Here is a 118,208-nt window from a genome sequence, read left to right as displayed (position 1 = left end):
AAGTCTTGAGTCACCTCTCATTTCTTTATTTGTTGTCAGGCAAATTGAAAATGGGTTCAGCAGTTTATTAAATTGAAATACAGTATTTGATATGACCGCCTTATTCTTCAACACAGACGGAATTCTCTGAGGTAGATGACTTGTCATTTCTTTGAGTAGTCTTCAGGAATATTTGAAGGATGTTCAGAGCTCTTCTTTGGATGTTGGCTGTCTTTTTTCCTCTGTCAACATGATCCCACACAGCGTCATTAACTTCGGCTTCGGATACAACGTGTTCTCACCCCCAAAGCATCGATATATTACGCTTCCGGGCACCCAACACGTCACTAGATTACGAGATTGAAAAAATGAGGAAACATGACAACCGTTTGAAATGAATCTATACATGTACATTCATTTTACTTAAATCGCTTGGAAAACACTATGTAACGTCATTAAAGTGCTGGTTCAGGTTAGGGATAAGGTGAGGGTTAGGGCTGGAATACATGGCTGGAATCTGTGTTACCGCGGGAGCATCATCCTACTGGATTTCATCCATAACCCGGCGCGTAGCATAAGAATGGGGACGGTCACCTTTTGTGTTCCTCGGGAACGCCAGATCGTCATTATATTACGCCTCGGGAATGAGAACGGGCTGCGCTCCTCTGAAAGTGGTCATATACAAAGAGTGTAATGAAAATGTGTAGCTATTATACCACCATATTGATTTCAAGGAATTTACAAAATTTTGCCTTCGGGTATGTAAATACCTGAAAAATCAGCTTGTATTGACTGGCATCACAAGAAACCCCAAATCCTAACGAAACAGACCGTTTTCAGCAGTATAGAGCATTTTAACTGTGACATGTTAAACAAACCAAAAGGAATGCATTTGTATTATTTTCCATATAAAGAAGTAACTGGAGGGTGTGCTTCAACTATTGGGCGATTGCACCATGCCAGTTCATTGTCCATCCACTAGCCAGACTTTGGATGTAGGACCAACATTGTGGATTTTGTCCTGGTCGTGGAACAGTGGACCTGCTCTTTGTCCTCTAAAGGATATTTGTTAGTGTGTGTGGGTTCGCCCATCCAGTCGGTTCTTCAACCTCATGATCGATGCAATTATGCGCAGGACCTTCAACGGCCGCCGCCGTGGAATCGAGTTCGCCGATGACCAATCTTCAACTGACTTGATGTTCACGCATTACAAGGCTACAGACATCCTATGCAACGTTGTCCAATATGCTCAACCATATGGCCTCAAGTTCAGTGCTGAGAAGACAGAAGTCCTTACTACTGGTGGATCGCCAGCCACCGTGTATCTTGAAGGCATGTAAATCTAACAATTCAAATACCTTGGCTCTCTGGTGCAGGAAAAGAAAGTGGATTCAACAGCTGTCAATCGGTGTCAGCATTCGCCTACCTCCATTGGTGCATCTGGAAGAAGACAAACATCACCCTCATCATCAAAATCCACCTGTCCCACACACTAGTATTGCCCATTCTTCTCTATGGATCTTTGACCCGGGTCATCCTCAAACATGACCTCAACAAGCTCGAGGTCTTCCAAATGCACTGTTTGCATCAGATTTTCCCAGTGTCCCTTCGTGACCATCTCGGCAACAGCGCGAAACGTGGTCAGTGTAATCAGCAGGCCTCGATGGAAGAGCTTATCCAGAAGCGACGACTGCAATGGTTTGGCTGAGTGTAAAAGTGAAGCTGTTGATTTATCGTCAATCTGCATTCCTATCTTCACCTGTGGTCAAGAGCTCTGATTAGTGAGTTTCCTGCAAAAGGGTGACTGGGCTGTCCATTAGAGATTGGGAGAGCTTGGTCATTAGAGACGGATTCCTAGTAGAACCGCTGCAATTGGCATGAGCAGTTACTGATGTCAAATGCTGATTGGGATGCATCCTGAGAGGTTACATGTCTCAGCTGGCTTGGGAACAACTTGGTTTCTCCTTCAGAGAAGCTGCAAGAGGTTTCCGGGGTGAGGGAAGTCTGGTCTCCTCTGCTCAGACTGCTGCCCAACAACCCGAACTCACATAAGTGACAGAAAACAAATGGATGGATAAAGATCAGTTAGTGCTCACACACCCTTTGAAAAACTGGAGCCAGCGTTCTAACTTCTGAGAACAGATAATACAATCTGTGTTATTTCTACAAGGCCAAATCAGATAGGATTGTCTTGATTTGGGCTTGGAGATTACACATCTGAAATTTAAAAAAAAGGTACAAAAAAGGCTCGTGAATTTTAAAAACTGCAGATGCTTACGTAGTCTCTTACATCACAGAAAACAATGTCCCTCTTTTTAAATCAGTTTTTTGTAATAATTTATCTGTAAGAACCATTTTTGACTCATTGGTAAGTACTGTAGTTTATAAAATGCAATGACATCTCTACATCTCTGCTTTGTTAATAGTTACCTAACAGTATGTGAGATTAATCATTTTCGGTGGAGGTAAATAGACCAGTGGCCAGTCCCAGACTTCCTTGATTGCTCACGACTTCCTTTTACTAAAGAAATTGTCTATGTGAAAGAATTACCTAATGCAATGGGAATATTTGGTTCCAGGAAGAGGGGAATACACACCGATGCAGCGATTTCCTTTAAATCTCAGTTTTTCAGTCAGAGAGGACTGTTTTGATTTGAAAATGTGATTTGAGGACCCGTACCAAATATCGAATGATGTTAACCAATAAATGTCAAAGTAGTGATGTTACAAAACGTGACAAAACGATTCCCTTTGACCTGCATGATAAAGAAAACCACACAGAGCCTCTAAAACTTGGAGACCTGCTCCAACAAAGCCCCCGCTAAATTATTACATTCCCCAATTAAATCATCATCCAAAAGCAATATTCTCCTTGTGTGAGAGTACTAATTAAGTGCTTAGGATAGTTTGCTATTCTGTTAGTCCTTTCCTCTGGCACGGAAGCACCTGGCCAGATTCCCAACAGATTTGCCCAGAGTCTAAAAGCTCTGTATCGGCATCTTTTCAGAGAACGTTTCAAGTTTCACCTCTTCCTTAGAGCCAGCACAGCACAAAAGGGACTCCATGTGGAACTTTTTCACAGGTTTGTTAATTGGCAGATGAACAGAAATGCCCTCTGTGAGGCTGTATCCTCACCCTCGCCTCTGTCAGTGCGCCCCAGGGCGGCTGTGGCTACAATGTAGCTGCCATCACCAGTGTGTGAATGTGTGGATGGCTGAATGTAGTGTAAAGCGCTTTGGGGTCCTTAGGGACTAGTAAAGCGCTATACAAGTACAGGCCATTTACCCTCTGTGTGCTGAGTCATTCACATAGCAACATAGCACGGACAGGTTGGGGCACTGCAGAAAGCCTGCAATGAGGCCACTTGTGACCAATGCACGCCAGATTGTGTGTATGTGTGCAGCAATAAGAGGGAGTGGGAAAATCACAGGGAAAGAGAAGGAAAAGAAAACGTCTCTGTATGTTTTTCATGGACGAATGTGTGAGTGAGGAGCCTCTCAGAGGCAGGGTTCAATGTTTTGCAATTGTTTGACCTTTTCCTTTTTTTGGTGCAGTCATCGCTGTTTTCTAATACTCCCACTGTGTAGGTTGGCATGTAAGGAAAAAGGCAGTGATATACTTTATCTTTTTTTTTTTTTTTTACTCTTGGGGCAGTCTAGACAGGCCAGATAAGGAAATAAAAAGATCCCACTTCTAAAGGGAAAAAAGGCATTGATGAAACATAGGTGTGCCCTAGTTACTTGCTTTCCCAGAAAAGATCTGCGTGTTATGAACTACGTTCTTTTGGTTCGCAGTGAAAATGCCTGCCCATTATCCCTGGAAACATCACGGGACGATAAGCCAAAATTTAATATGAGCTCATGTGGTTTTCAAAAGGCAACAAAGCCACACTCCCCCACCCCCAAGGCGTCATGCAGTTTGAAAACTAGATACTTCAGTTTGGGTTTATTTCTAACTGTTTCTGTGATGCAAACAGAGACGAGTGCGGGGATTAGTAACATGGGAATCTTACAGATGGTTGTGCAGAAAAATCCCAGTAGGTCAGCAGTTTTGGGTTTTTTAAATACAGCCTGTCTGGCACCAACAACCGTGCTACATTCAGAGTCACTTAAATGACCATTCTGACGCTCAGTTCAAACTTCAGGTACATGCCAGCTGTCTTCATGCCCAAATGCACTGAGTTGCTGCCATGTGACTGACTGATTAGATATTTGTGATAACCACTGAACAGGTGTACCTAAAAAGCGACGTTTTAGGTACACCTGTTTTTGTTCACTTTGTTTTGCTTACATGTTACTTTTTTTGAACGTTCAACTTCTTTCTTTCTTTCTTCATCATCATTTTTTTCAGATATGAGATAAGATTAAAAAAGAGAGAGAATAATAAAAATAAACAAAATAAAATCAGGGCTGTAAACACTGGTAAACTGTGGAGAAGTTTATAGGGGAGACTGGGGACAGCTGCAACGAGGGACGGTTACAACTGTCAAGAGAGCACCTGATATCAGATGTATTTATCTTTGGCTGTCAGACAAATGTGTTTCATCTATCAAAATGAGTTTGGTTTAGTCCAAACTGTCTGGGAATAACCTACAAGTCCAAACGTAGAATTTTAATGATGATAGTGATGACTTTGCAGCTTACTGACTTAGAAATTATTCACAAAGTAGGAACTCCAGCAACACTTGAGGGAAGATGAACAACTTTAATAATAGACCAACGCGTTTCCGCTTGTGGCCTTCATCAGGGTCATAGTAAAACATTTTAAAATTGCTTAAATACAAGACAGGAAACAGAAAATTTTTTCAAATTAACCAGTCAAAACTTCATAGATAGGTAAGCTGACATATAATAGGTAGGTACTGGTTAATTTGAAAATTTTTTCTGTTTCCTGTCTTGTATTTAAGCAATTTTAAAATGTTTTACTATGACCCTGATGAAGGCCACAAGCGGAAACGCGTTGGTCTATTATTAAAGTTGTTCATCTTCCCTCAAGTGTTGCTGGAGCTCCTGCTTTGTGAATTCTTTTATCCTCTCCATGCACCTTGGAAGCAGGTGAAGTTGTGCCAGAAAATTATTTTTGCTGACTTAGAAATTATGACTATTCCACTGCTCAAAATAAAATAAATAAAATAAATAGCTGCAGAATTTCATTTTATTTTGCAATGTCATAGTACACTGTGACAAAAAGTGATGCAAATTAATTAAATACTAAAGTTGAAAATCTTAACATAGCCTGCTTAGTTTTGTTGACCGCGGAACTATTTCTTTGGTTTGAGCTCCCTCTGGCGGTGAGAACAGAAACTGCAGCCACGGGGCGGCATTGAGTCAGCGGAAGTCAAAGTAACGGCGAGGGAGGAAAGAAGGGGGAGGCCCGGAAGTCGCCTGTCTGCCAGTGACAGCCCACATCAGAAAAAAGCACTGCAGAAATAATTTTTTTAAAAAGGATTTGCGCGCGAACGCTTCTGCTTTTCGGTTTAATATAAATCACCCGAATCGCCGCAGACATGTCGAAGAATACCGTGTCCGCCCGCTTCAGGCGAGTGGACGTGGACGAATACGACGAGAACAAGTTTGTGGACGAGGAGGACGGAGGAGAAAATCAGATGGGTCCTGACGAGGCAGAGGTGGACTCGCTCATCAGACAATATCCTTTACGAGATTAGCTAGCCCGCCCGTTAGCCTACACGGCGTGCTGAATGAAAGTGCCGCGGTGGCCTGTGCAGTGTGCCCGTAAGGCTCAGATTTATCCGCACACTTCACTTAGCTTTCAGGGATGCTAGCTGCATGGATGGGCGTTTAGCTAGCAGGCCAGTCACTGCCCCGACTTGCCTGACAGTCACATTCCAGGGATTGCGCTCCAAGATTGAACAAGCGGGCGTGCATCACTTTTACTGAGTTCACCCTCCTGCCCAGGTCTGCTTTCTCCCTGATGCTGCAAGTGCATTTTAGGGTGTGGTGAACCCGGCATCTCGCAGAGGGTCAAAAGAGCTTTGTAGGCCATATAGGGCTCGAAGGCGCTCCACTTCCCCATTGAGCAACTCCTCCCAGCGCGTGTTACAACAGCGAAAACTCAAAACATCAAAGCAAAACCCAGTCAAGCAATCTTGAGCAATCGCTGTATAACAGAGATTTGCTGGTACGGTAGCTCTTGATTTAGTCACGCGAGAAATCTCCCCGTCTGTGTCTGTAGGGATCAATATCCACATTCAAGTAAATGACTGGAACCTGAACAGCGTCACTGTGGAAGCACTCAGGCTTCAGTCACTTATTCGTACAAGTGCTGTTTCCCCTGTGCCTGAGCAGTTTTGCTACCATGGACTGCAATAAGGTCGAGCGTCTTTATGAAGCATACTTACGGCTGATTAGTGTAGAAAACCACCAATCAGGAGACTGAGCAATGCTGCAAACAGAATTATTTGGGGGAAATGGAGCTGTGGAAGGTGTTTAATACATTTTTCATGATTAACAGAGCTGCGGGGCATGAATGCATTTGTATTATTCAGGCAGTGAACTGCTCATAAAGCTGATTTAACTGAAAGACTTTGTGCTTTTAAAATCGGACTGCACTGATTGTGCAGCTTGTTGTTCTTTATGAGAGACGAAGGCAAAGGCTAGTTTCTAATTTTCTTTACATCCGTTGTGATGAAGGGTGAGTCTTTGCTGTGCTGCTTCCTTAACCTTTCCTGCACAGGAAATCTCACGGAGGCTTTACACGCAGTACTGAAGAACCCACCAATCAACACAAAGAACCAGAACGTCAAGGTGAGCTCGGTTTTCCTCGTCAGTAAAGCTTCAAGCGCCAGCACATTTTAATGCATCACTTTGAGAAACTTCAGGTTCTTGATTTGTAGTATAGCAGTGATATTTGGTTCTTCTTAAGCTCTCCAAACTTAAACAATACAGCAGAAAGTAGCAGATCTTCAGCACCTTATAGCTGAGGTCCTTTCAGGGTGTGTGCGGCTCAAGGTCCAGTGGTCGATGATTTCACAGCCAGGTATACGAACTGACTGGAATGTGTAGCGACTCTGGCCTTCAGCCGTCTGCTCTCTCCTGGCCAGGACCGTGCGGAGGGTCTGGTGCTGAAGGTGCTCAGCTCCTTCAAGAGCGGTGACATCGAGAAAGGCGTTCAGTCTCTCGACAAAAACGGCGTGGACCTGCTGATGAAATACATCTACAAAGGCTTCGAGAGGCCGTCAGAGAACAGCAGCGCGGTCCTGCTGCAGTGGCACGAAAAGGTAAATATTCCCACCTCACTGTGGGATCTCCAGCGTCTTCTTGAGCCAAAACAATAGACAAGTTCAACTTTTCCCGCAATGATACTCGTTCCACTTTGAAAACACCCAAAGGGTCAGATAACTGTGTTTCTCAGCTTCTAAATCAAACAGTTGTAGACGTTGTGCTTTAAACTTCATGTTCTTAATCTTCTTGGGTTAAAAACATACAGATTGGGTCATTATTCTGTCTGATACAGCAGGTTCATGTGCACGTAAATTAGGGGTTAATAAATGGTCCAAGCCGTCCAAGTCATTCTCACACATGCGCTACAGCCTGGACGTGGTGGCAATAATGTTTATATCGCACATTGCGTTACATTGAAACTCAGTGTTCAGAAGACAAACCTGCAGAGGTTTGCAATGCAGTGAAAGCAGCACAGAACAATCGAACAAATCGACAGTACTTAAGTGTAAGAAAACGATTTTAGTTGGTTTATTATGATCATCAAAAACAGTTTTTCTCTTTCTGTGTTCTCAGGCTCTGGCAGCTGGAGGAGTGGGGAGCATCGTCAGGGTACTGACGGCGAGGAAGACGGTGTAGAAGACGAGCAGCTCACTCCACATCCCTGACAGAGAGAGGGGGCGGTGCTCTGTTTATGTAACAGATGGCACAGGGACTAACAGGAAAACCAGATTTTTAACCCAATGAGATGTTTTCAAGCCAAGACTTTATTTCCTTTTTTTTTTTTAAGTACAGTCTGGCTCGTATTAAGTTAAAAATGGGTTTTCCTGTGGAGTCCCTGCACGGTCATAGCTTAAATCGTACTCCTCACAGGGCGCTACAGATCATTTTGTACCCGTGTGTCTGTGCTGATTCCCCGACCTGTTAACCTTTATGTCTAGGTCATTCCTGTGCACTGTGCCCCCAGCGGTTCCCAACTTACAGAGGTAAATGTTAGTAAAACTGCTCATGATTGAATTGCATAAAGCAGGGCTGTTGGTCAAAACCAGTAGAAACCAGAGCGCTCCCTGCTGGTCAGAAAGGTCGGGTGGCACCGCTGCGCGCACACGTTCATAGGAACAAACATGTTTTTCCATCGTCCACCGAATGTTTCAGGGATTTTATCTGTGAGGAAACTCTGAGTGTTTGGTTTCCATCGTCAGAGACTTCCAGATGGAATAAAAGCCGGGCTCCGCCCCTCTCGCTGTAACACTTGAGCAGCGAGAGCTGCTTGAAAAGCACAGTCACGCACAGAGGGTGGTGGATTTGCACTGGAGGAGGGGCCGGGGGGATTCATCCATCTATCCCCTCGTGCTGCCCCAGTTAAGGGTTATACTACCCACGATGCATCTCCATCGCCACTCTATTAATCCCACTTTGCTTGTGACCCCTCTGCTACTGAACAGGGCATTGATGCGGCTCTGCTGGTACTGTTCATCGCAGCGTCTCCCAGAGAACGTGCGCTCACACGGTTTTGTTTTGTTTAAAAAACTTTTTCACTATTTAACAGAAAAACATTAATCTAGGATCAAACATCTGCTTTGTTTTATTGTTTTGAGTGACGTTATTTTCGCCTCCACTCACTCAGTTAAAAACACCGTTTGCAGGCCTGACACGCCGTTCGGTACGATGATGCGTTTTCTTCTTCTTCTTTTTTGTGAACTGACGGGGAATTAATAGTTTAAAGAATAGATGATGTATTTTCAGTATTCACTTTAGCATTTCATACCTGACATTTGTTTTTCCAAGGTTTCAGGAATTTTGTCTGTGAGGAAACTGTTTGGTTTCCATCATCAGACTCCCTGATGGGATAAAAGCCGGGCTCCGCCCCTCTTGTTGTTTTTTTTTCTATTTATCCTGAGAGTTGGTCTAATAATAATAATAAGACTTTTCCAACACATTTTACATAATTTTCATCCACCTTATTGGGTAGATGACATGTTGCCAAATGTTTTATTTTTGCTTTCATGGAATAACGTTGCTTACATCTGGGATTTAGTTCGGAGCTCGTGTGTTTAGAGAGTAAGTGGTGGATTTTATTACATTTTATTTTGAAACCATGCAGTATATATGAGCATGAAAGAAACGCGTGTTGCGTGAGCTTTGCTCCGAGTGCAGACGTGATGATAGCTCCAGCGTTCGGTTCCTTTCTGCTCGTTTTCAAACACGGAGTTAAAGTTACTCATAGATTTTTATTTATTTGTTCTTTTTTTTTTTAAATATAAAACACAAGTCACTACAGTTGTGTTTTTTTTCATCACCGGTTGATATTTAGACATGGGTTGTCATGTTTGAATACTGTCATCAGTGACGATGCCTCCGGACATCAGACACCTTCTCTAATGCAGTAATGACTAGATTTATGAGCTTCGTGTATTTCTAGTCGGCGATGCTCTTCTGGGTGAGAAGATGATGGAGCGCACCAAACTGATGTACAAACTGCCTTATTCAAATGTTCCTTTTTTATGTTTGTGCTTTTGGAAGAAAAACAACAATAAATTAAAATGTGTGAATGCTGAGTCTTAGCTGTGTTGTGATTATTTTGGATTGTGTCACAACTAAGCGACCAAAGTTAAATTTTTGAGTCAAAGATAAAGACAACGGTTGAACCGTACAGGTACAGAAATTAGCGCACAACGTCTGAGAGACACTTTGGAGTGACTGTACAACATGATAGATGATGCTTTACAGCAGAATATAAACTTTATCACATTGTAACAGCCCAGAGTCAACAATTTAGCAACTGTATGATGATGTCATGTCAACCTGACATCAAAGACCTGACAGGGACTAGAAAGAGAGCAGATTTCTCCTGTTTTGGCTTCCTGTTAAATCCAGAATTCAAAATCCTGCTCCTCACATACAAGGTCTTAAATAATCAGGCCCCATCTTATCCTAATGACCTTGTAGTACCATATCACCCTATTAGAGCACTTCGCTCTCGCTCTGCAGGCCTACTTGTTGTTCTTGAGTACCGTAATTGTCGGGCTATAAGCCGCTACTTTTTGAACCCTGCGGCTTTTAGTCAGGTGCGGCTTTTCTATGGATTGTCCGTGATTTTTGTCATATCGTAAGACGATTTGTTTTGTTTGTTCCGCTGTTGTACGGCACTACGTTGCCTGGCGGAAGGGCATGTGATCAGACACACAGTATCGGGGTTCAAGAGTGGTATGTTGGTCACATCTCCATCCGCCAGGCAACATAGTGCCGTACAAGTAGCGCGAAAAACAAACTTCAAAGTAGCGCTACGCGTTCAGTGGGAGGCGTGGATGACCAGCGGCGATAAACTTGCGAAAAGCAAGTTATGCTCAACTCCACCGGTGGAATCTGACAGCGTGGAAAAGTGTGGAAACATCCACGATCACCAACGGATTTCAAAGGGCTGGACTGCTGCATGATGGAGAGGAGGACACCGCCACGGCCCTTCTGAGGGTGTTCGACTCTGACAACGAGGATTTCTTTGGTTGGTTTTGAAAGTGACAACGAAGGAGAGAAGCTGAGAGTGGATGACGTAGCCATCCTGAACCTGTTCGTTTCCGACACTGGAGAAGAGGACTTTGGTGGTTTCAGTGCGCAGGAAGAAGAGAAAGATGGTGAATGACTGACTTTTCTTCTTGTTAAAGCCGTGTCGCTGCACCTGAGCCTGAAAGGTAGTCTGAATCTATTTTTCTGGTGTGCTGTAGGTTACTGTTATGTACTACATTTGTTACTCATTTATGAAGCACAGTACATGTTTTGTACTTGTAATTACCGCTACTTGTACATATACCTAAAAAGTTATGCAAATATGTACCCATAACTTGTTTTTCGAATTATTAATAAACTGGAATGTGTTTATTAGGCTGCCGGGGATTCCCATGATGCATTGAGTTTTTCCTTTCCAGTCACCTTTCTCACTCACTATGTGTTAACAGACCTCTCTGCATTGAATCATATCTGTTATTAACCTCTGTCTCTCTTCCACAGCATGTCTTTATCCTGTCTTCCTTCTCTCACCCCAACCGGTCGCAGCAGATGGCCCCGCCCCTCCCTGAGCCTGGTTGAGCTGGAGGTTTCTTCCTGTTAAAAGGGAGTTTTTCCTTCCCACTGTTGCCAAAGTGCTGCTCATCGGGGGTCATATGATTGTTGGGTTTTTCTCTGCATCTACTGTACAGTATAAAGCACCTTGAGGCGACTTTTTTTGTGATTTGGTGCTATATAAATAAAATTGAACCAAAACCTCTGTGGAAGATTTCCAGGGCACTCCTGAATCTGTGCCTTGAAGAATTCAGACAGTTATGAAAGCAAAAGCAGGTCCAACCTATTATCAACAAGGTGTGGGTGTATAATCAACAACAGCATAGCTTCAAAATGATTTACACTATCAAACATTTGTAAATGTAATAATTCGGATGTAATAATTACTTTTATTTGATATTGCACATGATTATCATTAATCTTCTTTAACTGATAAGGATACGAAGAATCTAAAGACTTCACGGCAGACGGAGAAAACTTATCTCTGAATGGCCTTCGAGTGTATCTGTGATCAGAAGCTTTGCGTACGGCGCTCGGGTCCACGTGTGGCACGCTCCGTCAAGATCGGGGATGTTTTGTGCAGCAGTGCTGTGCACGCATATATAATTTGTAAAATCAGCGTTTATCTATTCATATTCGATTTTTATTACAAAACGGATACGGTACGTACAAGTGTGGCATTACATTATGAGAAAAACATATGTACAAATCGTAAAAAAATACATCTTGGCACCAGCTGTTGGGTGGATCATCGCGCTGGTGACGTGAGTTTCTGCCTGAGGCGTTCGTGCGCCAGTACCTGAGCACCAAACCCGAACAGTGACGCCTCCGCTTTGGCAACTGATGGCGCAAAAGTGGGACCCGTCTTCCATTTTTCGTGTTCGAGCCCTTCCCAAAGAAGTTAATAATAGGTTGATGTAAATGAAAGAGAAGCTAATATGTTGTACTCTCTGAACCGGTGGCGTTTCGGTTTGGAAGAGTCGAATCTAACGTGTCTTATAAATAAGTCTGAAGAGTCAGGAGATGACTGACAGAGGTTTGGGAGGTTTCCAGGGATTAGAGCTGATAAATAGTTGGTAAGTTTCCTCATGTAAACATCAGGCGTCCTACTTCCTTACACCTTCGGGGCTGTATGCACCCGCTGGCCTCTCGCACACACTCGATAATCTTTTTCCAGTCTGTTTACTGATGCGGTCGCATCCACTAACTCTCACCATGCCACTTTTTGCAGCACTGCACTCAGAGGACGCAGCCACTCGGGTCATTTAAAGTGTTTTCAGTAGGGGTAGGCAGAGACAGCGATGTAGACGATGAAGGTCGTCTGGTACTCGATGCCTCCGTCTTCACTGTAGGACAGGGCTCGGACCTTCATGCGGTACGTGTGGGGCTCTCGTAGCGGCCGCGTGGTGAACAGCACTCCCTTTAGGTTCTCATCTCGCAGAGCAAACGGCAACGCGAAATCCTCGTCCACCACCAGGAAGGAGGTCCTGGGGTGCATCACTCCATCCTGTGTGTAGGCCACCAGCCTGATGAGGTCCTGGTTGGCTGCGATGCCAAAGGGAAGCGACAGCAGCTTGTACTCCAAGGCGTACGGGCTCAGTGCACACTCCAGGTCATTTGGCTGGCAGTTTCTCAGACAGAACCTACAAAAAGAAAAAAGTTAATTTTGGTTGAATATGGTGCTGGTGGGCCCAGGAGGCAGAAAACAAAGGTTTGGTGTAAAGGCGATGTGAGAAGCCCAAAGAAGAAGGTTTTACACAGAAATCTGCTACAATTTGAAGAGAAAACAACCCGCCCCCGTACTTATATCTGTAGGATATGATAAAATATGATCACTTTGTCTCAAAGTTCAGAATGATCAGGTTTCATGTATGTGTGCAGGTTTACCCTGTGACCGGGTCCCTCTGGTAGTTTGGGGGACAGGGGGTGTCAATACACTGGTAGCTTCCTCTCGTGTTGAAGCACATTCGATTCACTCCACACTGGATGTTCTGTTCCAGGCACTCGTCTGTGTCTGCGGCAGATACAGCAAACAGCTACAGTAAGCACAGGTCACACCTCGCTTGAGGGTAAATTGCATGAGTTCCAGTGAACAGGTGGATTGCCGGGTAGACAAAGCGAGCACACCGAGGTTCTCACCTTGACAAGTCTTGCCATTGGTCATGAGGCGGTAACCAGCAGGACAGAGACACCTGTAGCTTCCTGGTGTGTTCGTGCACTCGTGCTGACAGGTGTCCCTCACTTCACACTCGTTGATGTCTTTTTGATGTCATGCACACACAAAAACAGCCACAGAGGGATACACAGAACATCAGTTTTCCAGACCCCACTGCAAATTCTCAGGCAGTAATGAAATGCTGAACTTTCCTCTCCCTCATCTCAACCCTGCCTCTTCTCCATAGTTACCTAAGCAGCGGTGACCCCTGGGCTCAAAGCCCTGCTGACAAGCGAGGACGCCCTGATGTGAGGAATGCACACGCGTCTCTCTGCGGCTCCGACTCCTGTAGCGCCCCGACGCGGGGGCTGCGTAGGAGTGGTAGCTCTGGGAGGCCAAGTTGTGGTAGAGCATCTGGCTGGAGCCGCCGCCGGGGGCGGACTGAGACGTGCGGTAAGTGTACGAGTAACTTTCGTAGCTGGGCAGCCGCTCAAGCCCAGCGCAGGACTTGCCGTCCCCCAGCAGGTGGCGCCCAGGAGGGCAGGCGCACTTGAAGCTGCCGGGAGTGTTGATGCACTGGTGGGCGCAAGGCTGCGGGAGCCGCTCACATTCATTTACATCTGCCCTCGGCACAGAGAAAGACCAGCACCAAGAAAAGGTGGATAAAAGGTTGGAAATGATGCAGAATTAAAGAAAAAAGAACAGAGTGATGAGAGGAGCACAGGAGGAGGTGCAGGCCATGAAAGAGGAGAAGGATGAGGGGAGAAAAGGGGATATGCAAGTTACCCCGCTGTATAACAATACATTTTCATGTCAGGGACACAGAAATGTATTGAAACTACAGGTTTAATTTGAATGAGAGAATCACTCCATCTCATAAATAACAAAATCATAATTTTCACATTTTATCTGAAGAAGTACATCAGATATGAATTATGTTAAAAAAACGTTCCCAGTTCATTCAGACAGAGTGTTAATGTCCCAGCAGCATCAGGGTACATACGCCATCACAAAGCGACGCCAGGAAACAGCCAGCCCCAAACATAAAGGTGCTGGAAACACTTTGATAGATCCGAACTGGAGGGAATGAAAAGGAGGAAGTGACAGACAGAGCTGTGAGGTGACGGTGCTGGTCTTTTTACAGTTGGTGTTTTATGTATTCCTTTCCCTCCTTCCTGTTTCCCTAACAGCTGTCTAACACCGTAGCATCATCTTGAGCTGGCAAAGCCTCTGATATCATGCAGCATTGTTTCTTGACAAAAAGCAAGATATTTTTTTTGTTTGCGTTTAATAGAAAGAGTTAATCAGCTGTTCTCAGTGAAGCATTTGGTCATGTGAGCAAGCAGTGGCGCGATATGATGACAGCAGCTTTTTAGGCTTTCTGCAGAAGTGAGTGAGTCAGCATCAGAAAGAAGAAAGTGCATTTCTTGAAGCAAGCAAGCTGATGCGAAACATAAGGAAAGAGCACTGCATTTTTATTTTACTGCTCAGGATGTTTCATGCTTGGCTAAGTAGCCCAAAGTAATCAGAATGACACAGCAGCAATGAGGGTTTGATGTTATACCGCACTGGATTCAATTCAAGGCAGAGACACGTACCGACGCAGGGCCGCCCTACTCCCTGGGATCTGTAACCACGGGGGCAGGTGCAGTGGTAGCTGCCTCTGGTGTTCTCGCAGATCTGGTTGTATCTGCACTGATGGGTACCGTCTCTGCACTCGTCAACGTCTGCAACAGGCCACAAGAGACGAACATGCATCATCTTATTAATCACAATATGCTAATCAAAAAAATGCAAGAAACACCTTTTAATTAGAGGCTGGCATCTAGTCGGTTAAACTTCTGGGCTATCGATGTGGTCAGTTACATAGCAGAGGGGGTTGTTAATCAGTCTCAGCAGCTTTGGTCTTAATGAAATTAACAAGAGCTGCAAACAGGAAGGGTTTCACACATGGAGGCCTCTGACTTTCCCCCCTCCTTATATTTCCTGACTGTTTTTCACTAGTTTTGCGTTTGGCTAGGGTCAGTGTCACTGCTGTTAGCGTGACGTGATACATGAACCCTGCAGAGGCTGCATTGTTGTCCGGCTCCTCCAGGACGACACAGAAGATACCAGAAGATTTACAGAGTCTCCCAGCTCAGTTTCAAGAGCATGGAGGAGAATCCAGGACACACACAGTTACTCTGGGAGAGCTGGACAGGGCCGTAGAAGATCCTTAACCCATCAGTGGGACAGGAAACTGCTACTTTGTGTGGAATTTTTTCATTTCCAGGCTTGAATTCAGCCCTCTACCTTGATCCTTCCACTCCTAACACATTACCCAGTCTGTATCGGTACAGATATGCTGCATGATTATTTCCCCCCACTGAGAATAGATGTGTTTCTCTACATTTTCTAAACAGCGTATTAGTAACTACTCTACAGTACTTCAGTAGCACTCACCCACACATGTTCCATTGCCACCCTTGGTCATACCACTGGGGCAGAGGTCAATACAGATGTAACCACCGCGAGTGTTTTTACACTGCTGATCAGAGCGGCAAACCCTCTGCCTGCACTCGTTGATATCTGCGGTGAACAGAGGAAAAAGGGAAGTTTGTGGCTCCAGGTTTAGTGATAAATTGTCTTATTTTACGTAGAACATCAATGGAGAGGAGCGCCTCTCTCACCTATGCAGCGCCTGTTCCTGAGATGAAATCCTGGCTCACAGGCGCAGCGGTAACTACCGACGGTATTCAAACAACGTTGATTACACGGATTTGACTCCAGGCACTCGTTCACATCTGAACAACACAAACATGTCCCACTATTATTAGAAAGTCAAATCGATTAAAAAGGAAAGGAATGCCCTTTACGTGTACAATCAAACCTGTACAGCTGTAGCCGTCAGCTGTTCTCCTGAAGCCACGCCCACAGCGCGTGACGCATCTGTAAGAGCCGATGGTATTCTCGCAGTCTTCTGCGTCGTGGCACACATTCCCACCTAGCGAACACTCGTCGACGTCTAGGAGAGAGGAGAGAAGAGGCTTAACGGTGATTTGCTGCCGCGTCGGGTCAGTAGGCGGCGGAGAGTTTTGTACCCTGACACGTCCTCCCGTCGGCTGAGATGGCGAGGCCTCGGGGACAGGAGCAGTAGTAGGTGCCCATCGTGTTGTGGCAGGCATGTGAACACGGATTCCCAACCTCACATTCATTCTCATCTGCAGCACAAAGATAAACACGAATACGAACAATCAGAAACGATCAGATGTTCTAATTATGAATCCATGAATACATCATTTTTAGGTGCAGTTTTTCGTGGTTTGGGGGTAAGTATACGTGTGTTGTGATTAGCATTACCTGCACAGTAAGGCCCGGCAGCCACCAAAGTGAAGCCACGAGGACACTGGTTACTGCGATCACCTGGAGTCACGTTAACAAACTTTAAATTTCGCTTATGTTTGGTGAAAGTGCAACAAAGTATTAGGCAATAGAAGTTGAAACATCTTTTGCGTTCACCTTTGGAGATACTAGCTTGTATGCTGTACTCCAACACCTCCTCCAGTGGGTGGTAGTGTGCACTGATGGCTGCGGCCCTCAGCGTTTCCACCAGGTAGGGCATCTTCCCCTTGGACGGGTCATAGGAGACAGTGTGGTTCCAGGTGTAGGGCACACTTTCCTTGTCGATGCTGAACATGCGAGTGGACAGAGCGTAGAGCTGACCCGGTCCCGTCTGGATGTAGTCCTCTGTGTAGTCCTGGGAAAAAAACACAACAGAACATTGTGCATTTTTATTATTCAGTTTGGCGTCTGTCAGCTGGACCTTAATTTTAGTTTGTTTCCTTGCAATGTGTGACATTAGACTTTAAATTGTTTTTATTGGGTTAAACTGAGTTATTGTGCGTTTATATGAATCTATGAGGTATACAAGACGGGGGACTTGATTTGCTGGTGGGAAGCTTAGAGATGACATATGGCTAAAAAAGAGAGAGAGAAACAAATAATGATAAATTGATGTTTTCTAAAATAGAGGCGTTCACTGTATTCGATTTCCAGTCTTTTCTATGGTTTAAATTTCCAGAAATGCAATAAAACCATTTTGTAAATATACATGAACTGATGTGTTTTGGTTGTAAACAGGCTGATAAGCATATGCATATTTCTTTCAGTCCCTATATTAGTTTATTAGCTGGCTTCATAATATTCCCATTGCCTATTTGTGTACCTTGATGCCGATGAGAGCATGTGAAGGCAGCTGCAGGATGTGTCCGCTCACAACGATGTCCAAAAGCAAAGCGCCGTCAGAGTCCAGACCCCTGACGATGTGGGTCATCCTCAGGATCTCGCCTGCCAACACGCAGTCGCGTCACATATCTTTACATATAAACAGCTGTTCAAAGATTTCATGCCTCCGTGTTGAACCCATGAAATCCTACCTGTGGCAAACTCCACCTGCGTCTCCCGCCTGAAGATACCTCCTGTTAGCGTGTAGCCGTTGACCGCCTCTCCTACTTCATGCGCAGTGGTCCAGTAGACGGGGTTCAGGATGGAGATGAGCTTCCTCATTGCAGGACCTTGAATCAATTTAAAGGTCTTAGATTTATTAGGAGTTCAAGAAAACAGCTGACTTTTAGATGGAGGCAGGAATTAGAGAGCATCATACAACATCTAAAAGCAGAACAGTGATACAACCAACGAGCTAATGGAAAACTGACCTAACGTCCTCGGTACATTAGAGATTGTGGCTTTGATGGTTCTGCTGCCAAAGCTGTCGGTGATGGTGGCATTGAGGATGGAGACGCCGAACTCGATATCGTTAATGTTCCCTATGATGCTTCCTCGGGCCTTCAGGGGCCCACCTGATCAAAAGAAACGTGTCTTTAAATGTAAATACAGCAAATGAACACAGAAGCTTTTTTTAAGAGATACGTTACCTGGGCAGGCCTGAGTGTTGCACCTGGACAGCTGAGTAGAGTCTCCTGGACACGGCCGACCACCGTCACTTGGAGACGGACCGTCACAGAGCCGAACACGTGTCCTCTGTCCTCCTCCGCAGGAAGAAGAACATTCTCCCCATGGCTGCCATGAACCCCAGGTACCATCAACTGCAAAATACAAACAGTACAGGTGTACACATCAACACACAAATCACGGCAATGGAGCAGTCGTAGGGGTAATTTAGTCTTACAAGGGAACCAATAACACACGCCTGACCGTGCCGCAGGCTGACTCACCGGGGCACTTGACGGTGCTGCATCTTTGTATCTGTGTATCAGCACCTGCACAAGCTCTCCCACCGTAGGCGGGTCTGGGGTTGTCACAGGTCCTGTAGCGCCTCATCTGACCTCCGTTACATGTCTTGCTGCAGCTGCCCCAGCTGCTCCATGGACCCCAGTTACCACTGACTAACACACAGAAGTGCAAAATGACAGATTCACAAAAGAAAAGATGCAGAAATGAGCGTATCTAAGCAGTCAGTAGCAGTTCAGGTATCTCACTGGGGCAGGGGTCGCTGTTGCAGAAGTCGATTTGCACGTCGTTGCCCTCACACTGTCTGCCGCCGTGCTGAGGGGCGGGGCTGGCACAGAGGCGTGTCCTCTGTCTAGTACCCCCCCCACAGGAAACACTGCAGGCTCCCCAGCTCACCCAGGACGACCACTTTCCATCCACTGGAGGACACAAAGTGTATAAAACTGAAATCTGCTTCGTTTAACGAATTCCTAAATCCAGGCTGGAGCGGAGATTTTTCTCGAAGCATAATCGCGTCCTTACCGGGACAAGGCTTCTCCTTGCACATTTGTGTTTGGGTGTCTGTGCCCACACACTGTGACCCATCGAACGCTGGAGGAGGGTTGTTGCAGAGACGGATCCTGGACTGCACGCCCCTACCGCAGGTCTCGCTGCATGGGCTCCACGGTAGCCAAGAACCCCAGTTACCTCCCACTATAAGAGCATAAACCTACAGTCCATCATACATATATGTATATACACAGCAGAATAAAGCAACACAGTGCTGCTAGAAAAAAACCCCCAACAGATCTGCAGTTTAACAACAGGAAAAATTCATGGAAATCAGAAAAGAAAGTTGAATTAAATTTGGAAATGACATAAAAAAACATTCATATTTGTTTCATGAATATTATTAGATCTGTTTGTCCACACAGGCTAGCCTGCTACGTGAAGTATAAGTAGAATTAGGCAACAAGTCAAGATGTGTGCAAACGCCCAAAGAGCTGGAGTTTCATCAAAAACTAGAATATTAAGATATTTATACTGTAGCAAACACCCTCAAATTAAAGTTCTCTTTAATGACAGTGGTTCTCTTGTTTTTAACTGTGTGTGCCTGCGCATGCAAATGCATTTCCTCACCTGGACATGACCTGACCCTGCACATGACCACGTCCACTGCCTTCCCCTCACACGGCCTGCCTCCATGCTGAGGCGGAGGACTACTGCAGGTCCGGACCCTGGTTCTGTTGCCCTCACCACATGTACGTGAACACTCCTCCCAGAGAGACCATTCTGACCAGTTACCATTCACTGTGGAGGGATGAGAGATTTGGTTCCGCATGTGACATTTGCACACGGTCTCCTTTGTAAACACTTGGTTCTAGGCCCTGTTTCAGTCTCACCTGGGCAGGGTTTCCCCTGACAGCTGCGTGTCTCTGTGTCTGATCCTGCACAGTGGCGGCCTCCGTTGGCAGGTAAAGGGTTGTTACACTGCCTCAGCCTCTTCTGGTTACCAACACCACATGACACACTGCAAGGACCCCACTCTGCCCACTCCGAGAAGCCGCCATGGACTGACAAGAACGTTAATTAACTTTGGCACTTGGCGTTAGGTCCCTTTAGACACCAAAATATTGAAAGCATGCATATGGACCGATTTTGCCATTTCTGAATGCAGATGTAAGAATAAACTAAAAACTGCTCACCCCGTATGGTAAGAGTGACCTTGACCAGCACTGATCCAAGCAGGTTTCTTGCCACGCATTCGTACTCAGCTGTGTCCTCCTTTTGCGCACTGATGATCCTGAGGGAGCCATTAGATAAGGCAGAGAAGCGGTTGTTGCCCAGAAGGGGGCGCCCCTGGCGAGACCACTCTATCATGGGCGTAGGCTCACCCTCCGCCTGACAGTTGAGCACAGCCGTGGTTCCGGCATCCAGCACCGTCTCCACGGGTTCTACAATGATTGCGGGTGCACCTGGAAGAGCAGCGTGCTTCTATCACATCTATCACTGCTACAAAAACGCTATAATTAAAAGTGCTGCATCCTGACACGGTTAAACACTCACTGTGCAAGGTAAGTGTGACACTTCTCTCCACCACACCAGCGTCATTTGTCGCCACACACATGTAGTTTCCCGCATCTTCACTCTGCCACACACATTGTAAATGAAATCACCGTGACCTTTTCCAAAGCTCACCTTTGTCTTACACAAAAGAGCTGTCTTCCTACCACTGTGCCATAGATGGCCAGGGAGCCGTTGTCCAGTTGACGGATTCGGTAGCTGATCTGGATGTTTATTCCATTTTTGCTCCACTGGATGGTTGGCAGCGGGTCTCCTCGAACCTCACAGTTCAGGATTGCATTCCCGCCCAGGGGTTCAATGCGGTTGGAGTGAAGGTCCCCATCGATGATCGGAGGCTCTGAAGAACAGGCAGATCAGGTCGAGTGTAGAGCAGCTTAGAGAGATGCAACAGCATCAAAATAGTTCATGAAAGCATGCTTTTACCTTTGACATAGACCAAGGCCAGCGACTTGATGGTTCCCACATCATTTTCTGCCACACAGGTGTAGGTGCCGGCATCGTCTTTGCTCACTCTCTCGATCACCAGCTCACTGTGACCGTTCGTTTGATCGTAGTGAACTGAAGCATCAATGGCAGAAAAGAAATAAAATGAAATGACAAAGATTAAGAAATAACGAAAGGAAACCTCTCCGTTTACAACGATTCATACCTGGGATGATGTTGTTATTAAAGGCCCAAGTGATTCTGGGTAGGGGGATGCCACTGACTCCACAGAACAGCGTGAGGCGCTCTCCTTTGTTCAGGGCCACATCCCCAAGAAGCTCAGTGAAGATGGGATGAGTATGAACCAACAGGGTGACGGTCCAACTGTCCTGCCCGACTGAATTAGTGGCAACGCAGGTGTAACTTCCTGCATCTTCAGGCTGGTTCACCAAAAGGCGGGGGCAGGGTGAAGGGAAAAGGAGCATATAGGTCAAACTCGTGTGTTAAATATGATCAAAACAAAATACTATTCAGTGTTTCTATTTTTTACCTGAGCACTGTCAATAACCAGCTCACCAGATGGCAGGATCGTATACTCCCCCGCGCTTTCGCTGACAGGACTACCGTCCTTTTCCCAGGACAGTTTTGGCTGAGGGACGCCCTCTGCCAAACACACAAGCTGGACCTGACTGTTTTCCACCACCACGACCTCCTGCTCTCCACCACGAATGAACGGAGGAACTGCAAGAGATTAGGATAAAACCAAGTCACCCTTTTTTATCTTTGCTTTGCTATACACTCCCGATTAAAAGTTTAAAACCAGTTTAAGCGTCGTTTTCAGTAAATTGCATGCTCAAAAAATGTTTTATCTCACTCCCATTTCTTCTTGTTGCATGTTGAAGCTCCACTTGGAACCTTGTTAAAATCCAACCATGCAAAATAGGATTTTTTTGCCATTTTTCAAGTGGTCTTAAACTTTTGATTGGGACTATATGTCTGGATGTGAGTATAAAATCTGAATGATGCTGTGTTGAAGAAGCAGAACTACTGGAACCATCCATGCATCCATGCATCACCCATCCATCTTTATAGAAAACGTTAACACCACAAATGTAGTGTGATGTGTCAAATCACGTCATTTCAATGACTGGAACCTACTCTGCACAGTAAGGCTCATTTCCAAGTTGACAGTGCCCGCTGCATTGGCAGCAGTGCAAGTGTATCTCCCGGCATCGCTCGGCTGAATGAAGGCGATCTGCAGAGATCCTGAACTGAGGACCCTCAGGCGTACGGTTTCACTCAGCACGCGCCCGTCTTTGTGCCACGTGACCGAGGGGGGAGGGGAGCCGTCAGCTTGGCACCGCAGCGTCACGGAGGAGTCCACAGGTGCCAAATATTCCCGAGTGTCTGAGCTGATCACTGGAGGGACTTCAGGTGCAAGGAGAAATGTGTGGGGTTAGTACATTAGTATATTTGTTGACATCGTGGGAAGCCTGAATTTCAGTGACTTTGGGTGCATTTTGTACACAACTGGTATTATGATCGTGAGGTTGAAATTTCAACATAAAAGTACCTACCTTGCACTCTGAGTCTGGTCTTGCCGAGCGCTGTGCCAGCAGGGTTTTGAGCCACACATATGTACATTCCAGAGTCTGATAGTGATGCCTTGGAGATCTGCAGACTTCCATTCGGGAGTATAGTGGACCTACCACCTAGCACGAAGCCAGAGCCAAAATTTCACGACTGATTGCTTACACCAACTGACAAAAACACAAAATTATTTACCTGTAGTGGGTATGTTGATGCCCTCCTTCTGCCAGGTAATGGTAGGTGTGGGTGAGCCTGTGGCTCTGCAGGGCAGACTTACGGGGTTATTCAGGATCACATCCAGTGCTGATGGATGGGACTCAATCACTGGAAGCTCTGAGGAGAAGGTTTGGAAAGTAGTGATGATCAAGAACAAAAGAATAAACCTCCAAATAAAAAAAATTAAAAAAACAAGCCTCTCAATCAGAATCAAGAGCTCTAAAATAAAAATGATTTAAGCGGTGAACCCTGAAGAATTCGTTTTTTACCCTGGACTGTGAGCTGCACGTGGCGGTGGGTGGAGCCTGCAGCATTCTGAGCTGTACATGAGTAGCGTCCAGCATGAGCTAGCTCGGCTGAGGTGATCTCTATCGGACCTGAATGCAGATCGACACGAACAGCAGATAAAATATTTAAAGACAGGCATCAAAATCCTCCTCGACATCTTATCTACAGCTAAAATACACACAAAGTAACCTGACATGTGCCCTTTAGGAGACGCTTGTCTTACTTTTTGTTGTATTTGTAGTCAAATTTAAGGCCATTAAAAAGGGAATTTTACGTTTTAATCAAACTTCGGTTCGGTGATCTAAGGAGCTCGGGGGGGGAAAGCGTCTGGACTTATTTAAGCTTCTGACCTTTTCTGTGCATCTTTGCTGACTTGAGGAAATAATCACATGTTTTAAGAGCTTTCTTTACATGCGTGTGTTCCTTTTGTTTCCCTTCTGGCTAAAGGGGAACATGTTCTGCCCAGTGATGTAGGATCCTGATCACTCCAAGTCTGTGTTCCAGAGGGTGGAGGTACTGGTCCATGTGTGTGGGCTTCTGGTAAACTTCAATGTTGAGGTTTCCATTCCCTTCAAAGCCCACGGCACAGTCCAGGAATGGCAAACTGCCATCTTTGTGTCTTCACAGGTGAACTTTATGTTTTTATCCACTGAGCTGATGTGAGCAGTGAAGGATTCTACTTCCTGGATTTAGATTTTGACCCAGGTGTCATCAACATACCTGTATGGGAGACTTTTTCCCCACTTCCTCCATGTTAAGTTTGGCTACAATAGGTGACACCAGGGAGCCCACTGCACAGCCATGTTTTGTCTGTAAAATCCTTGTTGTAATTAAAATATGTGGCGGTGAGGCAGAGCGCAAAATCTGAGTGAGTGAGCTCGTTCTGTTTTTTCAAGGAGCTGTCTTGTCTCAGTAAATCACACGATAGGATGGAGCTAGGTCTCACAATGGGTTCACCCAAACATTGGCTGATTGTGACCCACACCCGTTTTTACACTATGACTCATGTGATTAGGCAAAGGATCAATAGGGGGTCCAGGACCCTCCTGGGGACACTCCCTTTGGTCTTAAAATCTGGGACTCCACCAGTTGCTCTCAGAACTGAAGAAGGTGAAACGTCTTCAAGAAACTTAAAGTAGTCCAGACGCTTTCTGTCCGAGCTCCTTAGACTACGATGACCTAGATGACAGAGAACCTTCACTGACACTTTGGTTTGGTGAGTTCATCAGCAGTGGGTATATTTAAAACATACCTGTTGCCAGGATGCTATATCCCAGACCCTCTATGGGCAGCTTCATGCCAGCTTTGCTCCAGTGGATTGTGGGCTCCGGGATGCCAGACGCAGTGCACGGAATGACCACCGGGGACAGCCTGGTCACAACTAACTCTGTGAGTTCATCTGCTATTGACGGAGGAACTAGAGGAACAGATGCAATATGAAAATCCACAATGTAGAATAAACTCGCACAGATGAACGATCCATTACTTATTAGAAAGAAAATTAACTTAATTAACACAAAACAAAAGGAATCTGTAAATAACTGTTGTGTTACCCACCGTTCACAGTCAGGTTGATGGATCTGGTGTCTTCACCTGCCTCGTTAGAGGCAGCGCACTGGTACACAGCCGTGTCCTCCACTGTGGGCGCTATAACTACCAGTGAGCCCGATGACAGTAATCTGGAAACGATTAAGAGATGGCGTTAGTATTTCTATACACTTAAAGTGAGCCGGTTTTGTTTTTTTCTGAGACAAATTTGAATATATTTCACTAGGAAAGAGAAGGAGAAAACTCCGACCTGTATATGTTCTGGTTCTGGTCTGTGTTTATAAGTCGGCCATTTTTCCTCCAGCTGACAGTGGGTTTGGGTATGCCTGTAGCCTCACAAGACAGAGTGGTCTGAACGTTGACTATAACTGTGACATTGGTGCGACCATCAGCAATGGAAGGAGGCACTAAAAGACAGGAAGCAGTAGTAAAGTAACTGTCATTTGAATACATCTATGGTACATATTTGCCACCAGTGTTGGGAAGGTTACTTTTAAAATGTATCCCATATGTATGTATATACATATATATATATATATATATATATATATATATATATACACACATATATATATATATATGTGTATATATATATATATATATATATATATATATATATATATATATATATATATATATATATATATATATATATGTGTATATATATGTATATGTATATATATATATATATATATATATATATATATATATGTATATATATATATATATATATATATATATATATATATATATATACACACACACACACACACACACACACACACACACATATATATATATATATACACACACACATATATATATATATACACACACACACACACACATATACACACACACACTGGAACAAGAAGGCATCGGTGGGCAAGAGACGAAAACAGGGCGTTGTTGGAATGCTACTACGCAAGTAACCCCGGCGGAAGGGGCTACATGAATAGGATGAGGGACCTATGGATTCTTCGATACCCAACATCCACAATGACGGCGAAACAACTAGTAGCTCAGTGTTCCAACATTCGAAAGAAGGGACTGCTCTCACAGCTAGAGATTGACGAGGTACAACACAAATGCTACGGCAAGGAGGAGTCAGGACGCCAGGTCAGGGGGGAGATATCATCACCCCCACCCGAGATTGGGTACATAGCCCCAAGTGTGATAGGAGAAGGATCGTTGAGTGCGAGAGGAACTGACCTGAAAAATAGGATCATGGCCAAGCTTGAAACCTGGATCCCCCGTAGCCGGTTACCAAGATTACGTGAAGTACCCTCAGAAGGTCTGCTAGATGATGTTAATGCAGCACTACGGGCAATACCTACAACCACGATTACCGACACTAACAAGCTGATCTACAATACGGCAGCAGTGATCAGTGAGATGCTTGGCTACAAGTTGAACAGCCACAAGGGGCAGTACCCTCCATGGAGAAGGAGGCTAGAGGGCAAGATCAAAGTAGCACGGAGTTGCAGAAAGGTGCGACGAATAAGGTGCCTAAGAAATACAGCAAGCTGTCCATACCTGAGGCCTTGGAAACTGCCAAGCAAAGACTCACAGCCTTGGCCAGCCGCTTGAGGAGGTACACCAGAGAGATAGAAGGCAGGAGAATAAACCAGCTGTTCTCCACAGAACCAGCAAAGGTGTACTCTCAGTGGCAAGGGAACAATAAGAGAACAGCACCACCAAGGCTGGAGACGGAGCAATACTGGAAGAGCATATGGGAGAAGGATGCAACCCATAACGGCAATGCTCAGTGGCTAGAGGATCTGAGGGCAGACCACAGCGACCTCCCTGAACAGGGTCCAGTAACCATCACAGTGGCAGATATCCAAGAAAGGGTCTCCAGTATGAAGAGTTGGACAGCACCAGGGCCCGACATGGTTCACGCCTACTGGCTGAAGAAGCTGACTGCACTCCACGAGCGTCTGGCAGCACAAATGAACCAGCTGCTAGTTAACGAGAGACACCCGGAATGGCTAACTGAAGGCCGGACGGTCCTGATCCCCAAGGACCCCAAGAAGGGACCGGTCCCCTCCAACTACCGACCAATAACCTGCCTCAGTACTACATGGAAGCTCCTGTCAGGCATCATATCGGCTAAGATGAACAGGCACATGGGTCAATACATGAGCGGGACACAGAAAGGAATTGGCAAGAATACCAGAGGCGCAAAACACCAGCTACTGGTAGACAGAACAATCAGCCGAGACTGCAAGACCAGACTGACCAACCTGTGCACTGCCTGGATTGATTACAAGAAGGCCTATGACTCAATGCCCCACAGCTGGATACTGGAATGCCTAGAATTGTACAAGATCAATGGGACCCTAAGAGCCTTCATCAGGAACTCAATGGGGATGTGGCGTACAACACTAGAGGCCAACTCCAAGCCCATAGCACAAGTCACCATCAAGTGCGGGATCTACCAAGGAGATGCTCTGTCCCCACTGCTGTTCTGCATAGGCCTGAACCCCCTCAGTGAGATCATTAACAAGACTGGCTACGGATACCGACTACGGAACGGAGCAGTTGTCAGCCACCTCCTGTACATGGATGACATCAAGCTGTATGCCAAGAGTGAACGAGACATCGATTCACTGATCCACACTACCAGGCTATACAGCAATGACATTGGAATGTCGTTCGGACTGGAGAAGTGTAGTCGGATGGTAACAAAGAGAGGGAAGGTAGTCAGAACTGAGGGGATTGAACTACCAGAAGGCAACATTGCAGACATAGAGGACAGTTACAAGTACTTGGGGATCCCACAGGCGAATGGGAACCATGAAGAGGCCGCTAGAAAAGCTGCAACCACCAAGTACCTGCAGAGGGTCAGGCAAGTCCTGAGGAGTCAGCTGAATGGTAAGAACAAGATCCGGGCCATCAACACGTACGCCCTGCCCGTGATCAGGTACCCTGCTGGGGTAATAGGCTGGCCAAAGGAGGAGATAGAAGCCACTGACATAAAGACAAGAAAGCTCCTTACCATGCATGGAGGGTTTCACCCCAAGTCCAGCACCCTGAGGCTGTACGCTAAGCGGAAGGAAGGGGGCCGGGGACTGGTGAGTGTCAGCACCACAGTCCAGGATGAGACAACGAACATCCAAGAATACATTGGGAAGATGGCCCCAACTGACCGAGTGCTCAGTGAATACCTCAGGCAGCAGAAACCCAAGAAAGAGGAGGTAGACGAGGAACTATCATGGAAGGACAGGCCCCTGCACGGTATGTACCACCGGCAGATAGAGGAGGTGGCTGATATCCAGAAATCCTACCAGTGGCTGGACAAAGCTGGACTGAAAGACAGCACAGAGGCACTAATCATGGCAGCACAAGAACAAGCTCTGAGCACAAGATCCATAGAGGCTGGGGTCTATCACACCAGGCAAGACCCCAGGTGCAGGCTGTGTAAAGATGCCCCAGAGACAATCCAGCACATAACAGCAGGGTGCAAGATGCTAGCAGGCAAGGCATACATGGAACGCCATAACCAAGTGGCCGGCATAGTGTACAGGAACATCTGTGCGGAGTATAACCTGGAAGTCCCGAGGTCAAAATGGGAGATGCCCCCAAGGGTGGTGGAGAATGACCGAGCTAAGATCCTGTGGGACTTCCAGATACAGACGGACAAAATGGTGGTGGCTAACCAACCGGACATAGTGGTGGTAGACAAACAGAAGAAGACGGCCGTAGTGATCGATGTAGCGGTTCCGAATGACAGCAATATCAGGAAGAAGGAACACGAGAAGCTGGAGAAATACCAAGGGCTCAGAGAAGAGCTCGAGAGGATGTGGAGGGTGAAGGTAACGGTGGTCCCCGTGGTAATCGGAGCACTAGGTGCGGTGACTCCCAAGATAGGCGAGTGGCTCCAGCAGATCCCGGGAATAACATCGGAGATCTCTGTCCAGAAGAGCGCAGTCCTGGGAACAGCTAAGATACTGCGCAGGACCCTCAAGCTCCCAGGCCTCTGGTAGAGGACCCGAGCTTGAAGGATAAACCGCCCGCAGGGGCGTGCTGGGTGTTGTTGTTGTTTCCATCTCCCGTTTCTGCTCGGTGACATCTCGTACTTTTCGACTCCTTTTCTCCCTCCCTCGCTCACAGACACATCACGTGTATGGCAGTCCATTCTCCCTGCGGCACGGACTACACTACCCATGAGGCTACATTCTTTAGAGCGATGCCTGCAACACTCTGCCTGTTGCCTTCATATTAAATCATTTTTGTGAATAATTTTTTTTAATATTTCTTTACGTCATTATGTGGCCGCAAGTCGAGGTGACATGGGCCGCGAGATTGAGACACAGACACGAAAGCCTCTTAATGCGCGTTTTGTTTGGTTGCCACCGGCGTGGACACCCAAAATCTAGAGTTCATAGCCTTACTTTCAACAAAGTAACTGTATTCTGAATACCACTTAAAACGGTAACTGTAACAGAATACAGTTACTCGGCGGTACATGTATTCCGTTACTCCCCAACACTGTTTGCCACCCACCATATACTTGCAGATCCACTCTCTTGCGTTGAGTTCCAGCCTGATTGGTTGCCATACACAGGTAGCGACCGGTGTCTGTCACCTGAGTGGAGTTGATGCGCAAAGACCCATCCTCTGCAAACGTGTACCTGCACACGTGTTCACAACATGAGTGAAACCCTGAATCTGCCAATGTGAAATATCTCTGTGAAGGTTGAAGAACTATGATAAAAGTTTGAGACGAGGAACCTACCTGGGATTGTTTCCTGCCAATATTGCTCCATGTTTCCTCCAGGTGACCTGAGGTGGTGGGACTCCACTCACTACACATTCAAGCACCGCTGGCTTGTTGACGTGCACCGACACTGACTGGGGTCCGTCCTTGATAACTGGGGCCACTGAAGGGACAGGTGTTACTGGTTTTTGAACTTTACTTAACTCCATAACTAATAAAGGAGGAATTTATTTCTATAAATACATAAGCGTACCATTGACAGTCAGGTTAAACTTGCGCGTGGTCTGGCCAGCGATGTTACTAGCCACGCAGGTGTACTGAGCTCTGTCGCTGAGCTCTGCCATGTTGATCTGCAAGTAGCGGCCACCAGACAGAACACGCACACGAGCAGAGGCCTGCACAACGGGGCAGATAAGGTTATTTACCTCACCAGGTATCATCGTGTTGCTATTCTTCTTTTGTTTGACTTCTGACCTGCAGTTGTTGGCCATCTTTGAGCCAGGTCAGCGTTGGAGGTGGAACAGCATCAGACTTGCACTCTAAGGTCACCTGTCTGTTCTGCAGCACTGAAACATCCCGAGGTGTACTCTCTCCCACAATGTTAGGAGGAACTGAAAAGGCAGACAAAAGAGCTCTAACCGTCTGTAGCCCACGATCAATCAAACTGTGCACACATGTGCATGACAACGAGAAACATTTCTAAGCAATTCAATAACTGCAACACTGTAACTTCCCTTTTGTATTTGTAATGGAACCAATTTAATTGAAATTTCCATAAATGTAAACAGTTTGCATATTGCAATTTGCGCTAAACGTCTATGTTACCCACCATGCACTCGAACTAGGAAGTCCTTGTCATCATCTCCCGCTGGACTGTTTGCTAAGCAGGTGTATCTGCCTGTGTCCTCCAGCTGAGCAAGTGTGAGAACAGTGGAAAAAAAACACACAAAAACCATTCATGTACACTCTCTGGCCTCTTTTAGACACACCTGTTCAACTGGTATTTAATGCAGATATCTAGTTAGCCGATCACATGGCTGCACAGTGCATTTAGCCGCAGTCAAGCTCAAACTGAGCATCAGATTAGGGAATACTGGGATTTTTCCACACAACCATGTCTACGGTTTACAGAGAATGGTCAGAAAAAGAGAAAATATCCATTGAGCATCGGGGCAAAGGAGAAGTGCCAGATGGTCTGGAGAGAGAACTACATCATGGATCATCTGACAAATGTGTAGCAACTGCACGACGCTATCATGTCAACATGGACCAAAATCTGAGGAATAATTCCATCACCTTGTTGAATTTATGAAGAATTATTAAGGCAGAAGGGATGCAAACATCTAGCAAGGTGTACTAATAAAGTTTCCAGTGAGTGTTTATATAAAAATCACACGATGCTGTATGAGCAACAAAATTTCACTTTAACAGTCCCGAGTCTCTGACCTGTGCTGAGGCCACACGGAGCACCTTTCCTCCCTGGAGGAGGCGCAGGCTGTCTGTCTGTGGGAGCGGGCGTCCATCCTTGAGCCAGGTCAGAGAGGGCGTAGGTATACCCGTGGCCTCACAGTGGAGCTCCAGGACATTATTAACCACCACAGACACTTCTGCAGGTACACCAGAGCCCTCGATGCGCGGAGGATCTTAGAAAGTACAAGTAACGTTTCTTTAGTCGTCCATGCATCAGCAGCTGAAGCTGGATAATGGAGAGCTACAGTCTGATTGCACTCACCCATAACTTTCAGGTTGAAGTGACGGCTCGCTTCACCAGCAGTGTTGTTAGCCACGCAGGTGTAGCGTCCCGTGTCGCCAACCTGAGCCCGTCTAATACGAAGGTTGGTGTTCGAGTTTAGGAGAACGACGTGGCGGTCGGGGACTAGAGTCGCTCCGTCTTTGAGCCAGGAAACGGTGGGCGTTGGGGTCCCATCAGCAATACACAGCAGAGAAGCCAAGTTTCCTGCGACCACAGTCACATCCTCTGTGCTCCCTGCTCCATCCAGACCGGGAGGGACTGAGGAGGGTAATTTAACAACTCGTTAGCCTTTGTTTCTCAGTTTGCCTGGAGGATATCTGAAAAGTATGAATAAACATGAAAGCTATACAACTCTAGAACATGCGGCCGCTTGCAGTTTCTTGCTGACGTAGCAAGTTTTCAGACTCACCGTGCACCTGCAGGTTATAATGTTTGTTGTCCACTCCTGCCCTGTTTGATGCAACGCAGGTATATCGTCCACCATCAGACACCTGGGTGCGCGCCACCCTGACAGGAAATTTGTACGATGTGTAAATTTAAGAGGTTTCCTATTTAAACCAATCCCCCATTTTTCAAACCTTTTCAATCTTCAATGACGACATTGTTTTGATGATTTGGGAGATTTTAAAGCCAGAGTCGAGATAAGAATGTTTCAGACTAATACATTTGCATATTTCAAAAGAAAGAAATTCATCCTCCGCGCACTGTCTGCTGACGTACCGAAGCACTTGCCCAGCAGAGAGGAGACGTATGTGTGAGGAGACTGGCAGAGGCAGGCCGTTCCTCAGCCAGTTTAGCTGAGGCAGGGGAGAGCCTGTTGCGACACACTCGATGCTCACAGAACTGTCCAGAACTACTGCGAGCTCCTCAGCAGCCGCACTGTTGCCTACGATCACAGGCGGCACTGGGAGACGGGAGGCAGGATCCGTTATATAAAAGAATATTTGCGCCAAAGATATGCGTTACGTTTGAATCCTGAGTTGAACCCACCATACACGTTCAGATTAAATATCCTGTCCTCTTCTCCTGCAGCGTTGGTGGCCACGCAGGTGTACTTGCCGCCGTCAGCAGTCTGAGCTCGTAGTACAGTGAGTTTGCTGCCATTTCCACTGATCCTGAGCATACATACATATATTTGTAAAATATATGTCTTGTATATGTATTTTTGTGTGTATTGCACATTGTGCTATTCTTTACCTGAGCCCCTTGCTTCCCGTACTGTTGATGGCTTCCCCGTCCTTCAGCCACTGGATGGTCGGAGTTGGGGTTCCCTGAGCTTGACAGACCAACTGAATGGTTTGATTTAGCAGGACTCCCATCTCACTGGGTAGCTCTGATCCAGAGATACTGGGAGGAACTAAGAGCAAATTACCCGGGTTAGCATAGCTGTGTGTAACATAGCTGCAAAGAGTGAGCAAATGTCATATTAAACCCAGTGGATTAAGAATGGGATGCAGCTCAAGGTCATATTGATAAAGGCAGATGAGCGAATATGTTTGGCAATATAGTGTATCTAGAAAGGCATTAGCAGGGTTTTAAAGATAAAGATGTCCATCTACCTTGTATGGTTAGGCGGTACCTCTTGTAGGCCTTGCCCTCCACGTTGGAGGCCACACATGTGTAAGTGCCGCTGTCAGAGAGCTGCGAGCGTGCGATCTGCAGTTTGCTGCCCCCTGAGAAGATGTGCATCTCCAAAGACTCCGAGTTCTCTAAAGGAAATATGAAGTTCGTGTGTTTTTTTAATAAAAAAAGGACAACATTAACAGATGAAAAACCTTTTTTGTGGTTCAGTTAAACCTGCACACAGGTTTACCTATGGTGCGCCCGTTTTTCAGCCAAGTGAGCGTGGGTGGAGGGATTCCACTCGCGTCACAGTTAAAGATGACCGGATTACTGATGGTTTCCACAACTGTCTCCTCTGCTGGGCCATCGATACTGGGAGGTACTGGAGAAAGAAGAAATTTAAAGACATATCTTTAATAATATTCTGCAGGTGGACACTGGTTGAAATAGGTTCCTGGTGCATTTTCAGATTTGTAAAAATGTAAATATTTAGGAAAGACTACCATAGATGTTCAAGTGGAAGTGCTTGTCCACTTGCCCGGCAACATTGGTGGCCATGCAAACGTACTGTCCTGTATCAGACACCTGAAAAATACAGACAGATGCAAAACAGATAAAAAACATATAAATAGTTAATTCAACACTTTGGTTAGGTGCTTTTAATCCAGCAGAGGGACACGACACATCATCGCTGGTTTCCATTCGTCTCTCACCTCTGAACCTTTGATCTCGAGGATCTGTCCCTCAGCCAAAACACGCAGGTTGGCTGATTCTGTCACCACTCTGCCGTTCTTATACCAAGTGATGACGGGAGGAGGCACAGCATTGGATTCACACTCCAGAGTTACAGATTTCCCAACAAGCACATTCACCACCACAGGAGAGTCCCCGCTATTGTCTCGGATGCTGGGAGGAACTGCGGGGGAGGAGGTAAATCAGCATCAATTGAAGACAACACACGGAGCTACACTGTGCAATAAAACCATTGCAGAAACAATCTGACCGAAAACAGTGAGGTAGATGTGTTTGTGAGCCTCTCCTGCTGCGTTCAGGGCCACACAGCTGTACTTTCCTCCGTCGGACACTTTTGCTTTCAGGATTTGTAAAGTGCGTCCACCTGCAGGCACACGCAGACACAGAGAAACAGTGATTTTCATGTCATTTTATCGTCTGCATAAAGGTATTTTTGATATCGTGAGTCTATAGGTGAAAGTAACTCCTTCACAGTACCTGGCATGATGAGTGCATTGGTGTTAGCTTGAATTGGGCCCCTGCCATTGAGCCAGCCCAGTGTTGGAGGAGGGAAGCCAGTAGCTTCACAGGAGAGAGCCACAAAGTTGTTCACAACCACCGTCACATTCTCAGAACTCGGGCCGATAATGGTGGGAGGCACTTAACGAAAAAAGACGAGGAACGTTCAATAAAGCAGGCAGAAGACAAAAATATTTAATTTGCTGTGATCACATGAGGGAAAAGTATTTTACTACATTTGTTCATGTTGTGACCAGAGATGGGCAGAACATGAACAAATGTACTGTAATCCGATTACTTTTTTCAAGTAACGAGTAAAGTAAGGGATTACTATTGCAAAAACGGTAATTAGATTACCGTTACTTTCCCGTAGGAACGCTGCCTTACTGCATTACTAAAACCTGATTTTTTGCGAGAATGTCTCATGACAGTGACGTAAGCGAGTGCGACATTTGTGACAACAGCTGTGTGCAGATCAACAGTGGATCATATATGGAGTGCAGAGAGAGTATGAGCGTGCAGCGTTTAAAGCGTGGAAGTACTGACCTTACTTTGAGTTTGATTCCATAAAAAGTGACAAAAACATTAGTGTCCGCTGTGCGTGGGAAGAAAACTTCTTTTTACAGCGAAAAAACCCCTAAACTTCCATCAAGCACCGAGTAGCTACAACGTAATGGGAAACTCACAGAGAAACTCGCGGATTCTTCCACTGACCGCGGCACACCTGCACCAGGGTAAACCTCCGCCTACCCCACTCCTGCTTTACAGGTGAAAATAGAGCAACAGGACCGCTGAGTCTTTGACTTTATTTATTTTCTGCTGTGTTTTACTTGCATCTATTTGAAAGACTGAGTGTAAACACAAAAAATATTTTATTTTATGAGCTGGAATGTGCAGAAAATAGGTTTAAATGTTAAACTAATTTCTTCCCGTCAGAGAATGTTGCAGATAATTAAATGTTTGCTTGATGCATAAAGTTAAAAGATTAAAACTAATTTTTAAAAAGAGACTTTTCCATCTGATTACATTTTGTATGATGGATTATGCAGAAAAAGTAGAATTGGGCTGAAAGATCTATCGCTTTATCACCTGTTCAGGTTGTAAATCGTGTTTTTAAAAAGTAACTAAGTAATTAATTACTTTTGAAAATAAGTAATCAGTAAAGTAACAGGATTACTTTTTGGGGGAAGTAATCAGTAATTAGTTACTGATTACTTTTTTCAAGTAACTTGACCAACACTGGTTGTGACACATTTAAGCTGAAAAGGAAAAGGGAGTAACTCACCATGAACATTGAGATTAAATGTTTTTTCTGCACTTCCAGCCACATTTTCAGCTGCACACACATAACGCCCTGTGTCCGATACCTGAGCCGTCAATATCTGATGGAGAAAAAATGTTGTAAATATTACCCGAGGTGCATTGATACTGACATGTTTACATAAACAAGTAAAAGAAGTAAAAAGAACAATTACAGTTATTTTCATTGTTGTCAAGACATCGTACCTTGTGTGGGGTATGGGAGGTTTAAAAATACAAATTTAATCAGTCTGTGTTTCCTGGTTGTTACCTGAAGCGCTCTCCCATTGGACAGAATTCTGTGCAAGCTGTTGGAGGTGATTGGCTGGTTGTGCTTAAACCAGCTAATTTTGGGGGCCGGGGTTCCCTCCACGTGACACTCCAGTTGGGCAGTTTTATTGACCAGCACTGTGACTTCATCAGGCAGGTCGCTGTCTGTTCCGCGTATGGTCGGAGGTACTAGTGCAGAACACATACATGCATGTGAACCGTTCTCTGCTAAACTGATCGATACTTGTCCCACAGGAAATAAGGGTGTTTTTACTCACATAGCACTCTAACATCATACTGGATGGAGTCCTCTCCTGCTTCATTGACAGCCACACATGTGTACCTGCCTGAGTCCTCAATCTGGGCCCTGGGAATCTGTAGCACTCGCCCACCTGAGATTAAAGCAGTAGAAAATGTGTATGGACTAAATATCCTTCACATTTCATCTCTTCCTTACAGTTTTCGTCATCTGTCTCACCTGGCAGGATCAGAACTTTGTCATTCGATGTCAGCAGATGTCCGTCTTTGTACCAAGTGAGGGTCGGAGGGGGGACGGCGTTGGTCTCACAGTACAGGGAGAAGGGATTGTTGAGTATCACGTCTCGTGGATCAACTCCAAAGCCTGAGGAAGACGTGGTATCACCATCTGCACCAGGCCTGTTAAAATTAGGTGGAACTGAGCAGCGGGGAAAAAGAGGACAGACGTTAAAACCTTACTTCACGCATTACATTACTAACAGGAGGAAACGCCATCAGGCGCATGGTTGTGCATTTATGTAGTGTCTTTATTAAATAATAGTTGCAGTGCACACATCTGCATTAGTCAACCCAGTTCACCTTGTATATTTACATCAAAGTCCTTCTCATCCTCTCCAGCTATATTAGTGGCTACACAGGTGTAGCGGCCAGTGTCTGACACCTGAGCATGTTTGATCTGAACGATCCGCCCATTGGCTGTAATGGACACGTGGTCATCTGACTGCAGGATCTGTGCAGAGAAAAAACTTTTTTTCAAGCCTTTAATCCCACAGCTTTAAAAAACTGTGAAAATATCCCAGACGTTACCTGTCCATCTTTATACCACTGCAGTGCGGGGGTAGGAAAGGCCTGAGCAACACACTCCAAAGTCAGGGTGCTGTTAACCTTGATTTTGACCTCTTTAGGGGCCAGTCCTTCCCCGGGAATGTCATTCTTATTAATCTGTGGAGGAACTGGAGACAAAAACAAGTTAAAATATGTTTAATGTAAATCTGATTACTGGTAATTCTTATCAGTAATTTACAGTTGTGGTCAGACGTTTACATCCACTCATCATTGATATGAATCTCTTCTAATGATTTCTTTTGTCCAAGATTGAAGGATTGTACAGTATACATCTTTACTGCCCTTCAAAAACAAGAATGAGGGGCACAAGTTTTATTTATTTTGGATACATGCAGGCTCTAATATATACAGTGAAGCCTATAATTATTCATACTCCTGGCAAATTTTGACTTAAAGTTACTTTTATTCAACCAGCAACTTTTTTTTGACCGGAAAGTGACGCAGGCGTCTCCCAAAAGATAATAAGACGATGTACAAGAGGCATCGTTGTGGAAAAAACCCCATTTCATACCATACTTGAGCCTAGTTTTCCTCCGTTGTTCCTGATCTGAGGGTAACAGTTTGCATCTTCTTCCAGACCGTGGCAAAGTGGTGACACATCCAAATGAGTTGTATTTACATACAGTTGTTAGAACTGATGATCTTGGGATTTGCAGTTGTTTAGAAATCTTTCACAACTCGTATAACTCTACAATTCTCCTTCTTGAACCTTCACTGAGTTCCTTGGACTTTCCCATTGTTCTGAGCAATGGCCAATCCAGTGATTACTGTCATACAAATCCTTTTTATGCTGAGAACGACCAGTTGTAGTCAATCATGACCACTAATGAGAAATTAAATCGATCCTGTCAAGTTAAAAGACATTGTAGAAGATTCAGCAGCACTTTTGACCCCATGTGGGTGAGAGACAATCCAACATAATTTCAAACTTGTGCACTCTGTTCTTGTTTTTTTTAAAGTCAATAAAGATGTGTGCTTTATAATCATGGTTCCCTGGAAAAATGAACAGTTCTAATAAATCACTGAAACCCCAAATTACCATGACATTTATGTCCATGATGAGTGGATGTAAACTTCTGACAAGGAGCTGTAAATTATATTTACTTGTACAAGAAAGCATGTGCAATAGATTATGCTAGAACTGAACACACATAAAACATTTTATGCTGCAGCATGCTCCCAAAGCTGAAGGGGTCTCACCATAAACCTTGACCTCATAGTGCTTCAGTGTCTCTCCAGCCTCATTAGTGGCCACGCAGGTATACCTCCCAGCATCCTCTTGTTTAGCATTGAGAATCTGCAGCGTTCGCCCACCTGTAACAGCCACAGAGTCACGATTCAAAGATTCTAACACATTTTCCTTCTGTCCCTTTATTGCTTCTTTATTTTCATTGTGCACGTCATTGCAAACCTGGAAGGACTCTGACGTTGCGACTGGATTCAAACAGAGTGCCATCTTTGAGCCACATGATCAGAGCAGGAGGGTAAGACTGGACTTCACACACCAGTGAGGTGGGGCTGCTCAGGGTTACTGTAACCTCCTCTGCAGAAATGTCAGGGCCTGACCCAGCAATGGTGGGAGAAACTGGTCAAGAAAAGAGGGGAAAAAACAGACAAATAAGTAATATGATTTCATTCCACGTGTAATGAACTCAAAGTCTCCAAAATGGAAAAAGAGTTGTCTTTGTACCCAGGACATTAAGATTGTAATGCCGCCTGCGGTCTCCTGCACTGTTAGAGGCCAGGCAGCTGTACCTGCCAGTGTCTGCGACTTGGGCTCCAGAGATTTGGAGGAAACGGCCATGAGACAGAATTTGGTAATGCCCGTCAGGCACCAGCAGCTGTCCATCCTTCAGCCATTTAATCTCAGGTACAGGATTACCTGGGAAATTGTAAAAGGGCTTAAGAAAATTGTTCCAAAGCACAGAGATTATCTTGACTGGAACTTACAGTAAGGATTGATCCAAACATTTCATTACCAGATTATCTCAAATACCTGATGCTTCACAAGTGAGAGTGATGTTGTGTTTCTCCTTCACTTTAGTATCCACCATAGTTCCCTCCTCCACAATGCTCGGGGGAACTGTCGGAAAAATCAGTTAAATAGTTATTATTTTCTATCAAAGTCCATTTTATCATTAAGTGGAAAATAAACATCCATCCATTCATCCATCCATGCACCCATAATCTGCACCTCCCTGTCTTCAGCCACCTCCTCCACCTTTTCGAGCATGGTACAATATATGTAAATGCACAGTCACTTTAGTTAGACAATATTATGGCATAAAGCTAAAAACAAAAACAAACAAACAAACAAAACAAAACATGATACAATAAATTTTCTATTTTCTCACCAAGGATGTCAAGGTCAAAGGTCTTCCTCTCCTCCCCAGCGCTGTTAGACACGATGCAAGTGTATCTCCCAGCATCCTCTGCTGCAGCATGCATCAGACGCAGGCTGCGGCCACCTAGAAGTTAAACAAGTCCATTATTATTATGTTTCTATAACCACGTGTAATGTCTTTAAAAGCTAGGTCAGAAGAAAAGTACTTTTTTTCCCCAGAAATAAAACATGACAAGAACACGTAAACAGGCTTTTAAACGTGTTGAAATGACATTAGCCTTTCTGAGCACTGAAATCAATCAACACAGAGAAGCTGAACTCTTAGAACCACAGCTGTTCAAACATTTAGGACAGAGTTTAATGATATTTCAGACTAATGTCAGTCTCAACAGCCAACAGCGTAGCTTTGCCACAGTTAATGAGAAAATAAGTGAAAAATAATGACATGTTACTGAAACAACTCCAGGTTTGACAACATGAGTGTCATTAGGATTCACTCGACACTTTGTTACAGTTTCCATTTCCAACTTTTCAAATTAATATTAACATTCTTTTGCTTCACAATTTAATTGTTTTTCTGCTGGTTTTTCACAGAACTGGCGTCTGCATTTGGCCGTGGTCGCAGTCATTCCATAATATTATTAGTGGCAGTGCATTGCAAATGTTGAAACCTCTGAAACCTAGCTGGGAAGTAAAAATCAAGACTAAGAGCTTGAAAAGTCACGAAAAGTCAAACAGGAACAGACCTGAAAGGATGCGCGCTGAACTAGTCGTTTTAATTGGCTGACCGTCCTTCAACCAGGAGATGGTAGGAAGAGGGATGCCGGAGGCCTCGCAGATCAGAGCAACTGGGTTCCTCATGACAACACTCACATTTTCTGGAAACTGCACCTGCCCAATTATACTTGGTGGGACTGAAGATGAGAGAAAAGGAGGTAAATGGACACAAAGATGATTTCTTTGATCATTATGAAAACACAAAAAACTTTAATCTCTGAAAGCAATTCCTGTTTCATACCGTGGACGCTGATGTCATGCTTGCTGTCAGCCTGTCCCGCCACGTTAACAGCGATGCACGTGTAGCGTCCCGTGTCTGACACTTTGGCATCTTTAATCTGCAATAGCCTCCCCTCGTTCAGGACCTTTGCACCATGCTGGCCTGTGATCGGCCGTCCGTCTTTCAGCCACGTGACCGCAGGTCGCGGCACACCTTCAGCATCACACTGTAGCGTCACATCACCTCCCTTTATCACAGTGACCTCATCAGCGCCGCCTTCGGTGCGTCTGATGGAAGGACGGACTGAAGTGAGAAAAGCGGGTGAGTGGTGTGTCATTAAAAAGATGAGATGAGAGAAGCTTTTTACTGTTTTTATCACCTTAACTCTTTCCCCCATAGAGACAACATTTAACCAACACCTGTACAGCCTGTATCCTTTATAGGCAAAAAGGCAATTGAAAAAAAAAAGGATGAATTCGTGGTGTTTACACACCATAAACCTGCAGGCTGTACTCCTTGGAGACGGTGCCAGCTGCACTGGAGGCTGTGCAGGTGTAAGAAGCAGCATCTGTCTTCTCAGCGCTGGAGATCTGCAGCTGACGACCTCCTGACAGAATCCTGACCCGCTGGTCAGATTTCACTTCAGAACCTGGAATATAAACAAAACACAGGATAGGTGAGGCGTTCCAGCACGCCACCCGCGCATGCGCACTGCCTCCCCACGTTTGATCAAAGCAGAAACTGGCTTACCATCCTTCGTCCATGTGAGACTGGGAGGCGGTATGCCACTGGACTCACACATAAGAGTGATGAGACTGCCTTCAACTACCGTCAGAGGAGACGCCTCCTCAGAGCCTCGGATACTGGGAGACACTGTAATAGCAAAGGGACGCCAAAAGGAGGCAGTCACACTGCATGCATTAGTACTAGTAAATGAGCGATGCATAAATCATCGTGATGATGGGCTGCAAAGAAAGATCAAAATCTACTAACAAAAAGCTTTTTGTTTCTGTTTTGTCTAACAGTCCAAGAAAGACTGAAAAATCTCTTCAGGTCAGTCCAAATGCACGACAGTGACACAAGATCAACTTACCCCACACATTGAGGTTATAGTTCTTCTCTGTTTTGCCAGCAATGTTTGTGGCTTCGCAGGTATATCTGCCTGAGTCCTGCACATGCACCCTGCTGATCTGCCAGTTTGTAGACAGAGAACAGAGTTTTGGCCAAAGAAAAAATGCAACTAACAGCAGGAGAGACGGTCATCGTTAAAAGGGACCTCTTAAGATTAAAGTTAGCCCTTCCAGTTGTCTTTTAGCTATATGATGGTTGTATGATGAACTGTACCTTAAGCAGACTAACATCTGCTGACACAGTCAGACCAGGCTTCCTAAAGAGAGGGCGGCCATCTTTGAGCCAGGACAGGGTGGGTGGGGGGACTGCATCACTCTGGCAGTGCAGCTCCACGGGTTGACCGAGCATCACTGTAGCATTCACCTCCTCGCCCTTGATGTTTGGTGGCACTGTGGCAAAACATGAAGACGAGCTCCTGAAAAGGCTTCTGTCATCGAATGAATACTTTCTGGGATGAAATCATTTAAATGACATGATTCGGAGTAAATCTTTTGTATTAAGGGTGCGCTGTTGTGAAAGTGCTGCTTTGTCCCACAAAGCACACTAAACTTGTTAGATTACCTCATGGGTAAACAATATAATTGCTTCCTGAGCAGCACAGGCGCTGTTTGTTGTGCATCTGGTGCTCTTTAAGCTCCAATTGCATCCTGGGTTATGACGGCATCATTAAACCAGTTCAACATATTTTAGTGACATTATAAATCTGAGTTTCTTCGTTTCCCAGAAGGTTATGAACGCTAACGTCACTGGGAATTGCTAACATGCACTGAGATGGAAAATGAGTAGGGATTAAAAAATACCAGTTGGATGGCCGTTGCTTTGATTTCCAGCAATTTCAAGAAGTTCTGGACAGGATGTGTATTTGCCACTGAGCATCTGTGCAACGAAAGCACACGCCTATGAAATGAACTGACTTTGAAGTAGCTCAGGAAATCATTTCTCTGGGAATAATAATGTAATTATTTTAACAGGAGGCAGAAATCCCAGAATATATGAGATGAAAGGCGTTTTGTTTAAGCCTCTGTTTACAAGTTTTTCAGAAGACAGTCGGCTCTTATTTAGAAAATGACAGCAGGCCAATGTCCCTTCAACTGTGGTCGCTGTTCAGACAGAGCCCAAGTCATCGGAGAAGGACGGGAATAGGCTATCAGCTGAAGAATGGTACCAATTACCACAACAAATCTGCCTTCACTTCAGTGGACAAGTTCTTTTTCCCTCCTTTCTTTTTGATCTCTGCGAGGAAACTCGCATCATGTGGATGTTTGCATTCTGCATGCATATACGAACAAAGATCCAAACACAGACTCTACAATCCCATGTATGTAAGATGACATGTTTCCTATTACCTCAGTGACATTAGCTTTGATTAGACTTGTATAACAGCTGAGTCGCCATCAAGCTCGGCTCTGTTCAGGAGGCTGACAGCGTTTATTGAAACGCTAAACTCAGTCAAGCCGCACTTCCTCTACACGCACATGCTTTGCTCAAGGCTCTTGCCAGATATTGTTTCTGTATTATAATTCACAGCCTGGTGCTCAGTCTGGTTTCTGCTGTAAGACATTTGACAGTCAGTCATAACCATTAGTTAGCAAAACAAAGCAGCTGAGAAGGAGCAGCCGTAACATGCATGAGTACGATTAAACTCTAAAGAGAAGAACCAGGGCATGTAACGAGAGAGTGCACTATGATGTTAAAGCTTTTTAAAAAGGCAACATTAGTGATCCACAAATAAACAGGTGAAAGTCAAAACCTTGGATGGATGGACGGATAAATCTGTTTTTAAAACTATTTTATATTTATAGGGTAAAATACAGATACTTGTGTCTTTAGTATAAACAATAAGTTATTTGAATCGATTCATATTTCATGGATATGCATTTATTTGAACCTAATGAACATGCATTCATCATGCATCATCTTCTGCTTATCCAATTCAGGTTAATGGTGGGACTGGAGCCATATGGCAAGAGGCAGTATGCACCCTGGACAGGTCATCAGTGTCACAAAGCTAACACAGACTGTTACACAAATTCACACCGATGGCAAATTTAGAGCCACCAGTTAACCTAAGCTGGGGACTGCAAATGATGTCAGACACTTTTCTAAAAAAAACAAAACGAATAAAGGATTTAAAAAAAAAAAAGTACTATACATGCTGTTTACCATATGATACCATATAGGTACATGTATGCAACAACAGCTGTTCATGTTCTCACCATAAACCTTCAGGTCATAGTCTCTGTGCTGTTCTCCTCCAGCGTTGACAGCCACACAGGTGTACCTGCCTGTGTCGCTAACCTGTGCGCTATCCAGGGACAGCACTCTGCCACCAGCAAACACCTGACAGGCCGACGGAAACAGAGCAGAGGTCACGTCACGGTGCTCGGCTCACGCACAGACTCACAGCACACAGTCGTTAAAAGGTCTGCAGAAGACTTTTATTATTATCTAACACAGAGCTTCCGCACACCTGCAATGTTCAACATAACCTGAGGATAACGTCACCTCGCATTTTGCATCACAACAGATCTCTGGAATGATCCGGCACAAAGCACTAAGCATGAATGTAGTGATGTCACCTGTATGCCATGTGAAACACTTGCCACAGGGCTGCCATCTTTGAGCCATGTGATACTGGGAGCAGGAACCCCTGTAGCCTCACACTCCAACCTGACGGCTTCATTCACCACAACAGTTACCGTACCGCCTCGGCTGGAGATGACCGGGGGCACTGCAAGGCACGAGGATAAAGCACTCAGTCAGTGACGATCTGCAACGCCACTGGAGTTGTTTTTGTTTTTCAGCTATCCGCATATTGTCATCATCTGTCAGCGACTAATCTCTAACTTATAGAGATAGTATTACTCACGAACAACCAAAAAGTTCAGCATACTTCTGCTTAATTAATGAGAAAGCCACCCACCGAGGACCTGAAGTCTGTGAGATATCTCAGCAGCTCCAGCCAGGTTCACAGCGACACATCTGTATATGCCAGCATCGGACAGCTGTGCTCGTTCAATCTCCAGCATCTGGCCACGCTTCCGTAACGTCACACCAGCTGCACTGGTCAGAGGTCGGCCATCTTTGTACCAAGTGATAGCTAAGGCATGAAGGATATCAAAAATACTTTCAGCAAAAGAACTATTAAACAGAAAACTAGGCTTAAAAGAGATTAATGAGGGTTTGAGTTTATTTAAAATCTGAAGACAATAGCAAATAAAATAAATGTTGGACTAAAAATCAAAGTTTATTATAAAGAATTGTAATTTTTACATTTTTTTTAGAATTTTTAAAGTTGATAAAGAATTTCCGTTGCCCAGTTATGGTTACATAGATACTAAATTGCTGTACTGTAACACTTCCTCTAACAATGAAGAAAGTGATTTTACAATAAGAACCTAGTTACACATGAATTTATATGTAGCACATCTTTGAGTGTTTAGATCATCCAAATGGAAAAAGAAGGAGAGGGAAGAAGCTGAAGCTGTTTGTAGGAAAACTACACTGTAAAGGCTTTGAGTGCGCACAGTGGGACTGAGGAGGTTGTTAGTGAACAGTCTTACCAGGTAATGGGCTGCCCGCGGCCTTGCACTCGAGCTCAGTGGAAAAGCCTGACAGAATGGTCTGGTTAATGGTCTCTCCAGAGGACGGGATACTGGGAGGCTCTGAGGGACACAAACAGAATTACACCCAGAAACAACAGCTTATTATTATCAACTCTGGATATAGGAGGAGGAAGATAAGCGAGACAAACATGCAGAGCGAGTGATTTGTATATCCATAAGTAAGTTACCGTGGACGCTGAGTCTTATGTGCTGCTGAGCTTCACCAGCTGCGTTAGTGGCCAGGCAAGTGAATTTCCCAGAATCCTCCAGTCTTGCCTCTGTAATCTTTAGTGTCCTGCCTGCTGACTCCAGCTGTGGCAGATACAGAGAATTCAGATTGGTAATTACTGAGCAGTGAAGAATAAGAATGAATCGCTTTCTGCTGCTTCTTCTTCTTCTAACCTGTTAGTACTCTTAAGCCTTAAGCCCCACCTCCTTACTTTTTGCTAGGAAATTTGAGAAATATGTGATTTATTGAAATGTGCAAACATACATGGAAATGCAGTATATGAAGCAAAAGCAGGCGAATGAGTGTGAAAGTCAATATTTGGTGTGACCAGCTTTATTCTTCATCATAACAGGAATAATAGCCCAGCTTCTTGAAAGCTCTTCTGTGGATGTTGGCTGCCTTTTGTTGGATTGTCTGTCAACATGATCCCACACCGCTTCAGTAATGTTGAGGTCTGGGTTCCGGGGAGGCCAGTCCATGACTGATAATCTCCCACTGTGTGTTTTTCTGTCCAGGTCTGCTTTCACTGCACTGACAATGTGCTCGGGATCATTGTCAGATGAAAATGTTGCCAATCACATGTTTTCGAGAAGGTATGTGAGTTTTGACAAGATCCCCAACACCAGCCCCCAAAAGATGAAGGCAGACGGATCACCTGACGAGCCAGATGCATCTCTCAGGTCCTGTGTCGGCTCTTTGTGGGATTTCTTCCTGTTTCTTAGGACAAAACTTTCGGATACTGTTCATCTGTTGTGGATAGTTGTGAAGCCTGACAGTTCTTGTCTAGTTTCCAAACATTTTTGAGGATATTCTGAGATATGTCCAGTTTTCAGATTAGAACTCTTTGGTAATGATGTTGCTTTTTGCAAAAATACTCAAAAACTTGTTTTTGACATTTGTTGCAGATTCAGGCTGCTTGTAACAAAGTTATAAAGATACATTTTATAAAGTGGCTGTTTGCTACTTTGTTTGTTACATATAGATACAAAATTACAAGAAAGTCTGGCTCCTCAAAAGCAAAATATAGAGAAATGAGCTGTGTTTCCATACTGAAAGCACTGTGTATAAAAATAAGTAATAATTTGAATTGCATCAAGGAGAGAGGGAGAATCTAGGTTTGGCTGCAGATATACAGCATGTATGGATCTGTGGTTCACCTGAAGAAGTTCATGCTTCAGTGATGATTGATTTTAAAGTGAATAGCTTGAAAATGTCAGACAATTAAGGGACCAACCTGCAGGTGCTCACTAGTTGCGTCGACTGGTCGTCCATTTTTAAGCCAGGTAATGGTTGGAGGAGGAATTCCACTGGAGACACAGTCCAGACTCACGGGCTTGTGGAGAATCACTGAACGTTCAGTAGGTCCATTGGTACGGATGGATGGAGGAACTGCAGAGGTACAGAGGGCAGGTTTTTATCCTTGGAAACATTTTACAACTGAAAATGAGGAACCAGGAAATTTAAAAAAGGTAAAGCGAGATTTTGCTGCAGCTTGCAACTAGAGTTTAGGTAAAGCCATTTACATTTAAAAGATACTGAGATGGGTCTTTTTAATTTTAAAGTAAGTTTCTTTGTTTTACCTTGGACAACCACACTGAAGTCCTTATTATGGTTTCCTGCCTCATTGGTGGCCACACACTGAAAGAGAGCTGTGTCAGAGACCTGAGCACGAGAGATGACTAGGCGTCGCCCACCGGCTGCGATCCATAATCCTTCACCCTGTCGCAATAGCTTTCCGTCCTTATGCCACCTGGGAAGGAATTAACTTTACAGTGACTTTCAATAAGGCCTGTTTGCATTTGTTTAACTGTGAGCAATAGACGAGCTCTTACGTGATTACAGGTGTAGGTGTTCCTGCGGTGTGACACTCGAGCTCCAAAGGTGTGTTAAGTATAACTGTGGTGACCGTCACATTATCAGATCCATCGATGAAAGGAGGAACTAGGAGTGAAAATCATCTTTTTTTAATTCATTTTCCTGACATTTCAGTTTATGCTCAATAGAATAAACTCTGACAAATATTTCTAGCATATGTGAGGCCAGATACATCAAACCCACAGTGAAGTGACAGGACACTGCAGATAAGAATCAGCAGAACACGAGAGCATCGGCTCAACATGAGTTGTCGTGGCCGAGTGGTTAAGGTGATGGACTAGAAATCCATTGGGGTCTCCCCGCGCAGGTTCGAATCCTGCCGACAACGGCGTGACGCTTTTCTCAGCTGTCAGACAGTTAAAGAGCAAACCTGACAGGCTGCAGTCGCTGATTTTCTGTTAGCAAGTACAAATTCAGAAAATACACTTCCTGTCAGCAGCGTCTTTGAAATAATGGTAAATGGCCTGCATTTGTATAGCGCTTTTCTAGTCCATAGGACCCCAAAGCGCTTTACACTACATTCAGTCATTCACCCATTCACACACTGGCGATAGCAAGCTACATAATGCTATAATGCATTTCTATTAAAGGCACAGCTGTGCAATGACGCTTGTTTGGTACCCAGAGGAGATGAATGTCTTTCTCACAGGCATTTACATTTACTCCATAAATGACAGCATCACGTCGGTAAGTCGACTGTACTTAGTCCTCGTTCTTACCAGTTATGAAACACATGCAACTGAGCAGCCAGTTTAGATCACACTTTTTTTCCTGTGATGTTTCTACTTGGCAGAATTAAATGTTGAATTCCATTACCAATAAACCTTAAGTAGACTAAATTTTCTCAAAGCAAAAACACTAATTTGGATATAGTAAAGAAATCGGTGTGGAACGAACAACAAAGCCAGACCAAACACTTCCTGGGATAACATGCAAGCAAACAAGCAGGTCAACTTCCTACAAACAGTATCATGTGCATGACTTAAAAATGCATTGTGTGCATTTTGGATGGATAGAAATATCCCAGGTGTTTCCCCATCAGCTGTAGTTTGGGTGATCTGTGAAAAATCACTATAATGACAGCTGGGATAGCACTCTAAGAAGAAAATGGAAAGTGATGTAGTTATACCAGAAATCAGCGATTTTCTGTGTGTTTATACCTAAAACTCTGACATCATATTTGACCTCCTTCTCCCCGGCGATGCTCGTAGCCACGCAGATGTAGTGTCCCGAGTCTGAGACGGCGGCCGAGGGGATTTCTAGTTTCTTTCCCTGCTCGAGCACACGGACACTTGCCCCATCGCGTACAGGGACTCCATCCTTCAGCCACGTAAGAGAAGGTGGAGGGTGTCCTCCAGCCTCACACTCCAGGATCAGAGATTTACTGAGAACCACTTTCCTTTTGATGGGCCCTTTATCCCCGCCTGTGACTGTGGGAGGCACTGCACAGGGAGGTCCGCCACGGAAAGAAGAGAACGTGACAAAGGTTTAAAATCTTATTTGCATTTGACACATTTCAGGCTTTTATCAGGCAGAACTTACATCTGGTTTATGCTAAATCACCAAATTAAGCTTCAGAGCCAATAAAGGGTTTTCTAAACACAGAGATGATGGCAGTTTTCATTTCCAGGACTTGTTCTGGACTTGTTGTAAACAACATCATTTAAATTAATTTTTAACAGCTGTTACTTTAAGCTGACACAAAACACAGTGAACACAAAGATGTGTGTCGATATAATTTCTGGCTCTTACAGTAGACGTCCAGCGTGTAGCTTTTCTCAGCGCTCCCAGCCACGCTGGTCACCTTACACGTGTACTGTCCAGCATCAGAGGCCTGTGCACGAACGATCTTCAAGTAGCGGCCTCGCTCTACATGTTGAGCCTGACGGCTGGACAGGACGATCTCTCCTTTTCGGTGCCAGGTTATGGAGGGAAGCGGCACCCCACGTGCCTCACACTCCAGAGTTACCGCAGTATCCAGCAGTGCCGTCACCTCTGTGGTGACATTACCTCCTTTGATGGAGGGGGGCACTGAAATAAACATATAAACATACTGAAATTTGTAATTCAGCTACGTTTGTCCATGTTAATTGTGCTAAAAGATTTATGCACAGTATACAGTAGTGTGCATAAGTCTTGAACCACCACTCGTTTCTTTACGTTTTGCTGCTGCGGAGCCTGATTTTCCTGAGCAGCAGTTCTCCAGGATTTCTGAAGGTCTTTCAAAGTTTTGGCTGCTTTTTCACTCATTTTCAGTCAAGTCCTTGTACACGACCATGGCACATAACCCTGAATTATACACATATTTCTACACACGACAGACAGCTTAGCAACAAAACTATAAAAAAAAATTCCACAGTTTGACAGCATAAAACTGTATTTTTAAAGCGCCAGGGTGATTCCTGAAGCTCGTTTTGGCCCCACATACTGTACTTCCATGTATGTTTGCACACTTTTCCATAAATAACTGCATCTATCCACCTATTTTCTATTTCTCTGGAAATGATGGGTGGCTCAAGACAAGACACGGTGCTGTATTTACATTAGAAAATTTACTTTGCTTAGGATTACACACTAACCATAGACACTAAGGTTAAAGTCCTTGGACTGTTTCCCAGCTGTATTCGTGGCACTACACTGGTAGCGGGCCTGATCTCCAAGACGGGCACTTTTTATTCTCAGAACCTGACCCCTGTTTGTGACCTCCAGATTGGGATCACCGAGAAACACCGGCCTAGAAAGGATTAAGAATAAGAATGAGAACAGGAAGTACTGACAAATGAATGTTCAGCCAACTTCATTTCTTTTCATTTCAGAGCACGCTTACTTCCTGTCCTTGGACCACTGGATAGCAGGAAAAGGGATTCCCTGCACCTCGCACTCAAGAGAGACAGCTTGTTTGATAATTGCTGAAACATCTTGAGGAGAGCCCGAACCTATAATTGTTGGTGGGACTAAGGAGCCAAGAGAGAAAAAATGGCTTTAATAGTACAACTACAAGTTTCTTATTCTGCTGCAGTAATGTTGCCAATATCTGACAAGTTCTGTAAGTTCTGCACGTCCACAAGCTGAGCAGCTCTTATTTTAACATTTAGATTTATCAAACTTATCAAAAAGATTTTTTTTAAGTATATTAAAATTCAGAAAGTAACAATCAGGAAGAGAGCACTGTATATCATATGTTCTCTCGTTTTTGGTCTAAATACTTTTTTAACGCAGCTCTGAATTAATTGTACCGAACTGAGAATTGTGGGTAAATCTAGGAGACAGGATTGCATTAACCTGCAGCACAGAATAGTCTTTGCGCGTCGCCACCGACTGTCTTTACTCACCAAGCACATCCAAAAAAAAGCTTCTTTCGGCGTTTCCTGCGACGTTGATGGCTTCACAGCTGTAGCTGCCTGCGTCTGCTGTTTCTGCCTTCAGCAGTCTCAGAGTTTTTCCCATATCAGCAATCTGAATGTCACTACTTGCAACTACCTGTCGATCAGCATAAATAAAATCACAGTGTAACGTCGTTGTAATAGGATCTAAACAAAAACAAAAAACGAGCTGCTGATACGTTTCTCAGCAGATTTGAAAGTGGCTGCGGTCTACAGAGAGACAAACCTAATTTAAAATGTATACAAAACACAAAAAGTGTGCAGTTCAAGAAAACATTCGGAGAGAAGAGCGTAGATTTAGATTACTCGTAATTAGTGGATTAAAGTTCTGATTTCACCATCTGTGCCTGACAGGGAAAAACATTCAGCAGCCAAAGGAACAAAAAGCAGCCAACTAACTGGGACGTGACAGCAAAGTGTGTGATGATGCTCTGTTCTCCCCTCAGTTTATCATTATTATTCTGTCATTGCAGCTTTGAGCATATTGAAACCAAGGCTTCTTTGGCAGGTCTTTGTTACACACACACATGGACGCACACAGGCTCCACCCACATTTACAGTCTGTTCTCTTGGACATCGCACCCTGTGATCAGAGCACATTAAGTCTTTCAAGGCTTAAGGCTTCCATCATTATAATTTCTCATTACTTGTTCTCATGTAAAAAGAGACCACAGTCTCATGACCCCAGGTTAAATTTGGCTCATGCAATTTAAAGCGCTCAGTGTGTGTATTTGATTTATGTACCTGTCTTTTAAAGGTGTAACCTTTACACACATGGCAAAATAATATATGTCTTTGTTTCCATTCAATATAATCAATTATTCACATACAGGAGCTCCATCCTTGTACCAGGTGACGACAGGCGTTGGAGTTCCTGTGACGTCACACACCAAGCTGGTGGGCTGGCTCAGGACCACTGACAGGTTGCCGGATGTTTCTCTGTCACGGAAATCTGGGGGTACTGTGGAGGTGCCAAAGGTAATGAGTATATTATGAAATGTAGGAATTTTATTTTTGAACTAGAGGTGCAAAATACTTAAAGAACAGGTCAGTCACCGTTGACTTTGAGCTGGTACTTCCTCTCAGTGGATCCAGCGTCGTTGGCAGCGGTACAGACGTACTCTCCATTATCCATCGGTGAAACAGAGGCCAGAATCAGCAGCGTACCGTCCTCTAGGATGGACACGCCAGGCTCATTACCTGTCAGCTCCTGGCCATTACGCAACCAGCGAATCACTGGTTTGGGAAGACCTGAAGAAGGGATGGAGACAGGAACACTCGCAAAAGAATTCCAAAGTTGTTCTGTGTTTGCGCTCCTGCAACAGAAAATCTGCACTGTACTCTTTTTAATAAATGCACCAAACTGGTGCATGCACTTTGTCATTCACTCTCACAGGTGCCGGGCTCACGAGCTGGCCCGGGCCCTCAGTTCAATACAATTTACTTATTTTTATAGCAGCAAATCACAACAATCTTCACCTTCATATTGAAAGTCAAAGACCCGACAATAATAGGGAGAAAGGTTGACAAATCCCTATGAACAATCACTTGGGGAAAGTGGGAAGTCAAAACGTCCTTTTAACAGGAAGAACCCTAAACCACAGCCCCTTGCCTTGCTTGTTGCTTCATTATGAACAGACGTGCTTTCATTTGCATTTGGTTGTGATCCTTGTTTGCGAACTGAAAGCTAAGAGATGGTAATACGGCACCTTTGGCAGGGCAGGGGAAGGCGATACGCTGATTAGCAACCCTCTCCTGCAGAGGACTGTTGAAGGGGGGCTCCAGTACTTCAACAACGGGGGGCACTGAAAAGATGCAAACACACAATCAAACATATCACACACACTCCAAAGCATCTATAACAGTTTGAGTATGGAGCGTCTTAAAATTGAGCGGTAGAGTAAAACTGTAAGTTGCCAACCTTGAACTACAAGCTGAACTCGAGCCTCATCTCTGCCTGCAGTGTTGGTCGCTGCGCAAGTGTAGGTTCCTTCATCATCCAGTCCCACATTGGTCAAGGCCAGACTGCCATCAGGTGACACCGGGTATCTTCTACCATCCTTGGTCCAGATTAGCACGGGCTTTGGGAATCCCTTCACCACACATGGCAGCTCCACAGGGTGACCCACCTGCACCTTCATTACCCGGGGGCCAGCATGAATACTCGGGGGCACTGCAGTAGAAAGGACATGATTTGCCAAGCTTTTCTTCTGCCTCACCTGAAGCTGCATGATATTTAGTGCAGGAACTTCAGCCCAGGAGTTACTATAGATTATGTGTGTGGCTGTGAACTATGTAATCCCAGGTGATATTATGTCTGAGCTGCACCTCTCATTTAGGTAATTGTGAGTACTGAATGAGTAGTTTGACTGTCTGAAATCTGAGAAATGGATATCACACACTGTATATGTTCAGTTATCTATTTTCATGCAGGTGGTTGCATATTTCACTCTGATATTTTGACAGTTTTTACATTAGACGTCAGGAATCTTTACACTCATCATAGATTTTTAATCTTCTAAACTTACCCAGAATGCTCAGCTCAATGGATTGCGTTAAGTTTCCAGCAATATTGGAAGCAACGCACACATAGAGTCCACTGTCTGACAGCCTGGTCTCTAAGATCTTCATAGACCCAGAGGGAAGCTTTGCATGTCTGGAAGAAACAAGAACATACTTAAAAACCAAACAGTCTGGGTGAAACGCATGGCTCCAAATTTAGAAATATTAAGAAAAGAAACCTCAAACGCACTCACACACTTACAGTTTCCACTCAGTGACTTATTCGGTTATTACATAAAAAAAGACACTTTGGTAATTCTTACTAATCCACCATCAACCATAATTATAGTCAGTTTGCCAGGCGCATAGTAGGAGCAACAGATCACAGGGAGGAGTATGATTACTCAGTCATCTTAGAAAACCACAAACTATGCCCTGAGGTCATAAACGGTTGACAAAGCACTCCATTGTAGATTACAGTGTATGTAGGTTCTCCTTTAAACAACAAATCAAGCTCTCTCATTGAGGTTAAAACCAAGATAATGTGATTTTAGCCAAACTTAAGCAAATGTGTCATTGACACGGGTGTAGAAGGTGATTTTGTCTGGTGTGACTTTCATGAAAATGGCAGAATAAAGTCGTGTACATGTGTATGTGTTTACCTGGGAGAGTACGGAGAGATTAGTTGCCTCTCTTTGGCCCAACTGATGATGGGAGGCGGGACACTGTGGACATCACATGGCAAAACAGCATCCTCGCCCTCGATCACCGACATCTTCGTCGGACCTGCTGAGTGTTCGTCATCGCCAGCTTTGGACCTCGGTCGGACTGGGCGATCAAACACACAGACATTTAATTCCTCGCTGCTAGCATTTAGGCATGTAGATATGGTCAAGCTGACCTGCTGAGGTTCAAACTGAGCATCACACGAGGAGGAAAGGAGATTTAAGCGACTTTGAATGTGGGTGATTTGTTGGTATCATCTTTTAGAGTTTGCACAGAATGTGGACTTGGTAAAAATGATCAGTGTGATCCCAGAAACCTTAATTTAGCAATAATTTCTTGACGTAAAATGCTACATTTAGCCCCCGTGCTTCTTTACAGACTATGTGTAGCCTTCAGCTGGTGATGAGGTTTACCATAGACCGTGAGCTGGACCTTCCTGGAAGCATGGCCAGCAGCATTAGCAGCAGTACAGATGAACTCTCCAGTCTCATTTCCAGAAGGGGAAGTAATAAGGAGGCTGCCGTCAGGATTCAACGAGAAGGCCGAACCACCCAAGTTCACTAGCTCCCCACCCTAGAACACAAATCACAGCAGGGCTGGATTTTACTTCATCAGCTCAGCTTTAACACTCGATTTGTTGTCCAAGACAAAGAAGTGTGGTTTGACCTACTAAATACTTAAATATAAAAGCAGATTCTTTGCCCGCTTGTTACGCAGCAGGACTATGAAGTAATTATTACAAATGCACAAATCATATAAACCCAAAGCACAAAGCCAGTGTGATGTTAGTGCAGCGGGAGTGTGTCATATTTCAGCCCTGCAGTCACTAACATGCCATCATCTGACTGATGTTATAGAAAACAGCAAAGGAATCAGAGGGAATCACGTTTGAACAGCTGGTGCAGAACTTAGTAGGCTCTAGTTTCATATGTCCCTGTAGCCCTGTTCACTTTAACAGCAAGGCCTTTACAACTCGGAGGAACGAGTGTAAAAGACTGAAAAGAGGGAGGGACTGTCCACATGCATAGACTGGCTCAAAATGTGAGCGCTCGAAGGCTGAAGACACCGTGCAAGCTAATGGACGCAGCTAGATTCCATAGTGCAGCACATCAAACATGCACATGTACCCTCACAGAGCCATTTTCCAATCGAGCGCTATTGTCTCTGTGCAATCCTGACCTCTGACACAAAACAATGCAGGAACCTGTTCCTTCGCAGTGGAAAACAATGCATCCACATCTGGAAGGTTTCAACTTGAGCTCATCGCTGTTCAAAACCGCACAACCAAATCGCACAAACACAAATGCTCTCTGTGTTAGCCATAAAACAGCCAACAGGAGAATAAAGAGGTTCATCTGTGCACGGGTACGCGAGTCAACTGATCCTTTAAGTGTGAGGGAATCAGGGAAAATGGCTATTTAAGGAAAAGGGGAATTATTTACTCCTTCCAAATCATCAGGTGAGACATTGCGATGCAACTTGAGCAATATTAAGTGTTAGTTAACAGCTACAGTTAACTATTAGTTGTGTCTTTCATCCCTGTGTCATATGGCTTCTCTGTGTGTGGCACTGAAAATTATTTGGCAGCATTTAAAGAGACCTGGCTTTTTTTTTTTTGGCTGTTTCAAGAGAAGAGATGCACACCTTTGTCCAGGTGATATCAGGAGCCGGTACTCCAGCGGCACGGCAGGGGAGGGAGATGGGCGTTCCTTCGATTGTGCTGAATACCTGAGGGCCATGCTGAATGGTGGGAATCACTGCAAAAATGAAAGCAAGAGAAGATACGGAAGAATTTCATCATCGGGCATTTATAGAATCTACTCCATGCATTTTGTCCTCTGCGTTGAATCTGTGCCTGGATGTCTCCACATCACTGCCACCACTGATTTCCTGTGTGTCTCACGAGCATCTGGAAAGAAGCTGTCCATGCACTGCTCAGTACAGATGTTCCTGTTTTACTTTTGTGCTTTTTTCCCCTCTCGCTCTCTTTTTTTGTGACTCTGTCACTCCAAGGACTCTGCAGAAGAGATCATCACTCGGAGGCTTGTAACATTTTTTTGGAAACATGATTTAGCTAAACAACTGCATCACGTGGAGTGTACACAATACAAGACACAGCATGGTGTTCTGGCTGCACACTTTGCACAGTTTCTCATGACTTACTGCAAGATCAATACAAGTGATTTGTGCATGCCTACATGAAAATGACCTAACCCCACTAATTTAAAGGAGCCGCTGCTTTAATATACATGCTGCAAACTGTTCCTGTTTATGTCGGTAGAATCTACCAGCAGCTGATTTTAGTAGAAATGGAGAACACGTTTCACTCTCTCACACACTTTGCTTCAAAGTCTACAATTCCTTCAGCAGCTCCTGGGTTAGATATTCCTGTTCCTGAGCACAAGAGCCTTCACAGTGGAAAGGAGACATTAAATGAAATGATATTTAGAGACATCAATGCAGAAACAGCCCAGGTGTGCTTAATGATATCAGCCCAGGCTTGGTTCGGTTATTTGCATTTCTTCAATTTCTTCAATTCCCGTTAGAGCTGATCTCAATGCTGAACCTAAAAGATGTCTGATAGGTGGGAGGATAACATGCGCTTGTCTGTGTAGAGATTTTATGCGTTCTAATGTTTGCTACCGTAAACGTTGACAGCGGTGGTGTGGTTGGCGGCCCCGACAGCGTTCTCAGCCAGGCAGGTGTAGTCACCGGCATCATCCAGCCGAACTCTCTCGATATGCAGACTGCCATCCCTCCTCACTGACACATACTGGTCTGAGGTCACCTGACAGAAGTTGAATGAAATCCTCTTTATTCAACCCAGGGCAAGAATCAAGGTGTGCAAGATGTGGAAAACAATTTAAAAATCTAATTCCTCTCTGTGTCCTCACCAGGCCGTAGTTGTGCAGCCACTGCCTCTCGGGCAGCGGATTCCCACCAAGCAGCACGCAAGGAAGAGTCATCGGCTGGTCCTCGATCACGCTCAGCACAGCCGGACTCATCGCGATGACGGGTGAAACTGTGGACGCCATTTGGACAAGTTTACGGACGTTATGAGAAGTAAAAATCAAGGACGCCGATGGCAATAAGTGTTTATAAGGTGTGTTCAGTGTGCGTACAGTATGACGGACAGGGAGTGACTGTTCCTGCAACTGCATCATCAATACTGTAAGTACAGTGTTTATACAGCTGCTAGAACCACACGCACACGCCTTTGTATGTGTATAAATACAAACTTGTAACATCACATTTGTGGAAACAGTTTGGGGTGTTAACACAATCAGTGGTGACGTCATCTGTAGGAGATGGACAACAGGGTGTTGGTGAGGGGAATTTGACGACCACCCTGATGAGCCTGGGAACGCGTACATGCAGCGGACACACCAAAAGAAACTGCCGTACATCTGCATTTGGTATACAGCCAAGCAAAAAACGAGGTTTTCAGGACTGTATGCATTTCTGAGAAAAACTGAATGCACGCCACCAGTCGGTAGCTTGAAGAATCACTTTTAGCAGCAATAATCTGAAGTAAGTGTTTTCTGTCGACTTTATCAGTGTCTCACATGGTTGTGGAGGAATTCTGGAACACGCAGTGTTCAGTTCAGGCATTTGTTTAGTCACAGCTGCCTTACAGTCCAACAGCATTTCAGCCAGGTTGATGTCTGGACTCACGGTCATTGCAACACGTGATTTACCTGCCACTAAAACGCAAATCTGTGAGTCCTCTGAGGGGTTCACTAGATTGTTTGGATGATGTAAAGGCATGGATGGCTTTAAACTTTCTTAACTTAAAGGAACAGAAAACAGAGGTCATTGCAACACCTTGATTCTTTTCTTTTCTTCTGTTGTAGCTGCTGTGCTTGGGATCATTGTCTTGTTGCCCACTTTCACCTGGTAAGAGGCGTTTGTGCTGATATGCTGCTTGGTTTACATCAAACATGGCACTGTGCATTATGGCCATCTCCACTTTGGCCCTGTCTGTCCAGAGGACATCCAGAAGTCTTGTGGTTTGTTTAGATGCAACTTTGCAAACCTGAGATGTGCTGACAGGTTTTTTTTTAGAGACAAGAAGCTTTCTCTGGGTTAGGGTTTTCTAATTGTGCTGTCATGAACTTTAACATTTAACATACAGACTGCCGAGTCTGATATGTTGCTTCTGGGTTTTTTGCAATCTCTCTGAATTTTGCACAGTTTGACCTCAAGATGAATTTGCTGGGAAGTCCACTCCTCAGAAGAACACGCACCTGAACGCACCAGCAAACTGCCAAGACTTCTGATTTTATAGAGGTGCTCAGACTTACTTATAGGATCAGGTAATAAAGTGCTACCTCTCCCCTCACATTCTGTGGAAGCATTAAGAATGTACTTTCTTTTATCCCATGAATGTTGTGAGGCATGTTGTCAGTAGGGAAAAGCTGCAGTAGCTGAAGCTGCATAACATCTGGGTGGGTCTTTGCCTTCTAACCTTTGGCCTACATATAAGAGCTCAGTGTGTTTTCCACTAAAGAGAAGCTGTGAAACAGAATTAGAGAGTTTACAAGGTTCTAACAAACTCCCAAGATGCACAGGAAGCTTCAGCAGCCATGAAACCGATATGTGTGTGTTTTGAGAGCGACGGAGCTAACTGAGCGATTCGGAGGTTACGGTGCTAGACCAGAAAAATATAATAGTATCAAAGAAATGAGAAATTTAATAAGCTTTTCTTACCTAATCCAGTCACAGCGACGCTGGCCTGGGTTTGGATCTTGCCAAACTGATTCTGGGCCTCACAAATATAAACCCCCTCATCCCCCACCCATAGGTCTGAAGGAAAGAGGGACATTAAGGTATAAAATAACTGTATTTGTTTCAGTCATCTGTAAATTCATATACAGCTTAAAAAAATCTTACTGGTGATCTGTAGACGCCCTTTGCTCTGTGAGATAGTGCCATGTGTGCGAGGCCTGTTGAAAAGTGGCGAGCCGTCCTCTCTCCGCCAGGCGATCTCTGGTTCAGGGTAACCTCGGGCATAACAGGGCAGGGTCACGTTGAAGCCGATGTCCACAGCCACATCCGACGGCTCTACGGTGAACTTGGGTGCAGCTAGAGCGGTGAAGAGACCAAAAAGGGTAGAAGATGATCCACGTTAAAGACAGTCTGTCCGTGCTTTTTGCATGTTTTGGGTTAGTTACCGATTCTAGGACTCACGCGTACAGCTACTGCGGACAGTTTGCACAATTAACCTTGCAAACATGTGAATCCACCTCTGTACGACCTTCTTAACTGCAGGTGTAAACCAAACACTTTTTGTTCTTGGTCTGGTAAAGAGCGCATTCATATATAGCACATAAAGACAATGTTTCAAGGCTCCAAATAAAGCGTTGCCAGGATTCAATCGGTGCTTCTATTGTTGTCTTTGGCATGAAGATATGTCACACTCAGGTCATCTAAGTAAAGCGTGTGTATAGTGTAAAATATGTGTGAAGGTACAAGTATTTTAACAACACCATCTTCAGGGAACATGTGCTTATGTCATTTATACATCTGGCCCTGAAAAAGGTTTCGCAGTTCTGCACGAGTTCACCGAGGGGATAAAGTCCCAAACAGAGACGACTACCCACAATTCCTCTGAGTTTGCTTCTGTTTAACAGATTTGGATTTCAATTTACTTTTGTTAGTCTTCCTGAAAAGAAAGTAAGAGCTGTAGCTATCCAATAGGACTGGATGGTAAAAACAATTCCCCCTTAAAGCAAATATTAAAGCTGAAAACAGAAGCAAAGACAGAAAACCTCAGTCGCACGACATTAGCAACATGCAGCACAGGAAACAGAACTTGGTCCCGCTCTCACCTCCAACGCTCAGAGAGATCCGTCCTGATGCGGTGCCAGCAGCGTTGACAGCCAAGCAGGTGTAATCTCCAGCGTCGGCATTCTGGGTCTCCTTGATGGTCAGCGTCCCCCCCGATGTGTCCACCTCCAAGAGGGACGATGGGCGGAGCTTTGTGTGGCCTACAAAACAGAGCAAGTACAGCAGCGTAACAAAAAACAAGTGTTTTGGTGAAAAATCTTTTTCTGTGCGTTGAACTTATACATAATCCAAACTGATTGTGGGAATATGTTGACGGTTTCCATTTTTCTTTATTTTCTAAACCTGTCACGTCCTATGAGATGCTACCTTTGTACCACCAGATCTCAGGCTGGGGGATTCCAGATGCTGAACAGGCCATCACAGTGGCTTCTCCAACACCAATAAGAATCTCGCTGAATGCCACAGACACTACAGGAGACTCTAGAAAAACAAAAAATAGAAAAACATCAGTACCATAAAGAGAATCAAGGGCAATGCAGTGCACGTGATACATAAAATATATTAGTAAATGTTGTGTTTGCTTCCAGTGTCTGTGAATGTGTGCGCTCACCCATGTAAGTGAGGATGGAGGTCACTGAGTGGGTCCCAGCCGGGTTGCTGGCCAGGCAGCCATACGCTCCTCCATCCTTTTTCTCCATATTTTTTATAACCAGAGAGCCACCGGGAGTCATCCTGTGTCTGAAAAGATCGACATTTATTCTATGCGCTGAAAAATCTGAGTTGTATAATTAATATAAAGACGAATGATTGATTCTGTTTGTGCGAGAGGAAATCAGTTCACCTGCTGGACGCTGTGATGAACATGCCGTTGTGGGTCCAGACCAGGCGAGGTGGAGGATAGCCGCTAGCCGAGCAGCTGATCTGCACATCGTTTCCTGCCGTAAAGGTCTGATTGCGCGGCTCTACTGACACTCTGGGCACCTCTAGAATAAAAGACAAGTTGCTAAAATGAATCGCCGTCTTATTCAGTCGCAGGCGTTACTGCAGAGCGATTGGCTGCACTGTCTGCAGTGAAACACAGTCGTGGACAGATTCAAGGAAAGCAGTTTGCGCTTTGAATGAGTCCAGCTTCAGTCAGACGTCGTAACAGTGCATAAACTTTTATTGTCACCGTAGTGAGAAGAGTAACAGCTGATATGACAACCATTAGTGTTTCACAGGACATCTTTCACCCTCACATTCTCGTTTTTATTGGTAACACAGGAGGGAATACTGAATCTGGACCCAGAGAAGCTGGCTATACAGAGATTTTCCAACTGATTTACGATGTGTAACTCTTCTCTTTAAGGGTGTGTTTTCTCTACTCTATTCCCGCTGCTACGATCACGTCCAGTTTCTCCGACCTTTCCGACTTCAGGAAAATCCGTCTAAGACTTCCTAATGTAGAGACTTTTCTGAAACATCAAATCTGCGTCCCTGCCAGGAACTTGCTCTGGCTTGTGCGCCATCAATAAATTACTTTATGAAAGGTTAGCTGAGGGAATACACTTAAGAAAATGAAGGCACACACACACACACACACACACACACACACACACACACACACACACACACACACACACGTTGGGTGCTTCAATCACCACATTTTAAAAGGTATACAGCACATTTACCAAATGCTGTCAAGTTTTGACATATTAGAACTTTGACTTGAGAACAATTTGACTTTCCATTGTGAAAAACATCTTAAGGACTGGAAAACACACAATATCAAAGGAAAGCGTGCCAGAACAACTACAAGGCCTCTTCTCTGTCTTCACTTGCCTCTTATTCTCACAATGTCACCGGGGACAGGGGACAGCAGAGAAACTAGGACAACCATATCGACAAGCCTCTCCCGAGCCAGCAACAGATGTGATACGTCTGGGAGAGGCTTGTCTCCAGCAGTCCCTTGATCCTCTCCCACCTCTGCGTCATTCATCTGCCTTCACGCCCTCTCACGATGTATTTATCCCGAGTCTCCTCTTTACACGTCTTCCTCTGACCCCTCTGTCAGACTGCATCTACTATGACTACATCTGTGGCTGTCTAATTTTGAAAAGGCCATGTATGCTAATGACTCACTGGCAGTATCCAAACTGTAGACATCCAACTTACAAAGAGTAGTATTGTAAGTCACAACTCACAAAGCTGGACACACGAACACTTCGCCCACATATTTCTTTATCTCTGTCCTCCAACGACTAAACAACCACAAAGCGACGACTGCTACACAGCTGTGGAAAGAAGTCATTAAAAGCCCTATTTTTGGCTGGAAACTTTGTCTGACAAGAACCGTTTGAATAAGGCTTAAAAACAACACTCGGATGGTGTGACCTGTTGCCATTTAAACAGGTAATTTGTGGAGACACAACAGAAAAATCAAAAGAAGAAAAGACATTTTAAATTAAGGCAGACAGCACAGACACACTCCCAAGTTCCACTGTGCAGCGTCCAAGTGTTGTAAGCTGTCAGCAGACTTGGCTTACTTCAAAGTGAGACTAATCACTAGGATGGGTCTGTACAGGAGTAATTAGGAAACCCCCAGGGCCTGCTAACAGCTGTTTGGTTTTTTTTACAGAGAAAATAATATGCAAAAAAAGAAAGAAAGAAGCAAAAGGAGTAAAACAAATAGCAATAAACAGGTTAAAACAAACTAGTGACAAAAAACAAGCAGGTGGAGATATTAAAGAAAAGAGAAAAAGTATCCAGTTAAACAGTTTTTGGGTCAACTGTGTAGGTCGTCACTCAGTGAGACGAGCCAAATGACAGAGTTCCTCTCAAAACCTGCCTGAAGCGCCGGCTTCAAATATTCACTTAGAAAGACAACAATTTGCTCTGAGGTAAGATCACAAGAACACTTTAAATTTAGGTCTAGAAAATAAAAGCCACTTTGAGTAAACGGCTCTCCTTCTCATTTAAAAAGAGAAGAACGCCAATTTGTCTTCTTTTAAAACCACTGAAGCCCAAGAAGTAAAGCATGCGGAGAGATTTAGGCTAACATCGTGCAGCATATGGATTTTGAATTTTCTTCTTCTCTGGTCGTATAGCCAAGCAAACACAGGATGTTCATCTGGACAGATTGAATTAAGGAAAGAAAATAAGAAAAATTCTTCACTCATTCAGACTTCCTCAATTCCTTTCTCAAATGTTTCTGGCTGAGATCCTGTGCTAATAAGTGGATTTTAGCAGCTGTACCGCATCACTGTTTCCTGCCCAGGTGCTGGCAGACGCTCTGTGGAGCTGGCCAGATAGATAGCAGCACTCTTTCATCCATGCAACAGTGTTCCCGACTCATATCAGTGAAGCGTTAGGAACCATCCGGCCCTGTATGCTTCAAGAAAAACTGAACAGGATGGAGGTGGACCCCTGCCTGGTGGCTTGGATCTCCGACTACCTCACTGACAGACCACAGTACGTCAGGCTGAAGGACATCACGTCTGACACAGTGGTCAGCAGCACAGGAGCACCACAGGGAACTGTGCTGTCCCCTCTTCTCTTCACCCTGTACACCTCTGACTTCTGCTACAACTCTGAATTATGCCATATTCAGAAGTTTGCAGATGACACGGCCATCATGGGGTGTATCTGGGATGATCAGGAAGAGGAGTACAGAAGTCTGGTGAGGAACTTTGTCGCATGGAGTCACACAAACCACCTGCAACTCAACACCTCAAAGACTAAGGAACTGGTTGTGGACTTCGGGAGGTCCAGAGAAGGTCCACTGCCGGTTCAGATAGAGGGGGAGGAGGTGGAGGTGGTCAACAAGTACAAGTACCTCGGGCTGTGGGTGGACAATAAACTGGACTGGTCATGCAACACAGAGCACCTGTATAAAAAAGCCCAAAGCCGACTGTACTTCCTCAGGAGGCTGAGGTCTTTTAACATCTGCAGGAAGCTCCTGAGGATGTTTTACCAGTCGGTGGTTGCTGGAGTACTTTTCTATGCTGTGGTGTGCTGGGGGAGCAGCACAGCAAAGAAGGACTCATCCAGGCTGGAGAAACTGATCAGGAGGGCTGGCTCTGTGGTCGGCATGAAGCTGGACACTCTGGTGACAGTGGCAGAGAAAAGGACATTAAAGAAACTGATGGACATTATGGACAATGCTGGGCATCCTCTGCACACGGCCATAAACAACCAGAAGAGTCTGTTCAGTGACAGGTTGCTTCTCCCAAAGACAAGAACTAACAGACTTAAAAACTCCTTTGTCCCACACGCCATCAGACTGTTTAACTCCTCTCTGGAGGGGAGAGGGAGGGGAAACAGGAGGACAAAGGAGGGGGGAACAACTAAGCTGTAGTGCCTCTTCACCTCACTGTGCAATACCTTGTGCAATACTTTTGTAAATAGTCAACAGTGCAATAGACTCAATACTTGAAATGTGCAATTCACTTGTATTTTTATTTTTATTCCTATTTATTCTATTTATCCCCTTCGTATATTTTATTTATATTGTCTCTGTATTTATATATATATATATATGTGTGTGTGTGTGTGTGTGTGTGTATTATATATATATATATATATAATATTCTGTAACTCTGTAACTTCTGTCGGTGCTGTGCTTTTTTGGAAATCGAATTTCCCAGAGGAACCCACCCGAGGGATTAATAAAGTTCTATCTAATCTAATCTAATCTAAAAAGTGCTGTCCGGAGATGGAAAACTCTACTTCAGTGTTGCCTGAGAGTCAACCATAAATAATTTTCACACATCTCATAAAGCGAAAGAGTGAAATATGGGGAGCAGGGGAGGGAAGGGAGGCAGGGGCACTTAAGAGACATATATTTTAGAAAAGTGGTTGTGTTCGCTGAGAATTGCAGGTGCAGGTACAAAGCCACACAGACCATCAGCAGGTTAAAACCTAAGAACACACAAAGACATAAACACACGCTCCTCACCTTGTACAGTGAGGTAGAGCCGCTCTGCAGTCACCCCTCCCTCATTTACAGCGTGACACTCGTACCAGCCAGAATGATCCGGGGTTACGGCGGACACCTGCAGCGAAAGGTTGGCGAGGACGTTCACGCGTGGGTCCAGACGGGCGTCTTGGCCTCCTCTCAACCAGGTGAGGTTGAAGCTGACGGTGCTAACGACGTGGCAGGTGAGGACAGCCCGGGAGCCCGGGGAGGCAGTTACGTTACCCTGGACTGTGACGGCTGGAGGGGGCTCTGTGTGAGTGTGAGAGCAGGATGAACGAAGGTTGTTGGCAGCAATCGAAAAAACGTGACATCATAGAATAAACAGCAGTTCAGAGCAAGTGGTTACTTTCTTTGTGACACTTACGTAAGTAGCGACAAAAAGAATCCAATCATGGAAACTGCCCTGACTTTTTTGGAGTCAAGTTTTTTAACCTAAATTTTCTGCACGTGCACAAACTACGAGTTATTGGTCGACTGGTCAGAAGCTGTGAAACACACAAATGTTTGCAAACAACCAAACAACCAAAAGAGATATGAGTTACAGATCAGACAGATAGACCAAAACGACAGAAATTCATATATTTCTAACGGTCAAATAATACAGGATGTACACGTGTATTGTTCTTAGCCTCTGGAAATGTATTCCTTGATGTCCTCACACACCTGAGCAATAATTTATTGTTTGCCTGTTTACAACATTTGCTCAGTCTGATTTTCTTCTGAAATAGATGTGCAAAGGTTTTTTGTTATCTTTTGAAGCACTCGCACATCAAATGATGTCCAAAGTTTGTCAGATCTTATATCCACCAAACTTGCCTGTTGTCCGTCTTTTGTCGCGTCATCATGTCAAAAACAGAAATCGTGTGAGCCTTGCCGTGTCATCAATCATTTTCTCAGTGTGGAACCACAGCTAAGTAGAGAAAAGGGTAATAAAAGGAAAAGTAGAAAAGAAATGGAAGATGTGGCGGTGGAAGCTTTGGCTCTGATAAAGGGAGGATGCTGGGGATTTCAGAATAGCTCTCTGGGATTAGGATGACATAAGTTTGGCAGCAGGGGCGGTATTATGTGTTTGCATGTGTATAAAAAACAGGGCCCTGTCATCCTGTTCAGAGTATAGCTGGCTCACTAACAAAGGTTGGACTTGTGGCTGAGAGGGGATTTATTTCATGAAATTTTAGGGACATCATAAAAGGCAACAGTTAGCCGCACTGAGCTACCTCCGCAACTTTGAACTGTAAACAGAGCAGGTCAGTCAGCGCAATGAGTTACGCTCATATATTACACAGGACCCTGTCTGGCTTCTTCTTTTGCTCTTCTGTTTCACAAAGCGTCTTTCAACCTTCTCCACCCAGCTTGGCAATAATCATGCAGATGAAGCTCTGTGAATTCCACAGAGACGAAAGTTTCTTGGAAAGAAAAAACTGGACAAAAAAAGATGGAAACATAATTTTTATTTTGCCCAGTGGTGAGACTAAACATATAAACATATAAATCACTGTATGATCCCTTCTGGTTCTGTCCTTGCTCAGGGCTTAGAGTGATAAAATTATCATCCAAAAAATGATTTACGTGATCTTTTTTCTCGTTGTGGATAACAGTCAGTTTCTGTGGCTCAGCTGCTTTATCAAAACTGTGCACTGGTGGGGGGGGATGGTCACATCTTGCAGGAGCTTTCTTCTCTCAGGAACTCTCTGCAGGAGGGGGAGATACAGGAGAGGTGGAGGAAGATCTCAGCCTGGGCGTTTACCGTCTTATGTAGTCTGGAAGATGTGTGGATGGTGGGGTGGGTGCAGTTTTCTCTGTGGTGGGGTTGGGTGGACTGTCCAGGGCTCTGTGGAGCCGGGGGGCGCTACTGCACTGGGCCCCGGTCTGATGGGCCTGGGCCCCCCTTCCCTGGCGGGTCGCGGAGGGTGGGAGTGCCTACTGGGGTCAGCGGGGGAGCTGGCCCCAGGGAGGGGTTACCTGCCCCCCCCTTCCTTCCCTCCCCATCTCCAGCTGCCTCCCTCTTCCCGCTCCTCCACAACCACCCACACATGCAGGGCCTTGGAGTGGGGGTATGTCACCAGGGTGCAGAGGAGGCTACCCCCCCCCCCCCCCCCCCCCCGTCCCCTTCTGGCTGCCTCTGCCTCAATTTTATCCCACAACTTAGACATTCACATTATTCACACTCTCATTACACATACATATAGGATCTTGGGGGTGGGCACAATCACGGAGTCCAAATCACCATCAGGGTGTATACCTCACCCCTGACGTCGTTGCCCACCTCTCAATTTTAAATACACTTAGTCATTGAGGGCTAGCAGGAGGGACTATGCGCTTACCTGCTGCTCCTTGGCAGGTAGCTCCATGCCCTCCTGGGTTTTAATTGCACCTTAGAACACATATGCATCAACACTACAATGAGCGGGTGGAGGGAGGTTTGGAGTCTTCTCCCACCCCCATTCTCTGCGGCCTGCTGGAGCGGGAGGGCTAGTAGGAGGAGTTGGCCGTCCGACTGCGGTCTGGGGTGTGGGGCCTCCCTGCTGCTGCGGAGTCGGGGTGGTCTGCCTCTCCCCACCGCAGGGAAAAGGGTAACACCACCTGGGTCTGGGTGCAATTCCCCCCTCCAGGGGCAAGGGTACCTAGACCCGGTTTGTAGAGTACGCTTGGGGAGTGTGATTGTGTGTACAGCGTCTCTTTATGTCTGTCTCCACGTTGGTTGAGTGTGGAGTGAGTGCATATGAGAGCATGAGGGTGGGAATGGATGTTTGTGTCTGTGTGTGCCTGTATGTCTGTGTCTATATGTCAGGTTGGGTATCAGACGCCACCTCTCTGGGGACATCTCAGGCCCTCCAAGGTTTGGAGGCCTATCTCCACCCACCACCACTTCCCCTGCCGGTGGCGGACTCCCTCAGGTGTCGGTGTGTTGGTGGTTCTTTGTGTCTGGGGGTGGGCGTCCGGGTACACACCGGCTCACTCCTTGGCGGCCGCTTGTCGGGGCCTGGGGCCTGGGGCTCGCTCGGGCCCCTTTGGAGGTGGGGTGCCCCCAGCCTCTCGGCCTAGGGCTCGGTCACTCAGGCGCAGCTGGGGGCCGGCGGAGCTCACGGGCGCGTCACTGCAACTCCCCCTGACTTCTGCTCCGCGGCTGCTGGGCGAGCCCTCATCTGGGACTCTCCTCAGCTCTTACTGGGACAGTGGCGCGGCTGCCCCTCTGTTGGTCTTCCATGGTCTCTTGTGTTCTGGGGGCCTCTGGATGTCTGGAGTTTTGATCTCCTCCATACCCGCTTCACACCCTGGAGGACGGGGCTGTGGCCCCCCCACACTCCCTAGCAGATCATTACATGGAGAAACCTTTGGAATGCAAGCATGCTGATCCACACAGGTATGCACACATGGGTATTCACAGACGCGGACTAAAGCTTTCTTGGCTGCTGCCTCAAAGCACACTGTGCGCTGTCTATCTTGCGTGCTGCACAATATTGTTTATTACTTAGTAAATACTGATATCTATGACTAGCTAGTTTATTGTGATGGTGCTTTGTTTTCTCTATTATTATGTTGCTCTTTGTTGTTTGCTGTCTCCTCTGTTTGTTTTTGTTTGTTTGTTTGTTTGTTTTTTTTCTCCATACAGGTGACCCAGGAGTTCTTTTTGGTTTTTTTTCTCTCTCTTCCCCCCCCTTCTCACCGTCTCTTCTCCCCTTTGGTTTTCTTTCTTTCTCTCCCCCTCTCTCTCTCATTCATTCCCCCTGTCCTATTTATTAAAAAAAAAATAAATAAATAAAATAAAATGACAAAGGATGAACTGAAGCTCTGCCATCACGTAATGTCGCATACTGCTGTTTCTGATGTCATTTAGAAAAAAAACAAAACAAAAAAAACAAAAAAAAAAACTGTGCATCCAAGTCAGTGACCAAACCAAACCATCAGTGGGATGTTTTTTTCCTTGAACATCCTGCAGCTTAATTGCAGCTTTATGTTTTCTCATCTTACACTGTAGCCACAGCTCATTTCTTTACAAATGACTCACAAAAACCATACCATAGGCTCCATTACAAACCTGCACTGAGGCATGGATTACAGCATCATGTTTTACGCTCCATTAAGTTACATTAATCTTGCCATTGTGCAGTGTCTCTGCATGGGCTCGACTGCAGGAGAAACTATAAACTTTAGCCCATGTTGACTGCGACATAGATTCCAGCCATAAGTCCATAGCTTTTGTGTGTGTGCATGTGTGCATTCATATCTTTGTGGGGACCAAAATCCCAGTCCTAATCAGTTTGAAGGCATTTTTGAGACTAAAAATGTGGCTCTGTTAGGGTTACAATTAGGTTATGGTTAGGTTTAGGGTAAGGGTTAGGGTTAGGGCATGGGGCTAGGGAAAGCATTATGTCAATTAGATGTCCCCACAAGATATGAATACCCAACATGTGTGTGTGTGTAAACCTGCTAAGCATGACATATACCTGCTGCTCCATTTCACTCAGTAATAACGTGTTGTTTTCTAAACATTGCCCTGCCAGCAGATCGATCAGACTTCATTTACATCTGTTGACAGTCTAATGCTCCCCAGCCTGTAAGCGTTCCTGGCCAGCAGCCATGGCTCATTTAATGTAGTGATGGAGGGTAGCGCACTAATAATTACAATAACAATAACACAGCAACACAAATTCTGAGAATTACTTTAACTTAGTTTATCATTTTGTTGTATTGTCATGCCTCTCCCACACTGCTAGAGGTAGTTTATACTTGCATTAGACAACAACTAGCTTACAGGCAATAAAAGCTGGCCCGGATTAACCATCTCTCGCTTCCACCTTGGTTCGACTCTCTTTTGTGTTTGTGTTGTGAATTCTCTTTTGTTTAAACAAAAATCTTCTAGGTTCTCATTATTTGTCACACATCTAAAGCAAATTTGTGAAAATTGGAGGCTTGTCCGTGATTTGTGCCTGAGATCTCTGACGGTGAGCCCAAAAGATCCCGGACGAGCCCCCATTTATGTTACTTCCATAATTTGTAATCCATAACATGAACTAGAGACTCAGATCATAGTTTTTAAAAACAAAAGTCTTATTTAAACGACTAGAAAACGTTAAATGTTTTGGAGCTGGTGTTTCATGATTTTTGTGCAATAAACTTTTGTTTACCTGATACATCCAGAAAGGTCCGAGCTCGCCCTGTTCCAGCGCTGCTGATGGCAATGCACTCGTAGTAACCCTCGTCCTTTAGAGTTACCTCGGCTATTTCCCATAATGCACTGTCAGACTCACTAGAATGACAGAGTCACAGGAAATTTGTGAAAAAGTGTTAACGACCAGCAGATTTACTTTATTTTTTGCTTTTTAAGAATCCTTTTGGTACTCTATCAACTCATCTCTGTAAAATTTAACTGAATTTAATCTCGAGATGGAAACAAAATATAATAGTTTTACATCCTCCAGCATGTCCATTATAATACATCTGTTGAGGACATTATACCTTTTCTTACAAAGCCTGGAAATGTAGTAACAATTAAAGACATTAACCATAACCAACAAGCCACACATAGCCAAAATGATTCATAAAAACACCCTGAAGGTGTTTAGGTCTTTAACGCTTGCCCCAATAAAGATGACTTTTCAGAGCTCACCTGTCCCTTAATGACCAGTTTTGAGATCTGAGTAAGCATATGGTCTGGCAAACATTAGAATAAATTTAGGGTTTTTTCATAGGTTGCAGAAAAGAGCATGACTCCAAATATAAACGACAACAGATTGAAAAATCAGTCTTCTTTGAATCACAGTGGTCCTAAGCAGAATGTGTTAATCTTAACACTTAATAGATGATATTATATTATTTTGACAGCTGCTGCTCACCTGAAAAGTTGGTCCACCCCAAGTCTTCCTCCATCCCTGCTGAAGCGCAGTGTGAAAGGGATGAAACTCTCTACCTGGCATTTGATTATCCCTCTCTGGAGGTAGTAACCATGAGTTTTGGCTGGCATCAGCACCTTAGGAGCATCTAACGGGAAGATAAAGAAGCAAATGAAGTCAGGAAAATTAATAAGCAAATTGGTAGGAAACCTTTTATATATCCATCTAAATATGATTAATAATATGCATCACTGACCAGGTACAATATTGGAGAAGGAAACACTCGAGACTCTCTGGAACAAGAAACCGTCGCGGTCATATCCTGTCACTCGCAGGAAGAAGGCCTCGTTGGGTGGTATGAACTCTGTGATGTTCCAGAGGTTGTACGGTTGACGGTCCGGGTAGTACCGGATTGGCAAAGTTTTGATCACTGTGCCAGAGATAGACAGGAGCTCCAGCCTGTCAGGTCGAGCAGGAGGAGAGAGTCCAGTGGTGTTCAGAAGGATATGGGTGGGAATACCTGGAAAATCAATATGTGTTGTGTCCTCATGTGGAATATTCTGACATCTCAAAAGATGAAAGCAAAAAACCAGCAAGTACAAAACAAACAAACATCACATCCTGTTGTTTCCAAAGTTTTTAAATGTTTCCTTTACCGACCTTGAACTGGCCTACTGGATGTCTTTTTAAAGTCCATGGTGGCTTTCCTGGAAAACCCAGCTCGGAAGTCGATGGTACTGAGACCTGAGATACGGACTGAGTGCCTTCCTTCACTTGCGGTCTGTATTAAAAAGGTAGAAGTGTTTTAGGTCCATTTGTTTACCAGATACTGTCTTTGAGAATTCTTAATGGATAAACCTTTATTCTTAAATTTCAGATGTTTGATCCAAGCTGATCCTTAATGGCGATATGATTTATAGCAGCGGTCCCCAACCCCCGGGCCACGGATCGGTACTGGATCTGTTTGGTACTGGGCCGCGAGAGTTGAAGCTCGGGTGTGAAATTTATGGTTAACAGGGATTTTATCGTTTTTATCTTTAACTCGGTTTGCCTGGGTCTTTTCCTGTGTGTTATGAATACATTTGGTACTGGTACTGGTTTTATTTTGTTGTATTTATCCGTGACGCCTTAAAGGCAGGTCCGTAAAAATATTATTGGACATAAACTGGTCCGTGACGCAAAAAAGGTTGGGGAGCGCTGATTTATAGGAATCACCAAAAGGCTGTTATAGTTAACTAAAACGAAACTAAAACATTTTAGGCTTTTGAAAAATATAAAACGACTAAAACTAATTATTGAATTTGGAAAACCTGATCAGCTGATCAGAACTCATGAAACTATAATAGCTCAGATTCAAACAAATGAAGAGGGCGTGGGTCATCAAAGGCAGTGCTGAGTGGTGTAAATGACAGACACAGCATTGGGAAGAGTCTTTTGTATGCCAACAATCCCCCACATGTACAGACACGCCACTGACAAAGCCACTGCTAACAGCCTAATATCTTACATCTCAATCGGGAGATGACCTATTTGGTCTAAGAATCACTTTAAACACAACGACTATAATCAGAGAGCAGGTAATTGCTCATGTGGTCCTCATCATGTGGAGGTGATTTGAAGCTTTGAAAAATAGAGACAGAGTAATTACAATGAAGTATATGTTGGTGAGAGGTGGAAACCCCTCACCTAAGGTGTCACAGACACTGAGTCACAGGGCAAAACAAGGCACGCAAACCTAAACTGTCATTTGCAATTGCCTGAAATCAAAGAGAGTTTGTGAATTTGCTGCATTTATTAATGACTACGTTCTATCTGACGTACAGTAAAGAGAAAACTACCAAATAGGATAGTGCAGAGCTTGCAGGCAAAGATGAGCACAATTATGAAACTATAGGTGAAATTGCTCAGATAATGAGGGGATTTGGTTCAGCCTCAAAGGCTAATGCCTGCATTAAACCCACCCTACTGGCTGCCACAGCATTACACTTGGTCTTTAGTTGGTTGTAACTGAGGGGATAATTAGGAGAGAGGTTCTTCAAAGGTCACTCCTTTAGAAAAGGCAAAGAACAGTGAGTGCAATTAAAACCACTCCCATTTCCCAATTTCACACCCACCCATACAGACTGACCTGTCCAGGCCTGAATACACCAGCGCTTAGCTGAATCAGATCTGTGCTGAGACATTTATTTGCTTTCTGGAGAATCACTGATTGGATTCGTACGCAGAGCTTTAATAGTTTTTTTTATTGGTTACGACTTTAATTCATTGAAAAACTAAAGCAAATGTGCAGAGACTGAAGAAGTCGTTGGGTGAGTGACATTAAAAACAACGTTCACATGAACAGAACCAACTCTCTGGGATTTCCTTACCTTAAGCATGCATCTATACAAAAAACAGTATAATTTGAGCGTATGCCTTTGTTGCATCCTATAATTTCTTAGTAGCTGCATCTGGTTATAATGTCAGTTTATTTTCTTTGTGCGAGTCCTGTGATATACTGCAAGCAAATGAGTCAGAATGACTTTAATGAAACACCAATTTAGGAAAAAAGTGCCTGGGGAGGCTTTAAGCTATTTTACATGCTTTTCAAATTAAAACTTTATCATTCCTATCATGGGTTACAAAATTCTGTAAACACACTCTTCAAAGTAAGCATATGGAAAGTCTGCACTGTAATTCATATCCCTAGATCCCTTTTTTGTGCAGTAGATATGTGGTGCTGACAGACAGCTGTACCACAGAGCTCTAATGCTGGAGCTCCTTACTGCTGGTGATGGCTTTAGATATATCTCTAGATATATAAATTAAAGCATTTTAGCTTAGGGTTAGCCACTTGTGAATGACAGCGACCTCACAGTTTGATTACCTTATGTGCGTACAGAGGTGGCGAAGTTTGCTTTTAGTGCAAACTGAATTTTTTTACAGTATGTGTACATGATCTTACCTTACAGTGAAATAATTAAATTCAATTAAACAAAATTGAGATTAATGTTGCAAGAATTATGTGAAGAAGCAGGTGCTGATAATTGGGTGAACCTGGCTTCAACACATCACTACTTTATCCAATTAAAGTCAGATTAAAATGGATCAAATTCCTTTTCACACAAAAATCTGTGGTCTGGGTGTTACACTGGGATGTCATGGGCCATTAGCGTTACAGAAACCCAGCATGGTAGAATAGCTAAATCCCCCTCAAGTATTTATTCACATTTCTTTGGGTGCCCTGGGAAATACAGCTACAGATGACAAGGAGATATGTATGTCTAAAAGCCTGTTAGAGTGATGTGGGGAAAAGCCACTTTCCGAAAGGAAAAACAAGATGTTTTGGGAGTTTAAGCTGAGCAGCGGATCCCTGAGTCTCTGAGGGAGAGAATTAGAGGACTAAATGTGTTGGGGAGGGGAGAAGGACGGAAAGAGGAAGGAATATTCAGTAAGTGACAGAAAGGGAGTGAATGATAGAGTCGGGAAGGGGGCAGCAGCAGAGGCGACTGGATGACATGATTAAGACAGAAAGTTGCTGTCTCTCTTTTTTTGGTGTCTGTTTATATCCATCAGCACTTCTATAAACACAGATCACATTGGATGAGTTAAGTCAGCACAGAACTCAAAGCTTCCTGAGAGCTTTTTAAGCAGATATAAAACAGAACACTACAGATGATTCACCTTAGCGCATATTTCAATCTCAGAGTTTCACTTACCAGTACCCCCAGTAGAGAAAAACAAATATAAGCAACATATTAAAACCTGGAAAGGTTCACGAGAGGTAATTCTGTGTATCAGGGAGTGTTTTCTCTGTCACACAGAAGGAATAAGGAAACAATCTGAAAAGAGACAGACCCCAGCAGTGGCTTAACCTGTGGGTTAGCTGCAGATACAGCTGGAAAGGACTCGTTTTAATTTCTATTTTGCCTAAAAAACAAAAGAAAGAACTACAAAATAGAAGCATCGTATATACTGTGGAATATCATGTAATATAAAAGCCAGAGAGAGTAATATCGCACCAACATGTAGAAAAAGCTACAGCAATACAAATGTTCCACCCATTAATGCTCTCTCATCGCTCATATGCACCTCCCAGAGTTTGATGCACACTTTTTTATTAGAGGAAGCGCTGAGTCGACATTTTTTCCACACACGCAACAAAAATCTAACTCTATGCAGAGATGAGTGCACCACCGGGGGCCTCAGAGGCAACACTGACACAACGCCGACAAATCACTCAGGTTAACAAAATCCAAAACATCTGGCTTTGACAGCAGCAGTGACAACGTGTGACAGCTGGGTGCCAAGATTAGACAGGAGCAGAGCTTTGAATGTTAAACATTGTCTCGATCCTCAGTGTTGCTTTAAAATCCATCTCAGGGCTCACGTGTGTTTTTCTGATCATGCTTTGATTCACTGGGAATCCGAGATGCCTTCACCAGACAGCGTGCATGTCAAATTGATTACATATCATTGTATCTCAGCATGCTGATATATTACTGCAGTAATTCAAGTTTTGAACCTTCTTCAAGGCCACGGCTCCCTCCTGGGGTCTACGTTGTTACCTCGTTTCAAGGCTACACCACTCAACTATTTGCAGTAAGCGGTCTTAAAAGCAGTCCAGCGATGGTAGTTGTTAGCAGGCTGTTATTTTACACACATTTTCTGCTAAAGAATGAATTGTTTACCTTGATAGACCACATCCCAGGCTGTGGATCCTTGATGTTGACAACTTTGGCAGAGTTGGGAATGTGCAAAAGCTCAGTGAGGCCATCACTCTTCCCCACAAGCTTCCCTGGAGGAACATAGACATGGACCGTGAGATAATTATTTACCTTTTCTACAGCTTTGAATTATACAACCTAATTCTTAACTCTTGCTGCTGGATGGATGCACGTCTTATAAATCATCCAAGATGTCTTTGATACATTAGCCAAGATACTGTAATTAAAACATGTGCGCAATGTATGCATCCCAGATGTTGCTGCAGTCTTTACTATGGCAGACAGAAAAGAAGACGCTTTCGAACACTGTAGTTAAGTTACTATATTATATGTTCCTACGTGTTAGTATCGTCTAGTTGCTGTTTTAGATAATTAGTCCTTTTTTTAAATTGTTCTTTTCAATTTAGGATTTCTGTTTTGATCTATGTATTACTCTAGCATCATGTGACTGGTTTCTATATTTACTCTATTCTAGCTTTTAGTCCTGGTTTATTACTACCAGTAGGTGTAGTAGTAGTCTTCCCAGATCTCAGTGGGACCTGAAACCTTTGCCACTGAAACTGTTACGTCCAGATGAACAGAGATTTTTGAGATTCCCTTACCTGGATGACTGAGCATGCATTAAGACGTAAGTTTATGCTTTGGTCCCTCAGTTAGTATTCATATTTGCAGTATTCTCTTTTGATTATGTGATTATCCCTTCATGTCTTCTCAGAAAATCAGCGACTACAGCCTGTCAGGGTTGGTTTGCTCTTTAACTGTCTGACGGCTGAGAAAAGCATTGTGTCGTTGTCGGCAGGATTCGAACCTGCGCGGGGAGACCCCAATGGATTTCTAGTCCATCGCCTTAACCACTCGGCCACGACAACTCTTGTGAGATCTGAGCTGACGCTCGTCTGTTCTGCTGACTCTGCTATCTGCACCGTGTGTGCGCGCCACATGGGACACCGACACCTGTCACTTCACTGTAGCTTCTCTCTGGCTTCTGGCAAAGCTAGAAAGCAGAGTGTGTATTTTACATACTGCACATAGAGAAATCTCCTCTAAATTCCAGAGAAACTAAAAAAAGAAACAAAGCTGATTTTGGAGGCTCTGTCACGGTTTCATTTCAAACTGTGGTTTTGGGATCTTGTCAAAATTGACACAATTATGAACATGGATAGGGATAACTGATAAGAATTTAGCGACTCCGATTTTCTTATTGATATCACAACCATCCCTAACCGGCAGTAAAGAAATTAGATTCATGCGACTTAAATGCATGCTGTGGGTCAAATGTTTGTGCATGTTTGTTGTGGTATTTCCCCTCTTTGCTGTTTGGAGTCGTTAATTTTGATCCACCGTGCAATATCATCTGGAAAGCTTCATTTTTCTGCATGACAGTGATCCCAAACACACTACCAGAGCAGTTAAAGCATCCCCGGATAGAGAGAAAAACACACACACACACACTATGGAAAACTAACAGTCATGGACTGGTCTCCCCAGAACCCAGATCTCAACATACTGGAGCCGTGTGGGATCAGACAGGCAAAGGAAGAAAGGCAGTCGACATCCAAAGAAGAACTCTGAATGTGCTTTAAGAAGCCTAAACTATTCCTGAAGACTACTGAAAGAAACAGGAGCGCTTGCCTAAGAGAGTTCAGCCAGTGTTGAAGAACAAGTGGCCATAGAAAATATTTGTTTTCGAGTTCATCAGAGTTGTACAAACTCTAGTTTTGCTTTCTATGTTGTATTTGCATACATGGCTGCACATGTTACAACAGCTCTGCACTTATTTCACTTGCTCTTATATAAGAAACGAGCAATGACTCAGTACTTTTGCACAATATTGAATGCTGTACAAATTTAGCTATTATTCATTATTCATCATTTTAAATGAATGAATACATAATTTATACACATTTTAGTGAATTCTATAAACAATGCAAAAAATACATCAAAAACGAAGCTTTTTAGGAAACATGTTGACATGTGGTTTACATTCATCATACCCTGGGGGTTCTTGATCTCAATGTCAGGTGCCGGGCCACTGAGTGCCACGGTGACTTCCTTGAGACTGGGGTCAAAGGGCATCTGCCACGTGTTGCTGACTCCAGTGAAATGATCAGTGGACAACAGGTGGACCTTTGAGGACTGCACTGCCTCCTCCACCCATTTAAGAACCTACAGCGATGGAAAGGAAATGTGAAGAATGCGTAAGTTACACATATATGGTGTATAGTTTTGGGACCCTGAATCTGTATTCAAACACCTGACAAAATATAATGGAGACTTAAGTGATATAGAAAACTAACACACAAACTGCATACAAGGTCAGCTTCCCAACACGTGAACGCTTTGATCTGGAAGTTTCTAACGATGCTCCGTGTCCTGCCTCCTTCCTCTGAGTCTCTGTGGAGAACTCAAGCCATACTGTGTGTGACCCACATGTCTCGCTATCCAGGACATGTGATGGAACATGCGCTTGTGAGAGCGTTCATCTCAAAAAGGCCTTAGGAAAATGATGACTGCATGGGGAAGCATTATCTGATTGAAATTTAGTCTTGTTGCCTCATTTTTACCTCTCCAGTAAGCATGTTGTCATTTCTTTTTGCACCACAGCAGGCGAAACTGATTTACAATGGTTTATGTTTCCTAACTGGGCGGATTGAGATGCCTGAAGTTTAACTGACTTTGATCTATGACGATGATCGAATGTTTTCACTACTCCCAACCGGGGCGGAGTCTGGCTCTCGTCCTCGCGTGTCCTCGATCACTGATAATTACTCACCTGCCATCCATCGCCGACGATTACTCCTGCTCTACTTAAGGCCTCAGTGGAGTCTGATTCTTCGCTGGATTGTTGCGCTAATCTCCGTCAGTATAACCCAGCTTGCCTAGTGATTTCCTAGTGCTTCTTTCTAACATCAGCTTCTCTCCCTGTGTACAGAATTCCCTGGACCCTTGCCTGTTTCCCTTCCTCGTGGATCCCGAGTGGATGACAGTGAGTGAGCTTGGACAAGACTGGATTGTGGGTTGTTGTGAGTCACTGGCTGTGTGAAGAGGAGCTTGGATCTTCCCTGGACCTTTCCCTGCCTGCCCCGGGCCCGCTGTTTCCCTCCCAGCACTGTATATATGTATATATTTCACCTGGTGTCATCCTTGTAAATAAACCATCTTTTGACTTTTACCCAGCGTGAGTCCTGCGACTGAGTCCTGCCCTCGAAACCATGACAGCTAGTTAGAAACCACTTTACTCGTTCATTCCTCTGCACACCTCCAGACCAGAATGCATTTGATGTTGACAAAAAATGCTGCTCACAAGCCAAGAAAGAAAAATGAAGCATTTCTGAATTTTAATATGAAACTGCTTAAAATCTATACGTCTCAGTTCCCTAGCAGGGGATCTTATCTTACAGTAGTAAAACAGCAATACCATTTAAAGCTCAGGCTTCGAGTCGTTTCTACATCCAAGACTGATGATTTACATTTCTTGGAAAAGTTAAAAAGAGCTACGGTACACATCAATCAACTAAATGTTTCCTGCACACTTGATCTGGAGACCAGACTCGAGCGTGGGCATAGCGAAATACACGAGGAGGCTGTAAAACCTTCTGCTGCCATTTTATTTACAGTACACAGCTTAGGAACAAAACCTGTGATGAGTTTAAATGATTCGATCACTACGACCAAATTACCTCTTGAAACCACAAATGGTTTGAAACCTGAATGCTTGTACGTGCTAAAAAGTTTCCTCTCACCTCATTGACCTGTTTCTTATCTAGATGGAAGACCTGCCCAGAGCTTGTAGAGGCAATCTCCTCGTATACTTTGTAACCAATGTGAGTCCTGTCGTCACAGTCTCCGGTCAACACAAACACCACCTACAGACAAGGTAAGAAAAACATGGTCACTTTGAATCTGAGCTCGTTGATATTACTGAGTGTAGAAAGAAAAAGAAAATCCAAACCTGTGACTGTTTCTGCTGAATGAGCTGCAGGACCTCGTGGGTGAGCTTATAATCTTTAGAGCGCGCGTCAGTGAAGACATAGATATACGATCCGGGCAAGGAGATCTCCAAGGCAATCTTAATGGCACCGATGCTCATCTCCGGACAGTCTCCTCCTCCCTGAGAGAAAAAAAGGCAGCCATCAAAAACTAGTTTATGAGTTTAAGTATCCTAAGTGTGAGTGAGTGAACCTCCAACAGAGCTTTAAATGCGTTTAAATGAGATTTATGGCAAAACGTTTGCTTGATTTGGACTCTATATGCAGTGAAACTGGCCACTAGCCACACTGTGTGGAATATATGTCTTGAAAAAAATCCAAAGCACTGATAAAATCTAGTGACTCTAGCTCTACAATCTAGAATATAGTGAAAGACACATCAAATAGAAAATATGCAGGGGAATGTATGAATGCTCATTCTGTCCTTTCCACTCTTCTCTCTGGCTTGTCGGTGGGGTCAAACATAAATATTCTCTGCTGCATTCCAGCAGACACATTACTGTCTGTCTGTCTGTCTGTCTCCAGGGTTCAGTACCAAGCTAGGATGCATAACCCCCAAGAGTAACATCTGGAACGGAGTGAGCCACAGTGGGGGGATTTGGGTGGTAGGTAAAGAGACAGGACTCCTCTTACTCCTCTGAACTCCACCATCTCCCCTCTGGACAATGTTGCACTCCCACATTCCCCCACTGTCCCAAACACTAAGGCTAAGCCAAACCCCAACGCACGTCGGTTCTTGAAGTGTGGCCTGACTTTTTCTCCCTTCTGAAACACAACTGCCTTCGTGACAGACATTTTTCAATTTTAAGAAAAATATCAATTCCAAAGAGTATATTTTCCACGCTCTTTGGCCAAAGCCTCTTCAGGAGTTGTGCAGGTGAAGAGGTGAGGGGAAGAAAAACAGACTCAGGAATGAAACAGCAAGAGAGAGGAAACTGGATCCCTTCCATGCTATGCGCTCGCACACCAGATTAACAATAGGACATGCCAAGGATGCACAGACACTCGCCAAAGTCTTTCTTCAAAGGGCCTCTGAATGGTACTCATCTTCCCTTTTGTACCAAACTAATTACAGAAATATGCAGAGCTTGCTGTCCATCCATTGCATGTTTTTGTTTATGCATTTCTTTGTAATGACAGGGGAGGTAAAAATGGGGTGAAGTTTCGGGGCTTTTGTGCATCAAAGTCAGCAAACGATCATTTAATTTAATAGGTGCATGGCCCCAGTTACATGAAGGATAGGCATCCGCTTAAGATGAAAACACTAATTGAAGCTCTTTCATCATCCGATGTTGTATGAATGATAAAATTTCTTAATAAGCTCAGCAAGTTGTTCTACCAGCAGATCAGACATGAGCAAAGCCTGCTGCCTTTATCAAAGCCAGATGACCCGAGCATCCAGGCTTCAGCCTCGGTTTCCTTAGACTGATAGATGTGAACTCTGAACCCACCTGAACGTACAGCTCTCTCAGCTCATACTGGAACTTCTTTGGGTCTGTTGTGATTGTAACGGGTCCAATCTCTGCAAACACAAAAGAAACTGTGTGATTAATAGGGCCACAGGCTCAAGTTTGATGATTAACTGAAAGCATTTTTATTTCGTAAACTCTGCTCTGGGGCCAAATGTTAGTTTTGGCAAGAGCTTGCGGATGTCCAGATAAAAATGTCACAATTTAAAACGCAGTGAGGAAATAAAAGCTATTTAACTAACCGAGGAAGGGAAAGAAGGAAATGTGAAGAAGATACAGATCGATAATAGAAAAGGTAAATGAAGATCGAACGAACAGTGTTTCAAACCACAGATCAGATTCATACAAAGGTTTTTAAAAACTGAAGAAATTCTAATACAGACAGTATGTAATCAAAACAGTTGAAGCAGTATTGTTACAATTTCACAGGATTTATTCATTCTACCATTTTTGGTTTGCAAGCAAAGAGAAATCATACAAAAAATACTGTGAGTAACCAAGTATTAAAGAAGAGGCTTGCTCATCATATTTGGACTCTATTAACAGTTGTGGTCAGAAGTTTGCAAACATCCATCATGGGTGTGACAATTTTTAATGATTTCTTTGAACGATGGGCTGTGAGGTCAGTTTGCATATTAATGATCGAGGAACTGACTTCACAGCCCATCGTTCATTCAGTCGGCTACGTTCAGTTATTTTGCAAATGTATCGTTTATAAGGTTGGTGAAAGCTGCAGTCAGCTGACACTGAAGAAGTCACCTGGTTCTCCCACGGAAAACGTCCAGATGAACACAATCAACCTTTTGGGATTTACTAACCTGGACGATTGAGCATGGATCAAGACATTTCTTTGAACTGTTCTTCTTCTAGGAGGAAATGATTGTACAGCATGAATCTTTAATGTCTTTACAAAAGAAAAAGTATGAATTTATTTTGGATTTGCTTTAATCTACACAGGGTCACGTATAAACATACACTAAATTTGGTTAGATTTGGTTAAATGTCCCCTCAACAAGTTTCTCTTCGACCCAATGCTTTAAATAGCCAGCGAGAAGATTCTGGTGCAATTCTGGATGGATATTTGACCTCTCTTCTGGGCAGAATTATTAATTTCTTTAAATTGATTAATTTATTTAAATTGATTAGTTTGAAGTCCTCCAAACATACATCTTGTCATTGTGTCCAAACAGCTTCTCTGACCATAAAGCAAGCTTTCAAACTTGAAAGTGGAACAGGGGCTTCTTCCTGGAGACGTTAAAATCACTGTGGACAATGACACTGGTGTTCCAGCAGTTTCTAGTTCATGGCAAGCTTGAGCCTTCTCCTGAACATCTCCACATGTCTTGCTTCACAGAGTTTTACATTCCCAAAGTGTTATGTCTCCAGCTGGAGTTGAACCAGCAACCTTTTGCTTGCTGAGTGGAACTGTGCAACACTATTCTACATTTAGCCACAACAAGCAAAACTGTTTTTATTTTCAATTCATCCACGATTATGTTTTATATTAATCATACAGCTTGTCGCGGACCAAAAAGATCATTTTGTGAAACCAACAGGCCAACATTCAAACATTTTCACATTTCAGAAGCTGAACAAGGGAATGTTTGCACACTGGAAAGTTTGAAAAAGTGATCAAAATAGTTAAATTACTATCACCTAACCACTGCTCCTTTCGTTGTACAGGATACAATAAAAGGTTTTCACAATGAACTTCAAATATCTGCAGAAAGAAAAATTTTAGTTTAAAATGACCTAACCAGTTTTCAACAGTTTTCAAGGACAGGTTGTCCAGAAATGGTTCTTCCTGGGAGCTACACAAATGAAGAATAAGAGCCAGATATGCACAAGGAGACAAATCTGAAGGGAAGTGTGATCAACTTGAGATCAGATAAGAGTTTTTTTTCTTTCAATGGACAAAATCGCAGAAAGTCGGCAAAACTGTCATACAGATTGTCTCACATTTGACTTTCATATGAAAGCATACCCTTCCTGTAAACTGTCATATACAGAGGAGTTTATGATCAACTCAATAACTGCAAGCTGCTTAGTGCTGTGGCAACAGAACAAGCCCTAATCATCACTCTCCATCGTCATGCTTGACATTTGCATGAGGTGTTTGTGCTGATATGCTGTGTCTGATTTTCATCAAATGTGTTGCTGTGGATTATGGCCAAACATCTCCACTTTGGTCTCATCTGTCCAAAGGACACCGTTCCAGGAGTCTTGTGGTTTGTTTTTGCAAACATAAGCTTTTCTTTGTTCAGTGTTGCTTTCTCCTGGCAAATCTTCCAGATGTGCCATACTTGCTCAGTATTTTTCTAATTGTACTTTCATGAACATCAACATTTAAAATGCTAACTGAGGCCTGTAGAGTCTGAGATGTAGCTCCTTGGTTTTTTGCATTGCATGATCTGACATTAGGTAGAATTTGCTGGGACATCCACTTTTGGAAAGACTGTGGCACCGTGTTAACTCCAAAACATGCTTTTACAGAGTCGGTCACAATTGCTGATGATTGTTGCATAAAATGTACCTGGCTGCTATTTACCCTCTGAATTCTTCTGGAAGCAGTTTTTACTAGTTTTTTTTAAGTCATTGTTCACACAAGATTTGTCTGTTAAATGACATAAAGAGGCCTGTCTCATAAAAGCTGGAGCTTTACCACATGGTGACAACATGACCAGATTACTTTGTTGTGTCCATTAATAAGCTGCTAAGCATCTTCTTGATCTTCTCAAGTCAAATTGTGTAACTTCAGCCATCGCAACTGTGCTGTGGAAAGAGACTGAGGGGCTGCAAAAAAGACACACACACACGCACACACTATAACCAGATTGCAACCCTGTCACTAAAACCACATTTTTAGTCTCAAAATACCTTCAAACTTGTGGGGATCGGAATTGTGTCCCCATAAGGGCATTTGGTCCCCACAAGTAGAGTAAATGTCCAATGTTTGGGCCCCACAAAGATATGTAAACACAGACACACTCACACACACGCACACACTGGTCCCCTTGTTGAAGAGAGGACAATTACAAAAGACGTTTGAAAACAGATACAGTTTTGCAACAGTCCTCAACTCTGCTGAATGGTTAGCAGAGTCACACTCCCTGCTCAGTTCTGCTCCTGACTCAAATGAGTTCAAATTTAAATATTCATATTTTGCCTGAGATGATGATCCATTATCTACTCTGCATTTACAGCTGCCATCACCTTGCACTCCTTCTCGAAACACAGCCCACAGGCACTTTCAATTTCAATAACAATATTCACAAAGAAGCAAGAAGTAATTTTTCCAAACGACTCAGATTTTGGCATCACTGTAACTCCTGAAGGTGGAGCGAAGGAACATTTGCGGTGATCAGAGACGCTTTTTAAAAACTAACATGGAAATGTTTCTGGCTGCTCTGAAGGGAACATGGATCTCCAGCCAAACTTTTCATAGAAGGAAAAGTTGACATCTCTTTCCTTATGGGAGAAGTTCCCGTAGCTGTTGTAAGTATTCTTTAGCATTGAATATGGTGCCCTTTAGCACCGCTGCCCTCTTTGCCGTGGCTGTAGAGTGGAAAACCATAATACTCGTGACATCTAAGCAACATGAGACATAAAAGATTCAACTCTTCAAGCTCTTCTAGTTTAATTAGCTCTGAATTTTACATGTCAGGATGATGCTGCCACTCCTGTTTGTCATTACTTTTCTCTTTAAATGTGTGTTTGTCTACATTTGGAAGCCTGAAAGAGAAACTGTGTGCTTTTCCAATACCACACTTGTTAGGGGTCAAGTGCTTTGACCCGGGGCATCCTTAAGAGGAGTTAAGAAAAGACATATTATTAGTGCCATTATTTCAAAAGGACATTTTTCTTGGGGGGGGGGTCATAGAAATAGTTTCATATGTGAAACTTCCTACTTATTTAGTATTTTATGAATTTTAAATAAAATTGGACAACAAAAGGAATCACAGTAATCCCAATTCTATACCTTCATGTGCAAGGGAAACATAACCTTTGGTTTCCACAGAGGAAATAGCTTCTCAGTGATGAACCCATAAAGGCTATGGATGCAGCCAACCGAATGAGCTCAAAGTGAAAAAAAGTCTGACAAACAGGCAACAAAAGAGAAAAAATGGCCGCCAAAAACTAAACAAAAAGGTGTTTTTTGGTGGCGTTAATGTGGTAGTTCTGCTCACTGTTGACAAAAGGGAACTAGAGATAAATAACTAAAACGAGACACTCCAGCCTTCATATGAGCATTCTGGAGCACTGACCTGTATTGCCTGCTCTAAAAAGCATCCATCTGCAAACCACATGCAAGCTCGAACACTTACAGAAGTCTTAATGGGATGGGCAACTGTCCAAAGGCAAACTCACTTTTACCTCCTCTGACATTCAGGCTTGAAGTAATTTGCAAGGAATCACAGAAGCATTTACTGTGCAGTGAGCTTATCTCGCTGTACACCAGCAGCAACAAGGAATTTCAAAGCCAGCGCATGGGAAATTCTGAGGAAAGCTGCGTTATGACTGAAAATTGTCAGAACTGTACAATTTAGAGCTAATTGCTAATGAGTTATGACCATGATGTCATATAATTGTTTGGTTCAAAGGTTTAAAGTTCTCTGTTTGCCACAGTGAGGAGACTTTATGCAGCTTTATGCACTTTTATAGTCCACATTGGTTTTCATTTCTTTTCCACTCCTGAGGTCAAAGAAGTGGATGTTAGCTCACGATCGTACTGCTAATAAAAGCTTAACAACCAAGCCCTTAGAAATGCAGTTTCCTAACAATAAAAGACACAACATAAAGTGTATCTTCTGTTCAGGAATGCCATCGAAGGTTATGTTTATTCGGTGAACAGAACTTTTGAGATTTCAAGATTTATATTAACAACTCATTAGCACTGAGCCTATTGTTTCAAAATGAATTAGCGAGCCACAGTGTGCAGTACATGCAAAGTACTGTACAGAAGTCTTGAGCCGTCCTTCATTTATTTATATTTTCTTTCCAAGGAGCCAGATTTCTCTTTATTTTTAAAGTTGTCGTGAGCATCAGTTTTCCAGGTTTTTCTTTGGACATTGGCTGCTTTTTCAATTATTTTCACAGAAATGTTTTTGTTTGCTAAACGACTTAATTGCAGGCATAAAATAGTACCAACACAGTGATTCCCAAAAAGCTATTATCTAAAAAAACTGTCATATCTTTATCAGCAAGTAATCCAGCAAAGACCTGACGCACAGCCTGAGAGATGCGTCTGGATCCATCTACTGTTTCCTCAAGCAGCATCAGGATTGGCCTGAATGGAAGGGTAGCTGTCAAGAAGCCATTCTTAAGGAAGGAAAATGGGGGGAAAAGAAAGTGAGGTTTGCCAAATTATACAAGAAGTGGACTGAAAATCAGTGGCAAGAGATCTTATGGAGTAATGAATCCAAATTAGAAATGTTTGGTTCAGTTGCTGTCAGTGAGCATCCCCAAAAGCATTGGCTGATGTCGGGGATTTTGTCAAAACCGGCTGAATTATAAATGCAGAAAAGTACAGTCAAGTTGTGATGCCATCTGGAAAGCATCTGACTGGTAACAGCTTTGTTTTTCAGCATAACAATGATCCCAAACACACTTCCAGTGCAGTGAAAGCACACATGAATAGAAAAACATGCAGTGGAACCCTATCAGTCATGACCTTCCCAGAGCCTGGAGGTCAACAATCCTGAGGCAGTGTGGGATCATCTTGACAGAGAAGAGTACAACATACAAAGAAGAGTTTTGGATGTCCTTCAACAAGCATGAAGACTACTTAGCTGACTAAGAGAGTTCAGACTGTGTTGAAGAATAAAGGTGGTCACACCACCTGACTTTAAAACCTGTTAGGCTAAATTATTTTTGCCTTGTATACTTTATTTCCACGTGAATCCCAACTATTTCCCATTTTTCTAGCAGGATAAAGAGAAATGAGGGTTGGCTACAGACTTTCGCACAGTACTGTATATGTTATTTTCTTAAATAATGGTCATGTAGGAGACTCTCTGTGGCTTTCTGATCCAACAAAAATCCAACAGGTTACACAACATGTAGCTGTTATAGCACTTAACAGCAGCAGAGGCTGTAAATAAACACAAATATCTGCCATTCTGCTGACTCAAAGCAAAGTCTGCCAGAATAAGAGTGGCTGTCATCTTCATTGTCAGGTTTGGAGTTTAATTCACCTAATCAGCCCCACGGGGAAATGCACAGCACGAGGCAATTACAGTGTGTCGGTGAGGAAAGTGTCCAGAAATCATACTATAAACTATACACATAACAGCAAACAGGTTTGCAGATTCTCGAGGTAACAAATCATTTACATTGAACACGGTGCATATAATGTTCCAGCAATGTTTTCTGCAACAACCCCAACGTGCACCGATCACTTCTAATAGGCATCACTAGTGCACACATGCAAACAGGACAAAACAAATAAAAAAGAAGACTAACATCCAAAAAAGAAGAAAAAAACAGAAGCGCCAAATTGTTTTCCTTCTTTGTTGTTTAAATTGGCGAGCATTACTGCGACACCAGGCGTGATATCAGCCCGAAAGACTTTACCAAACAGGAAATTGTAATCTTGAGAAAGATTAATTCCTACATTTTACTAACTTCATGTGTGTCTGTTTTAAATGGGGGGAAAGTATTGTGGAGAGGAAGTGGTTAGTTAGTCTGACAGGATAATAATGTCCATTTATTCCAAATAACATTTCATTACTTCTGGTGTTGACAGTCACGCGACTCTTTCCCTCACTGCTGCAGAGCAATAACCACACTTCAAGCACAAGCGCTAACACTTCTACTTGGTAGAAGAAGAAAAGAATAGAAAAGAACTAAATAAAATATGGCGTCTGAATTAAAAGAGACACGACTCTATCAATAAAAAGGAAAAACCTCTTCTGGTAAATTTGGCTGGTCAGGTTTTTTAGGGTCAAGTTCAATTCTAAGCAGCTCCCGCTATCTTTGAGTGATTCCCTAGAAGTCTCCTTCTGACGCCTCACTGTGCTCAATTTTATTTCCATCATGCATCTGCGACGTTTGCAGAGGGCAAACATTAACCTGGCACAATCCAGTGTTTTTCTGCAGACCATTTCACACACTCTACATCCAAAGACGATGCATTAAGTGAAGATACTGAGCAGAAGACTGCTCATTGTTGGCCCAGAGTTCTTCTTTCTGTCTTTCTGTTTCCTTTCTAATCTCTTAATCTATATCTTGTTATTCTGCATACCATCCCCAATTTACATCTAATGACTGAACGTTACCCTGAAGCAACAGAGCTGTCAGCACGCAGGATTTCAAAGCACCAAACATCAAACCTGTGACGTAAACTAAGAGAGAAGAAGCACCAGGCAGTTGTGGCCCTGCCTCTCCTGGTGATCGTTAGTCTTTGTAATTGAATGTGACTGGGGACAATGGGCCCCGAAACCACAGATATCTATTAATGGAACTGAATGATCAGACGATGCTACGCACAAATAAATAAAAACTGATGCTCACTGTGTAATCCCTCCCAGATGCACAGACCCACGAGAAGCCTGATCCAGAGTCAGTTATCCATCTGACAGGATAACATGTGCTGGAGACACAGCACAGAGGAGGATGAGACCCGAGGGTACGGCTCACAGTAATTAAACTGGGATAGCTCAGTAGGTAGAGCGGTTGCCCCATGATCGGAAGGTCAGGGGTTCGAATCCCCTGAACGGCTACCCTGAGGTACCCTTGAGCAAGGTACCATCCCTACACGCTGCTCCCCGGGCGCTGCACTGGTGGCTGCCCACTGCTTCACTGAGTGAATAGGTCAAATGCAGAGAAGAATTTCCCCACGGGGATCAATAAAAGTGTACATTATTATTATAAACGTGTCCCATGTGCATGAGCGTCTATGCAAATTTATCACTGTCATTTATGGGAATGTGTGGTATTTTTTAAGAAGTACTCAGATGAGTTGCAAGCATCCGGATCTTTCCTTAAAGCTGATGTTCTCAGAGCCCGCCCTGACCCTGTCTTCAACGCTGACCTTTGACCCCTACAGTTTGTCAGCTGTGTTCAACAACGGTCTGCAAAGCATAAACAACAGCAAGCTCCATCTGGAGCGCATTTACCTTTCTAAACTATTTCGGAATTTAATTTTGTTTTTCACTGTGCAATATAAAAGACATTTCGAGCCACGTATGCCACAGCGCTTTTTGAAACCAGATGTTACCATAACAGACTTTTTAAACTCAGTAAATAATGTTGCCGTCTCGCTATCCTCTGACTATCTGACTAAATGCTTTGTGGAAGCACAAATCTGCAATTTAGGGGTGTTTTAGATTGACTGCAATTTTATTCTTTTGTTTTCAGAATCTGGTTTGGCTTTAAAACATTCACACTTCAAGACAAATCGTATACATGTGAGTAACTCTGCAGAAAGAACAGGCTTGAGGAAAAGTACTCCACAAGAATTAAAAAGGTAAGTAGCAGTCGTTCATTAGCTGCTATTCAAATGCACTCGATTAATTCATCATCAGTAATGTGATCACATCTTTTTTTTAAAGAGAGATTATACAAACTTATATACATTGTATCATCTTATATGACATTAGATCTTTTCAAACATTTAAACTTTTCTTTTTAAACAAAAAACAAAGTAAAATATGAAAAACATCATACCTACACAAGAACAGAAAGTTAAGGAAAAACTAAGTAAATTAGAAAAAAATTAAATAAAAATAAAACAGGGAAAGGGGGTGCTTAAATCCTATGTCTACATTAAATAAGAGGAAATCACAAATCTTTTCCATTTAGTCACAGGGTGGGTAAAATGCATTGCTCTAAATACTGAGAAGGGAAGATTTCAGATATCCCACAAAGGGTGTCCACTGTGAGTGAGATCTTCTCCACTCTCAAAAATGTCCAGACAGTATTAACCCATAGTGGTGCAGATGGAGGCGTAAGAGATTTCTAAAGAAGTAAAATACAGTCTAAGAAGAAGGGAACAGAAAACCAAGACATCAGTTTGCTTGGGAGATATATTAAGAGGGATCATTGGAACTCCAAATATGCCAATTAGAGGATCTTCTTGGATCTGAATTCCAAAAACCTCTGAAAGTACGTAAAGGAAATCCCTCCAAGATTAATGCAAACTTGGACAGAAGAAAAACACATGGCTTAGGTTGCAAGAGGAGGTCACATTGGTCTATAATTGAAGGATAGATTTTTAGATAAATGAAAAATGGACTGTGTTTATTACTTTACACTGCATACAGTCCTCTAAAGCCTTTCTTTACACATGACTTCATACTGACAGAGTTCTGGTCTGATTTATGATCAAATGGTTGGTGCTCTGTATGTTTTCACTTACAAAGTGTCTGTGACTTCATCAGATCAATAGTAACGGACATAAAAGTCTCTGGATCAGGCTCTGATGAATGTTCCTTCTATCAGCTTCACCTATGAAAAACTGAAGATATTAAAAAAACTTGTGGTTATGACTCCCGTGGATGCTTTTTTATGGTCATAACAGGATTTTACAAAACCACCACGACAGCACATTAGAAAGAAGCAGCGTTCGTGAGAAGGATAAAGAAGACAAAGGTGCAGACTTGATGAGCCAGAGCAGCAAGTCTGCCTCTGTTTAGTGTCGGGGACTTTGTCTGTGACCCAGCACTTTGAGCTTATTCTGTATTTTTGAGTTTCTTATGTGAGGTTTAATTATAAATTCCTATTCAAAGGAGCTTGCAAAGAAAAGCGTCTGGACTTCTTTAAGTTACTTGAAGACGTTTCACCTCTCATCCGAGAAGCTTCTTCAGTTCTAAGGTCAAATGGTGGAGAGTCCCAGATTTAAACCCAGTGGGAGTTTTCCCCCACAGAGGGATAAAGGACCCCCCTGATGATCCTCTAATCACATGAGCCAAGGTGTGAAACTGGGTGTGGGTCCCAATCAGCCAGGGTTTCGGGTGAGCTCATTGTGAAACCTGGCCCCACCTTATCATGCGAATTCCTGCCCAGACCTCTACATTGGACTGAAGAAGCTTCTCGGATGAGAGGTGAAACGTCTTCAAGCAACTTAAAGAAGTCCAGATGCTTTTCTTTGCAAGCTCCTTTGACTACAATGACCTGGATGACTGAGAACCTTCACAGGCATATAAGTTCCTATAAGTTTTTCTTATTTAGGGCGTAGCTGAGTTTTAGTTTAGCATCTGTCTCTTCGGTTTTGTGTCTTGTTTCTTGTCTAGTCTGTCATGTGTTTTATGTCTGTTGTTATGACCCAGGGTCATTATTTGTGGTACGGGGTTGTTATTGTTTGTATTTGTATTCAGCGATGCTTGTTTCCAGGTGGAGGCCGCCCATTGGTGGAGGAAGGAAAGAGGCCAGCTACAAAAGGGGTTGGACTGGGCCGGTGAGCAGACTTTTCCTGGTTCCCCGTGAGCTGTGTGGCTGGGGACCGTCGTGGCGTGTGACTGCAATATTAATGTTGAAAAAGGGTTGTACCTGGGCTTGGTAGCTGTAGGGGTGGGAAGCCGTTTTCTTTTATTCCCCTCTTTTTTCCTGTTTCGGGTAGGGAGACAGGTTAGAGAATTGTATTTTGTTTTGGAATCGTGGGAGGTAAGTTAGCTCTGTTTTTCTTTCTAGTGTGTTTTGTTTGTTGTTTTGGCATCGCCCACCCTGAAGCTCGCTACCTGTTCAGTGAATAAATTAACCAAACTCGTCATTCTGCCGTGGTGTGTTTTTTTGTTTGTGTTATTATGTATCGGGTTTATTTTTTTGTTGTGTTGCACCCCGGCTTCGGGCCGGTGTGTAACACTGTGGGTTCCATATTGTCAAGCCTGTGTTGTCATGTCTACGTCTCTCCATACTTCCTGTTGTTTTCTTGGTTTCTATCTTCAATGTGTTCAATTTTACTTTTCCCTGTGACATCATTACGCTCATTCGAATCAGCTGTGTCCCCATATGTTTCCACTTCCCTTGGTCACCTCCTGTGTGCATTCATTCTGTGTTTTCATTCGTTCCTCGTCTGGTCGTCTGCTGTGTTCATGTCATATTTCCAGGTTTTTCTATGTATCCATGGCAGTTCATGTTTTAATCTTAGTTCACCCAGTTTAGGTTATTGTTTAGTTTCGCCTTTGCCTTTTGTTTCGTAATGTTTTCCAGCCTTAACTGAACGGCTTTCTTCACGTGTCTCACTGTGACAGTTAAGGCTGCAAATGCCTTTTAAGAAAGGGTGAAAACTGGCACAGGCCACAAACACATTGCTGCTTGTGATGTTTCTTGGTCTCCATTATAGAAAAGTCAAAGCACTCACAGCTGGTTGGCCTGATTTTTAAAATTTACTCTCTCTTTGCTAAATGCAGCTTCTTAATTGCAGTAATTGCATTCATTTTCTTAAAAAAAACCCCCAAAAAGTAGAAGGCTTAAGAATAAATGGCAACAACTTCAATATTAAAACCACAGAACTGCAAAGCTCATGAATAAGTATTTTATGACAGACTGTAATTACGCCTGCTCATAAGAGACCGGCGGCGTTTTCGGTTCACTATGGCTCTTTTGTTTAACGGGGGAAATTCTAATTGAGCTGAAGCAGACAGAGAAACCTCAGATGCAGCAGATCAGCGCTGTCGACCACACACAGATGCACACTCAGATGTTTGCAGCGGTGATTTCCAAACGGTGTGCCATGGCACAAAGGTTTGTCCAGCTGTGTTGCTGAAAATGTAAAACTGGCCGTGAGCTCGACATGTGCTTCTCATCAGCTTGACGTAGGATACCGTGTACCAAACCATCAGATTAAGCTCAGGCTTCACCCTAAATCCTTAATTGTGAGGTAATAACACAACATAGATGCATACTTTATAAAGGGAGAGGTCTACAAACACAGCTAGTTATGGCTAAGGTGGTCTTTGTGATATATGACTTCCCCCCAGCACAGACTGCCTAAATGCTGATGGTGAGATACATACGTAGCAAAAATCCACACAGTTAAAATCTTCTGGCTTTTCTTCTTGTAGTGAATGAGACGTCAGCCGTGGAGCTTATTATGAAACGCTTTAGCACCACCGTACACACCATAGAACAATTATACAGTGATCAGGCTTCACTGATGCAAAATAAACCACAAACTCAGCTCTCATGTTTCTGTCCATGCTCATATACTGACGCTGACTAAACTTGCTCAGGTACAGCTTCATGGTCCCACTATTATGCCATCAGCAACCTTTTACAAGCATGTAAAGACTCAATTTAAGGAGATTTAAATCTGGCAAGGTAGACAACATTTAAATAAAACAGGAAGACCATATTTTTGGCCACTCTGAGGTAAGTTAACAAGCTATAAACATAATACTGACATATTATCACTTTATAAAGTGGCTGTGGTGAGTTACTGTTCCTAATTACACATCCTGTAGATACAGAACATTTGGAGACTGGAAGTGTTTTGCACAGTACTGTGCAAAAGTCTTGAGCCAGCCCTCATTTCTTCATCTCTTGCTGAGAAAATGGGAAATGCAGTAGGTGCAGTGATTCATGGAAACACACGATACAGCAAATAAGGCAAAAGCAGAATTTGAAAGTCAGCATTTGGTGCAACCATTGTTATTTGCGAACCACATCTCTTAGGCAAGCTGTCTCGTTGTTTCTTTGGGCTGTTTTCAGGAATAGTTCTCCAGGATTCTCGAAGGACATCATCTTTGGATGTTGTTCCATCCACTGCCGTGTAACGTTCAGGTCTGGGCTCTGGGGAGGCTTCTTGACAGCCAAATCCAATGAGACCATTTCTGATGAGGCCTCAGTGAACAGTAGATGGATCAACTGAGCGGCCAGATTTATCTCTTGTGTCCTGTGCCAGGTCTTTGCTGGATTTCTTTCCTATTTCCTAAGGACATGATTTTCGATACTATTCATCCATTGTAGGTGGTTTTGTTCAACTTCCTGGTGCAGATGATTTCACGCCTGTCGAGACTGTTCTGTGATGTTTTGTGTGTGAAAGATTCAACTAAGAAATTGGAACAAATGATGTGATTGTGCACCAGGCTGCTAGTAACAAAGTGCCTGAAGACACAATTTAAAATCGGTTCTTTGCTAAGTTGTCTGGTGACGACAGATTCGTTTCATGAGTTAGGCATCGTTTTCATGCTTGGGTGATTCAGAGTTCAGCGTTAAGTAACTTAACAAACACACAAAGTGGCCAAGCCCAAGGACTGAAATGAAAATTAGTGAAAAAACTCAAAGACCTTCAGAAGGTCTGGAGAGTTTATTTGCTTTACATTTACTTATTCTGATAACCTGATTATCTGTATTATAATAAATAGACCTCACTATACCCTAATTGTATGTATACTGTCTGCATCAGAGGGATGCAACATTAAATTTGATATGAAACGCTGCACAAAACGTGGTTTATAAGAAAATCTCAGAGGAATTTGACCATTTTGTTCCACAAACTGAGGGTTTTGCTACACGTCTAAGGTTACTGTTTTCCTGTTCTGGGTCAGACATATTTATCTGACCTGTCCCTAACTCTTACCATGTGTTCTGGGTCTGAGCAGCAAGTCATCTAACTTCATTTAGGAGAGCCGAGTCCTTGAGGATATCAGGTGATTTTGATAACAGCTGCCGCTGGCTGTCTTTTCTTGGTTGGGGGCTTTTAAAGGCTTCTTTCATTTTAGCTGCCGTGTTCTGACTACATTAGTTTTTTGGTCCAAACCACACTTTCAAACGCCCCACTACACAGTCCAAATGGGTAGTTTCCAGCTGCTTGGTGCCAGCTATACCAGCTGCAGGCACACATGTATGATGTTGTATGTTGAGTATTTGCCATTCTGCATTTTTACTGCTTTATTACTCATAATAATAAGCCCAGCCTCTGCACTTTTACTGTTGCCCTTTCATTGAGGCTGTCTTTAAAACAGCATAATCAGTTGATGTCTAGACTACATTATTGAGGAAATTATTTTTCTAAGGATTGTTTTAGCTAACAAATTCATCTGATTTCATTGTTTTGCATCATACACTTAGAGTCTGGAGGACTCATTTGGAACACGTTAGATTTACTCTCATGTAGACCTGACGCCAAAGTTGAACATTCCCATGGTTTGCAATGGCATGATCTCATGTTGGCTGTGACTTCCAAGGCGGTGATTTATTATTCTTTAGTGTGTAAATTGTACACGGTACTACTGAGTGTTAGTACATTTTAGGTGCAACATCTGTAACATTTCAGTGTGGACCAAGTGAGATATTACAAGAGCAATGCGTGTCTTCCAAAATGATCAAGGCTACCATATTGTCTGCAGTTGAACAGTTCTCTCAAACATGCACAGGAGTACATGTTTGGGACACGAGTGGTATAATTTAGCTTAATACGTGATTACATAGCTCTGAATCCTTAAAACTTAAAACGTATTTCTAACTCGCAGGAGAGAAATAGCAGAAAAGGTGAGCTCACAGAGAATCATCAGTCAACTATGGAGTTCATTTCAGCACTGCAGTTTTTAATAGCAGGGGGGGGGGGTCACTTTCCCTAATCTCAGCCTCAGCTTTGATAAGCACTCTGTGTACCACCATTATGTGCACTACAAAGACAGAAAAAGACATTAACAGCTAGCCAGTTGCTAATCTTTTTAGCTGGTAAAGTGTCAGCTACACTATATGGACAAAAGTACTGGCCACACATTTTAATTTTTAAATTCAGGTGTCTTTGGGCCCACTGCCACAGGTGAACAAATCAAGTCTTCCCTCTTAGATATTTCACAATCAGGAAACGTTTAGGCACCGCAACAACTTGGACACAAGTATAGATAACTTGTTATTAATCTCCGTCTCTCTTCCACAGCATGTCTTCATCCTGTCTTCCTTCTCTCATCCCAACCAATCACATCAGATGGCCCCGCCCCTCCCTGAGCCTGGTTCTGTCGGAGGTTTCTTCCTGTTAAAAGGGAGTTTTTCCTTCCCACTGTCGCCAAAGTGCTTGTTCATAGGGGATGATTGTTGGGTTTTCTCTGTATCTACTATTGTAGAGTCTACCTTACAATATAAAGCGCCTTGAGGTGACTGTTGTGTGATTTGGCGCTGTATAAATAAAATAAAATTGAAGTGAAGTGACAGACCATGTAAAATTACATCATTTTCATTCCTTGCACCTGGCTGTTCTCAGAGGAATATTTTTTGTGTTTGTTACCACTGACCTATGAATTATTCAAACATACACAAGACACTTAACTCAGGGAATGAACCAGCAGCCTCGCACAAAAGACACAAATTTGTTTCCCATTTCTTTCGTTGAATCTACAAAAATATTAACGATCACAGTATTTTACATCAACATAGTGATTCTCAAAAGCTGTTAGCTGAAAACTTGACGCGTTTGGGTGTGTTGCTGGGTCCTGAGAGATGCATCTGGGCCTCGAGCTCCTCCATGTACAGTCCACCAAGGCATCATCAGAAATGGTTTCAGTAAGGAGGTTAGCTTTTAAGAAGCCGCTCTTAATGAAGGGAAAAAAGGCGGAGATGTGCCAAGAACAAGGCAAGAACAAGAACTGGACTGAAAATCAATACTAAAGAAACATCGAAAGAGGCACAGCAGTGAGAGTCTTCAGCCATGGAGGCACGGTGGAGGCTCCGTCATGTTTGGCACTGCTTCATTCATGCTGTTGGGGATTTAGTCAAAGGGTTGCAGTGAGACTTTTAATCCAATACCATCTGGATAGCATTTGAGTGACAGCACCTTCATATTTCAGCATGACAATGATCCCAAAACCAGCATCAAAAACATACCTGGATAGAAAAGCAGTGGAACACGATCGGCCCCTGATCCGTCCTTCCCAGAGCCCAGATCGAAACATTACTGAAACAGTGGGCTCATCAGGACACAGAGCAGAACAAAAGGCAGCCAACAGCCAAAGCTTTGTCCTTCAAGAAGCCTGGAGCACGTTTCCTAAAGACTACTTGAAGAAATGACAAGAAAGCTTTCCTAAGAGTGTTCAGACTGTCTCTAAGAATAAACGTGATCATACCAAATATTGACTTTCAAGCTTTCTAGACTTGTGCAAACTCTGTTTTTGCCTTATATGCTGTAATTCTATGTATGTTTGAGCATTTCAGTAAAACGCCTATTTCTGATTTTACTGGAAAAAGAAAAAGAAAAGGGATGGCTCAAGACTTTTACACAATATTTTACGTCTGGTCATGATAGTCACAAGCTAACCCATCAACTTACTTAACAATGTAATTATACAGAAGTGCAAGCTCACACATTTTTCACTGTCCAGCACCGCTCCTTCCCAGATGATGACGTGTGTGGAAAATCTTTTATATGAAATTGTTTCACCACTGCTTTCTGTTTCAGGTTCATGTCTTGACAGCCAGACACTTATCCAAAAAACACAAACAAGAGCAGAGCTACAAAAGGTCAAAGGGATACTGGCAGGAGCCCAGACAGTGATGTCAAAGAGTCTAGAAGGTCACAAGGACATTGAACCTCGGGTTGATGAGCCTCCAGTGGAGATTAGAAAACAAGTTCACACAGCAGAGAGAGAAAAATGTTTGACAAATACTTCACGAATGGGCCACTTACTACGCATGGGGTTATGTGGGCCAGTGGATCCTAAGGTCATCTAGATGTGACTGTTTTTTAAAAGGCAAGAAGATCCTTGAACCTTAGGATCTGTAAAGCTGTCGAAGGTTTAAACATAAAGGATAAAGTGTGACGCGGTTTTCTGTAGCAGTCTTCGGGGATGAGCGTCCAAGATGAAAGAAGTCGCTCAGTGACAACTGGAAACCTTCCACTCGTGTGTCGTGAGTTGAACCCACTGAACTACGAGCACCTTGGGCCACGTCATGAGGTGCAGCCCTAAAAGTTAATACCTATTTTAATACTCCGCATCCATTAAAACATAAAACTCACAGACACAGTTTCAGTCTGCCACACTTTTCTCTCCTCCTCTATTTTCTCCCGAACCTCCACCTCTCTCTTTTGGCATTCCTGCCTAATAGCATCATTACTGACTCTGTCCAGCTAAACGCCGGCTGCGCGTAATCTCACACGGGCGGGGCAGTTCAGACAAAAAAAAGCTACTCTGGAAGGAAGGAAACAAAGGGACGAGGGGTAGAAAAGGACGCGAACGCCAGCATGGAGGGCTCTGTGATAACGGCCTTTGATCTTGCAGAGAAGGCAGAAGCTATTCCATCATCTCCTCCCATCACTCCGCACTCCTTTGGTCGATCTCCTTCTAACTTAGATAACTTGGATGGAAATTTTTAGCAAGGAAGGCCAACAACTTACTGGACCCAACCCCGAGATCTCGCAGCTGAAACACAAAGAACGTGCAGAATAAAACAAGCAAAACTCCAAGAAACACGTCGGTGGTTTGTTCCATTTTCAAAACCTTCACGCTGATGTCACGCAGGCATGAGTCAGTAAAATCTGTCCATCTTTCATCCTTTCTCTGTTTGGACTTTAGCTTCCACAAACACATTCATTGTAGGGAGACAAAAGACATTACGGTGATTAATGATACTCTCTGCCTAACGTAGATCTTTTTAAGTCTTTATCATATATTTTCAGAGTAGATCAAAGAACCCTAAGTCACAATGGCAACCCTACTCTAGCTCATCTATCTTTAAAATAGAAAAAGTGTTAGGTTTAGGTGTTAACTATCAGTTTTAAGGATAACGGTGTTTCATCCACACTCAATGAAAGTGTAGTCATTTTCACTATATCCTCAGTCCTACTGGAAGTGTGTCGACACCATCAAAACCAGCAACAATGCAAGATAGGACTGGTAGAGCATTACCGCAGATCATAGACGTCACTGACCGCAAAGGGTTTGCAAACAAATATTAAACCCGATTATGCTGTTGTGTACATTTTTGCAAGTTTATTTAAGTCCTCTAAAGTGGAAGACGGTGCTACCCCCAAACGCCTTAGACACCCTCCATTAAGCTGGAGTGTGCACTACAACATAGTGTCAAGGTTTAAAGGCTCTCTGACTTTCCTGGGCACGTTAGGAACCAGGTGCTGGGTTTGGATCCGTCTTAACCTTGGACGGTTAAACATTAACACGAGCAAGCGTCAGACACTCACAAACACATCCTCTCACAGCGAGGTAGTAGCTACATGGACGTGTGTGTATGTAAGGATGCCAACAGGGCCATGCAGACAGATAAGTGTCTACCATTTTATTTCCTGTCATTGTCATGCAGTGTTTGTTTCTTTAATTGAAACAATGCACAAACTGGCATTAGTCTTGGGCTAGAGGCCACGTTTCGTAGCTCGGGAAGAACGGAAGCATCGTGAAATGAGTTTAATTGTCTGTAAACTCTCAAATAAATGTTCCAGAAGTGCAGCGAGTCTGTTTGCAACGCACCTTTGGCTTCTCTGCATGAGCCTGAAGTCCTTATTGACAGATTGATCGTCAGACTGCAGCCAGAGAAGCGAGATGTTCGTGTTTGTAGCTGTCCAGGACTCTTCTGTACAGCCACTTCTCTCATTAAGCGAATGCCCATTTCAAGAGTAATGACATATTGTATTGTTAAGAACACAGGCAGACTTCAGCGGTAAACACACAGCCCTTGCACTGTGGTAAAATGACTTGTGAAGGATCCTGTGCCTTTCTTTCTTTCTCTGCCTGCAGGATGGAGGAAAGGGGGGAGGCTTCCTGACTGATCTTCCCACACAGGCCTGACCCCAATATCCAGGCATCCTCCTGACTCTTTAGCTTCACACACGTTCAGGCAAGCACGCACAGACACAAAGATTGCAAACACACTCTCTTGTTTACAGTGTCGGATTGCAGTGTAAATAAAAAGGGAAGCTCTGATTTAAAAGCAGCCAAGTCAAACAGGAGGGACTGCGTTATCGCACCACGTTGGATGCAAAGCAGAGAAAATGGATCCGCGGCACAATGAAGCAAACCCTTAATAAAACAAAACCGACTCTCTCCGAGGAGCCGGGATTTTGTTGGAAAAGGACAAAAAGTGGGAGAGAGACGGGGTCAGAACATTTGGCAAAATGCTCTGCTACCCCTGCTTGCAGTGCGCTGCAGTAATCATTCCTCTATTCCGCCGGGGGTGTCGGAGCACACATCCTGACATCCTCGTAAACACTTTAAGAAGCAGACAAACGTCACAAACACAGAGAGGAGTCGACGCTGGAGCGCTCAATCGAGCTGTTGTGTTTCACTACCAAAGGATAATCTTATAATCACTTCTCAATGAAGTCAACATTTCCTCTAAATTAAACCCTTCAGTTACACAAACAGGTTAAAACCGCAGCATTCTTTCACTACTGTCTCTCTGTCCAAGAGCATCGCTAATCACCTAAGATTTACTTTCCCCACAGAGGCACGCACTAATGAATTCATCATTTGTAAGATTTGTGTATACTGTGCATTTTTTCCTCCTTGAATATAATTATTATTCTAGGCACAGAGCAGACTGAAACAATGATTGAAGAAATGTGCTTCATGAGAATTTGTGACATGCTGAAACTGAAAAGAGACACAGGTATGCACACATGGGTATTCACAGACGCGGACTAAAGCTTTCTTGGCTGCTGCATCAAAGCACACTGTGCGCTGTCTATCTTGCGTGCTGCACAATATCGTTTATTATTTAGTAAATACTGATATCTATGACTAGCTAGTTTATTGTGATGGTGCTTTGTTTTCTCTATTATTATGTTGCTCTTTGTTGTTTGCTGTCTCCTCTGTTTGTTTTTTTTGTTTGTTTGTTTTTTTTTTTTCTCCATACAGGTGACCCAGGAGTTCTTTTTTTTTTTCTCTCTCTCTTCCCCCCCCTTCTCACCGTCTCTTCTCCCCTTTGGTTTTCTTTCTTTCTCTCCCCCTCTTTCTCTCATTCATTCCCCCTGTCCTATTTATTAAAAAAAAAAAAAAAAAAAAAATGACAAAGGATGAACTGAAGCTCTGCCATCACGTAATGTCGCATACTGCTGTTTCTGATGTCATTTATAAAAAAAAAAAAAAAAAAAAAAAAAAAAAAGGAAACTGAAAAGAGAAAAAAAACATCTGGAATAGGAATCTGTGTCTTCACCTCACAGATCACCTCCGTCTATTCATCTTTTCTTTCCATCCTTCAGATCCTGGAATGTTTGTTGCTCCGAGTGCATTTAGAAAAAATGTAGGTACTCTACATACAACGTTAAAATACGAAAGCATTGTGTTTCATGCACTTTGTGAAGTAATATTCACGAAGCACATTTTGCAGAATGCTACGTATGGAAACTAAACATTAAATGCATGCAACAGCATGTCTTCATCCTGTCTTCCTTCTCTCACCCCAACCAGTCGCAGCAGATGGCCCCGCCCCTCCCTGAGCCTGGTTCTGCCGGAGGTTTCTTCCTGTTAAAAGGGAGTTTTTCCTTCCCGCTGTCGCCAAAATGCTTGCTCACAGGGGGTCATGTGATTGTTGGGTTTTTCTCTGTGTGTAGGGTCTACCTTACAATATAAAGCGCCTTGAGGCGACTGTTGCTGTGATTTGACGCTGTATAAATAAAGTTGAATTGAATTGTGGTACACTTAAATGCTGGTGAAAAGTAACCATTGAGCCTCCTTGTTTTGAATGAAATAATCACGAAAGGGGCTTCCACTCGCTGGGCCCACGTCCTCATTTTAGTTTTGACAGCGTTCTAGTAGGTAAAGGTGATGCTTGGACATGAATTGAGCTGCGGTTTGGGGACTGGTGACAGTCTAGCAGATCCTCATGCACTAAATAGAAGTGAAGAAGTTAAAGAATTGAGAACAAGGAGGGAGGGTGGGGCAGGTAAACGAGAATGAACAGCTTGCAGAACTGAGGGAACCTATATAGATGACAATCGGAAAGAGCGTGTTTGGAGGCGTGGTCCCGCTCCTGAAATTCCGATACATAATCTCCAATTAAAGAGACAAAGGTGAGTCAACATTACCACCCAAATATTCAAACCCTAAATGATGACTTTAATCTGCTGTTGTTCAATAAGACCAATAAGACTGATGTCCTCAGTCTTACATTACTCTTCACAAGGACTCCGTTCTTGTCAGATGTGTGTGTTGAATATTTGGAAATGTTTTATCTTGTATGACCCCCCCCCCCCTCCCCATGCACCTCTGAAGACTAATACTAGCCAGGGATACTGTTTGACTGCCCAATAAAATACAGCCTAGGCATTAATTTTCAGAATGAGAGAGCACCCACGAGTGATGATAATCATCAAGCTGCACTGCAAACCTAAAGCCACACAGTAACCCTGGCGGAATGCTAATGATACAGTGACCGCCAGGCTGAACATCTGTGCGAGATGAAATGCCCCAGAAGTGCCTCCCGTGGAGGTGTGAGGAGGTTAAGGCAGTCAGACGGCGGCCTGTGAGCAAACTATCACATTTGTCACACCTCTGTCTGCTTTTGTTTAGACTGCGAAGAGTAAGCACCAAATCATCACATTTAAAGAGAAGAAAAACAAGAAAAAAGAAGCAGAATTGACCTAATCAAACCATCTCTTCGTCTCTTATTACATTACCTGGGTCGTGAAAGGGCACCAGGGCAAAGTTATACAAAGGTCTCTTCGGTCTGCTCAGGGATGTCTCCAAAATCTTGGATGCGCCCTCTATCACTTGGACCAAGTCGTCGTACATGGAGCCGGTCACATCAAAGACGAACGCCAGGGTGGATGCGCCCTCCGGGATGTCCTCCTTTACGGCCCCCGTGTTTGCGTCTTGCCCTGCGGCCAGCGCCACTGAGAGGACGAGCGGAAGCCACATCAGTGATCCAGGAGTCTTCTCTGTCATTGTTTCACGATATTTTGTTTTCGCCATTGGGAAACTCAGAGTGAGTCTCGAGATAGAGGCAGAGACATCTGGCTCTCACCAAAAAGTTTTGAAAATTTATAAGAGTTGATCAAATTCCCAGCATCAGCGAAAGAAACACGGGAATCTCCCGGTGCAGCTTTCGAGCGCCTACTTTTTGGTTCTCCTGCAGTCTGTTGTTTCCTCTCAACGCTCAAGCTTAACTTCTGTTCCCAGCAGCTGTGGCAGCCCCTGTTCCCTCAGATCTGCAGAGTCAGAGCCCCTGTTCAGCTCTGTCATACAAAGACCACCTCTCAGCTGGCCAGAAAGTCTCCAAGGCGCAGACTACTTCCCATGCACAATAGCAGCGCTATGATTGGACAAGATGTTTTGGGTGAGTTCCTTTACTTCAGCAACGACACAAAAGTACCACAGTACGATTATTTCTTAAAAGCTGTCGTTATAATTCATTTTTGACAGATTCTTTTTAAATACCGGTGTAAGCTTTGACGCCGGGGCATGAACTGGACATGCCTGGGACGCTCACCTAAAGTGAAACGAGCTGAAATAAATGAAGGTCTGCAGTATTGGGGATTTTGAGCACTACTGCCATCTAGCGACTGCAACTTGGCTTTTACACAAATTTTGTGTTAACCCAGTTGTGTTAAAGGTTTTTAATAAAAGGCCCATTTTATTTAAAAAAAAAAATAGTAATAATAATAATTTTAAAAAAAACCCTCATTGTCAGTATCAAAACTGAAGATCGTTTTGCATGGAAAGAAAATCAAATGTTTATCAGAAGTTTTTATTGTGACATTAACGGCAGAAAAATGACTGCAAAAGTAATTTTAATTTGCTCTTATTTAAGATGAGAAGAACTTTATTTATCCCGAGGGAAATTCTTTTGTCATAAACATGCTCAATGCAGCAAGAGGAAAAGTTAGTGCAGAAAAAATAAAATAGCATAATTATCAGCGCGAGTAATTATGACAAGTGACATGTTAGAATCAGAATCAGAAAGGGTTTTATTGCCAAATGTTGAGCAGGTTTACAACATTAGGAAATTGCTGCGGTGCTTCAGTGCAAACATACTGTCATAAATTACGCTAAAATAGACATGAAAATAAAAATAAGAATAAGAATTAAAAGTGCAATGAATAAAAGAGTAGCAGCATGTAATGGGGGAATGAAAAAAACATTCAACATACAGATGAGTAATAATATTGCACAATCTGTGGGAATAAAATGCATTCATATTAATCCTATAGGATTAATATAATAAAGTCACCTACAGAGTGATGAAGAGTTGTACAGTCTCATAGCCACTGGTAGGAAGGATTTCCTGTGGCGGTCAGTTCTGCATTTAGAGGCGATGAGTCTTTGTGCTCCGATGGCTCCTGGGATGAGAGGGATGGTCTATGATGCTGAGAAGCTATTTTAATATTCTCCTCTCAGACACCTCCACCAGGTTCTCCAGTCGGACACCCGGGACAGAACCAGCCAGCTTGTTCAGCATCAGCTGTCTTCACCCCACTGCCCCAGCACACAGCTGCAAAGAACACAGCACTCTCTACCACAGAGTGATAGAGCATGGTCAGCATTTTCCTACAAATATTGAAAGACCTGAGCCGCCTCAGTAGGAAAAGCTGGCTCTGCCCTTTTTTGAAGACAGCGTCTGTGTCCAGTTTACAGCCAGTGTGTACCCCCAGGTACCGTTAGTCCTCAACTACCTCCATGTCAGCCACTCTGATGAGTTCTTCATGTACATCTGAAAAAACAAGCCAGGACCCTTACTGCAAACTTTAATCAGTTTTGAGTGTTCACAGCGGGTGTTCACCAAGTTATAGTTATTATTATTATTATTATTATTATTATTATTATTATTATTATGAAGGAAGGCTCAGAGGAGGCTGGAGAAAGTTACCATCATGGGCTCATCTGGTCAGGATGAGAATGAACAGTCATCAATCACTTGCAGGTTTCTCGTTTTATTGAATAATCAGCATTAAAGGAAAGACACGCATGAACTGCTAACTCTGAAAGGAAACAAAGTGTGATTTAAGTAAGTCAGTAAGTTAAAATAATGCATGAACTCTGGAGCCTCAAACAGAAACTCATCTCAGCTGCCGCCCCATGTGGGAGTGAAGAAAAAGAGAGCTGTAGGTGAGTGCGGTCCTTATATAACAGGTGACAGGTGAGTGCAATCAAGGGCAAGCCCCACACCCAATCAACGGTGAGGAAAAGAAACAAGGTGCATCTGGTGAGGTGAGTGTGCTGAAAGGTGAGTCTTTACAACACTTATTATTATTATTATTGGATTAAGATGCCAAACATCAGTTATTTACTTGCATTCTTAAACAGAAAATTAATTACTGAGTTGTCAGATAAGTCATGTAATGAATTTTAAGTTTTAAAAGGTTTTGGCAGATTTCAATAATGTTTGTGTTTTTTATGACAAGTGATCGAATAAATCTCTTAAGCAATAAATATCACACCTGTTTTCTTTCTAACATGTCAAATGTGTTTTGATGAATGTTTAGACAGTTTTGATTCATATCGAAATGAAACTAATTCATTTGTTTACTCTTGATGTTGAAGTTCTTGAGACTTTCAGATGGATCAAACTTCAGTTGGTGCACTCATGATATTACTATCTGGAAATAAAGACCTCTGAGAGTCTCCATTACAGGTTTACATTTCTGTTTCACCACTGCGATGCTCATAAGTTTTATTTTAGTTTCTAGCTTCAGTCCCAGGCCAACAACCTTTAAACCATTTTGCCCATTAAGGGCCAGAACTGTGTGAGATATCAGGTGTAAAAGGATCACAATGTCTTTAAAAGTGGAAACTTTTTTATCAATGGCAACAGTAAATGATTACCTTGTTTGGCCACTAGGTGGAGCTAGTCAGCCACAGACGTCCTGCCTTTTTTCTTTCTTTTTGCTTTTTTGTAAATTTAACCAAAAAAGGGGCGGGAGGGGGTGATTAGTACTGTAAACAGTGTCGCTGATTACAAACAACAGAACGTTTATAGCATATATCAAAAATAAATGTAGCTCTTAAAATGATGGGAGACATTAATCGCCTGTCTTTTCCAAGGATAATTTCACGAGGTCTTTAGCGGAGGATGTGGGTGGAAAGTTACACGGAAAAATTCAAATAAGAATCCAAACCTCTCTAACCAAGATTTGCTAAAACCATGTAGGAGGAGAGCAGCTGCCTGTGAGAATTTTGCATGGCAAACAAACAGGGAGGTTAAAGCTATTTGAAAATGCACTGGGTACAGAGAAATGTGTCTGCAAGGCAGTGATTATACAACACATTTCTCTGTATATATAAATCACATCTTAAAGGGGATCGTTAGCACATTCCAATTTCACAGCTTTCTAGCAATATGATCAACCTATCACAAAACAATCTGCAGAAGTAAACGTGTTGGCACACTGTGAATTTACACTCCTTCATTCCCTGGAAACAAGTGTATCTACTATTTAACACACAAGAGCTGTGTTGCAAGCACTGACATGTGCTATGACTTGCTTTTAAGGTAAACACCACATTAGGTTAGCTGATAGGGCCATGACAAACAGCTGAACGTTGTTTAAGTTCTGTAGAAGTCGATGCACTTGTTTCCACAATACAGTCCAGCGAGCAGAAGTTTACATGAACCTTTCTGACCTTGACACTGCAAAAGGGCAAATGTTTAAAAAGGATGTGGCAGTCAGTTAGAAAAGAATGAATCTTAATATTACAGATAAACATAAAACCTTTTAAGTAAAGTATAAGAACAAAAACTGTATTAATGCAAATCAGTGCTTAAAGGTTAAATTAGGTTCTGTACTGGCCATGGAGCAAATCACAGCACACAGACGGACCTCACCAATATACGAAATGACCTCAGACTAACTTATCTCTGTAATAAGGTTGCTGTCCTCATTTAACTTCACCTACGTATACACAGGAAATTCCTCATCACCTGTGGAGATCAGGTATCACCCACTCATTGTTTTTCTTGTGGGGTTCCACTGGGAAGCCGTCTGGGTCCCTCAATTTTCTCCTTATGCATGCTGCCACTTGGCAACCTTATCAGACAGCATGACATTTGTTTCCATAGTTACACAGATGCTACACAGCTATGTGTTTCTATAGAGCCGGATGACGTGGCTGCAAACCTTTTAAAACTTAAGACAAAATTGAAATTATTTTATTGGACCTTAAAATCAAACGAGATCTGTTCGTCCATAAGGTGGGGACACTAGCTGACAGAGTAAGAATTTATCAGAAAGAAAGTCCTGCTCCATCTCTGGAAATGCCAAGACACGACACGTCCCGAACCGTCGTGACTCTGAAAACTTCCATCGTGCATTTCCAGGAAGTTGAGTCTGTTCATTAAACATTGCGTCACTAATCCAGGTGACTTCTTCAAAAATGTTTCGGATGAACAGAATGAACTTCCTGGCATTTCCTTACCTGGATGATTAAACACGCATCAAGTCATTCATGTATGCATTATGCATTCGTTCCCAGTAGACTGGATTACTGCAGTGCCCTTTTTTTGCTGGACTTCCCCCAAAAATCCTCATTACTGTGCAGCTTCTCTAGAATTCTGCTGCAGGGTTATGCTAACATGTTAGATACTGAATGCTCCACAGAGAGCCTCCCTTAAAAAAAATCAGCAAAGCAAACCTTACTGAGAATTTCAAGAAGCTGTTAAAAGGACGCATTTTTAAGCTGATATTTGCTTCCACTCAACAATAAAACGACCATACAGCCGCACCTACTGAGCTCAACGACATTTAGCAATCAGGTAGATAGAAACCATAGCAGATCTTCTTCATCAGTGTTTACTAATGTATTATTTGTATGTTCCTGTGTGTTTCTATTTCCGCGAGGTTGGTTTGTTATTTAAATGTCTGCTTAATATTTAGGTGACCTTGTTTCTTATGTTTTTATGCCCGTGAAGCTTTTTGAAGCTCTATATGTGATGATGGGCTTTACAAAGAAAACTGAATTGAACTGAACTGTTTCTGTGATTGTTGTTTTAACGGTGACACAGCTGCACAGATTTACTTAATAAACACAACAGTGGAAGTAGGTCAGTTTGTACAACAACTGTCCCGAGCATACAGCCACCACAGCTCTGATCTAAATACAAAGAATTAATGATTTACTTTGTAAACCAGCAGGCATGGAGCCCGTGTTGTCATTGGACCAGTTACACGTCCTGCCTCACAGTCACGTCCCGTCTTTGGTGTGACTCACACCGGTTTTTGAGTTAAACATCACCTTGATAGCAAAAGCTTATTTTATTGTGTTGAACAGGGTTCAGCGCACAAGTGTAGAACATTTAAAAAAAGAAGAAGAAAAAAGCCAGCGGTACATTACAGCAAATACGTTTCTTTTATTGATACCCTCTCATCTTATGATTAAACATCTTCTGAAAACTGAAGCATTCCCTCCTTTGTCAGCCGTTGGTGGAAAAACAATACGTCACTTTCTTTTATCACTGTTTAAAATTTAACAGGACTCATTATGGCAACCAGTTTGTTTGTTTCAGGTTCTGTCAAGCGTTGGAGGTTTGGCAGGAGTACAGACGCCCGAGACAGAGATTTACCAAACGTGCCAAAGCCAAACAGTTCAATGGACTCCGAGTTAAAGTTGTGCAACTTCCTTTATAGTTTCACAAGAAATCTAAAGCTAACACACGCACTGACTTTATACTACCGCTTTCAATTACTCTACCGGCACTTTCCAAATGATATAGCAGTGAGACCTGGGAAATGGCCTGTATTTGTATAGCGCTTTACCAGTCCCTAAGGACCCCAAAGCGCTTTTCACATCCAGTCATCCACCCATCCACACACTGGGGATGGCAGCTACATTGTAGCCACCCTGGGGCGCACTGACAGAGGCGAGGCTGCCGGACACTGGCGCCACCGGGCCCTCTGACCACCACCAGTAGGCAACGGGTGAAGTGTCTCGCCCAAGGACACAACGACCGAGACTGTCCAAGCCGGGGCTCGAACCAGCAACCTTCCAATTACAAGGCGAACTCCCAACTCTTGAGCCACGATCGGAAAGGAAGTGAGAAAAGTGCAGTCACCTTGTAGCTGCAGCGTTTTTGTACTGTGCTGTGTTGTTGTTTCCCACGATTATCTACAAAATCTTTTTTAAAATCTTGCTTTCTGTTTTCAGAATGATGCTGGGAAGAGATTTCTTATGACAAACAATGAGGTATGACTGGTTTGTAAATCTGCATACATGCAGGTAAGTGGAGAGTGCACACAATACCAATGTCACGTTTTCCTGGCTGAGAGCAGGCCTTTGGGGCATTACAAGACACAATGTTCTTCTATTACGAACAGTAAACAACTCCTCTTTTTACCACGAGCAGTCCTGCAAAATTAGAGTTTGTCGTCTTTTTACTTTAATAAATTTAAAACTGTAATAAATATTTTAACTACTACTTAAACTAAGATCACTGAACAAACTGAACAAATGTGAGCTTGTTGATTATATATTGGATGAAACAGAGTGTATAAAAGCAAGATACAGTCATGATGTTAACAGTAACACATGGAGTCCTTGTTAGTAACTTTCAAACTTCTGCTGAGCACTGAGGTAACGACAGGAAGTAAAAAAGCACAGTGCCAAGGCACGGTACAGTTTCTCTCTGATAACTAATACCTGCCTGCACTGCTAGAAGGTGCTAGAATGGATGACTATGATTGCATCAGTCAACGCGAGTAAACGTTAGTTTAGATAATACTTTGGAAAAATTCAGCGCGCACAAACCAGCTGAGCCACTGTCTCTGCGCATGCTTGTGTCTGAATGCAGGCTGCCGGGACAAGTGTGACTTTAGCACACAAACATGTTCCGCATGACACATGCGCTCCATCATTCCAGTAAGCCAACCAGAAAGTCCGCCCTGAGGCCTGGTGCTCTGTCGCCCGACAGACCTAATCCCCGGGCTTACTCCCTCTCATCTCACTAAAGTCCCCCCTTTGTAGTGAACACAACTCATTTGGCCAATGAGGCTCACTGGTTTTGCGCGCACACACAACAACATACCCTTTGTAATCCGTCCCTATTCTCTCTTTTATCTCTTTTTCCCACTCTGGGTTCATCCCTTTCATAAACATACACTGTGTGCAGTATAGACATGGGTAACCATGCGAGTATAAGCATTTGGGAGCACAAACAATTGTCCTCATTCCCTCGTTCTAACCGCAGGCTACAGTGTGCAGTGATAAGAATATATCCTCCTCTTTCCTAGTTAGCTATTTTTTTTTTAATTATAGTCAGTTAAAATCATGAGGAGAGATGAGACGCAATAAAGGAATTTAGCTGAAACTTTACGTTTAAAGGTACGGCAGACTTTACGCATGAGTACAAAAGACACTGATAGTTGTTTTTAAGACAGGCTGCACTGCATTGTTTCATCCGGGAAGTCAGGCAGTGCTGGAACAGACAAACAAGCAAAGAAGAAGTTTCTCCCTCTGTCAGATCTAACTGGATCCCATTTGTTCCCTGTTCAAGAATCTGGGCTCTGGCACTATTTGATCTGCGCATTCTTCCCTTACAAAAACCCCACATTAAAAGCTGGTTGCATAATTAAATGCTCGGCTTTGTTTTTCACAGGCCAGGAACTCAGCGACGCTTCGAGAACAGCGTGCGTACGTGTGTGCGTGCATGTGAATAAATGGGCGTGCCGGAAAGTGAAAGAGAGAGTACAACAACAACAAAAAGAAAGGAGGAAAAAAACAGACAAGGGCGAGAGAAGCGTGAGGAAGGAGCGCGCGAGCCGGAACAAGCTGTAACTTAGTAAGGTCAGGTGACTTCTTATTTACACTGGAAGATGTGCGCGTTTGTCCCAATTCACTGCGGCTCTCGCTGTGTTGTCATGGACACAAGATCGTGCCAATTGAAGACCCCAGAAAGGACCGGAAACAGGCCAAACAAGTTGCGACATTAAAAGAAGCCCTCCAATAATATGAAAAAAAAGCGCAGTGGTACAGCTATAAACCTCAGTAGTTTTGCAGCTTTTTGCACAAGCTTGACATCATGAGTCACATTAAACAAAACTGTTGCAAGGTGTTTTACCACATGACTAACATGACGGGAGATTTTACAGATTCTTATTGTACGCAAAATCTTTGCACAGCAGTACTGGAGCTGTTAGGAGGATATGAAACTGTGGATGTTAAAAGCTAATGTAACATTTAGGCCTTTGCAGTGTAGATTTGGGTCAGTCATATGACTTGTGGGATCTGAGTAATTGCCAATTCCTCTCTACTTCTCTGATAAATGGACCAGTCGACGGTCATCGTCTGCGCTAATCCGTTTCTGTCCTTTTTTTTTTGCTGAGCGTGAATGTTTACAACCTTTTTTGTGGAAGTGAAGACGCGGTGGGACAACAGTAACAAAACGTGTCATCAAAAAGAGGATTAAGTGTAAGCACTGCGTTAGAGACGCGGGGAGGAGGATGTGGGTGAAGAAATGAATGTCTTATGCAATGAAGACACAACGTCCATCATTCTCTTGATCACCAGTTGGTCTTTCCTCCCTTCTTCACGCGTGAACCTGTGCGCCGGTCATAGAAAAGACACAAGCAGGAATATTGTGAGAAAGAAGGCCTCATCTTTTCTCAGACGAGCATTTTCTCAAAACATTTCCCCGAACTTATTTTCTCGAAAGAATGTCTGCTATAACCGCAAAACGACTTTCTGACAATAAAGTCTTTCACGGCCCACGTATGCTTGACAGAAGGCGTCAATATTTGTGTCAGGCGTGCAGTGTTTTGTGCGAAGAGGGACGTTTTGTCTTCGCGCAGGGATGCGTCAGTCAAGAAGCAGAAAGTCTCACTTCCCATAGCCTTGAGGAAGCGGAATTGTGGATGTTTGCCTTATAAGAACACGGGACAAAATGCTCAGACTGCGTGTTTGAAACGCAGAAAAACACAAAACACGGACTGACGTGCAGCAACTGCACATCTTTTAGAGGCTTTGAGAAAAATCCAGATTTTAATGATCCAGTCATGTGAGTTTTCACTACATAGTTTCCTACTTCCTCTGAACAGAAGGATCCTCTGTGCTAAACAAAATGATGGTGACAGTTCATCGCGTCTCCCATTTTGCTGGTATTTGCATCAGTATTGTTATTTTTCAATGCCTCACCTATTATAACACACATGCACTGGGATCTTGGTCCCATAATTGCTTCACATCCAGCCTTTAGGCTGTCTTTAATGCATGTTCAACTACAGAGGAACTGGATCATTTCTAGGCAAAAAATACACAACTCATAATCACACACACAAACTCAGGACACATCTTCACCACTACATGCTGTTTTAAAAACAAATTTATGTTCCAGCCCTGCCTTCCTCTGTGGCACCAACAAAACTCACGTGGACAGGCTTCAGATTACTAATATAATTCACCATGGAAACACAAACACACCAAGTGAAGGCTTCTGAGGCAGATTTATCTGTGGGCAGAGGTGGTCACAAGGTCACTGCAGGTTTTCCTGTATGAGAGAAAGTGTGTGTGTGTGTTTGCTGTACGCGTGGTGTGAAGCAGGTGACCTTTTCTTGTTGCTTTCTAAATGAAGACATTTATTTAAGATATGTAATAGCCTGCAAAGCGCTGACAACAAAGCCACCTCGGTGACCTTGGTAATCAGTGAAAGACAAGCAGGCACTACAGAAATGTCTGAGCGTGTCGCACGTGTCCGAGGTTGTAAGACATGTGACACGAGAAACACTGAAGGTGTATTATGCCCATTTACATTTTGGGTATGTCTCCTCATTATAACACCATTATGGGTCAGGACATATTTGCCTTCCCCAAGGACATGATGTTTTCACAGTTTATCTGACTGCAGGATTATGCAAAACCATGACAATCTTCATGAAAGTCAGCTGAGAGGTGCAGCATGGACACAGGAAAAATCCACCGAATCATTCATTCGATTGAAGTTGAAGTTTTCTCAAATGAGGTATGAAAGACTCGAGCCCCCTCACAACCCTATATTGGATAAGTGGTTAAGGAAATGGATGGATTAAGGCGCCAGCCACACAGGCCTGGATACTGGTTGCTAAAATCCTGGCAACTCATAATCTTTGTAACCTCTAACAACCAACAAACAGCTGCGATTCAAATTTTTATTTCCTCGGTTTGACATGAAGGAATATTTTCCCCAGTAAACAGTGAAGACCAAGGAGTCTCTGTGTGACTGGACTTAATTAAAATATGATGGTACCTGGACTCAGGACCCTGTTTTTTTTTTTTTTTTTTGGAAAGCACAACTAATTTTGCAGACGGCATTAGGAGGCTCTACGATAAGCAAACCTGCCAAGGGAGCTGCCTGCTGCAGTGCTGGCCAATGAAAATAATGCAATTTTAAGGCCTTTTTGTATCGGCTTAACTATTCAGACCCAGAAAAACATCTGTCTTTTATGTACAGTCTGTGCAAAACACACACTAACTGCATCGTTACTTCTGTGTGTACATCAAACTGAGCTATTATTACTACCTTATCTGTCAACAGCAGTTGCTTGAGTTGGCTGCTATAGTAACCGCTAACCAGGTTTGCAGTACATTTTGCAGCTTTGACCAAACAAACGTTTCTAACAGTCTAGATCTTTATCTTCTCCTCGCAGTGGAGCATTTCCTGCAGGCAATATTTTTACAGTGAAAGATATTTCGAGATGTTAATTATTTATTTGCTTATGAATAAATAAATAAATAATTAAGCTAACACTTATCTACTTAAATGTATATTATCTTTATTGTATAGTATCTGTATGTCATAGCTGTTTCCATTCCAGCTTTAAAGGTGAGCCGCTGTCTTAACATTTGAATGTGTGCAGTGCAGATTGTGTATCCACATGCTGGGTGAGGGCACAAGGCAGGAGCTTACCTGTCTCAATGTGAAATCCCTATCTCTTTATGTTTGTGTCATGTAATTTGCATAAATACCTAGTTTATTGGGTTAAATATTATTAAAACAGCCCACCCTGTACAGGAGGAGAGCTAGTGTAGTCAGAAGGAAAACTTCAGTTTTAGTTCAGTGAATGCAAGTGGTGACTTTATTTCTTCGATACTAACTAAAGTGGTCACAAAGGAAAAGCTAATGCTATTTAGTAAAACCCCCTATTATTGAACTAAAGAAGGCAACGACCTCAGGCGAAAAACTCGTCCTCAACCTTAAAGTGTTTTTATTTACAGTGTAATTTATTTAGCATGAAAAGAGCAAGGTCACACCTTTAGGAAGGATTCTAGGAAGTGGGTGACTGGAGTTTTGGGCAAAACACAAAGTCGTGGACAAAATACAAACGCTGTTCTTCACTTCTAATATGTGACATTGGCAACAATAAACAAAGAGCTGGGTCATAGTGTGGCACTGAAAGAGCTACATTACTAACACACCCGCACAAAGGGTCAGAGCTGATGTTAGGAAATGTAATGTTGAAATGTTTTGACAGAGGTTAAACTGGAAGCGGCAGCTTTTGTTTAGAAAGTGTTACAGTTAAAACTTTTACATTATAATAATATTTTTTAGTAGTTATTTAAGCCAAAATGCTGTGATTATTCTCACCATGTTTTCAGTGTTGCTTTTTGTTGCTGTTGTATTTTCCATTTATTGTGTATTTATTACTCATTGGTTGGTTCATCTCTGCAGACTGTATAATGCATCGCGCCTGGGCAATAATAAAGATATCCCTTACACTTGATCCTTGATTACAATATTTGTATTATTATTTATTTTCACATTTAATGCTATCCACAGCAACTGTGATGAGTCAGTTCCCGACGTAAATATTATGGTCTGCCCTGGCAGAACACGCCTGCTTGCATCTGCTGCTGGCGCCATAACAAAACAAATCACGTGCAGCAATGATAAAACATAACAACAAGGAAGGTGACAAGTAAATTTCCCACTACATGAGAACATTCTTTCCATGCGTAAGACAAACGCAAACACACCACCGCCACCGGCGCCTCTTGTTGTGTGTGGGCCGGATGAATTACATGAAAGATCAACGGTACTTTTTACCTATAAATAGTCAGGAACTGGCTTCCAAGAAAATGCTGAAAGCTCGAGATGATAAAGCTCTAAATGCAGACTGTGTCTCTACTTTAACGTACACATTAGTGGATGCCAGAAAGAGAAGGAGGAGCACACAGCCATGCATTAGCACCGCAGTCTCGCTCCATTACTTTACCCATTCGAGCCCGCGCTCTGTATGTGCCATGGCCTCTCTTGTTACAGCTCTCCTCAGCTGGATATGTAATTCAATATGATACTTGCTCAGTTAATCCCCCATTTATATTAACAGATAAGACCGTGAAAGAAGTAGATTACAAGCACTTACTGCAAAAATCCATTTGACATCTGAGTCTCATTCATCCTGTCAGTTAACGTGAAACTCAACATTTTCCTGAAACATCTGCACAAAACACCGAGATGAAGACTTTCACATTCCGAGACATAATCTAACCTAGATTTGCTGTCTCACTTTAGTTGGTTTTGAACTCGTGTTTGAACTCTTTGTCCGACGTTAATCGGCGCAGAATCTAATCCATTTATTTATTGGTTCTTTAAGCTGCTCGGCTCGCAGATACATGGTTCAATCTGAAGTGCAACAGCACTTAAAACCACTTTATGAATGCAATTAGGTTGTAAAATGTAACCGTGCAAACAAGGCTTGAGCTTTTATTGCACCGGGTGCGCTGGATGCTTTGTGGACTCATGAGTGCCTTTCAGCAAATAATAAAGTACTGCAGGTACTGCGAGACGGGAAGTTTGAGCTGCCAAATAAACTCCGGTTATAACTGGATATATTACTGGGGTCAAAATGATGTAAGATCTCATGACTGGAAGCAGACTGGTTAATAGTTGATTGATTACAAAGATTATCACTGATAGCCTGCGGCCACTGTGCGTGTCTATGTGTGTACTCGGATGTGTCTGCGTTTTTTCAATGTTTGCCCACATGCCACGGCGCCTTTCGCCACTCATTGAAGTTTGACCGATGACATTTGTAGGTCGCGTTTTATGTCCGCCTGCTTTAGGGCTAATTGGCCCAATAGGTCTAACACAGAGACGTCTTATTGCAGCATCAGCAGCTCTGCTTTAAGCCCCCAGATTGATGGTGGTGGGGGGGTTGACCTACTGCCTTAAGCAGCGGAAAATTCCCTTTCCTCAAGTGTGAACAGAATGATGATTAACTGCGTGCACGGTGCAATCCAGGTTCCCTCAATCGTCATAGTTATTCAGATTCATTTTCTGCTGAAGGTAAACATCTCTGTGTTGCTACTTAAGCAGTTGATTTGTATGGAAATGTTTGAAGGGAACAAGATTAGAAAGTACTGATAAATGATGCTGAAGGGAGCGAGAAGGCTCTAAGGCGAAGGTGCTTTTCAAACGTTCACCTTGGCCTCAGAAACACCCCACCACTGGCATCACTGCTCTAATGTGTATCATCCTCAAAGGGGATATGCTGCTAACTAGCTCATTATGTAAACCACGGTGTGATGAGCTGACCACTGGTATGCAACTAATTGGCTTTTGCTGGCAGCTTCTCACTGTCAGTGTGGGTGAGACGTGTTAAGAAGAAAGACTCATTTCTTATGATTTTAGAAGCTTTTGAGGACTGCTGTATTTTCTAATGCATAATGGAGCTGTCATGTTTATATATTTGTGTGCTCACCTCACTCTGCTGTGTGTCCTTAAATAACAACAAAACCCGGATGAAACTACTGTGCATGTAGGAAGAACTGCAGCCTTGTTTCGTGAATTTCATAATAAATAGACATTAAAGCCAGATTTTCTTCTCTTTTTTTGGCTCCTCCAGTATTGACTACGGGTTTTCATGTGGCTCCAGTACTGATGTTTGTTGTAAAATTCCCTGAATCATAGCATACTTGCTCCGAGCTCTGTTTTTTTATTTATTTTAATAAAATAGCGATGTTTTATGAGTTCAGCTGAGATAATCCCATTTTAACAGTCATGAGGAATAGACATGAGAGACGGCACCCGATTAAAAATACTGGCTAGAGGAATACAGAGTAGAAAGGATGACTGAGGTTATTTATGTGTTTCAAAGAAATGAAGATCTAAGTGTCTGTGCTCTGGGCATGAGCTTTGTTCACAGAGAGAGGGGAGGGTTTTTTTATTATTATTTTTAAAAAGGGAGGAACAGAGGGGAAAAGAGCAGGCAGTGTTTGATCTAAAACAAACTGTCACATGTGAGTCTACAGATTTGCATGGTTTTAAACTGCTGCCATATAAGCTCACAGGAGCCTTACAAGCATCCAAATGTTGACTCAGTCATTTATGTAACATTCAAATTGCTTCTGCCACAGCTGCACCGATCGAACCTCAGAGCTTGATGTGATTTTCTCCCAAGTCACCGACTATTTGAAGGGATCCACTGACTGATGGTTTTGAGTAGTTGGTTTCATGACCTCTTGGCTTAAAAACAAAGCACACAAAAAAGGTGAGCAGAAGCACCTTTTCATGCATTTTTCCACTTTGCCTTGCCCATCTCTATTGGCTGTAGGATATCTTTTGATTGGACGGTTGCTGGTTCAATCCCCAGCTGCTCCAGTCTCCATTCCAACTATCCTTGAGCAAGATGCCAAGTTGCTCTCTGATAGACAGGTATGTTTTGTGTGACTCCAGAGAGAAATAAGAGTGATTTCTCCCACAAAATCCTCCTTGTGGATGTTTGTTTTTGTATGTGGTTCTAATTTCACAAGACTGACTCACTTCCTTGTGTGGGAAATGTTGGAAGTGGAAAAGTGAGAGTCATGTTACTACACTGAAGCATGTGAGTGGTTTTGTATATATCCATGGGTCAAAAAGCCTGAGACTCCTCCCCCTTTAAACAGCGGCTCAGTTCAGTGGTTAAAAATAAAAGAAGTCGTTTACTACAACAATACTTTGTGTGTCATAGTCAACAATCCGTTTAATAAGTAAGAGCTGGATGGTGACTATGAGCTTCTGTTAATTATGAAGAAGTAGTTTCATGAGAGGCAGAAGAGACACTCACTGATTCACTTGTCACTGTTTCAACATAGAGGTCAAAGGGCAGGAGACGATGCCGCTCAGGTTGAAGGTTCATGACCGCTGTAATATAGCTAACATACCACAGTCATACATAAGTGTCTAAGACCCAGACCAAGGAAACACTCCTATCTGTCGGTGTAAAGATGTTTAACTGCACAGTTAATGTAAGAAAAACTGTAATTACAATAGTACATCTACTTTTTTTCTAGGTGGCAAAGAAATGCTGCTGTAGAAATGAGCTTAAATTGTAACATAGAGGTTAAATTCTTACATTTTAACAAATAAATGTGTAAAATTACAGAAATAGTTCTGGTAGCTTCTTGCCCAGAAAGTCTTTTGTTAATTCGCCTTTAAAATTTGCACAGTAGTGAAAAAAACAAGACTTTTCTCTCATTAAATTACTTTTACTTATTTACCTTGGTGTAGCTTGAATGGCCATCGGGGAGGTTTTTATCAGCAGGACAAGTTATAAAACGGCCTCCTTCACATTTTCCTGATGCAAACCATCCTCAGCTGCAGCAAAGCAAAACCTACCTGCAACGTCGGCATCACAAACTGAGGGGTTTGTTCTTTCATTTGGAGAAAGCGCAACATATCCAGCAAGCATTGGAAAACCTGCACGGAAATAATGCACTGGATTTAATTTCATTACACTGAGTGTCTCCTTTGAGAGAACAACACTGCTTTAAAAAAAGAAAACCAAAATATCTGCGTTAACACAAGATTACAGGGCGGAGTTTTAGGAAGTGAATACAGGTGATTCTCAACACAGAAGGACACAGAATGCACACAACCAAATCTAACCTTTGACCCACTGAAAACACAGGGTTTGTTTTGCCAGTATCTTCAGCCCGTCATCAAATGTACACTGTAGAGTTTTGCAGTTTATCTACCTTATCAGAGGACTGTGTGACTCCAGCTCACGTGGCACTGTTCTCCTTTTCCCGTGCCCAGAGGGTGAAGGGTTAGGATGTCGTTAGAAACAAAACTCTACATTTTGCACAGTTTAGTGACTCTGAAAGGCACACTCACGTTTGATGCTCCAACTACAATTTACCACAATGACAGGAGAACTGAAGCACATTAAATCCGGGGGAATGATATAGTCGGTATCCTAAGAAAAATAGAGAGCT

The 118,208-nt window shown here is 43.4% G+C and overlaps 2 protein-coding genes and 2 non-coding genes across 4 annotated transcripts; 2 read left to right on the top strand and 2 right to left on the bottom strand.

Moving 5' to 3' along the window:
• Nucleotides 1-5,325: 5,325 nt before the first annotated feature.
• LOC147310619 (actin-related protein 2/3 complex subunit 5-like) lies at nucleotides 5,326-9,411 on the top strand. Its single transcript, XM_086269375.1, has 4 exons — nucleotides 5,326-5,625; nucleotides 6,671-6,743; nucleotides 7,040-7,216; nucleotides 7,734-9,411. The coding sequence occupies exons 1-4, from the start codon at nucleotides 5,486-5,488 to the stop codon at nucleotides 7,794-7,796; spliced, it is 453 nt and encodes a 150-aa protein (XP_086125501.1). The 5' UTR covers nucleotides 5,326-5,485; the 3' UTR covers nucleotides 7,797-9,411.
• A 2,178-nt stretch (nucleotides 9,412-11,589) lies between these two features.
• hmcn1 (hemicentin 1) lies at nucleotides 11,590-102,286 on the bottom strand. The gene is made up of 107 exons (XM_086268500.1): nucleotides 101,732-102,286; nucleotides 80,209-80,279; nucleotides 78,721-78,879; nucleotides 78,512-78,634; nucleotides 76,763-76,934; nucleotides 74,733-74,839; nucleotides 70,723-70,843; nucleotides 70,319-70,582; nucleotides 70,066-70,210; nucleotides 69,358-69,479; nucleotides 64,208-64,477; nucleotides 60,113-60,254; nucleotides 59,882-60,009; nucleotides 59,638-59,751; nucleotides 59,313-59,471; nucleotides 58,375-58,566; nucleotides 58,192-58,287; nucleotides 56,376-56,503; nucleotides 56,125-56,269; nucleotides 55,126-55,238; nucleotides 53,895-54,054; nucleotides 53,418-53,583; nucleotides 52,782-52,909; nucleotides 52,175-52,426; nucleotides 51,963-52,058; nucleotides 51,310-51,504; nucleotides 51,084-51,214; nucleotides 50,203-50,350; nucleotides 49,698-49,824; nucleotides 49,450-49,604; nucleotides 48,623-48,901; nucleotides 48,031-48,312; nucleotides 46,828-46,936; nucleotides 46,576-46,745; nucleotides 46,230-46,384; nucleotides 44,955-45,078; nucleotides 44,725-44,826; nucleotides 44,085-44,261; nucleotides 43,741-43,892; nucleotides 43,378-43,501; nucleotides 41,375-41,550; nucleotides 41,124-41,220; nucleotides 40,781-40,903; nucleotides 40,524-40,679; nucleotides 40,052-40,333; nucleotides 39,780-39,947; nucleotides 39,044-39,157; nucleotides 38,686-38,772; nucleotides 38,380-38,571; nucleotides 38,101-38,274; nucleotides 37,890-38,003; nucleotides 36,651-36,796; nucleotides 36,423-36,573; nucleotides 36,064-36,261; nucleotides 35,864-35,977; nucleotides 35,587-35,774; nucleotides 35,302-35,398; nucleotides 33,996-34,157; nucleotides 33,769-33,882; nucleotides 33,479-33,681; nucleotides 33,269-33,350; nucleotides 33,016-33,147; nucleotides 32,762-32,911; nucleotides 32,400-32,559; nucleotides 32,193-32,317; nucleotides 31,923-32,106; nucleotides 31,612-31,709; nucleotides 31,182-31,460; nucleotides 30,896-31,092; nucleotides 30,279-30,360; nucleotides 29,924-30,060; nucleotides 29,703-29,844; nucleotides 29,468-29,612; nucleotides 29,236-29,363; nucleotides 24,977-25,133; nucleotides 24,736-24,857; nucleotides 24,431-24,595; nucleotides 23,160-23,267; nucleotides 22,870-23,007; nucleotides 22,662-22,796; nucleotides 22,243-22,512; nucleotides 21,635-21,825; nucleotides 21,311-21,524; nucleotides 21,085-21,219; nucleotides 20,808-20,998; nucleotides 20,644-20,725; nucleotides 20,283-20,552; nucleotides 19,980-20,150; nucleotides 19,717-19,887; nucleotides 19,120-19,290; nucleotides 18,846-19,016; nucleotides 18,582-18,752; nucleotides 18,282-18,452; nucleotides 18,063-18,206; nucleotides 17,784-17,921; nucleotides 17,573-17,694; nucleotides 16,867-17,104; nucleotides 16,708-16,770; nucleotides 16,449-16,568; nucleotides 16,238-16,372; nucleotides 16,038-16,151; nucleotides 15,811-15,936; nucleotides 14,967-15,095; nucleotides 13,620-13,988; nucleotides 13,353-13,472; nucleotides 13,101-13,227; nucleotides 11,590-12,856 (listed from the first exon to the last, which is right to left on the bottom strand). Exons 1-107 carry the CDS (start codon nucleotides 102,024-102,026, stop codon nucleotides 12,490-12,492), a joined length of 16,911 nt encoding a protein of 5,636 aa, XP_086124626.1. The 5' UTR covers nucleotides 102,027-102,286; the 3' UTR covers nucleotides 11,590-12,489.
• On the top strand, nucleotides 47,117-47,198 carry trnas-aga (transfer RNA serine (anticodon AGA)). Its single transcript has one exon. It is a non-coding gene; the product is annotated as a tRNA-Ser (tRNA).
• Nucleotides 75,556-75,637, bottom strand: trnas-aga (transfer RNA serine (anticodon AGA)). The gene has a single exon. It is a non-coding gene; the product is annotated as a tRNA-Ser (tRNA).
• Nucleotides 102,287-118,208: the final 15,922 nt, after the last annotated feature.

This window comes from Aulonocara sp. 'chitande type north' Nkhata Bay, linkage group LG17 (genome assembly GCF_057382095.1).
Source record: "Aulonocara sp. 'chitande type north' Nkhata Bay isolate Kocher_YH1m ecotype deep benthic linkage group LG17, A_spYH_male_GT1.1, whole genome shotgun sequence".
Taxonomy (NCBI): domain Eukaryota; kingdom Metazoa; phylum Chordata; class Actinopteri; order Cichliformes; family Cichlidae; genus Aulonocara; species Aulonocara sp. 'chitande type north' Nkhata Bay.
This window is presented reverse-complemented; position numbering and strand designations above follow the sequence as displayed.

Excerpts from the sequence above, each read along its gene's own strand:
- hmcn1 (XM_086268500.1), bottom strand. The coding sequence starts at position 102,026 with ATGGCGAAAACAAAATATCGTGAAACAATGACAGAGAAGACTCCTGGA. Across the intron at positions 43,502-43,740 it reads GTGTTTCACATGGCATACAG|GTGTTTGCTGGTGGCAGAGT; the intron begins GTGACATCACTA and ends TCGGCCTGTCAG. Across the intron at positions 22,797-22,869 it reads CATCAACATACCCACTACAG|GTGGTAGGTCCACTATACTC; the intron begins GTAAATAATTTT and ends GCTTCGTGCTAG.
- LOC147310619 (XM_086269375.1), top strand. The coding sequence starts at position 5,486 with ATGTCGAAGAATACCGTGTCCGCCCGCTTCAGGCGAGTGGACGTGGAC. Across the intron at positions 6,744-7,039 it reads CAAAGAACCAGAACGTCAAG|GACCGTGCGGAGGGTCTGGT; the intron begins GTGAGCTCGGTT and ends TCTCCTGGCCAG. Across the intron at positions 7,217-7,733 it reads TGCTGCAGTGGCACGAAAAG|GCTCTGGCAGCTGGAGGAGT; the intron begins GTAAATATTCCC and ends CTGTGTTCTCAG.